The sequence below is a fragment of the Leptodactylus fuscus genome, chromosome 3, assembly GCF_031893055.1.
Source record: "Leptodactylus fuscus isolate aLepFus1 chromosome 3, aLepFus1.hap2, whole genome shotgun sequence".
In the NCBI taxonomy this organism is placed as follows: Eukaryota; Metazoa; Chordata; class Amphibia; order Anura; family Leptodactylidae; genus Leptodactylus; species Leptodactylus fuscus.
Window position 1 is genome coordinate 20,123,280 of NC_134267.1, and position 144,179 is coordinate 20,267,458.

A 144,179-nucleotide genomic window follows, 5' to 3' on the forward strand; every position below is an offset into this window, starting at 1 on the left:
GGAATGCTGATGTTGACCCTTTACTGTCCTAGACCACCAGGAATACTGATATGGACCCCTTAATGCACTAGATCACCAGAGATGCAGTCAACAACCATTTTCAACCCTAGACCACCAGAAGTGCTTTCAGCAAATGTTTCCCTGATTTAGGGCACCAGCGATAATCCATTAATCCGTATTCAGACTTAAAGCTTCAACAATATAGGCGTCCTATACCACCAAGGAAAAAAGACATTAACCCCTTAACTACCCCAGCACAATCAGAAATATTATACCTTAATGTGAAGCCCATACCTCAAAATCACACCCTTTCCCATTTTATCTAGGCCAAAACCAATTGCAATTACTCCCACTCATTGTTGTAACGAAGAGGCAGAAGTTCGCCGTTAGTGCTGTGCTCATTCAAGTTGTGAATGGTTTAGTTAAGTGTTTTCCAGGACTATGATATAAATGACATATGCCCAGGATAGGTCACTCATATAGGGCAAAAATGTTTGATTTCTGAGGATCTGACCCCTGGGGACTCCAGCGATCCCAAGCACGGGAGCCTGAAGATACCCCCTCAGTGCCCCATGTCAGAGGAGGTGGTGGACATTCATTGCTGGAGATCGCATTCACAGCAATCTCATAGAAATGACTTGCAAAGTCCTTCATTTCATTGGTGCTTCAGGGAACTTGTGTGAAAACCCATTTTAAAGAGACCCTTTCACCACCTTTACCAGCTCTCTTTGCCGTTTAATAGCCGCCCCTCCACTGATTCTGGTGCACTTACAATTTAATCTCTAGTCCCCACCGTTCCTGAACAGTCACTACAGGTAGTTTTGGTGACTCTCTAATATCAAGTAGATGGTGTTAGGTGAGTTAGGCAAGTGGGCATGACCTAGAGCTCTAAACTAAGGTGGACAGTTGTCAGAGCTGAGAATCCTGCCCTCTTGTCTACTTCTGCCTGACAACACCCACTTGTCATTAGGAAATCTAGTTACTATATCAGGCACTAAGACTAACTGCACCAATTGCTCAGGAATGGTGGGGGCTAGAGAAAAAAAATCCACCTGTGCCAGAATTGGTGGAGGGGCAGCTATTAAAGGATGAAATGAGCTAGAGTTGGTAGAGGTGAGGAGAGGTCTTCTGTAACGAAAGTTAAGGTAAGGGTGGCCCTATCTGTGTTTAGTAACAGGGTGGTGCCTTGTTTTCTCGGTACGTCAGGCCCGCCGGTTTCTGGCTGAACTTCCACCTTCTTGTAAAGAAATTATTAGATGTAAGATCCCACTTTGATAAGCACAATCAATAAAAACTCATTGAATACCACGGAGAAAGCAAATATAAAAGTCATTGTGAGGATAGAACAGCAGCGAGTGGTGTGTGAAAGCCGAGGAAGTCGGTTCATTGCAACCACTATTGGGGCTTATTCACACATCAGTGATTGTGGTCCATGTGCTGTTAGTGTTCTCCACGGATCCATTCACTTCTACAAGTCCAGGCAGACTGTTAGTTCTTTCAATGGACCTTGGTTTCATAGCAGAAAATTTCACTGTGGGCTGAGGCAAAATAGACCTTGTTATACCTCCCCCCCCCCCCCCCAAAGGAGCAGAAATGCAACTTAGTGGCCACAAAGCAATACAGAGAAAATCACCTTGCAAGTGACTCAATTTGCCCAATTTGCCTACAGACAGCCATGACGCAGGCAGAGGCGGCAAAGAGTCAGAGCTGTCTGTAGGCAAATCTGGCAAATCAGAGCCCGCCTCCAATGCACTTGCAAGTTAATTTGCATATCCATAATAATATGAATAAGTCTGCATTGCTTCCTCGTTTTTTGGCTATGAAGATTGGCTATTGTTAGTTAGGATGGTGTTTTAGACTCCCTTTAAGAGACAGGACAGGTCTTCAGATGACAACCACGTGGAGATTTAGTGGAGGCCGGAGAAGGAGTTGCGTGTCTGCTTAGTAAATGTATATGTATCAGTTGAGAGAGGGGAAGAAAAGCCTGGCAGATGGAAGAACATTCCTGACATTCCCGGGTGCAGCGTGTCTATATACCAGAACGTTTCTGCATATACTTCACGTTTTGCAAATAAGAAGCCTATGTCCTCGGCTACATTGAAGAACCGCGCAGGCGCCCGGAGCAGCAGACTCAGCGGACTCGTCTAGGTAAGTATACAGATTTGTTTACAGTAAATGTGGACACGGATGGATTTACAACAGGGCGATATAGGACACTAAAGCCCGGTCTATAAGGAGCTGCGGGTGGTTCATCTGTGTTTATCGGATCAGAATGGATCCAGAAGCCCCATAAACGTGAATCCATCATGGAATAAAATCACATTTCACTCTGAATGTCATCCAAATACATTACATGATTAGTTCGTCCCCCAACTCAAATTCACACACAGTCATGTACATGGATCTTAAGGCTACATGGACACAACTTTGTGTGTAGTCGGGTCATGATTTGAACTGAGTGGATGGCGCAAAATAGGAACTGTCCTGTATCTTACTCTGAGCTGAAAATACACTGCTGTGTGTATGGGGCCATGTTATGCTTCTGTAACACTTCTTATTTCTTCTTCTGACTACAGTAACTTCTGACTAGGATCAGGATTGCAGCCATGGCCACCATTACTGAGACGAGGGCCATCATGTAAGTATCTATAATTTTATATAATTTTAAGGCAGGAAAGTAGACTGGGATATCCCAGAAGAACAGGTGGGGAGAAGCAAAGTGCACAATAGCAGAAGGTCAAGATGAAAGTGGAAGAGTATACACTAATCCTCACGGACTGATAGAACGAACAAGTAAATCAGAAACAACCAACGTGATGGCAAGATGTAGCATGGCACTAGACACCAGCATGGAAAGGGTTAAGGGGGTGTCACCAGAACCAGCATATCACCCCAGCCCTGCAGATAGATAGGTTACTGTCACCAGAACCAGCATATCACCCCAGCCCTGCAGATAGATAGGTTACTGTCACCAGAACCAGCATACCACCCCAGCCCTGCAGATAGATAGGTTAGTGTCACCAGACCCAGCATATCACCCCAGCCCTGCAGATAGATAGGTTACTGTCACCAGAACCAGCATACCACCCCAGCCCTGCAGATAGATAGGTTAGTGTCACCAGAACCAGCATATCACCCCAGCCCTGCAGATAGATAGGTTAGTGTCATCTGAATAATACAGTGTTCTCCCCTTGTGAATCGCTGTCTCTGTTGCAGAGATATCGCTGTTTTAGCCCATATGTAACTGAACTCTTTAGAGCAATGAAGGCATTGCCATTGCTCCAAAGCTCTCATTTGCAAGAACACAGTCCTTAACACCAGACAAGCAGGGGTCAGGTAATAGAGGTAGGGTAAAAATAGAATGTGGTACAGTGGAGTAGTCAGAAGCGAAGTCAGACAAACCAGGATCAAAGCGGGTAGACCTAAAACAGAGTTGCATTACTGTAATTCTACAAATGTTGCATAAAGTTATATGAATACCGAATGCATTAAAAAGTGGTGAGCAATGAAACCACACAGACCCAATAGACTATAATGGGGTCTGTGTGTTTTCCGCACAGTGTCCACAGCTTGAAGTACTTTTCTCTCTACATGATTCGTACGGACACCGCGCGGAAAACAGACAGACCTCATTATAGTCTATGGGGTCTGTGTGGTTTCATTGCTCACCACTTTTTAATGCGTTTGGTATTTCTTTTGGGGGTCCCTAAGCGGATTCCCAAATGTAGATGTGAACCAGGACTAAGATGGTGCCATACTATCTATGCCACCACCTTACTGGCGTACGATTGCAACAATTTCTGCAAAAATGTAACATTTACTAAATGAGATGTACAACAGCTTGGCTGACTCGTCACACACGCCTCTGAGCATTACAAATTCGCAAAGTGTTTTTGCAAATAATTTCAATATTGCGTCTATTGCAATACAAACTGGAGATGTTTTCTGACTTGCAGATTTATAGGAAAACAACTGACTACTGCATAGTAAGCAGCTGGAAAGGCCGAGGAGTCCTCACCAGATGGGTTACCTGCTCGCTGCCCCACACAATGATCTGATTGTGTTTGTGCACAGGGTGTGTTACCTAAAAAGCCCGAGAGCTGCGATTGTGCAATCCAGAAATCTGCAAATATAATGTCACTTACTGTACAAGTCCTAGATGTTTATATGACAGTGACCTCGGGATCCCTGTGTACAGAGGCAGACTTGCCATTTTGGGGGACCCAAGCAAAATTATGTCTGGGAGGTGCAATAATCCAAAATTTTAGGCCATGCCCCCTCTTTACTGAACAGCCCTCTTCATATGCAGGTCAAAATATCCCCTTTACTGTCCCCCACACAGTATAACATAAGTAATGTATTTACACAGTGACTGCACCAGCAGAATAGTGAGCGCAGCTCTGGAGTATAATACAGGATATAATTCAGGATCAGTACAGGATAAGTAATGTAATGTATATACACAGTGACTGCACCAGCAGAATAGTGAGCGCAGCTCTGGAGTATAATACAGGATGTAACTCAGTATCAGTACAGGATAAGTAATGTAATGTATGTACACAGTGACTGTACCAGCAGAATAGTGAGCGCAGCTCTGGAGTATAATACAGGATAAGTAATGTAATGTATGTACACAGTGACTGTACCAGCAGAATAGTGAGTGCAGCTCTGGAGTATAATACAGGATGTAACTCAGTATCAGTACAGGATAAGTAATGTAATGTATGTACACAGTGACTGTACCAGCAGAATAGTGAGCGCAGCTCTGGAGTATAATACAGGATGTAACTCAGGATCAGTACAGGATAAGTAATGTAATTTATGTACACAGTGACTGCACCAGCAGAATAGTGAGTGCAGCTCTGGAGTATAATACAGGATGTAACTCAGGATCAGTACAGGATAAGTAATGTAATGTATGTACACAGTGACTGCACCAGCAGAATAGTGAGCGCAGCTCTGGATTATAATACAGGATAAGTAATGTAATGTATGTACACAGTGACTGCACCAGCAGAATAGTGAGTGCAGCTCTGGAGTATAATACAGGATGTAACTCAGGATCAGTACAGGATAAGTAATGTAATGTATGTACACAGTGACTGTACCAGCAGGATAGTCAGCGCAGCTCTGGAGTATAATACAGGAATAGTATTATAGATAAGTAATGTAATATATTTACAAAGTATCTAAACTTCTTCTGAAGATCATATCCATTTTTGAACTGATGGTCAGAGTTGAACATGTGCATACTTTCCATCTAAGACTATTGTAGTAAGGATATATCCTCTGGTTAGATGACTCCTTTATTGTCATACACATCCGTCACTCGCTGTAATAGACGATGGACAATGAGAACAGTGATTGTTCGCTGCTCTGGATGTTTGACAAAGTGAATTGGCAGGATTTGTAGGAAACTGGAAAGTGAGACTGAGGACCTGACACAAAGCAGGTGGTGAAATGTTACTGACTCGTGATGAAAGGCAGGACACATGTATAGCATCATGAAGAAGCCATATAACACCAGGATCTCTAGTATGCCAACGGCCTAAAGCAAAAACATTAAGGATTCCTGGCTGTATAGTCTTTTATTCTAATGTTTCCAGGATTACACTACCTGCTATACCAGCTACAAGCGAACTATCACCAGTGCACAGTTAAGGACGACCAACCAGCTTTTCAACCAGTCCATTTATGTATTGCTGTAACCATGGGAGTACACAAGGGGGCAGTCTCACGGTTAAAACAACCACCTTGTTGACCCTGGCCCAGCGCCGCTCTTGAATCATGATGATGAAAATAGCAGCTCATTGGTTACCAGATTTAGCCTGTAACCAATCGGCACATCGATCATTAATAAAGCAAGCACTCATTGGGTACCGCAGGGTCTGGGGAGTGAGCAGCGAGTATAGACCTCAATACTCACCACTCATAGGCAGAGCTGTAGATAGGCTTTCATTCACACAGGGCAAAGGCTCAGTTCACTACCCTTATTCTGTATCTATATACATAGGCCACAAACCGTGTGGGGTCTTATCTGGGACATCATACTGTATGGGGTCTGAGGTCGTTATACTATGAGTTAGCCATAAGAGGACATTATTTTGTTTGGGGGCATAAAGGGGGCATTATTCTGTGTGGGGTTATAAGGGGGCATTGTACCATGTTGGCGCATTATACCATGTGGGGGCCTACTGAAGGGAATTACAGTGTACTGTGTGGGGACACGTAGGGGACAATACACCGTGTGGGCGCACTAAGACTATTATATTGTGAGGGGGCACTAAGAGGGCCTACTGTTTCCCACATTGAACCACCACCCCCCTCCTCTCACTTTTAAAAAAATCTATATAGGTTTAGGCAGCGCCGCACCTCCCATGGGGCGACCTGAAGCGACCGCTTCAGGCGGCGCTATGCCAGGGCCCCGGGGAGGGCGGCATTTTTGCTTACCTAAGCCAGTCCAGGACAAGCTGTGGATTGGGGGGGCCGCTCGGTGACGCTCTGCTCTCTGCCTGCTAACGCCACTCGGCCACGCCCCCTTCGCTCCGCTCTCCCCTTAATAAATCAGGCGCACTTCTGCGTGCCAGAGTGTAAGGTTACCGTATATCATTTAGGCCTGACATAGATTTCCTATAAAACACACCAGTTTTCAGTCATGAGTTATAATACATTTGTCTGTCTGAAGCACCCCCACCCTGCCTTCCTCTCCAGACTGCGCACAAAAAGTGGTGAGCAGGGTGCAACAAAGGGCCACATGCTAAAAATGCACCACAATTACGCCCATCTACACAGGGGTGAACCTGCCCCTTTCGCCGCCCGAGGCGAACTACAGAAAGCCGCCGCCCCCCCCCTGGGAGGAGGGGGCGGAGTGAAGGGGGCGTGGCGAAGAGAAGGGGCGGGGCTTAGCACAATTCGCAGGCAGAGAGCAGGCACGGAGAGGACCTGCTCTCTGCCTGAGCGTGAGGGGAGGCTGCTGGAGCAGCGCTGCTCCAGTGGCCTCCCAAAACCACCGCTCGGTGCTAAGCCAGTCCAGGACAAAGATTACACTTTGGCTTTTAAAGAAGGATCTGCGGACAGAACCGCTCCTCTATAAAGTCTTTACAAACCCTTTAAGTTCTACTTAGTGAAGGTAGTCAAAGACACAAAACACCGAAACCTATTCAATGTACATAGAACATTCCATTACATACAGATCGACCAGCAATCTTCATAGAGGGTTCTTTGGAATATGTTGCCACTACATCTAAAGCCTTGTTGGCCCTACTGGGATGTTTATCCCTTGTCTTTTTGAAATTTTTTGGAATCTTGGTTGTATTATGGTTCTATGAATTAATTCTAAGGCCTAAGAACAAGTCAAGAAATCGATCATCTTAATATGTTGGTCTTCTATTTGTCTTTATGATGTATAAATGCTCATCTACAACATGATAATAGTGTTTTTTTTCTTCTATTTAGGAACACTGTCCTTTATCTCCTGGGGTTCCTTTTTGTCGGTGGCCCTTTCCTCCTGGAGAGTCATGGATTTCGCTGCAAGACTATCAGTCGTACTGCCTTGTTTGATTTTTGCAACCTAACGAAGATTCCTTGGGTACCAATGAATATTATATCTCTGATCTTAAATGAAAACGACATTGCGGAAGTGAACTCCACATCATTTCCACCATTGCTGGACTTACTATCGCTGCAGCTGAATAGTCAGAGAACAAGAAAGTTAATAGTACGTAAGGATAGTTTCAAAAATTTGCCAAACTTGAATTATCTTGATCTGTCCTACAACGTGATGCTAGTACTCGATCAAGATGCCTTCACCGGTTTATCCCGTCTCGAAGGTCTTGTGTTATACTACAACCAACTCAATGGATCCTTTTTGGAAAACAATTATTTCAAGGATTTGACCAACTTGGAATTTTTAGACCTTTCATTTAACAGTCTCACCTATATCAAACCACATCCCAGATTTTATAATTTATACAAATTTCAAATATTATCCGTGAGGGGAAATAAAATATCCAGACTTTGTGAAGGAGATTTACACAGTTTCCAACAGAAATACTTTAAACTTCTCGATATTTCCAACAATTGGCTTTACTCTCTGAATTCCACCAATTGGGAACGTTGTGGGAATCCTTTTCGAAATATTGAGTTTGAAATGCTACACTTGGGTGGAAATGGATTCAGTGAACGAACCACAAAAGCATTGTGCAATGCCTTGAACGGAACCAAAATCTCACAACTAAACTTGCGTCATCACATAACGGGACCAGGTTTTGGCCATAACAACTTTCAGGATCCAGATAATTCAACATTTGCCGGGCTCGAGAACAGTGACCTTATGTTACTTGACCTCTCACAAGGATCAATTTTTAAGTTACAGTCAAACTTATTTATAAAACTTTCCAAGCTGTTTCTACTTAGTCTTGCAGAAAACAAGATCAACCTAATTGAGAAAAATGCCTTCAATGGCCTTCAAAACCTCCAACACCTCAATTTGTCCTTCAACTTGTTGGGTGAGTTGTACAATTATGCCTTTGATGGCCTCCCCAATTTACAAAAACTTCATCTATACAACAACCATATTGGAATCATCCAACAAGATGCCTTTAAGAACCTTCCAAAATTGGAGGTTCTGGACTTATCCAACAATGCCATAGTAAGTCTTGAATTTTGTGAGCCTATACCATATGTCCAATTTATAAATTTGAAGCTCAATAAACTTAATTCAGTACGGGTTGCCAAAATTAAGGCCACAATCGTTAATTTTATCGAGAACCAACTGACGAGTCTTGCCGATCTCTTCGAGTTTCTCCAGAATCCTATGGTTCAGTATACCTCCGTTCAAAAAAATCGACTGGCCACCTGTAACTACCATGTTAGTATTCCTAAAGACAATTCACTCCTCTACTTCGATCTATCTGATAATATGATTCAGCTCGTTTGGGAAAAGAGCCAATGTTTGGACATGTTTAGGAACTTTACTTCTCTTCAACATCTTGATTTGTCGAAGAACCATCTTCGATTCTTTCCTGAAGGAATTTTTAGTGGCCTGACGTCCTTACAAATTCTAAACTTATCCTCCAACTTCATTGCAGAGATCGGTTCAGACGTTCTACCCGACAGTCTTCAAACGTTGGATGTATCTAGGAACCAACTGTTCTTACCCAACCCGGATGTGTTTCTTCATTTAGGAACCATTGACCTACGATATAATCCATTTATATGTCTTTGTGGCCTGGTGGATTTTTTGGTATGGCTAAACGAAACGAATACTACTGTCCTGGGTGACCGGGAGAACATTTCTTGTGGCTTTCCCGATTACCTAAAATCGGCCTCACTTTATACGCTTGAGTTTTCTGACTGTGATGAACTTACCGTATTAAGGCCGCTCATGTTTGCCTTATTCGTCTTTTCGGCGGTCGTCATTGTGACCTTTATGACAATAGTGATTGTATATAATCATTTCCGAGGAGTTTTCTTTGGGTTCTTTAAGAGGGTGGTACAGTCTGTACTTGAGGAGGAGTCTCGCGAAGAAGATACTTGCAAATATGACGCTTATTTGTGTTACGCCAGCAAGGACTTTGTATGGGTTGAAAATGTCTTTATCAAAAACTTAGACTTTGCCTACAGCGACCGGAACCGATTCAATCTGTGCTTTGAGGAAAGAAACTTCATTCCCGGAGAAGATCATATTGTAAATATTCGAGATGCCATTTGGAATAGTAAGAAAACCATCTGTGTGGTGACCAAGCATTTTTTGCAGGATGGATGGTGCGTGGAGGCCTTCAACCACGCCCAAAGTCGATACTTTACGGAACTCAAAAATGTCCTCATTATGGTTGTGGTGGGGTCTCTATCAGACTACCAACTGCGGAAGTACAAGCCTATCCGGGCGTATTTACAAAGGTGTACATATCTGACATGGCCTGAGGATGACCAGGATGTAGAATGGTTTCTAAGTAGGATTTCCTATAAAATACTACGCGAGGAAAAAGTTAAAAACAGGAACGTCAAAGTCGCAACAGTAAGTTCCACTTTAGAGTTACAACAAATTAACGTCTCTTGAGTGGTCGTGAAGGAATCGAGGTGCACCCAGCGTCTGACATTTCTGGACACGTTACAGCACCTTGGAACAGACATTATTGGATCATGGAGTGTCCTACTCATGATCACATCTAGATACCCACCACTCGGACCTTGCTCCCATATACGAGTTCTTCTCGCAATACGGACATAACAAATATGGGGGTATTTGACAAGGATATCATGGTTGGGTCTCTGTGAGTGAAGCACTTTTGCCAAATGTGAATTTGTATATAAAATGTTTCCCAAATACTGTGATGTGCAAAAATTTTAGGCAGGAGTGGGAAAATATACTGCAGAGTAAGAACCCTTCTATTTCTGAAAGCCTTAATAGTTTATTTTTGTGAATGAAGAAAAGAGAAATGTAAATCCCATCAATATTCGGTGTGACCTTTGCCCTTTGCCAGTTCTTCTTGGTGCTTAAGACAGTTTTTGGCAGAACTGGGCAGTGAGGTTGTTCCCGCCGCCATCTTGGAGAACTGAGCACAGCTCTTCTGTGGATGTAGGTAATATCTGTGGGGGCCATATCATCACTTCCAGGACTCCTCCTCCAAAGGGCAAAGGTCACTCTTCCTTTGGAGGAGGAGTCCTGGAAGTGATGATATGGACCCCAAAGATAGAGCCCTGATCTCAACATCATCCAGTCTGTCTGGGATGACATGAAGAGACAGACGGATTGGAGCAAGCCTACCTCTCAGCCAAGTTCTGCCAAAAACTGTCTGCAAGTACCGAGAAGAACTGATGGAAGACAAAGGGAAAAGGTCACACCAAATATTGATGGGATTTACATTTCTCTTTTCTTCATTCACAAAAATAATCAATTAACCCTTCTATTTCTTACGGCGCAGCATTTTTTTCATACCTGTCTAAAACTTTTGCACAGTATTGTAGTCTCCTCCCAGTAGAGAGATTATTGAAGTATTATATCATCTGAAATATATGAAAGATATGTCAGTTCTTAACTTTCTCCTGGCCGTTCACATACTTAGCACTGGTGAACCTGCCATTGTGGGTAATGAGGATCAGGCACACTGGAATTCGATATGTCTGATCTTTTTGATAAGCCTGGAGATAAGCCACAGCCAGAGGTAAAGGCACCAGCTTCCCCATAGAAAAAAATGTGGTGGAGGTTGGGGAATAAAACTAATGGTTGGCCAATACTTATTTTATGTGTGTGGCAGGATTCGGCATGGAGTAAATCTGACCATACATATTACATGACTGTTGGCCAAACCGTCTGATTTTGATGGACTAGCTGACCATCTCAGGTGTATGGGCTCCTCCTGCCTGACCAATCCTTATCTTACCCAACATCGTAGTTGGATTTCACTTGCCCAACCCCAGGCACCTCTGGCAGTGGCTTCCTCTCCTATTTAGTACACATGCACTACTTGGCCAAGCCGAGTTTGCATGTGGATGGGGTCATTGAGAGATTAAACAAATGTTCAGCTGACGGCATAACTATTACTTTTATTGGCAGCTAAGTCTGCAGGGGGCGACAATGAGCAATATAGAAGGCTCCTCCTAGGGTAAGAGGAATATGAAGTAAGTGCTTCATCCTGAGGCATGATGGGATCTTCAAAGGATATTAAAGGGAATTGGTCACCAGAACAGCCCTGCAGATAGATAGGTTAGTGTCACCAGACCCATCATGTCACCCCAGCCCTGCAGATAGATAGGTTAGTGTCACCAGAACCAGTATATCACCCCAGTCCTGCAGATAGATAGGTTAGTGTCACCAGAACCAGCATATCACCCCAGTCCTACAGATAGATAGGTTAGTGTCACCAGTACCAGCATATCACCCCAGCCCTGCAGATAGATAGGTTACTGTCACCAGAACCAGCATATCACCCCAGCCCTGCAGATAGATAGGTTAGTGTCACCAGTACCAGCATATCACCCCAGCCCTGCAGATAGATAGGTTACTGTCACCAGAACCAGCATATCACCCCAGCCCTGCAGATAGATAGGTTAGTGTCACCAGTACCAGCATATCACCCCAGCCCTGCAGATAGATAGGTTAGTGTCACCAGAACCAGTATATCACCCCAGCCCTGCAGATAGATAGGTTAGTGTCACCAGTACCAGCATATCACCCCAGCCCTGCAGATAGAGTTTTCAATGAAATGGAAAGACGGCGCTCTCAGGTCACAACAGGATTTTATTCAAAAAGACAATGATGCACAACGCTAAAAAATCGCCACGTTTCGGGCACACCTGCCCTTTCTCAAGTGCGTAACTAATTAGAAAATAGATAAAACAAGTATTCACTTCAACGTTTTTTTGGCCAGAGAAGCACTTAGGCCTAAGTTAAAATATACAATGAATTCAAAAAATAATAATACATGATTTATAAAATAATAGTAAAACAAATCTCATATACCAACCTTATCATTTAAAATATAAAAAAATCTATATATACATAATAACAAGTAAATGTGCCAAATCATCTCAATCTCATGATAGAAAGCCATTGCATATCAAACACTGATCGTTAGCATGCATCATTGTGTTGTTATTTATATCAATGTGGCTACCAATAATCCCTAGTTTACAACTACAGCAAAAAAAGGGGGAGCATAGAGAGTCTTACCTTCACACAAAGCTCGGTCAGTCTGGAAGATGTATACAAATTGTATGCCGTGTGCTCCTAGGTTTAAATATAGTGGAGCTCGTTTGGCTCCCTGAGAGCGCCAGAACCAGCATATCACCCCAGCTCTGCAGATAGATTAGGGTCACCTGAATCATACAATCGTATCTCCTTGTAAATCGCTGCCTCCATTGCTGTGTTACCGCCATTTTTCACAATATTCAAAAAAGTATACAGGCTATGGGCCCAGTAACCTCTTTAGAGCAGCGATGTTTCGGTAATAGAAAGACCCATTCACATGGGGAAAACGCTGTTTGAGTCAGGTGATCCTAACTTATCTATCTGCGGGCTGAGTGGATATACTGGGATCTAGTGATAGGATCCCTTTAAGAAAAACAATCATAAGTGACTGGAATGGCTCTTATAATATACCCTGTGACATGTAGCGTATACCTTGTATTAAATATATTGAATGTAGAATGATAATAAGAATCTGTCCTCGTTGATTGGGTGCCCTAATAACACTAAGATAGAGGGTGTCCATGTGACCACTGAATGACGACCACTTAACAAGGACAGATTTGTAGAGTTGATCACGTGATCACTCACAGCCAATCAGCCGAGAGGTAGATGCAATTTGCAGAGAACCTTTCACCACCTCTAACAACTCCAGTTCTGTACGGACCCATTTAGGAGTAAGGAGTCTCTTCAGTTGGTACAATACCACCCACTAGCACAGTTATTGGGGCATATAGTCTCTTAAAGGGGTGGTGACAGACTTGTATGTAGAAGCACTGAGTTTCATTTCTCAACATGGTGTAAGTAGCGATAATATGCACTGGAATTTAAAGGAATAGTTAAAATATAAGCCTAGTGCAGGTCTTGGGGGGCGGAGCATGACACAGAGGGGAGTGTTACTTATATCCTTGTGTTATGCACCGCCCCCGAAGACCCTATAGTAAACATAGCACAGTATACTGTATATTTTTCACTTTTTTTTTAGAACCTAAGGCTAGTCCTATAAGTATTGATCTTAGGTACGATTGCACTCACTAAATGTTTCCATATGTCTTAGGGTAAGTTCACACCAAAGAATTTGCCCTGAATTTTGGGGCGGATTCATTGATGGAATTTTTTCATCGTTCCTGAGCGATAGGTGTTGTTAATTTCAGAACCTAATATGCTAGTAAAGTTCTATACTATCAGGTGGGCAGTCCTGGGCCAGGGACCGCCCACCAGACAGTACAGAGCCTAATTAGTATATTGGGTGCTGAAACTAAACAAAGGGATTGCTCAGGAATGGTGGGGGCTAGAGAAAAAATTCCAACTATGCCAGAATCAGTGGAGGGGTGGCCTAAATTGGAATTGGTGGTTGTAAAAGGTCCTCTTTAGGGTAATGACACGAATATTATTAACATTCAGGAGAGACATTTCTGGGACATTCAGTGAGGACAATTGTATCTGCCGGATAAAACCTTGTAGGGAATCTAGAAGATGATGTAATCTAGTAGGACTGTTCTAGATCCCTATGACGAATCACTCCATAAGTCAATAGGAAGTTACTGTCACTTTTTTTTATTGTTTTATTGAATACCTCATTTTTATATCACTTTGAATGTATTGTACGTGTTGGTCACTATGTACCCGCCGTGTCCCACAGCCGAGGTAGCCATATCTACTGGACTAGTAGCCATCAATTAGGAAGAGACTGGTTAGTTCAAACTTAAAACCTACTTGCCAACTCTTCAAAGATGGCCTACAGGAAACTTGCCACGTCCCCTCTTGGTAAAGCCCCACCCTATTGAGGATGTCACATGACCTGTTTTTATTGCATGCCATGCCCCTTGTGATGGAAAAATGGAGGATGCCATATAGGACCCTCATCTATTAGCCAGGGCAGAGGGGGCCACAAAAAGCACCTCTCATTCTGGAGTACCCAGCAAGACCCCGCATTACATGGACAATACAATGATGTCAATAGGAAGTGTGTAATTGCCATCAATAATCAACGGTTTTTTTGGGGACTCCCTAAAAAACTGAGAGCCCTGCTAACGTTTATTTCAATTCTTAAAGTGTTGTCAACTTTGAACAATCAGCTGCAATCTGGATCGGGGAATCCTTCAAGTGTTTGATTTCCCTGCAGCATCACACCTGGCCAAATGAGGTATTACAGGGGCATATTGAAATCCTCCGGTTTTTACTGGTGTAACCATAGAGATTTAAATGGTTGCACCTGCATCTTGGTCAAAAAAACAAGGGGGCAACAGGTCACCCTCACCACAGGAGCTTGATAAACTTCTTTGATCTCCTGTAAATTTATTCCACCTGCCCACTGATACCTTGGAGTAAGAAGATTTATGATACACAGCCTTCCACATGACAGAAAGGAGAAAAATAACCCTTTCAAGGACAAACTAAGTGGGGGCAAAGGCAGGAGATGGGAAACTTCTGTGATCTGAAGTCTTTCCTGGGGGTCTGGGCCTCTAGAGAAGGAAAGGGAAATGTAAATGTTGCAAAACAGAAGGATTGGATAACTGTGAAGAAACGTTGCACGGGGGAGCCCAGAATGAGCGCCATAGACCCCAAACCTGAAAACTCCTTTAAAACATGCGTAGGCGGTAACAGGTACACAGGAACACATACTGTATACTCTACATACTGTATATATGTGTGTGTGTGGTACACGTACTCTAGATCAGTGTCTGACCCAAGTAGTGCAGGCAGTACTTGATGTTCTATTTCTAGGGTCCGATCAGTAACGTAACATACGAGTGCAGTGTGTTAGGGCCAGAACGTCACACTATTAACCACATCACTGCTGTAGACTAGATCTGGCTTAGTGAATACAATGGCTGCTTCCGCTACGTGTGGACGGTTTTGGGCAATTTCAGAATATTTAGGAACTTAAAGGTCTCTGTGAAGGTGTTATTGCGTATTTTATAGTATAGACCAAAGAAATTCAGTGTTTTATTTTTTTCAACTGCTTGATGGCAAATAAAAGCTGTTTGTAAAAAATTTCAGTGTTGACTTTCTGTTTATTTGTAGATCTAAAAATTGTCGATAGATTGTAGATCAGATATTAGTCACTAAAGTGTCCCCCTAGTGGCTAAATAATCAGGAAAAATAATAAGTTTATTGTTGTGTGATAAATTTTCTTAAAACTGACTGGATGTAGCATGAATTCCTGTTTCTCACCTCTCCTGATTCCCGTAATGTAACAGCTCTACCTCCTCCTACAGTTGTACAGTGAGTTTGCTTTATCTGGTGCTACCTCCTCCATTTAAATGAAGTGTATCACCAGACCCAGTATATCACCCTAGCCCTGCAGATAGATAGGTTAATGTCACCAAAACCAGCATATCACCCCAGCCCTGCAGATAGATAGGTTAGTGTCACCAGAACCAGCATATCACCCCAGCCCTGCAGATAGATAGGTTAGTGTCACCAGAACCAGCATATCACCCCAGCCCTGCAGATAGATAGGTTACTGTCACCAGACCCAGCATATCACCCCAGCCCTACAGATAGATAGGTTAGTGTCACCAGAACCAGCATATCACCCCAGCCCTGCAGATAGATAGGTTACTGTCACCAGACCCAGCATATCACCCCAGCCCTACAGATAGATAGGTTAGTGTCACCAGAACCAGTATATTACCCCAGCCCTGCAGATAGATAGGTTACTGTCACCAGAACCAGCATATCACCCCAGCCCTGCAGATAGATAGGTTACTGTCACCAGACCCAGCATATCACCCCAGCCCTGCAGATAGATAGGTTAGTGTCGCCAGAACCAGCATATCACCCCAGCCCTGCAGATAGATAGGTTAGTGTCGCCAGAACCAGCATATCACCCCAGCCCTGCAGATAGATAGGTTAGTGTCACCAGACCCAGCATATCACCCCAGCCCTGCAGATAGATAGGTTACTGTCACCAGACCCAGCATATCACCCCAGCCCTGCAGATAGATAGGTTAGTGTCACCAGAACCAGCATATCACTCCAGCCCTGCAGATAGATAGCTTAGTGTCACCAGAACCAGCATATCACCCCAGCCCTGCAGACAGATGTCCATCAAGTGAATAGGTACCTATGGCTATGTTTGTTTTATGTTGCTAGACCTCCTCTGACACATACACTTACATTTTCACAAAATCCGACACTTCAGTGAGATGACAGTCTGTCTTGGGAGATCAAGACAGATAAATATGCAGATTTTTTTGAGAGTGAATGTCAGTTTATAAAAGAGGAGGAAAAAGGAAAAGAGGCTGATAAGAGGTCTATAGCGTCCATGGCCTGTAACTGGTTAGACACTTAGAGGAGTTCCCTATGTCTCTACCCATTGTGACGTGAGGAGGATTTTGAGATTTGAAACAAACAATGGAGGTTCAGCCACAAAAAGATATTATGAAAGCAGCTGAAGAAGGAGAATCCACATGGATAAAAATATACATTTTACTCTCTAGCTGTTGTATGATATCTATCACATTATCTATCTATCTATCTATCTATCTATCTATCTATCTATCTATCTATCTATCTATCTATCTATCTATCCTGTGCCGCATCTCACAGCAAAGATAAGTGAAATCCACTGACAACTGTAAATACAGGAGGATTGCATTGTAAGCAGCTGGAAAGGCCGAGGAGTCCTCACCAGATGGGTTACCTGCTCGCTGCCCCACACAATGATCTGATTGTGTTTGTGCACAGGGTGTGTTACCTAAAAAGCCCCAGAGCCGCGATTGTGCAATCCAGAAATCTGCAAATATAATGTCACTTACTGTACAAGTTCTAGATGTTTATGTGACAGTGACCTCAGGATCCTGCCGCTTCCACTTCTCAGCTTCCTCTTTTAAAGGTGCCATCTGATATATAGGTAGTATGTGATAGATGTAGAGACTGCGCTGTGCACACCACTAAAGGAAGGTCAGCAGCAATCCCCTTGGTGTTCCAGAAACACATGCGATATGTCATATCTATCTATCTATCTAGCTAGCTAGCTCATGTCTGTCTATCTACAGTGGATTGCAAAAGTATTCATACCCCTTGACCTTTTTCACATTTTGTCACCACAACCACAAACTTAAATGTATTTTCTTGAGGTTTTCAGTGAAAACCAATAGAGATGAGCAAGTACTATTCCAAACGGCAGTTTCGAATAGCACGCACCCATAGGAATAAATGGCCACAGCTGGCACGCAGGGGGTTAAGCGGCAGGACGCCGGCCCTGTCTGCGTGCCGGCTGGCTCCATTCATTGCTATGGGTGCGTGCTATTCGAAACTGCCGTTTGGAATAGTACTCGCTCATCTCTAATAATCAACACAAAGTGGCAGATAATTGTGAAGTGGAAGGAGAATGATACAAGGTTTAATCCAATTAAAAATCTGAAAAGTGACGTGTAAAAGTCTTCAGTCCCCTATATCTATACTTTGTAGAACCTCCTTTTTGAGCAATTCCAGCTACAAGTCTTTTGGGCTCTGTCTCTACCACGCTTTGCACATCTAGAGATGAGATTTCTGCCCCTTCTTTATCTTTGCAGCCATATTGGATAGAATGTCTGTGAGCAGCAATTTTCTATGTCTTGTCACAGATGCTGAATGGGATATTGGTCTGGACTGTGACTGGGCCGTTCTAACACATGGATATTCTATGATCTAAAGCATTACATTGTAGCTCTGGCTGTATGTCTAGGGTAAGTTCACACCGCCTCAGGTTCCGGACCAAAATAAGGGTAGCTGCAACTGGATGCCGATGCAATGCACCAACACTCAGTCGCGCAATCTGCTCCGGATTAGACCCAAATGAATGGGCCTAGTTGGAAGGAGGGAGTGTCTTCACGCAGATGTCGCGAGGCGAATCCATCTGAAGAATGAGCATGTCACTTCTTTTTTTCGGAAGCCAGAAAAAACTCCTGAGCTGCTCCCATTGATTTCAATGGGAGCCGTCTTTTTGGTCAGGATTTTGAGGCGGATACGGCCTTAAAATCCTGACCAAAAAAACCTGTGTGAACTTACCCTTAGGGTCATTGCTGGAAAGTGAATCTCCTTCCCAGTCTCAAGTCTTTTGCAGTCTCCAACAGGTTTTCTTCCAGGATTGCCCTACATTTAGCTCAATCCATCTTCCCATCACCTCTGAGCAGCTTCCCTGTCCCTGCTGAAGAAAAGCCTCTGCCCAGCCTGATGCTGCCCCCTATGTGTCACAGTAGGGTTGGGGAGTTCAGGAGGATGAGCAGGGTTATTTTTCCTCCACACATAGCTCTTTGCATTTAGGCCATAAAGTTCCCCTTGGGTCTTCTCTGACCAGAGCACCTTCTTCCACTTCATGATATGACAAGGGGTATGGGGACAAGTAGATTTTTATTAGACTTAGCATGCAAGAAGCGGTTCTCCGCACACAGTAGAGCTATGTGATATGTGGATGATGTAGGAAGGTTATGTCAAGACACGTAACGTTTCGCTGCGGTACTAGAATAATGTCCGTAGTGTACTGTGCCATTTTTTCATTAGTCTATTGAACTTTGCGTGTAACTTTCAGGATGTGAACTCGGTGTAACAGATAGCATTACGCCTCTATTCAGCATGGTGTCCAGCATTGTTTCCAGTGATAACAAATATCTCAGTCCTATTTACCAAAATCAAGATGGTCTTTATTTGTTCGCCCCCCCAGGATTACGTCTTCACAGCCAATCATTTGTTCTCAAGAGAGAAAAGTGGCGCACACTGAGCCTCTGTGATACCAGGCCAGTCTGAATAGAGGCTTTAATCCACGTACATGGGCACACCGTGACTCACTGCTCTTCTGCTATTACAGGACAACTTGTTTTATAACGTCACCATATTGTCTGCCCAAATCCTGGGAACTTTTGTTTGGTAAAACATTTCACGATGGGATCAAAACTCCGATACTCTCCCCGCATCATGTGCATGTACAAGAGATTGCGTGGAGTTGTGTATATGGTAATGTCATGTGAACTGTAAGCGACAAAAGTAACAATAAAAAAATAAGTGTTCAACATTGCCACTTAGTGGTCATGAAAAGTAATGCAGTTTTGTGACATTAACCCTAAGACTCCTTAAAGGGAATGTGTCACCAAAAATCAAGTTTTTAAGCAAAACATATTTTTATAGAATGTAGAACCTCATAGTACACAACTCAGCTGCTGCAGAACCTCATAATACACACCTCAGCTGCTGCAGAACCTCAGAATACACACCTCGGCTGCTGCAGAACCTCATAATACATACCTCGGCTGCTGCAGAACTTCATAATACACACCTCAACTGCTGCAGAATCTCATAATACATACCTCGGCTGCTGCAGAACTTCATAATACACACCTCAACTGCTGCAGAACCTCATAATACACACCTCAGCTGCTGTAGAACCTCATAATACACAGCTCAGCTGCTGCAGAACCTCATAATACACACCTCAGCTGCTGCAGAATCTCATAATACATACCTCGGCTGCTGTAGAACCTCATAATACACACCTCAGCTGCTGCAGAACCTCATAATACACACCTCAGCTGCTGCAGAATCTCATAATACATACCTCGGCTGCTGTAGAACCTCATAATACACACCTCAGCTGCTGCAGAACCTCATAATACACACCTCAGCTGCTGTAGAACCTCATAATACACAGCTCAGCTGCTGCAGAACCTCATAATACACACCTCAGCTGCTGCAGAACCTCATAATACACACCTCATCTGCTGCAGAATCTCATAATACATACCTCGGCTGCTGCAGAACCTCATAATACACACCTCATCTGATTCACAACCTCATAATACACCACTCAGATGCTGCAGAACTTCATAATACACACCTCAGCTGCTGCAGAACCTCATAATACACACCTCAGCTGCTGTAGAACCTCATAATACACAGCTCAGCTGCTGTAGAACCTCATAATACACAGCTCAGCTGCTGCAGGACCTCATAATACACACCTCACCTGCTGTAGAACCTCATAATACACACCTTAACTGCTGCAGAACCTCATAATACACACCTCAGCTGCTGCAGAACCTCATAATACACATCTCAGCTCCTGCAGAACTTCATACTACACACCTTGGCTGCTACAGAACCTCATACTATACACCTCAGCTGCTGCAGAACCTCATCATACACACCTCAGCTGCTGCAGAACCTCATCATACACACCTCAGCTGCTGCAGAACGTCATAATGCGCACCCCATCTGCTCTTATCTCATATCTTGTCTCTACTCCCTTTACCCAGGAACCTCCAACAATTTTTATTCCAGGTCTGGTGCTGTACAATCCCAAATAGGGCATTTTTATTTCCCAAAAGAACCTGGTCAATACCATTCCCTACCACTAGATGTCACTAGAGTACAGCACTAAATCTCTTCTCACTTTCTAATTTGGGCTACATAATAAAAATATCAGATCTTTGCTGTTTATAAATCTTTGATACTTTGTCCCCAAACCTCTTTTGCACTGTGACACTATGAGACCCTGCACAACAACCCCCATCTTAATAGAAGCCTCCAGGCAGCCAGAGCTCCAGGGGTTAATGTGCATTCATCTCCTTACAGTGAGCATTGCAGGGAGTCTCAGTCCCAGTGCAGTGGGGAGGGGGTGCATGTGCAGCCTGGATGCCGTGCAGAGGAGCAGCAGGGGCTCTGTGCTTGTCCCCAGGCTGCAGGATAATCCAGGGATTAGAGCAGTGACACAGGAAGCACTCTCTCCATAGCTTCCTGTGCTGGGATCAGAGGAGGAGCTGGGCGGCTAGGAAGCTTCACATTGAGCCTGCCTGCTGCAGACACTGGTGCAATGTGCCCACACAGCTGCCTGGGAAGTGGATGTGGGGGATAAGGATGTGAGCAGCCAGCAGCATGAACATACAGGAACACACAGCAGGTATGGACCTCTGGGGGTGCCTGGAATAACCTGGGGCAGGTGCCTGGGGGACTACAAGTGCCAGCAGTGGTGGTTGTACAGCTGCACTTGTCCCTGGCACAGGCTGGAGGAAGAGGAGGCTGCAATGAGGAGTCAGGAAAACTTTTTGTCGCAGAAGGGAGGACAAGTAGGTTGGGTCTAGAGGAAGTAAAAACAGATACAATGTAGCAGCAAATCACAAATATTATGGTTATTGTATTGCAGATCAGATACAATGTAGCAGTATATCGTAAGTATTATGTATCATAAATACAATGTCACAGTATATCACAAATATGTCTTTCTATAGGAGGTCAGATACAATGTAACGATATATCATAATAGCGGTACATCACACATATAATTATTGTATGGGATGATATTAGGTTCGTCTTCTGCTACTTGCGGCTCAGTAGAACTACATCTCCCAGCATGGTTTGGCAGTGCGTAACTGGGATTTGTAGTTTCACAGTTACAGGTTTCTAGTTTGGGCAATGGAGGTGATTTAATTGAAAATCCTTTTTTGGGAAAGCTGGGTGACAAAGATGTTCCTATATTTGCTGAGTATGAGTCTTGTAAAGCTGGGTGACCGCTTTTGTGGCTGTAATTCACATTTGTGGCTGTTGAGGGGGTTGACTTGTTTGTAATTCCATAATGTCCATTAAAGAGTTTGGGAAAGCTGGGTGGCAGATGTTTTGTCACCTTATATTGCCACTTTAGGTAGCTGGATATTTCTATCTGATATCTTGGTGGGTGACTTATTTGTAATTTTATATTGTCCATTCAGGAGTCTGGGAAAGCTGGGTGGCAGGTGTTTTGTCACCCCCCAACTTGTTCATTCAGGGATCTCAGAAAGCTGGATTGTTTTGATGTGTGAATTGGTTGTAATTCCTTATTCTTCATTCAGGAAAGAGAAAGCAGAGTGTCATGTTTTAGCACCATGTATTATCCATTCAGGAGCCTGGGAAAGATGAATAGCTGCTTTTGTGGTATATGTTTTGGTGGATAAATCAGTTGTTATTCCGTGTTGGTAAATATTTTGTCGCTCCAAATTGTCCATTCAGGATTCTGGAATAGATGGTTAGCTTTATTTTGTGAGTTGGTTGTCCTTTCATATTGTCCATTCAGGAGTCTAGGAAAGCTGGGTGGCAGATACATTAGTGTTTATATCTGTTTGCCACCCATTTCCTGATTCAGTGGTGAGGGAAAGCTAGGTGGCAGCGATTTTGGCTGTTGAATAAATTATCACCCAGCTTTCTTAGGAACAGATACATCTTAATAAAGGTCCTGACTTTGAGAAGGCGAGGCTGAATTATTAAGAGACTTCGACCTCTTATAAATCAGACGTCCTCCCACGGGGTGGATCTGGTCTAGATTTCACATATAACTCTCGCCAGATCCTCCACCCGGCCCGTCTTGCCCTCCGCCCTGCTGCGTCCAATTCTACAAAAAGCGGCACGTGAGGGCGCAGAACGAACAACGTGACGCATCTTTGACACACACAAGGGCCATGTGCCAAATATACGCCATCATAGCACCCCATATATGCCAGAAAACTGCCAAAGATTGGCAAAACATTCCCTACAATGTCTCAATAGGATTGTACAAAATTGAATAACGTGTTCACAACTAGTGGTGGTGTTCTGTATGGCCAGTGACTGTGCAGCAAAGTCCCACGCAGTTTGCTTGACGTTCTGATTCGTGTATTGGCCATGGAGTTTTCATTGTTGAAATGTGAAGCGAACGGATTACACGTAGGAAAAAGCAAAAAGCAAACCCTGGCCATGTGTGTGTTTTGTCATATGGTAAATCTGCAGCCTGTATTATAGGTGACAACTGTACAGTCTATGACAATTTGACGTTGCTGCCTCCATAATATACGACAATTGTACATTGCACTGTCTGTAATCTGTGACAATTAGACGTCAGACGGAGATATGGTTGTGAACCTTATATATTAAATCTGCAGCCTATACCATCTATGACAACTCAAAGGTGTAGCCTCTATAATCTGACAACTATGCATTGCGGCGATTGTGACAATTAGACGCTACGGCCAGTATAATCTGTGACAGGTGTGTGTAGAGGCCTCATAATCTGTGACAATTAGATGCTACAGCCTGTATAATCTGTGACAGGTGTGTGTGGAGGCTTCATAATCTGTGACTATTAGCCATTATGGCCTCTATAATCTATGACAGACACTACGGCTTCTATAATCTGACAATTAGACACTACAGCCTCTATAATCTGTGATTTGTATGTTTTGCGCCCTCTATAATCTGTGACAATTAGTTATGGTTTGTATAATCTGTGACAGGTGTGTGTCAAGGCCTCTATAATCTGTGACAATTAGATGCTACGGTGTGTATAATCTGTGACAGGTGTGTGTAGAGGCCTCATAATCTGTGACAATTAGATGCTACAGCATGTATAATCTGTGACAGGTGTGTGTGGAGGCTTCATAATCTGTGACTATTAGCCATTATGGCCTCTATAATCTATGACAGACACTACGGCTTCTATAATCTGACAATTAGACACTACAGCCTCTATAATCTGTGATTTGTATGTTTTGCGCCCTCTATAATCTGTGACAATTAGTTATGGCTTGTATAATCTGTGACAGGTGTGTGTGGAGGCCTCTATAATCTGTGACAATTAAATGCTACGGCCTGTATAATCTGTGACAGGTGTGTGTGGAGGCCTCATAATCTGTGACTATTAGCCATTGTGGCCTCTATAATCTATGACAGTTAGACGTTACGGTCTGTATAATCTGTGACATGTATGTGTCGCGGCCTCTATAATCTGTGACAATTAGACCTCATGGCCTCTCTAATATATAATGATTATACGTTGCGGCCTCTATTACATAGTGCTATAGATAGTATAGTATTGAGCACAGGCCTCAGTTATCATGAACACTGGCCTAGTTTCCCATAGCAACCAATCAGAGCCCAACTTTCATTTCTATAACTGCTCTGGAAAGATGAAAGCTGTGCTGTGATTGGTTACATGTTTTAGAATTTTTTTTTTTTTTTTGAACCAACTTTAGTTAAACAGGCCTGAAAATAAATGTAAGACAATGTAGTTTTCTTGTCTTTTATGTCCAGATATTCACATTTACCTTGTGGCTTCCATTTATATCACAAACCACAATGTTGTAAGTGATATACTGGACATCAGTAGCCCCGATGGACGTCATTACTAGCCCTAAGAATGCAGACTACCATAAACAGCAACCTGTGCCCTTCTTACAGATCTGCAGGGAAACCATTTCCTTTGCCACAGCTCCTTATCTCTATTATAAGGGTCACTCCGACTCTAAAATTCAGTGATTCTGATACCAGACAATTCTTAAGGAATTGCTCTTCCTGCAAATTTGGGTTATTCCTCCGTAGCCACTGCCTAAGAAGCTTGACGTCATTGATGTTGATACTGTTGTGTTCATAGTCCGCTTCATCCTTTTGATGACATCATAGAACCGATCATGCCTTGACGTTGCAAGCAACACTAATTTCACCGCTGCCTGCGTCAGTGTCCGTTGTTCTGGACCGTCGGACGACCAGAACAATGGATCGCTAATATAGCCCATACATATGGAGCCCAAAGGACCCCACTGATTATAATGGGTGCATCCATCCCTACATATAAAGGGTGTCCATTGTTTTTAACTGAAAGCACTGGAGGATTTTTTTATCCAGCGAATTTTGACAGACCGCAATGGAGACAGGCGCAGATGTGAACATAGCCTTAATATTATTACCCCCCCCCCCCCCCCCCACGGTGTTAAATCTTTGCCCTTGTGTCTTGCAGGAGCCCTCTATACGTGCTGTTGGCTGACTGATCTGCTCTGAGCCTCTGCCTGGACTCTCACTTATCTGCGAATACGCCCCAGACATTCCTCGCAGGTATGGAATTCTTTATGTGATATGAATTACAAACACCACGTGTGTCTAATGCGGCCATTGTCTGCGGTATTTGCTGATCCCTGCTCTGCCCATGACAGGCTTTCAGGATATATCTGCCAGGTGCGTCTGCGGCGGTCGCTCCACGCCTCATTCCAGCCTTATCAGCTCCTGATCTTTGCCTGTACTGCTCATTATCGGACAGTAATAACATATTAGGATCAGATGTTACATGGGAAAGTCATGTAAAGAGCTTTTCCTGGCGAAAGGCTTCTATCCCTCGATCCCTGAAGCCTGTGTGGACTGCACAAGTAGTGCAATTTAGATAAAGGAGAGAAGCGAGAAGAAATCCAAATTAAGCTCATATTTCAGAATGCAGGGATAGAAAACCTTTAAAGGGGTTGTCCTGGAAGTTTAGATAATGTACTTGATCCGATAGACACTTTATGATGGACCCGGTGGGTTCTGACCCCGATATCCTGTGGTCAGCACCAGCATTTGCTTCCTGGTGTGCTCTTGCCCATCCCTCCTGCCTTGATCTATGCTATGGTGACTGGCATAGTAAGGCCTGGTTCACATCTGCGTTCGGTATTCCATTAGGGGAGTCCACCTGGGGACCCCCCGAATGGAAACTGTCAGGGTTTGGGGTTGCTAGGTGGGGGGGCATAGACACACAAGTCCAGTTTCTTTAGTCCAAACAAAGGTAGAGTTTATTTTCACTCAAAACAAAACGGTGCAGCAACAAAAGGAAACCATACAAAAATAAATCCCTGCCCGGCTAGGCACTAACTAAACATAGAATAGGTTACCTCACCTAGAATAACAGAAATCAAAAAGCCAGTAGAATCATTCAGGACATGGCTCCAAAAAAATGACCTCTCTGTTTGACACTCCAGCCTAGCTCTGCCAAAGTGTTGCTGCTGGAGCTGACTTCTTAAACCTCCTTGAGGAGGAGACTCTCTGCAGTTGAGTCACTGCCGGAACATCCCCAAAGTATGGACTGGAGGGGGTGGAATGACAGGTCCCACTACCAACCTACCTGTCATTCCTAAAAATCCAGCCCAATACTGAGCATTTACCAAAATGCTCAGCAGACGAAGTTGTCTGCTGAGAACAAACATTCCTGTAGTTTTCTCAGCTCACCCACCTGAGTAGTCTGGGTGAGATGTACACCCCCTCCATTACCTGACCAGCCAACGGCGTACAAAACCTATACGCATTAAAAAATGGTTAACTAAGAAACCACATCGAGCCCATAGACTATAATGGAGATATAATTTCCGCACAAATCATGGGGAGAGAAAGTGCTGCAAGTGGATTACCGAACGCAGATTTGAAACGGGCCTAAAAGGGAGAAAACGGTGTGACCTCCAGGTTGGAACCAGTGTCCCTGATCACATGACCTGGGGTTAGGAAACCTTCATCATCAAGAGTACGCTGGATCAGGTAACTTGGGGGGCGGTTCACACTTGCACCTGGTGTCCTGTTTGTGCATTTTGTCGGGTTTCCGTCTTCAGCCCTGGTGAAATTGGACGGGACGAAAACCTGGCATCATTTTTAAAACCCAATTACTTGAATGGGTTTGTAAAGGTGACCACCCGTGTCCATCTGCGGACTGTCTGTGGGGAAACCGTTTTTTTCAGCCGGACACAAAGTCGGACATGCAAGTGTGAACCGCCCTTTAATCTAGAGGATGTAACAGCTTATCTCCTCCCCCTGCATGTCTAGAAAACTCTTCCATAGACCTCGATGAGTCGGCTCCAGACTATTGCTGCCTATGGCCATGACTGTGCTGTAAAGCAGATCACTAAATGCTGTCAACAGAACAGAAGCTCAGGCAAGATGGCCGCCCCATAATCATGTACAGAAAATAGAATAAAAAATCTACAGTCAGTGATGGGTTTCACAATGGTGATAATGGTGGACATGATTGGTTTGGTGAGACACTTGTCCTTGTACTTGCACCCATGCTATGCCAGCCCCACACCGGGGTGCCAGAACATCACCGGGACGTGTATACCTCCACTGTTCTGTGTCCGCTCCCTTCTTGTGTCTCAGTCAGTGACCCCGCATAGAACGTGGGATCATCTGGTTTCTGTCTTTCCTGCGCTTGCACAGGATGGGATGTGTTTTCCTGATCTCATGGGAAGTATCTATAAGTCTGGGATAAGGGGAAGCGAGAGTCCTGTGTAATGGATGGGAAGATAACGGGGCCGTCTGTCTATTTGTGGCTGCCTGTAAGTGAAGGAATGTGGAGGATTTGTCTGTTATGGAGAGAATTACATCGTTACTACTTCTGCCAGTGGTCACTAATGATATATTTCTGCAGATATATTACTGTAGCATGCCAGCTACTGCAAAACTAAAAAGTCCCAGCAGGCCTGACAGTCTGTGGAGTATGACTACGCCGTATAAATCTGTGTAGTCGTACAAGCTTCTTCACCTCTGCCACATTAAAGTGTATAAAACTGAGCTGCAGTACCACTCACAGCCACATGAACAAGAGTGGCACTGTGTCGGGTACTAATGTTGCTGATCCGTGTACCAGGAGTAAGGTTACATGCACATGACATGTGCTTGTAGCTGTTCAGTGATTGAATAGCACAAAAGGCACATGGATGACCCACATGTCGCCCATGGCCCCATTCACATGCCCATAATAATACGTGCTCGTATGGGACCGTAAGAACAAATGTGTCAATGCGCTAGTATTGAAAAACACGACTATTGCACTGACAAAGCACACGGTCATGTGCATGAAGCCTCTGACTACCACAAATGGGGACCTGTGCTTTAAAAATGACACCCGGGAACACCTTAAAGTGATAATTTATGAGATCCCAATTCCCAAGTATCATTTCTGATTAACAAAATAAATAACAACTAACACAGCACCTCATGTGGCTCTGTCTGGTACTGCAGCTCGGTTATGTTCAAGTGAATGGGCTAAGCTGCAGTACCAGATGTTGCCACATGGACAAGAGTGGCACTATGTACTGCATTAATATATTCTTGGCCCATTAGGTGGGCTGACTGGTGACACTCCTTCCATGCAGTAATAGAAACAGTTCTGCCCATATTTAGACGGCAGCATCTTCTGTTGCAAATTCCAGTGAGTCTGAGCTGCAATACCAGATTCGGCCACATGGACAAGAGTGGCACTGTGCCAGTTAATGCAGGATAAAGGGCATATAGAATACATAGAATCCACTTCAGCTCCTACACAAGTGACTTTGTCTTTTTATCAAGCACCAGCAGACCTTTTCCATCCCCCCCACTTCCCGCACCGTGAATAGATGCTTTGACATGGAGTGTTTAGTGAGCGTTCAAATTTTTTATTTTTTATTTTTTTTGTTCCCCCAGTTTGCTGTAAGGCAAAAGGATTAAGTTACAAAAATGAGAACTTTTTTTTTTTTTTCCTGCCTCCTTTTGTTATGAATTCCTTGTCCTGAATGGTTGTCATAATAAAAATGAAAAAAGGAAAAAGTCGCTTTGATTAGATACGGCAGAATGTGCGAAGCTGGAACATGTTACCATTGTGCCGGGCGCTGCAACGCGTTTCACGTCTGCGTCTGTCGAGGCATTGTTCTTTTGTGTCTCTGATAAATCGCATACATAAGACCACGTTGGTTTTCCAGGGTAGGGATGTGCTGGATAGAATGGCTCTGAGGATTTGGCAGGCTCTCGGCATTACCCAGCTAACACCACTTAAATCTTTCTCCAGCGGAGCCGCACATTAGTGAGAAAATACTCTTGGATCCGTTACAAATTTCTGTTTGTCTAGCGCTAATGGTCTGCAAATGTTACAATTTGTGCCGGCAAAATAATAATCTTAACTAATTTAAGAATTGTCTCAGAGTGTTGGAAAAAAGCCTGAATTCCCCCCCCCCCCCTCAAAAAAAATATGGCTGACACTTTTTGTTATAATATCTAACTACTCCTGCTGAATAGAACTGAGTGTATACCTTTTTTCTTCAGTTGCAGTCCCTGAAATAGAAGAAATCTCATTGGCTCACTTGACTGGGTTCCTCAGGGGCGTGAACATCTGCACCAAGTGGTCACATGATACAACTCTGTGTATAGAAATGTTTCCCTTGCATGATGCCAATGATGATCTCTTAGTTCAGGGCTGTGGAGTCAGTAGTTCAAGCCACCAACTCTGACCCCACAGTTTTACCACAGCTCAACTCCTGCTTCATGCCTCGACTGCATGCCCTGCCATATAGTTCAGAATCTATTCTACATAGTAAAACTGTTGAATAGGCCCGAAAATATGTTTACTTGAGTTAGGCCTGATGTTGCAGTCCCTAAACGAGAAGAGATCTCATTGGTTCACTTGACTGGGTTCCTCAGGGGCGTAAACATCTGCACCAAGTGGTCACATGATACAACTTTGTGTGTATATGTGTTAGCCCTGCTCGACACCAATGAATAGATCATTGTCAGGGCTATGGAGTTGGTAGACAAAACCCAACAAAAGCTTATATCTTACCTCCATCCAACTCCTTCATAAATGGCTGATGGTCATGGTCAGGTACAAGCTCCTCTAATTCCCCCCCAAAAAATAAATAAATAAATAAATAAAAAAAATAGTGACTGAAACCCTATGAAAGTATCCAAATATCATTAGGGCTGATATCGCAGTTCCTAAAATAGAAGAAATCTCATTGGCTCAATTGACTGGGTTCCTCAGGGGCGTGAACATCTTCACCAAGTGGTCACATGATACAACTCTGTGTATATAAGTGTTAGCTCTGCTTGACACCAATGATTATATCATGGACAGGGCTATTTAGTTGGTAGACCAAACCGCCAATACCTCTATTTTTCCTCCATCCGACTCCTTCATAAATGGCTGACGGTCATGGGCAGATATAGGCTCCTCTAATCCCCCCCCCCCAAAAAAAAAAAAAAAATGGTGACTGAAATCCTATGAAAATAAATATGTAACAATCCTTACGTCCTATAAATATACAATACTAGCTGGTACCCGCGACTTCGTCTGCGGTGATTGTAGAAGTGGGTATATACAGGTGTGGGTAAGGTTTTCGTACTGTGTATAAGGGATGGGATATGAAATGTAAGTTTGTATCTTGTTTTTTCTGTAATTCAGAGAATACGTGAGACTTTTGTGTTGCAGTTACTTTGTATTAGAGCTGCTATATATACGGTGTTGTGAGAAACTTTACATAGTGACTTTGGGACAGAAGTATTTGAAGTTAACCCTTTCCCGCCGATGGCATTTTTTGATTTTGGTTTTTGACTCCCCTCCTTCTAAACCTCATAACTTTTTTATTTCTCCGTTCCCAGAGCCATATGAGGTCTTAATTTTTGCGGGACAAATTTTTCTTCATGATGCCGCCATTAATTATTCTATATAATGTACTGGGAAGCAGGGAAAAAATTCAAAATGGGGTGGATTTCAAGAAAAAATGCATTTCTGCGACTTTCTTACGGGCTTTGGTTGTACGGCATTCACTGTGCAACCAAAATGACATGTCCCCTGTATTCTGTGTTTCGTTATGATTCCGGGGATACCAAATTTATATGGTTTTAGTTACATTTTGACCCCTTAAAAACAAATCCAAAACTGTTTAGAAATTTTTTTTTGAAAAGTCGCCATATTCCGACAGCCGTCTTTTTTTGCGGGACTGGGTGTACTTTGTAGTTCTACCATTTTCGGGAAATGTTATTGCTTTGATCACTTTTTATTCAATTTTTTATCAGAATCAAAACAGTGAAAAAACGGCGGTTTGGCACTTTTGGCCATTTTTCCCACTACAGCGTTTACCGAACAGGAAAAATATTTCTATAGCTTTGTAGAGCGGGCGATTTCGGACGCAGGGATACCTAACATGTATGTGTTTCACAGTTTTTAACTATTTTTATATGTGTTCTAGGGAAAGGGGGGTGATTTGAATTTTTAATCCTTTTTTTTTTTTTTTTGTTATTTTTTTTACTTTTTTTAAACTTTTTTTTTTGCATTTATTAGACCGCCTAGGGGTATTGACATGGGTGGGCGGTGTCGCGGATTGTCAGAGTGGTGGGGGCAAACATGGCTGCTCCGGAGCGTTAAAGAGCGCCTCCTGGAGTATCGTTAAGGTGAGGGGCAAAGTGGTAAAGTATCTGTATATGAGATTGTGTGGGGTTAGGGGCGAGGCTGTAGAGGGCAATATGAATTTTGTGGCTTGCTATGGTCCAAAGTGTGTGAGATTGCAGAGATGGTGATGTGAGTTTGGGGTTTGTGGGGGTCCTGGGAAAAACATATGTGTGCTATTGTGACGAAAAGTAGCCTATTGCGCAATGGGGTGTATTAACTATGTTTGTGGAAAATTTCAGCCAAATCGGTCGAGCGGGTTTTGCGTGATTGACTAACAAACATCCGAACACACAAACCCACAAACATCCAAACTCACAAACTTTCACATTTATAATATTAATAGGATTGATAATTGTAAAATATATTAAAAAGTTAATCATTTCTCTTTGAGTCCAGAGCTGTTAACTTTTTTTTTTTTTACTGTTTTGAACTCTACCCAAAATTGTTCGCAACTCTGACTCCTCCACAGCCCGCCTAAATACTCCTTCACCTACTTTACATAGTAAAGCTGTTGAATTAACTGAAAGTGTGTATTTTACATGCTTGAGTTAGGTCTGATGTTGCAGTCCCTAAACTTCATTTGGTTCCTCAGGGGCGTGAACATCTGTTTAAAAAATGGTCACATGATACAACTCTGTGTATATGTATTATATAACTGTTTTCTCTTTTTGACTCCATTGATAAGGTGATGGTCAGGCCTGTGGAGTGGGTAGGTCAACCCACCAACTCTGACTCTACTTTTCCACAGCCCAACTCTGACTCAAATGGCAGCCATGGTCAGACAGAAGCTGTGAACATCTACTAATTCAAGAAAAAAGAAATTTGTGATTGATTCCTATGAAAGTAAATATGTAACAAACTACATCTAATTAATCATAATTGTAAAATAGAATGAATTAATAATAAATAATTAGATTTTGAAGTTAGAGTTGGATTCAGTAACATTTTTTTCCCGACTGCACCCAAAATTTTTCCCGGCTCTAGATTAGGACTGAGTTTGTCTTCTACATGAGCTAGGACCAATGTTACAGTCCTTAAACATCAAGGGATCTCATTGGTCGATTAAGTTGGTTCCTCAAGGGCGTGAACATCTATCACTACACGCCCAGAGTGAGATTGTGTTGAGCCCACTGTATTAAAGAGGGCCTATCAATTTAAACCAAAAAAAACAAAAAAAATTCCTCTTGTCCATGGCCTGTTCATGGTGTTTAGATGAAAGAAGCCGAGTTTCTACTCCAAACAAAGCAGCCATGTTGTTCTGTTTTTTAAAAAAATCTCAAGCAACCCGTTTTAATAAATTGAGCAAATGGCTTTCTTTTACAAATGTCTCCACATCTGTCTTTGGGTTGTCTCTGGTATTGCAGCTCGGCTCACTTGAAATTAGGGAAGAGAGGATGTAATACCACACACAAGCAGTGGACATGGTGTGGCACTGTGCAACCTTTAACTTTTCCACTAATAGGATACAATCTTCATTTATTTTGCCCCATTTTATACTTCTAATATGTTAATGTGAATGTGTAGGCTAAGATTGTAACTATTCCCTTATTCCATATGTTTGCTGAAGGCCAGTGGCGTAACTAGGAATGGCGGGGCCCCGTGGCGAACTTTTGACATGGGCCCCCCCCCCCATCCCAACTGACGCCGAAGACCTCGACTGACCCCCTCCTCCGCACTCTATTATGTCCCTTACTTACTTGCCCCTGCACACAGTATTAACCCCAATAATGTCCCCTGCACACACAGTATTAACCCCAATAGTGTCCCCTGCACACACAGTATTAACCCCAATAGTGTCCCCTGCACACACAGTATTAACCCCAATAGTGTCCCCTGCACACACAGTATTAACCCCAATAGTGTCCCCTGCACACACAGTATTAACCCCAATAGTGTCCCCTGCACACACAGTATTAACCCCAATAGTGTCCCCTGCACACACAGTGTTAACCCCAATAGTGTCCCCTGCACACACAGTGTTAACCCCAATAGTGTCCCCTGCACACACAGTGTTAACCCCTATAGTGTCCCCTGCACACACAGTGTTAACCCCTATAGTGTCCCCTGCACACACAGTGTTAACCCCTATAGTGTCCCCTGCACACACAGTGTTAACCCCTATAGTGTCCCCTGCACACACAGTGTTAACCCCTATAGTGTCCCCTGCACACACAGTGTTAACCCCTATAGTGTCCCCTGCACACACAGTGTTAACCCCTATAGTGTCCCCTGCACACACAGTGTTAACCCCTATAGTGTCCCCTGCACACACAGTGTTAACCCCTATAGTGTCCCCTGCACACACAGTGTTAACCCCTATAGTGTCCCCTGCACACACAGTGTTAACCCCTATAGTGTCCCCTGCACACACAGTGTTAACCCCTATAGTGTCCCCTGCACACACAGTGTTAACCCCTATAGTGTCCCCTGCACACACAGTGTTAACCCCTATAGTGTCCCCTGCACACACAGTGTTAACCCCTATAGTGTCCCCTGCACACACAGTGTTAACCCCTATAGTGTCCCCTGCACACACAGTGTTAACCCCTATAGTGTCCCCTGCACACACAGTGTTAACCCCTATAGTGTCCCCTGCACACACAGTGTTAACCCCTATAGTGTCCCCTGCACACACAGTGTTAACCCCTATAGTGTCCCCTGCACACACAGTGTTAACCCCTATAGTGTCCCCTGCACACACAGTGTTAACCCCTATAGTGTCCCCTGCACACACAGTGTTAACCCCTATAGTGTCCCCTGCACACACAGTGTTAACCCCTATAGTGTCCCCTGCACACACAGTGTTAACCCCTATAGTGTCCCCTGCACACACAGTGTTAACCCCAATAGTGTCCCTCTGTGGACACCCATAAACAATTATTATACTCTGGGGTCTTTTCAGACCCCAGAGTATAATAATCGGAGACTAAATCGGGAATAAAAACATTAAAAAAAAACCCACTGTTGCTTCTTACCTGTTCCCCGGCTCCTGTGCAGTCCTCCTCTCGCTTCCTTCGTTAATGACGTCTGACGTCACATGACCCGGGAAGCATGCCGGGTTCATGTGACGTCAGACAACAGTAGGACGGAGGCCTGGCAGGATCGCGGAGAGGTAAGTAACAGTTTTTTATGTTTATTACCTCTCCCGATCCGCCGGTCATTATACTCGGGGGTCTACAAAGACCCCCGAGTATAATGATAGCCCCTGTGGGGCCCGCGGTGTCACTTGCCGATCCCGGCCCAGCCAGGATCGGCAAGTGAATAGGGCCCGTAACTGCCTATTGAAAAAAAAACCGCAGCGGTAGCGGCTGTCACCGGGCCCCCTAATGGCCCGGGCCCTGTGGCAGCTGCTACTGCTGCTACCACGGTAGTTACGCCCCTGCTGAAGGCCATCAATTATATCTCACCCCCCCATTTCCCCTCTTCCATTTCTAAAGCAGTCTCTAAAATTGGGCCTGCCTTAGTCATTTTTGTTTCAGGGACAGAGGAAACGGCAGGGGAAGTCATTCTTCACAACAGTCTCTAGTACAGACCAAGCAAGCTAGCACATATCCCTATAAAGGAAGTGTCACCAGACCCAGCATATCACCCCAGCCTGCAGATAGATAGGTTAGTGTCACCAGACCCAGCATATCACTCCAGCCCTGCAGATAGATAGGTTAGTGTCACCAGACCCAGCATATCACCCAGCCCTGCAGATACATAGGTTAGTGTCACCAGACCCAGCATATCACCCCAGCCCTGCAGATAGATAGGTTAGTGTCACCAGAGCCAGCATATCACCCCAGTCTGCAGATAGATAGGTTAGTGTCACCAGACCCAGCATATCACCCCAGCCCTGCAGATAGGTTACTGTCACCAAAACCAGCATATCAGCCCAGCCCTGCAGATAGATAGGTTAGTGTCACCACACCCAGCATATCACCCCAGTCCTGCAGATAGATAGGTTAGTGTCACCTGAATCAAGTGGTGTTTTCCTCTTTTGATTCGCTGCTGCTATTGCAGAGTTATCACAATTTTTGTCAATATGCAAATTAGCTCTTTGGACGGCAGTACCGCTTCCCTCTTTGGAACTAAAGGGGCACTGCTATTGCTCCAAAGAGCTCATTTGCCTACTGACAAAAACAGGGATACCTCTGTAACGTAGGCAGTGATTCACAAGGGATAACACTGATTCAGGTGACCCTAACCTATCTATCTGCAGGGCTGGGATGATATGCTGGGTACGGGATCTTTCAAAACCACCTGCAACTTTTTGTATCCTTCAATAGGTGGCACTTCATCATTCCTGAGCAATCCTTACTATTAGTTTCAATATGTGTATGAGGCTCTTTACTGTCAGGTGGGCAGTCCTGGGCTGGAGGACTTACCTTAGGACCACCTACCTGATAGTGGACAGCCTAATTAGCATATTGGGCGCTAAAACCACCTTCACTCCGGAATAGTAGTAAATTTCCAACAGACTCAGAATCAGCGGAGTGCCACCTATTGACATAGTCAAAAATTTGGAGTTATAGAAGTCACACCCAAACAAACACCCTTTAAGCCACGCCCACACAAAGATGGCGTCGATCAGGATAAGGACATTTTTTTTATTTATTTTTACCTATTTAATTTTAGAAGTTTACAAAGTTTTACAGGTTGACAAATAGGCATTTTTTAAAAAATTTTTGCGTCTTTTAATTTTTAGGTTTAGCTTTTCTTTGAAGGGGCAAAGCGCATTGTTGAGTTGGAGACAGCTAGCAGATGGATTGTGTCTTGGGTTTGTTCTTCCTCCGGCAGCGGGTGAACATACTTAACCCATTATGTATGGCTTATACGTCTTGTGCGGAAGGTCAATGTGGCATTGAAGTCAATGCTAATGAAATACATTGGACGGAATGTTGCAAAGCATTTCACAAACCCCCCCGAACCCCCCCCCTCCTCCGCTCCGCTCGCCCATTGGGATGTTTTTGGAAAAGTTGCAAGCTGTAAATAATTGAGAATAAAGTAAAAATTCACAATAAGAGATTTCTTGGCTCACAGCTGTGTATAATTTCATGGTATTCGCTTTATGCATATGGTTTACCAGCAATTGAAGACAGGTTTTGGCTGGAGGAAATGGGGGGCAAAGTAGCTGCCCTCGCAATCCTACTAAATAAATATGTGGTTCATTATGTCCGTCCAAAAAGAATTAACGTCATGTCACCAAACACATTTTGTCGTTTCTGTGTATATATTGCACGTACACTATGTGTGTGTGTGTATATATATATATATATCTCCTTCAGACCTGTATCTTGTAATAGTAGTAGATAAAATACACATAAAAACATCATAGGAGACACAAATCTACTATGAATCCGTTTTAAGGCAGACTATAGACGGGGGCGCTGTTCGATAGAAGTCTATAGAAGGTTTTTGAATCTGGCCGTGGAGACAAGTGGTATTACAAATTGCAGTGATATTTGATATAAACCATGCACTATCACAGAATAGCCGGGTATGTGCCCCCAAGAGGCTGGCTAACTGCCCTTTAAAAAGGGGACCTTCCACCAACTCCAAGTCAGTAGGAGGGACTCCGCTGATTCTGGCGTAGTTCCAACTGAGAAGGAACTGGTGCCCCACCACCTATTGAAGGATACTAAGAGTTGGGATTGGTGGCGAAACGTCCTTTTTAAAGGGAGTCTATCACCAGAGCCCAGCAAATCAACCCAGATAGGTTACCTTACTCAAAAAGTGTTTTACTCTTGTGAATCACTGGCTCTTTTGCTGATATATTGCTGTTTTTGGAGCAATGGGGATACCTCTAAAGCTGTATAGAACTCATTTGCATATTGACAAAGAGCGATGTATCAGCAACGAGCAGAGTACAATGTTTGGTTCAGGTGACCCTCACCTATCTATCTGCAGGGCTGGGGTGATATGCTGGTTCTGGTGACAGTAACCTATCTATCTGCAGGGCTGGGTGATATGCTGGTTCTGGTGACACTAACCTATCTATCTGCAGGGCTGGGTGATATGCTGGTTCTGGTGACACTAACCTATCTATCTGCAGGGCTGGGGTGATATGCTGGTTCTGGTGACAGTAACCTATCTATCTGCAGGGCTAGGGTGATATGCTGGTTCTGGTGACACTAACCTATCTATCTGCAGGGCTGGGGTGATATACTGGTTCTGGTGACAGTAACCTATCTATCTGCAGGGCTAGGGTGATATGCTGGCTCTGGTGACAGTAACCTATCTATCTGCTGGGCTGGGGTGATATGCTGGGTCTGGTGACAGTAACCTATCTATCTGCAGGGCTGGGGTGATATGCTGGTTCTGGTGACAGTAACCTATCTATCTGCAGGGCTAGGGTGATATGCTGGCTCTGGTGACAGTAACCTATCTATCTGCTGGGCTGGGGTGATATGCTGGTTCTGGTGACAGTAACCTATCTATCTGCAGGGCTGGGGTGATATGCTGGTTCTGGTGACAGTAACCTATCTATCTGCAGGGCTGGGGTGATATGCTGGCTCTGGTGACAGTAACCTATCTATCTGCAGGGCTGGGGTGATATGCTGGTTCTGGTGACAGTAACCTATCTATCTGCAGGGCTAGGGTGATATGCTGGCTCTGGTGACAGTAACCTATCTATCTGCTGGGCTGGGGTGATATGCTGGTTCTGGTGACAGTAACCTATCTATCTGCAGGGCTGGGGTGATATGCTGGTTATGGGGACACTAACCTATCTATCTGCAGGGCTGGGGTGATATGCTGGGTCTGGTGACACTAACCTATCTATCTGCAGGGCTGGGGTGATATGCTGGTTCTGGGGACACTGGGGATTCTTTACAGTTCACCAGACCTGGTGCTGCCATATTTTGGTGTGTGTACGTCTGTCCCACCTCTTGCTTACACAGTAGTGCCGCCTATAGATAAGTGTTCATCATTGCAGTTTCCATACAATAATACAGAAAGAATGTAAAGATTTGGTACTTTTTTTTATTTTCTGCGTGCGCACCCGGAATGTTTCTTAGTCTCCCATTCACCTGCTGAACACTAACTGGCCACCATTAGGCTGGTATATATCACCTGTATAGAAAAACATGCCACAAAAATTGTGCCCATAAATGGGGTGAAAGGATGATTTGCGTGTTATGAGGTCACAGCCGGGAATCCTGGAACGTTTCCCTAAATTCCCTGGTCTGGTGATAATTAACTAATTAAGTAAGTAACTAATAAAAGTTGTCAGGGGCCCCTTCCAGCCTTGTTGTCATAGTCCCGTCATCCTAGTACGTTTAGTCTAATCCTATAATGGGTCTTATCACCGATTCCTCCTCTTTGGCTTATTTTACAAAAAAAAAAAAAAAAAAATCTCCCCCTTCCCTAACCCTCATAATAATTTTAGGGGCCATTATATATTGCTGTTTAGATGATATTCAGCTTGACAGGGCTGTTACGTATTGACTTGGTGTGTTATCTTTTGCTCTGTCTCTCATCTTCTACCCCTGGGCTATGTTATATCTTCTGCTCTATACACATCCAGAGCTGCTCTCGAAAATTTAGCCGGATTCCTATGACATACACCCAATTGTAGAACTTTCTAAGGTGTGCTCAGATGGCTTTCAATACTTGGGGCACTTCAGGATAAAAAAAAAATTACTCAGGGCACCCTTACCAAAAAAATGTTACCAAAAGACAAAAAAAACACAATTTCCCTTTTTTTTTTTTTTTTTCTTCCCTCCAACCTCATAGACTTGAACCTGGTTCCACCAAACCAAAAACTTAAAAAAAAAAAAAAAAAAAAAAGTCTCAAATTTTTCTAAGGTCGTTATTCATGATTACTTAAAAAACGGACATGTGTATGTAGCCATTGACTTCCATTGTTCTAAAAACGGATGCGTGGCGGACGTTGAAAAATTTTGTTCACTCTTTTGTTACGCACATGAGGCCTTCATTTTTGGCTGACATCACAGGGTTAATAAGACCTTAGCCCTGCCGTCTCGGGGGTGTATGGAGACTGCTCAGTAGTCACAAGGCCTCACAACATCTGGTATCAGTTTGGGTAAAGGGGGAAAAAAAACTGAAAAGATTTGACACCAAAATCAATTTCCCCAATATCCAACTAAGAAATAAGAAAAAAATAAAAATAAAAAAAAAATTCCAGATCCGTTATGGTTTAGTGGAGAGAAGCGGCGCCTCCTGATGAGCAGCTAGGGTATAGGTGCTAAGTATCATAGAGCAATATCTGATCTCCAGGGTCACAGGTCAATGTTTGATCTTCGGCCCTAAGGATTTATGTCTGGCAGCACCTCATTATATCCGGAGCGGTCTCCTCCACGTTACATACACAAATACCGAAATTTAATTGACTTCAAATTCATTTTAGCCCCCCAAAGAAATGAATTGAAATAGACCATCTACTCCACCGACCTCCGTATTACAGTATATACTTGCATTCCCTTTAAACTGTCTACTCGTAAACTCTGTGGTGCAATCCTCTGTTACTCCTCTTGGAAATGTACAAATGAACTGGGCGTTACCATTCTACTTGTCAATGGGCTATATTTGCGGATGAATACGTCTGACGGAACGGGGCAGGCTATATTAAATGCTAACATTCAGTGGTAAATTTTGATTCAGGTGACACTAACCTATCTATCTGCAGGAGTGGGGTGATATGCTGGTTCGGGTGACAGTAACCTATCTATCTGCAGGACTGGGGTGATAGGTTAGTGTCACCAGACCCAGCCTATCTATCTGCAGGGCTGGGGTGATAAGCTGGGTCTGGTGACAGTAACCTATCTATCTGCAGGGCTGGGGTGATATGCTGGGTCTGGTGACACTAACCTATCTATCTGCAGGGCTGGGGTGATATGCTGGTTCTGGTGAAAGTAACCTATCTATCTTCAGGGCTGGGGTGATATGCTGGGTTCTGGTGACAATAACCTATCTATCTGCAGGGCTGGGGTGATATGCTGGTCCTGGTGACACTAACCTATCTATCTGCAGGGCTGGGGTGATATGCTGGTCCTGGTGACACTAACCTATCTATCTGCAGGACTGGAGTGATATGCTGGTCCTGGTGATGTAACCTATCTATCTGCAGAGCTGTGGTGATATGCTGACACTCCCTTTAAGTCCTGTTTTGCTATCTGTGCCTATGTTATTGTGTCTTGTTATTTTTAGTTAACCATTTGTTTCCTGGAGTTCTAGGTGACTACAAATATGGCTGCATTCCACGTCAGGGTTGTCGCTCAGCTACCTAGTGCCGACATGTTTGTTATTTGGGCTTTGTCTGTTTCTGTTATAGCTTTTGGTTAGTTCCTCTTCTTTTTGGGTGGGGGATCGGAGGAATGTCATGTGAATCCTGCATACCCTGAAGCCATGTGACTACATGTCAACTAACAAATATCTTCTGAGGTCTCCACTACAAAGGGCCGGTCCTGTCAGGAGCTGATCTGGGGGGGGGATAAATATTTACCAGGGACATGACAATGGCGGAACAGTCAGGAATGGAACGTGTAGCTAGATGTCCATGTCAGCCGCCATGCCCCCTGTTGTGTTTTATGTCTCTTTGGATGTGTTTGGAGTAGACAGTGATCGATGGGGCTTGTAGTGTAAACTACTGTGTACATGAGAAACAGATGAAAAAGGGAAAAAATGTCAGACGCTTCCGCTCAACGAGACAAAAACCACGTAGAGGGACGACAGATCAAGTGTACAGGGAACGATGGGCCTGCAACGATTTGCTCATCGCTGTTGTCTCTGCTTGCTGTCAGTGAATGGAGGTTTGAGGCTAACTAGAGATGAGCGAACACTGTTCGGATCAGCCGTTCCGAACAGCACGCTCCCATAGAAATGAATGGAAGCACCTGGCACGGCGAACGGCCGCCGGCAAAGTGTACGTGCCAGGTGCTTCCATTCATTTCTATGGGAGCGTGCTGTTCGGAACGGCTGATCCGAACAGTGTTCGCTCATCTCTAGCTAGGACGAAGCATCGCCGTCACCTTGCACCCAAATGTGCTGCGAAAAAGTCAAGCAATGTTCCTCCATTGTTCCTCCTGGAAAGCTATACGTTAACGTTATTTGGCTTTGGCATGTTACCATTCCCCTTGTCATAGTCTGAAATTATTCCCTATTAACAATTTCTGGCTGCCAATTCATGCAAGTTCCCAGGAGGAATAACAGAGGAACTGCACAATGTAGTTGTAGGGAAAGAAGTTCCTGCGTTGTCATTTTGGGCAGAATAGAAGGATTTCACCACTATTTTCACCAGCTCTTTTCAGCCATTAATAGCCGCCCCTCCACTGATTCTGGGACATTTTTTTTCTCTAGTCCCCACCATTCCTGAGCAATCAGTGTTGTTAGGTTCAGCACCCAATATGCTCATTAGGCTTTCTAGTGTCAGATGGGTGGGTCCCAGGCTACCAGCTGCACCCAGGACTATCCACCTGACAGCAGAGAGCCAATTTACCATATTGGGTGCTGAAACTAATAGCACCGATTACTCAGGAATGGTGGGGGTTACAGAAAAGGAGAGAGATTTTTATTTGGCTCACATTGTCTACACAGACTGCAATTGAAACAAACCCTCAGCTTTTGGTTGTAATCGCCTTTCCTGTTAGAATGGCACTCTCTGCTCCTAAAAATACTCTGTGCTGCTGGATTATCCTGCTTCTGTCTCATGGACATTATAACATTACGAGTCTGGATCTATAATGCAGTGTCAATAGACTGGTGCTGATTGGTGAGAGCCCCAGGAGCTTGGTTGCCCCTTTTATAGCCAAACCCAACACAATGCCAGGTCCTTGTGACGCTGAGCTGCACTACCAGGTATAGCCATATGGTTAAAGGTGGCGCTGTGCCTGCTTCTGTAGTCATTGAACCTTTTCATTCTGCTGATTGGCGGGATTACTGGGGTCTAATAGACCTTCAGTCTCTCATCATGTGCCAGGGCAAGATTACTTTCTTCCTCTGTGCTGCTGTTAGGGGGCAGATGTCTTGTTCATGACTGTAATGAGAAGCTGGGGAGAGCTCCGGTGGTCTCATGTTTTCATGTTGCTGGTTTCCCTGTGGATATAACTTCACCTCCCAAGTCGAGCTCTGAGTAAAGGAACATCCTGAGCCCCTTAATTGTCCTAATTGGAAACTGACACTCCCTGCCAGGTGGCGGGCGTCACTGCGGAGGCCGGCGTCAGTCAGTGCCCTGCCAGCAGCGCCACATGGGAGGAACACCTGCAAGCGGCAGAAATCAGAAAGTGACTGTGTCCTATGGCAGGGGGTGGCATCAATGTATATGTGACTGTACTGGGGAGCAGGAGGTACAGTGCCTGGGAGATGATACACCTCTGTATGCACAGTGCCCAGGAGATGATACACCTCTGTATGCGCAACTCTCGCCTGCAGATGAGATGCACCTCTGTATCCCCAGTACCTGCCGGCAGATGAGATACACCTCTTTGTGCCACTTCCTATGGTCTGAATGCTGGATGTCATTCACTCAGTCCCACTTGTTAATGTCACATAATCCATCTTGCCCTGACCACACATTTCCAAACTTCTTCAGAACATTCCAGCTATGCTAGAAGTGGTGGGGGGATGTAGGAGTTGGTTTGTTATACTGGTCAAGGACTGTCTAGGGCAAGGAGTTTGCTGCTCCTGTTCACACAGGCCTGTATTTCTTGCACTCTCCTAGTATGAGGCTATTGTGCTTTGTATCTTTTACTCTAAATTGAAGCCTTCTGTCTGAGAGCTGTCCTTACATGGGACTGCACAATACTGTACTGTTATATACTGCTTCCTAGGCCATGTGAAGATCGTAGAGGGGAATTCCCTGCTTTGGCACCACCCCAATGAGCTAAAACTGATTTTCCGCTGTAGCTCTCTGGCTCCTCTCTGGCTTTCCTCCTCTAGCTCTCCGTCTTCCTCCTCTAGCTTTCTGGCTACGCCTCCTCTCTCTGCTCTCCTCCCTCTAGCTTTCTCTCTCTCTCTAGCACTCTGATTTTCTCTCTACCTCTGGCTCTCTGGCTCCTTCTTTAGCTCACTGGTTCTCTCTCTAGCTCTCAGACTCTACTCTAGTTCTCTGTCTCCCTCTTCTAGTTCATAGCTCTTTGTCTCTCTCCCTCTCTCTCTCTTCCTTTCTCTTCCTCCCCTTCTGTCTCTCTAGCTCCCCTCCTTCTGACTCTCTAGCTCCCCTCCTTCTGTCTCTCTAGCTCCCCTCCTTCTGTCTCTCTAGCTCCCCTCCTTCTGTCTCTCTAGCGCCCCGGCTCCTTCTGTCTCTCTAGCTCCCCGGCTCCTTCTGTCTCTCTAGCTTCCCTCCTTCTGTCTCTCTAGCTTCCCTCCTTCTGTCTCTCTAGCTCCCTGGCTCCTGCTCTGTCAGACTTGTATTATATAGAGTCTATATCTGCGCGGCCTCCATATAATATTACATTTCCCTGTAGTGGCCACTTACAGATCCGGAGGACCCCACTGACTTTCCTTCGGGTCCATTTAGGTTCCAATATTTTTGTTGACAAGAATATTGGGGGGAATTTATTAGGACTACCATTTTCCCCCCCAATTTTAATAAAGTCCCCAACTGCTGCGAGATGTCCCTGTATTATCAGCGTGCCCAGAATGGAAAGCTGTGTCAGTCTGGCCCAGATTTTCAATGTAACTTTTGCCAATTTTTTGGCGTAAGTTGTAATAATTTTGCCGTGCCCCGGCCCCCCTACCTTCCCTCTCTGTGCCCCAAGTGGTGAGTGAGGTGCAGAATGAGGGACGTGGCGCATCTTTAGCCATGTTAGCGCCCAAACTAGCATTAATGGGTTAATAAATCCCCGCCATTGTTCCAGACTGCGACGTTCTTTTAGTCAAAAATACCATAAAACCTTGGCGGGGATTTATCGTTTCATGTCCAGGTAGATTCGCCATTCTGAGCTCCTGAATTCTGCCTGTGGCCGCCACATTGAATGTCACCCAGCTTTCCCAGAAGCAGATATTACTAAGTCGGAGAAGGGAAGAGAGCTAGTTATTCTTTACCGCTCTAGATCAAAGGCGGAAAGTAACACAAACCAGCTCTCTGGATCCCCCCCCTCTGGAAGCAGGAAGAGACTAGAAATTACATGTCACCTTCATATCCTGACTCGGTGACCCTGTGTTCTCAGGAGGCTCTTCCCATCCCAGCTGTTACCACTAAACACATAGCCCCTGGGGTTACACCAGAGAGGAGGCCTGGCCCTGCCTCCCCATTGGTCGCCTCCGCTCGGAATTCTCCATCCCTTCATGACCAGCCTGTGGATTCAACATGTGCTTGTCAGTCAGGCTGCAGGCGGCGGCGGTGGTGGAAGGACTTCTCCTGGCCATAGACACAATAGACAAACTATGGGACATCTCTGGAGGACAGGCCTGTGACTGCCTGCGGCTGGGGCACTGGAAGGTACGGCCTTGCTTGTATCCCTGGATTAGTCGTGACCAGATCTCAGATCCTTCTAGCCAGAGGGGAAGATTTCAGGAATGCCCTTGCTGCACAATGCTGGGCGGCTGCACTTCTCCTTACACTACATGGCAGGGGGAGACGGGAGGAGAATAAGACGGAGAGTTCTTCTTATCTTTTCCTTTTCTGTTTTTTTGTGATCTTACACATTAAGTATATTGATATGTTATATCTGTTTATTTGTTGTTCTGTATTATCTATCTATCTATCTATCTATCTATCTATCTATCTATCTATCCTTTTCTTTTTTGTAATATTTTTTCTTTTCCTAATTGGATTTTCAGTGATTTTAGTATTCAGTATACTGTGTAATTTGTGAAATTACACAGTACACTGGAAGTCAGTGATGTCCCACATTACCAAATTTGCAGAATTTTTGGATTGAAGGGATCTATCTATCTATCCATATCTATCTATCTATCTATCTATCTATCTATCTATCTCCTATCTATCTATCTATCTCCTATCTATCTATCTATCTATCTATCTATCTATCTCCTATCTCCTATCCATCTATCTCCTATCTATCTATCTCCTATCTATCTATCTCCTATCTATCTATCTCCTATCTATCTATCTCCTATCTATCTATCTATCTATCTATCTCCTATCTATCTATCTCCTATCTATCTATCTCCTATCTATCTATCTCCTATCTATCTATCTATCTATCTATCTCCTATCTATCTATCTCCTATCTATCTATCTCCTATCTATCTATCTCCTATCTATCTATCTCCTATCTATCTATCTATCTATCTATCTCCTATCTATCTATCTATCTATCTCCTATCTATCTATCTCCTATCTATCTATCTCCTATCTATCTATCTCCTATCTATCTATCTCCTATCTATCTATCTCCTATCTATCTATCTCCTATCTATCTATCTATCTATCTCCTATCTATCTATCTATCTATCTCCTATCTATCTATCTCCTATCTATCTATCTCCTATCTATCTATCTCCTATCTATCTATCTCCTATCTATCTATCTCCTATCTATCTCCTATCTATCTATCTCCTATCTATCTATCTCCTATCTATCTATCTCCTATCTATCTCCTATCTATCTATCTCCTATCTATCTATCTATCTATCTATCTATCTATCTATCTCCTATCTATCTATCTATCTATCTATCTATCTATCTATCTCCTATCTATCTATCTCCTATCTATCTATCTCCTATCTATCTATCTCCTATCTATCTATCTCCTATCTATCTATCTCCTATCTATCTATCTATCTATCTCCTATCTATCTATCTATCTATCTATCTCCTATCTATCTATCTCCTATCTATCTATCTATCTATCTATCTCCTATCTATCTATCTCCTATCTATCTATCTCCTATCTATCCATCTATCTATCCATCTCCATCCATCCTTCTATCCTTTAAACTCTTAAAATAAATATCTATAATAATAATGTATTCTCCTATCTATTTATCTTTCTAAATCATTTTATAAATTATTGACCACTTGATCAGAATTTTCTGTGTTTTTGCTTGTTAACATTGGCTACAGTATATAAGGTGTGTGTAACCTCTTGTAAAAACTTACCCCTTCCTTCACTCATGTTAACACCATAATGCAAAATACAGATTGACACTTACTGGTATGATGGGGACAGTTTTCAGAAATTATTATTTTTGCTTAACTTTTTGACTTTGAATCAGAAAAGTTTACATATTCTTTGAAATTCGAAAATGGTTTCTTTTTAACGGTTGAATAATAATTTAGGTATACGAGATATGTTAATAGGTTGATATGTAGATATGACATGGATGGATGGATATGAGATAGATAGATAGATAGATAGATAGATAGATAGGAGATAGATAGATAGGAGATAGATATATAGATAGGAGATAGATATTGAGATGGATGGATATGAGATAGATAGATATGAGTTATATGAATAGGGTGATATGTAAATATAAGATAGAGGGATAGATATGACATAGAGATAGATATGAGATAGATTAATAGGTTGATTAGATAGATAGATAGATAGATAGATAGATGTAGATCCATAGATACACTAAGTGATCTTCTAGTTGTACATTTCTGTCTATTGCAGGATATTAATACTTAATAATTCATTAATAATTGATCTACTTGTTATTGTTTCTATATTAATACACACTGAGCCCAGATGAAGAACAACTTCTGTGTGTGAATAGATGTTACTGGTATACTCTGTGGTTTTGCCTGGGATATATCTTCAGATTTCTCTCTCATGCTGAGTCACTTGAGCTTTTGCTGGCAGTAAATGATCCGTTTCATTTGTTTTTCTAGCATGTCATAGACTCTTCTCTCTTTCCGTTTCACTGCTCATTACCTTCATGGTTTCCCACCTAATGGGAGATAGGATGGTAGTTTAGATACAGATTTCTATATCCAGTAAAATTACGGTCATCCAGCCTCAGTAGATGTCAGATTGTCCATTATTGTGGATTATCTGAAGAATTCTATAAATCTTCTATGGAGAACGTAGAAAACCTGCAAAAACATGAGCCAAAATAAAGTGGTAAAGGGGTTGCACAGTTTAGAACACAGTAGAGTACACCCTGTTAGTAAGTTATTTGTTGGTAAAAGGGAGTCCTCTATTATCTATTCTTTCTATCTATCTATCTATCTATCTATCTATCTATCTATCATAGAGTTAGATAGATATGAGAGAGATATCTATTTCCTATCCTATCTATCTCGTATCCTAATTATCTATCTATCTATCTATCTATCTATCTCCTATCTATCCTATCTATCTATCTATCTATCTATCTATCTATCTATCTATCTATCTGTCTATCTCGTATCTATCTCATATCTATCTTTCTATCTATCTCCTACCTACCTCTCTCACATCTGTCTATTATAGATATCTATCCATCTCATATCTATCTATCTATCTATCTATCTGTCTCATATATATATATCTTTATATCTATCCATCTAGGCATCTAGCCACTCTTTATGGGTTAATGTACTGGTTTTATATAGTGGACATGCTCTAAATCACTGGCCTGACCTGTTGCCAGATTTGTCTTATCCCTGCCATATACATAGTGGAAATAATTTATTCAGACTGGTGTTCTGTACACCGGTCTTGTTGAAGTTCCCCACTGACACTAAGTGTGCTGAATTAAGACTCAGTGGCCATACAGAGGAAAGTGGCGCATCTTAGGTGCAAAAGAAAGGCCTGTATACCAAAGATGCACCACAACTATTCCCATCTACGCCAGCCGAAGTACACCCCCCCCCCCCAATATTTCTTGACACACACACATGTCCCTCCGTTCTGTGGCCATTATAGGATGGCCTCTATCTCCTTCCGTACTGATTCTCCTTCAGGTTACCCCCGCGCACACCTTGTAGGTGCGTTGTCGGACGTGCTCCAAGCTGAATATGAAACGGTTAACGTTTTTGTCCTTACGTGATATATTTCAGGTGGTTTACTCCTGTGAGCCGGGGACTCGCTGCCAAATCCTTCGTTTTCTGCGGAAAACTCCCCGTCATAGGTTTTGGCTTTTTCTTCTGGCTGCCAGTGAAGGAAATTAAATCATTTTCTAGCACTAGACGCGCTGGCGCGGTGCCAGGCCGAGATGTAAGGTTTAAGGTAACTTTTATATACGTCTGCTCCGGCCTATGGCTGCGCGGAGATTTGAGAGAGGCCAGACGTGTACCCAGAGATCACTCGTACATTTCCTTACAGAAACCCCATTCATTTCTGAGACAGGAATGTCTTCAAGTCTTGTGCGCAGAACAAACACGCCGTCCCCCGACAAACACCTCGCGTCCAGAAGAACAACTTAACACTTCCCCGCATTCATTATCACCATGTTACATTCATGAGCTATCAGGAGCAAAAACATCAGCCCCCTGTGTTACAATCTGCAGCTTTTTGGGGTGTTCTTTCATCGCCGGTTTACCAAATGCAGATTAGAATGATCCTCTATAAATATTCCTGGCACGGTTATTACCCTAGTATATACCCAGCCCCACAGGTAGATAGGTTAGGGTCACATGAATCAAACAGTGTTTTCCCCTTGTGAATGGCTGCCTCCATTGCCGAGACATCGCTGTTTTTGTCAATATGGAATTGAGCTATTTGGAGCAACGAGGGCGTGGCTACTGCTCTCACGCTCATATACATATTGTCGAAAAAGGAGCAACATCTCAGCCACAGAGGAGCAACTCACAAGTGGAAAACGTGGTTTGAGACAATTGACCTAAACTATTTACCCTCAGGGCTGGAATGATATATTGGATTCTGGTGACATTCCCGTTTAAAGGGAACCTGCCATATGTTACATCTGTAAGCAGCATGTTATAGAGCTGGAAGAGCTGAGCAGATTGATATATAGGTTTGTAGGAAAATATTCAGTATAACTTGTGTTTTATTCATTTTATTCCCTATTCTGTCTGAAGAGTCCAGTGGGTGTACAGAGATAGTTGTAGGACCGCCTACTGGACTCCTAATTCTTTAAATGTTTAAAGCATGAGTTCTGCTGAATTTTTTCCCATAATGCTATATATCAATCTGTTCAGCTCCTCCTGCTCTATAACATGCTGCCTGTATATAGGACATTATATACAATGTGACAGGTTCCTTTTACTTTTAGCGAGTACTACTCCAGTTAGGGGTGTGTGTCCCGTGGATTAAGGTAACTTTAAGATTTTCCATCTTCTCAAGGGCTAACAGTTGAATATACATTGTACTGTGTATAATCCTAACCAGGAATCCTACAGAAGTGCAGCTCTTGTCTGATTTAAGATTTCCCACTGGCTTCTAGATTTGTCCGCCTGGCTTGTGAATTATTACAGATTATCCAGCTTTGAAGGAAACCCAGTCGCCCACACACGTCTGGAAGACTTGTCATGTCTGAATCTTAACGCCTACAGGGACTTCATTAACCCGGGGAGGTGTCCACTTAGAGCTTCTCCTCCTGTAATGACTGGAAAAAATAATGTCCAAATGACTGTTCAATATGTTCAAGCTGGACATACATATTACATAGTTGTCAGCCGTACGTGGCTGGCAGCTATCTCTGCTGACTCCTCCATAAACATTGGATTGGCTGAGCACGTCTGTTTATATAATTGAGAGAGGAAGATAAGCAGCTGCCAGTAACTTGTGTTGCCGCTTATCTCTCACATCCAACATGGCTGGTTCTTCTGTATGGTGGTCTTCATATACATAAATACAGCAGTGTTTTTCCCCTTGGGAATCGCTGCCTCCATTGCCAAGATATCACCATTTTTGTCAATATGCAGTTGAGTTGAATCTCTTTGGAGCACTGGCCACGCCCTTGTTGCTCCAAAGAGCTCATTTGCATAATCACAAAAACAGTAACCCTCTGCAACAGAGAGAGCAATTTACAAGGGGAAAACATAGGTTAGGGTCACCTGGACCAAACCTTCTGCCTGGAGGACTCGATTATGGTGACACACAACTTTTAATGTGTTAGGGCCGACTTTAGTGCCCAAGGACAAACTTTTTTTTTAATTTTTTTTTTTTTTAATTTTAGCAGAATCTATGAATTGGATATCCTGTCTTTGTTTGTGATCAGTTTTTTTCACCTTCGAATGATGGGAAAGTAGTTTTCCTTGTAGTCTCTTTGTGTCTTGTGAAAGTTTGCAGGATAACAGGTGGTGCCAGGTGTTTGGTGCGGGCTTAGTGGGAGACAGTCTTGCATCCATCAAGCTGGCATTTTTTGGAATGTGGGATATGTTCTATGTTTTTCCATTTGCCCTTAACATCAAAATACTTGGCATTCCCCAGAAACCCACACTGTGTATTACATTGCATCGGGGTCATGTCTTGTCTGCGCTTACATACAAAATTTGGCAGAATAAAGTTATTGTTTATGATTTTTATGCTTTGAGTTTGTTTCAGTGTTTTGCATTTTGTGACTGCCCTATATAGTCGAGGAGGTGTTTTAAGGGATTGTCCTAGAATATTCATATGGATGGGGTGTTCAGTCCTTGAAATCCTGCACCCCATAGTTAGCAGAACGAAGGGATTGTTGCCTCTATAATGTTTAGGCTCAATGGCGGCTCAGTCAATATTGCTGGGGGGTGGTACATTCAGAAAACCGATGGGTGGCCAATAGTGTGTAATCCCTGTAGTGAGCTGTATCAGATCTTAGGCTCCAGTCATTGCCAAAGCAGTATTCAAAATGCATTGAGGGTAGCAGAGTATATAGACATTCTGAGGGGCTCTGATAGATTAAACTTCAGCTCTCTTCATTCTCAAATAGCCCCCTCCACTGACTCCTCCACATTTGGAGTCTTTTTTTCTCTAGCCCCCACCGTTCCTGAGTAATCAGTATACTGTAGTTAGTTTTGGTGGCTGATATGCTAACTAGACTCCCTAGTGTCAAGTAGGTGGTGAAAGGCCTGACTTCACCCTTCACCATCTCCAGCTCTTTTATGTCATTTAATGGCTACCCCTGCATTGATCCTTGCGCAGTTGGATTTTTCTCTAGTCCCCATCGTTCCTGAGCAATCAGTGCTGTTAGTTTTGGTGCCTGACATACTAACTAGACTCCCTAATGTCAAGAGGGTGGTGTCAGGCAGGAGTAGGCAAAACTGACATTGTCTGCCTCTTCTTGATAATATGGATTAGTCATCTTGTCTATTCCTGTCTGATTTCACCCGCTTGACATTAGGGAGTCTACTAACAGCACTGATTGCTCAGGAACGGCGGGGGCTGGCGGAAAAATTACAATTGCATCGGAATCAGCGGAGAGGTGACTATTGAGCTTGAGTTGGTGAAAGATCCTTTTTAAAGCTACAATTTCTAGACTCCAATACACCCCAGCCCATATTATGCTAAATTGCTTGGTATTTTTTTGTAATTTTTTTTTTTGTGACTTGTGCATATTGAAAGTAACTTTAATGCTCACCTGTACTTATGGCTTATGTTGTCTTTCTCTCCTTAGACTTTTCCATGATTGTAAGGCATTGACGTGATGGCGGTGAACAGCAGGAACAGCGATTGTGCGACACTCAGCAATGGTAGCCTCCCATCCAAAACGTATTGTACAGGACAAACCACATCCAGCGACGGAGACCAAACCCCTCCGACCACAGAGGAACCGAGACTTAAAGTGAGCCCTAATGGATGCATTTCCCACAATGGTGCAGCCAAGCCCTGCCCTATGTTTCTAGAACACCAGAGACCAACAATTGTCCCCCAGTGCTGCCACCACTGCTCCTATCATCCTCCACTGACCAGCCGGCAAGACTGTGCTCCCCACAATGGAGGGACCTCGCCTTGTGCACTGAATTCTGGGTGTTCGCCGCCGCACTCGGAATTCTCTCCAAACTCTGTCTGTCCGAACCATCCACCCGTCTACCATCCCGTCTGCTGCGTGCAGCCACCCACGTCCTTCTGCCTCCACCAATGGCGCGACCATTTTCAGCACCAACAAGTGCCACCTCACTTAGTCAATATCAGGTCAGTGGATTGTTCCATCTTCTATTCTTTATGATCAGTCATCCAATGCTGGATGTTTGTCTATGGCGGGTCACGTTATTTAAAGGGCATTTCCATTTATGGGTGATATTCACATCAACTGCACAGTTATCATTTCCAGGTTAGATAGTGATAAAATTGTAAGATATTGATGTTCCTAAACAATTGTATAGGGTAAAATAGTGTTTTAGCATGGCGCATGGATGGGAGGAGCTTTTCACTGTGCTCATTGTCGCCCCCTCTTGTAGAGAGTAGGAGAGGGAAAACTATAGAGTTATGTATCTGAGTAAGTAGGAGATTCGTGTTACCTTTCACGTGGGCCAACAAGTGTCGCTTGGCACCGTCACACTGACCAGTGATCGGGGCGATTGTATGAATGATCGCCACCTGTTATACTGGACCCTTGCCAACTCTCCCAGCGCTCTGGATGGCTCCTGAAAATAAGGGTGACTTTTGAGACTCCCAGAGAAGCAGGCAAAACTCATGCCCTGCCGGGGCAGCAGTCACTTTTGTAGGTGATATGGGCACTTCTTTATCATGTCCTAAAAGAGGGCATTTATGGCCCGTGTAACAAGGAAGGAGACGTGGCCACCCCCATAAGAGGCGTGACTTTACTCCAAAATTTTCATGATGCTGTTCTCTTGGAGATTGCGAACAAACTATTGGCCAGTATTTCTTAAAGGGACTTTCCTTCTAAGTACTTAAAAGATGAGTATTTGGCTACTGAGACACCCCAACGATCATGGGAATGAGAGTCCCGACTTCCCTGTGTGAGTAGGACGATAGTGTGGCCATCGTTATATCCACTTTTATGTACCAATAGAGATCTGTACTCGGCAATGGTTCTTGATCCTATGGACTGGTGGTCACACGTGCTCAGCACCTCTCCTATCCCACGGGGGTCGTGGCTATCCCCATTCTTGGATTGGCTGTTATGAGCAACAGATACAGTCTTACAGACACTGTTGATAAGTGAGGCCCACAATGTCTCCTTGTTAATAAGCCAAATACCCCCTACTAGTCTTGGGAGATATGTAAACATAATAAACGGTCATACTCACCTCTCCTGGGCTCTGTTGCGACATGTCTTGTGGGTCCCCATTTTCTTCGAGCCTCCGATGGCCTCTTGATTGACATTGACTCAGCCTACGTGACCACTGAGGTCCAGTCACAGTCCTCAGCTGTTGAGGATGAGGACTTACACCAGACACCATTTTTGGAAAATTCCTAATGAACACTGCTCGTTACAAAACAATTAACTCATCCCTAGGCCCGAAACCAGAGCCACTCTACCCCGTATAAAAGATGGACATGTACAGAGGATATCGAGACTGATCACAGTCTGGACCTATCCTAACAAAATGTCTGAACATAAGAGAGTTCTTCAATGCAAACGCAGATTGATGATCAGGTGATCAATCTGCTTCCTGCTCTGTCCACTGTGTAGCTCCAGAGCTGATCGGTGGAGGTGCCAGTAGTCAGATCCCCATTGATCTAATATTGATCATCTCCTACGGCTAAGATCATCAACTTCTGAAGCTCAGGAACATCTCTGCTAGAGTAGAAGATCTCCCCGGCCCCTCGGTCTCCTCCTCCCACCTTGGCAGACGCTCGGCCCAGACTTTTTGTAGGATAATTACATGTTAAAATCAGATTTCACTCCATTCTCGCTGAACAAAACCTAAGATAATCTGATCCTGCTCGGCTCGTCCCGGGTCTTTGAGGAGACTTTCATTCCACCCTGTTTGGGCGAGGCCTAGCTTGACTTTTGTGGGGTTTATGTTTTCCTTCTGCTATGGGAATTCCCATGGTGACTTGTAATGGGGTTTTGTGTAAATTAGAAAGGTTCAGTCCCACTTGTCTCCAGTTACAATACACAAAATATGTTGACAGATTCTTTGTGTGGTAAATATCTCCTGGCCTGGGCGAGACGTCTGCTGAGTCGTCTTCCCAAGAGATCGCCATCAATTTGTCTATTCTTGAGCTTCCATATAGAAGAGAAGGAAACCTGGATTTTAGGATCTAAAATCGACAGTATTTACCCCCCTAAAGTGTCGCCCTCTTCTGGCAGGTTCACCTATTTCTCAGTTAGCTGCCTCTGTGTGAATACTAAGTGACAACCAACATGGCTGCCGTAACGTTTCTATCCATCTTCTCCATACATAATCTGCTTCCTGCTGCCAGGAGTCTCATTCTCTTAAAGGAATGGTCCACAAAAAGGGTGTGGCTTATAGATATTTGCATAAAAAGAGGCATTCCCAGACCGTCAATTTAGTTATCACCCAGCTTTCCAAAAAACAGATAGAAGATTAAATGGTCGGACAGGACTTTAAATATCTGAAGACACCCCGTAGTCAATAATTGGATTCCCAGTAAAATAACTCCCAATTCTACATTGTCGTTCCTCTGTTATTCCTACTGGGAATGTATGAATAATTTGGCCGTAATGTCACCATTCCCCGCGTCTAAGGGTGTGTGGCTACACCGTCTTACCCTGCCCAATCTCAGCTGATGGCATCAGAATGAGTAGACACGCCCAATTGACAACTGGAATGGTAACATCCAGTTGACTATTTATAAATTTCCAGGAGGAACAACAGAGGAAAAGCAGTTTTAGGGTGCATTCACACTGAGTAAACGCTAGCTTATTTTGTAGAGTAAAATTACACTTGTAAATTTTGCTATCCCATTGACTTCAATGACATTTTACAGGCGTATTTTTTACAGGCGTATTTTTTACAGGCGTATTTTTACACTTGTAAAAAAATATCATTGAAGTCAATGGGATAGCAAAATTTACAAGTGTAATTTTACTCTACAAAATAAGCTAGCGTTTACTCAGTGTGAATGCACCCTTATAGGGATTATCTCTTTCTTGATGGCAGATCCATAGGACAGGTCATCAATATGAGATCTGTGGGGGTCTGACACCCAAGCCCCCATAGCTCCCAGTAATGTTCACGTGCCAGGAGCCTTGCCGCTCAATTGCCATACGTTGTGCAGTGGCGATTTTAGGTACTGCAGAGCTATCACATTAAAGTCTATGATATTGGGCCGGCCATCTTGTCTGAGCTTCTCCTCTGCCGGAATGATGGTGATCTCCTGGGAAGACGACTCGGCAGAGGTCTTCAAGCAGTCATGGCAGCAATAATTTGTAGCCGAAATATTGAGGTCAATGGGAGGGTTTCCTAGTCATGCTCTGTGCAGGGAGGGGAAGGAGATAAGCTGTAACATCATTTATTTTCAGTAGTGGTGTTATCTATAGAGGTGTTCTCTTGTATTGTAACCCTATCTGTAATGTAAATGAGGTAACTGCTGCAACGAAATCTACAGAATTGGCAAATGCCAGTCTATTCATAGGCTTAGTGGTAAGCATTAAAATTTCAGGACTTAGTACTTTTTAAACTATAGTGACATTGAAGATGAAAAATAAAAAATTTTTAAACTTGGTTTAAAAAAAAAATAGGCTTTCTTAGTGACCCGTTCCTTTAAAGCTTAGTAAGCGGAGAACCCCTTTAAGACAAGATGTTCCAGAATTGTCATTTCGCTCGAAATACGAGAAAACAGACGCGATACTTATCCCCTCGGAGCCTGTAGCGAATGACCTGACTCCCGGGATAATGGCCCTCCGACATTACCAGGCACCTAATATGGTAGAAGATCTCTGTTTCTCCATCTGCTGCAGCAGATTCACGTTGTTGGTCGTCGTCCAGACCTTGTACTGCAATTATATTGGCAGAGGAATAACAGACGGTATGGCGGTAATTAGGAGGAATCGGCTACAACGTCAAGTAGTTTATCCTCGCAGAGATTAGATACCATTGACTGCGCTCATGTAGCGTTACAGTAATTGTCGGCTCATTACATTGAAATCATTCCTGTAAAGGCCTTCACGTAACGCTATGGAACAAACAAAGTCTGCACAAGGCTCAGAAAACGGATAATCCAGAACCCAGCACGGGTTAGCAGGTTTACAATATGCAACTGCCTATAAGGAATGTATCAGCGAAAATTACATGTTTTTTAAACCGTGTTTTTATGTAAAATATATATTTTTAAAATTTTTTATTTTTGTAACATTTCCACATCACTATATTTTACCAAAAAAGTACTATTTTCACTTTGACCCTTCAGGCTATTTTTTTTAATATTTTTTTTAATTATTATTTTGTATTTTATTTTTATTTATTTAAAAAGTCCTATTTCCTGCAATTTTACCTCTGACCTCTAAACCTAATTATAACCAGGTCCTTGCAAATTCTGCAGGGGTTTCTTTGCAGTAGTTAACTCATTTACATCACAGACAGGATTACAATAGAAGGTAACACCTCTATAGATGACGCCACTAAGCCATTATTACATCACTACTGACAATAGATGACGTCATGGCTTATGTCCTCCATCTCCCTGCACAGAGCATGTCTAGAAAACTCTCCCATAGACCTCAGTGAGTCTACTCCAGACTATTCCAAAGAGCTTATTTGCATGTTGACAAAAATGGCAATGGAGGCAACAATTCAGAGAGAAAATATTGTATGATTCTGGTGACACTAACCTACCTATCTGCAGGGCTGGGGTGATATGCTGGGTCTGGAGACAGTAACCTATCTATCTGCAGGGCTGGGGTGATATACTGGTTCTGGAGACACTAACCTATCTATCTGCAGGGCTGGGGTGATATGCTGGGTCTGGAGACAGTAACCTATCTATCTGCAGGGCTGGGGTGATATGCTGGTTCTGGAGACACTAACCTATCTATCTGCAGGGCTGGGGTGATATGCTGGGTCTGGAGACAGTAACCTATCTATCTGCAGGGCTGGGGTGATATGCTGGTTCTGGAGACACTAACCTATCTATCTGCAGGGCTGGGGTGATATGCTGGTTCTGGTGACACTAACCTATCTATCTGCAGGACTGGGGTGATATACTGGTTCTGGGGACACTAACCTATCTATCTGCAGGGCTGGGGTGATATGCTGGGTATGGAGACACTAACCTATCTATCTGCAGGACTGGGGTGATATACTGGTTCTGGTGACACTAACCTATCTATCTGCAGGGCTGGGGTGATATGCTGGGTATGGAGACACTAACCTATCTATCTGCAGGACTGGGGTGATATACTGGTTCTGGTGACACTAACCTATCTATCTGCAGGGCTGGGGTGATATGCTGGGTATGGAGACACTAACCTATCTATCTGCAGGGCCTTCAAGATGACCAGTTGGCAGATATTGGTCTGTACGGAGTGACTTACCTCTGCAGCTCTTTGTATCTGACCCTATAGGTCTTATTTTTGGTATTTTTGTTCTGTGTAGAGTCTTTGCACATCTTGGCCCCCTCTCTGGTATTCCTCAGTAAGACGTGTGCCAGACTTTCTCTTGAGAATATCTACTTGAAATTTGCAGCTGTTTGTAACCAAATGTGCGGAGCGGCGAGCACCTTGTAATGTAGGATTTCATTACGGGGGGATAAGTCTGATAAAGAGGAGAGGTTTTTTATGGTAAATTATGTGTGATTCCTCCGTTGCGGCGCTGCCCTCTGTTCTGATTTTTGGCGTCTTTTCAAAAAGTGACTCACGGAGGCATGTTAAAAAGCTTTTTTATTGTTCCTTCAAAAGCTTTTATTTGACTCGCAGAGCAGTCGGCAGCTCTCCCGACAAAATCAAAGTGTTCTAGAAGAGGAACATTCCTGTGCGGACTTACAGCCGATGACGTCTGGGTCTGAAAAGTGACAAGACGCAAATGTCAGCTTCCGTAATCTCCTGCACTTTAGCAGTTTCCTCAGAGGCTACTTGTCATTTATTATTGTGGAAATACAAGAAACAATGAGCGAATTTTAGTATAATATTATTATGTATAGTCAGACTCCTCATATATTCTCATAGGAGTAGTATTATAGTAGTTATATATAGGAGCAGTATTATAGTAGTTATAGTCTTGTACATAGGAGCAGTATTATAGTAGTTATATTCTTGTACATAGGAGCAGTATTATAGTAGTTATATTCTTGTACATAGGAGTAGTATTATAGTAGTTATATTCTTGTACATAGGAGTAGTATTATAGTAGTTATATTCTTGTACATAGGAGTAGTATTATAGTAGTTATAGTCTTGTACATAGGAGCAGTATTATAGTAGTTATATTCTTGTACATAGGAACAATATTATAGTAGTTATATTCTTGTACATAGGAGCAGTATTATAGTAGTTATATTCTTGTACATAGGAGCAGTATTATAGTAGTTATATTCTTGTACATAGGAGTAGTATTATAGTAGTTATATTCTTGTACATAGGAGTAGTATTATAGTAGTTATATTCTTGTACATAGGAGTAGTATTATAGTAGTTATATTCTTGTACATAGGAGTAGTATTATAGTAGTTATATTCTTGTACATATGAGCAGTATTATAGTAGTTATATTCTTGTACATAGGAGCAGTATTATAGTAGTTATATTCTTGTACATAGGAGCAGTATTATAGTAGTTATATTCTTGTACATAGGAGAAGTAATATAGTAGTTATATTCTTGTACATAGGGGCAGTATTATAGTAGTTATATTCTTGTACATAGGAGGCAGTATTATAGTAGTTATATTCTTGTACATAGGAGGTAGTATTATAGTAGTTATATTCTTGTACATAGGAGCAGTATTATAGTAGTTATATTCTTGTACATAGGGGGCAGTATTATAGTAGTTATATTCTTGTACATAGGAGCAGTATTATAGTAGTTATATTCATGTACATAGGAGCAGTATTATAGTAGTTATATTCTTGTACATAGGAGCAGTATTATAGTAGTTATATTCTTGTACATAGGAGGTAGTATTATAGTAGTTATATTCTTGTACATAGGAGGCAGTATTATAGTAGTTATATTCTTGTACATAGGAGCAGTATTATAGTAGTTATATTCTTGTACATAGGAGCAATATTATAGTAGTTATATTCATGTATATAGAGACAGTAGTATATTGATATTCTCCTCATCCTTTCATATCCTTAATGTCCAGATTATACAAGAAGACAAGTTGGTATTACATTAAAATTCCATATCCGGCATAGATTGTTTAAATATATATTTCATGTAAAACATCAGTACGTGTCGGGCGCCTGTAGAATGTTCTATATTAATCTGGCGTCTCGTCCGGTTTAGTCATTCCTGATGTGTTGTCATTCTGTCCTTGTCTGAACACTCGCTTGCTGCATTGCAGGGGATTTTGGCACAGAACACTCTCTTATTGTGCACTCTCTTAAATTGGACAATTTTAGACAAAGCCAAAAAGTTGCCTCCTGTGTAGCTTGTCAGTTCTGCTCGCCGTAACATTTCCATAATGCGCCGTATCAGCTTTCAGCAGTTTTAGAGACATTAAGGATTTATAGAAATAAGAGACTTTCTCTCTGCAGAAAAATGGAACGATTAGAAATAATTTCAATATTGGCGAGGACAGTCGGGAAGGTGAGACCGGGCGCAGGCTGAAATAACGTGCCCTGTTATACATTACAATCATTACATTGCCATATATTAATAGAATGGTGTGGAGACTTTTGTGTATACAGCTCCAATGCAGATCTATGTCTCTGATCTGCTGCAGTTACTTGTGTTGTAATGCTAGTGAATGGAATCGCATTGTGGCCCCTAGTATGCCGCAACCATGACTTCTAATTGCAACATATCGGGCATACTATATATACTGTATATCCATATAAGCAAGTGCCCCCTCGAAGCAACACAGTGTCTCAGATCAGCACTCTGGATCCAGTTCATGACAAATATCAGGATATTTTGGCTCCAGAAGCTTCACGACCCACCCACTTCTTGGCCCATTGTTTTTGCATTTCACGGGCTCTAAAACAACCCAGATGATGAGATGAGACGATCCCGTCCCACATGGACTGATATTTCTAATACTGTGGGTAAAAACCAAAATCCAACCAAATTGAAAACCATGTGACGATCCAAGGAGAGGCGCGTAATCCTCGGAATGATCCCGCATTGTGTAATCTCATCCCTTCTGCTGTTCTTGCTGTGACCATTCAACCTGTAAACAAAAGTTTACGGTGGCCTCAGGCCCGCTGGCCCGCTGCTCGCAAGGAATTTAATTTAGAAAGTCAAATATCTCTTTTTCTAATTTAGTTTCAGCTCTTTGATGCCAAAGGGAAGAAGAAGAAGAAGAGAGTTTTGGGACAAGGCGAGGAATGTGTGATGGCTGCCTGTCCATAATAGAGAAATCTACACACACAAACTGCTTAGAAACTGAGGTTTTTTTGGGACCTTGTTGACTAACTTATAAGAGAAGGCCTTGGAGAAGGGTTTTCAGGGTGTATTAGATGTTCTAACCTACCCCGGATAGTTCACGAGAACCCTGTCCTGTGCTGATGAGACCCAAAAGGCCGTAACAGACCTCAACATAAATTGGTTAACCTGGTACCAGAATCATGGACCTCATGGTCATTGTAAAGGTAGCTTTATGGTCTATGTATGGAAGACATATGTCTACATGTATGGAACTGTAATGTGTGCGTTGGGTCAGGAATTTACTACTCTGTGAGGCCAATGGATTTCCCACCACTTTACGGGGTTGTCTCACAACAATGCCTTTTCCCTAAGCCATTGATTCAAAATAGGGGAGTCGCTGGGCTCTGGTTGGGAAGATTACCACATGCCTTTAGGCAACATTATCTGTGTCCCCTCGTTTTTTTGTAAAAATTTATTTGGAAGGGGTGCTCCGAAGAAACGTTGGCCTAAGCCCTTTTGTATCATGGACGTATCATTCCCTTTGATCCCGTCCCTACTCCAAGTAGCGCTCTGATTGACCTGACCCATCTACGTAATGCATGGTCAGTCAAACATCTGACTTCTGGGTTGACACTTAAAGGGGTGGTTGATCTCAACACCAAGAATCCCCTTATCATTGTCAAGGGCTACGTTGGAGAGATCTTGTGCAAATTGACCATTTCCTTCAAAAATTTTCTGTCCATGACATTGGGCGCTTGACCAGTTGGATGTGACACAATGTGCCATGTAACCCGGGTTGTAGAAGACTTCTTAAGATTCCAGAATCACAGATGGGGGAGCGACTTTCCCACCCCATGTAATGAGGGTCCTGACAGGTGGAGATTTTGAGAAGCCTCCAGTTTCTGGGACAATGTCATGTTACACGAGAGGCTAAAACCTGCTTTATGTGGCCTGTTCACAGCTCATAAAAATGTGTGAGATGTCGCAATGCAATCTTTTCACATGAGGCAGCGGAGACTTGGCATTGGCGCGGCGGATGATGTAATCCTCGCTTCGCAGCTATACATTAAGCCGTATTCAATCATTCCATTATTTTTCCCCACATTTTGGCTTTTAGGACAAATTAATCCCAAATCTTAATGTTTTTATGGAGGTGAAGTAGACTTTTCATGGGTAACCTGACTGCAGTAAATGTAGAGTAAAAAAATGAAATGTTTTTGGAATTTTTTTTATTGTCACTCAGTATGGAGCAGAGATTATTTTATTCCCTTTGCTGAGTATTGCACATTGTGTCACCTATTAATGGGAGTGACAACTGTCCTGTGCAGATGTAACGGTGGTTGTCCATTTCTAAACCTTCGTAATGAGGCGCTGGCGGCTACTTTGGTTTCGTCAAAAAACAGCACACAATGTGGTCTTAGTTTAGGAGCTATAGCTCGCGTATGATGTCTGTCGAATGCTTGTTAGGCCAATGGCTGTTCCTCTTGTCATCCCATACACATGCATGCTCAGCTTTACAGAGAACTCCATTTTCACTCCATCACCCTCCAACTCATTCACTCCACTTGACTCCCCTCCATATCGATTGGTCCATAGCCTGACCCGAAATGATGCCATTATCAATCTGAGAGCCCATGTACTTCTCTATTGGTGGATGGGTTGAAATGTGATTCACGTTGCTCAATGTCATTATCAAAAATCTCCCTCCGACTGCAAAGCATTGGAAGTGTTCGCCATAATTTCTACTTCTTTGAGACCAAATGATTGGGCATGTTGAAATTCAACATGCCCGATCTTTCCATCTCATGATATCCTCTGCCAGAAGAGAGTCGGCGTACATAGGACCTAGTTGGGTGGCATCATCGACGTCAACGAGTACGGCCAATTTATCTTGTGTATTGACTCCTATAATGTCCCCCATCTCTAGAGGTCCATCGGTTTACCTGGAATCCCCACCGAGTTGGTTCCTGGTCCAGGACATCGTACATAAAACCTTCTGGCAGTGGTAAATGCATTGACGTAGCGTATTGGTTTCTACATGAAATACGGTGGTGTCCTGTCCTATAACCTAGTCATTAGGGAGCGCCCTCCATAGCATTTATCCGCTGCCCCTCCTTTCTATTCCCAGCCTCTGTGATGTCTGAAATAGATCTGTAATGAGCGGGGACTCGCAAATGCGCTAATTCCAAAATTACAGATGTGAAGTCAAATTGCCGGGTGCCCGGCTTTCTCCTTAAGATGGAAATTCCTCCATTGTGCGGGAGGAGGAGACGGACATCGCTCTGCATTTCTCAAGCATAGCAAAATAATTTCTAGAGATGGTTTCCGGGGATAATATTCCTTATTGAGCGGCATCATACAGGCCCCATGATAACAGCTGCAGGGGATTGGTTTCTTGGCTGGAATGCCTTTGGTGCGCACATATTGTTATGCGTCCTCTTAGAAGCGAAAATATTGAATGATAGCAGGTGTGACCTCCGACCCCGCGTCTAGTGTCAGGGCTTGTTCTACTCAATAACATGTACAGGTTACAGTGGTGGAGACCCTGCGCTCCCCATAACATGACCGAACGTCCACCATATAGTCATTGTCTATATGGCCTACAGGGTATAAATATAGTTTTTGTGGTTGGCATAGAATTTTCTGATATTTAGAATCAACACAACGTGTTTTACAAACTACTGACTTTACATGGGTGGCAAAGTCTCTAGGATGAAGATGCCCTAATTTTAGAAGGCTTGTGCACCTTTAACCATAGACTTCTTGGAATCTCGCAGTTGATGTTGTTGGACTTGAAGACTGAAATGAATGTTGAAATTGGCATCCAGCAGAATTATGAATGCAGCTCTGGATGCTCAATTTCAATATCTAGCACACTGTCAGTTCACAGACTCCAATTATATTGTTATCTTGCAGAATTATGAATGCAGCTCTGGATGTTGGAGTCTTCTGCTGAAAGTTGAAATTGAACATCCAGAGCTGCATTCATAACTCTGCAAGATAACAATATAATTGGAGTCTGTGAACTGACAGTGTGCTAGATATTGAAATTGAACATCCAGAGCTGCATTCATAATTCTGCTGGATGCCAATTTCAACATTCATTTCAGGCTTCTTCAAGTCCAACAACATCAACTGCGAGACTCCAAGAAATACTAGATTTCCAAAAATATGAGAGACAGAAATGTCAGATGTAAGATATCCATAGAATTCTGAAGATTATAAAAAAGAGAGGTTTGATTCATCCCCCCCAATTCTACTTTAAAGAACCAGACAGACTTTTATTGAAACTTGTCGTTGGTCATCGTGACCGATGAGTAGGTTTAGGTCACCACTGGTGGTGTCTGGACAGTTGTGAGCCTGCTCAGTGTGGTTGGCCATAAGACATGGCGGTTCTAAATGGGTTTTTGTCACACTGGAGGCCATGGTTGATCTCTCAAGACCTTCTAATTCAATGCGTCAGATTTTTTTTTCTTTTTGAGTGTAGTTGTTGGTGTGGTTAAAAAGTTGTTTGTGCCAGACAGACGTGTACCATGGTCCATACCCGAATATGAGGTAGGACGGGTCTACTAACAGTGTCTGACCCCAGCGGCGGTCACATACAGTGGAAGAGATTGACCTGCTACACATTGCCAGGATACATTTTTGACATGTACTGTTGTCGTCTGGATAACCTTAATCGAAAAGCTGTTTAATGTTAACAAACATCCCGCTTAAAGGTTATAGAACCCTACAGTCCAGTGCAAAACTTTTAGGCAGGTGTGGAAAAAAAAGAATGCTTTAAGAAATGGAAGGGTGAATAGTTTAGTTTATTTTTTAAGTGAAAAATGTAAATTCCATCAATATTTGGTGTGACCTTTGCCCTTCGGAGGAGGAGTCCTGGAAGTGATGATATGGCCCCCACAGATATAACCCTGATCTCAACATCATCAATCTGTCTAGGAATACATGAGCAGACAGACGGATTGGAGCAAGCCTACATCCACAGAAGATCTGTGCTTAGTTCTCCAAGATGGCGGCGGGAACAACCTCCCTGCCCAGTTCTGCCAAAAACTTTTTGCAAGAACTGAGGGAAGGCAAAGGGCAACTATCGATATAAACCCCTGTCATATTATAATGATAGTACAGAAACTAAACGACCTCTAAGCACATTCTGTCCACGGTGTGACCCCTCCGGTCCATCATTTGGCCATTGGTTGCTCTCTCTGCGGGAATCAGTGGGAATATCTGTAAGAATTCCAGCCGCTCCGGCACTTGGATCCCGTCCAGCGCTCGGATATTGATGTTCTGCGCTCTCGTTCTTACAGTGCAGGGATTGTGTTCTGGAAATTGTAGATGTCGACAGTCACTTTTCTTCTTTCTCCCGCTTCTGTGATTCTCCCAGAAATAAACTGCAGCGAAAAAGAAAAAAAAATCCCATAAAGCGAAAGCTCTGATTAACTGGAAAGCAAAACAGTATTTATCTCTCGGAGGGTTTTCTTGCCATTTCACGGGCGGTCTCATAGATCCGTATCTCAGTGACACACCGCTCTATAATTTTCTTTGACGTCTGTATAATCTGGTTTTATTCAATGTTATACGATGTTAAATGTAGAAACGACTGATTTACCGTCCCATTTGCTTAAGTGTTGGGGCACTACAACTCCCAGCAAATCCACTCTAAATACCCAAAGTGGTTACAAGGAGATGAAGATTATAATGCTAATGGGCTGATAATGGATAGACCATGATATGACAGGTTTATGGACCTTTTCGAAGAGGCGAATATTAACCCTAGTTACACACTTAAAGGGATCCTATCATTGGATACCCCTTTTTTCCCTCCCTAACACGTAAGAATCGCCTTAAGAAAGGCTATTCTTCTCCTACCTTTAGATGTCTTCTCCGCGCCGCCGTTCGGTAGAAATCCCAGTTTTATTCCATATGCAAATGAGTTATCTCGCAGCAATGGGGGCAGGCCCCAGCACTCAAACAGCACTGTGGGCGTCCCCAATGCTGTGAGAGAACTCTCCAGCGCCGCCTCCATCTTCTTCTGGAACGCCCTCTCCCTGTGTCGTCTTCTGTCCTGGGTTTCAATCTTCTAGGCCTCGGGCAGAGCTGACTGCACATGCCCGGGCCACAAGAAAATGGCCACTTACTCCAGCTTACTGCGTAAGCAGCCATTTTCTTGTGGCCCGAGCATGCGCAGTCGGCTCTACCGGAGGCCTAGAAGATTGAAACCCAGGATGGAATAAGACATAGGGAGAGGGCATTCCAGAAGAAAATGGAGGCTTCACTGGAGATTTCTCACAGCCTTGGGGACGCCCACAGTGCTGTTTGAGTGCTGGGGCCCGCCCCCAGTGCTGCAAGAGAACTCATTTGCATACTGAAGAAAACCCAGATTTCTACCGAACGGCGGCGCGGAGAAGACTTCTAAAGGTAGGAGAAGAATAGCCTTTCTTAAAGCTATTCCTACATGTTAGTCAGAAAAAAAAGGGTATCCAGTGATGGGATCCCTTTAAAAGAGTTTTCTGTCCCCAGTACACAGGACAGGTCATCAGTATGTTTTGGTGTCTGACACCTAAAACCCCCAAAGATCAGCTGTTGAGCAGCTTAGCAGTGCTAGAAACTACTAGTGCACAGGCGGTGCGGGCAGCACTGTTTTTATTCAGCAGCCCCATCCACTATATAGCGGTGGTGGTTCCGGTGAACTGCAGCGCCTCGCCTATTAGTTGTATAGGAGTGATGCTTCATGCACTGCCTGTCCACTAGTAGTAGATTTGGGCAGTGACCTGAGCGGGTTCTGTGCATGTTACGGACACTTATTCCCTTTTCATAGGATAGGGGATGCGTATCTGATTGCTGGGGCCAACTGCTATGGGGCTGATAGGGCCCACAGTCCCATAGAAGTGAATGGAGCGCCGCTTACAAAAGCACACCGGTGCTCCATTGACAAAGAGGCTTTAAGGAGACTTTAAGTCCCCATCTTCCTGATCTCCAGCCAGTAGTCTTGGTCTCCTGTAGAAAATTGATGGCAATCTGACCGCTCGGTGCCGTCGGAGGTGCAGAACTAATGGCATAAGCTGCAGACATGTAGCCATTTGGATCTTCAACAAAGTGTTTAGGTTTGGAAACTAAAATGATTAGGAGAAACGAGATCCTCCAGTTCCACCTAAAGCTGTTTAACATCTGTTGGCGAATTCCCTGAAATCTTCAAAGGGATTTTTGGTCTCGCAGGGTTATTCTGTAGGGTTATGATTCTCATATGTGCTGTCTGTTTTATTACCTGCGTAATGAGTGGCCGCCATTGATCCGGTGCCCGTGTAGATTATAACCTGGCACGTGAGGGCACATTTCCAGGGTCTCCCTTGATTTAGTAGCGTCTTATTTTGTTTGTGTTGGTTCCGGAGAAGGAAGGATTGAGGGGGGAGGGGGGCAAATAATTATACAATGTCATTCCCAGGCTGTGACCTTCCATTTGTTCCTGGGAACACAACAGGTTTGTGACATTGAAGGCAGCTGGGATTTATTGGTGGCTGGTGCCATGAAGTACAAATGGCAGAGACATTTGCAAAAATTTCCACGGTATTGGATGACTTTAACAAACTGTGTAATATCTAGTGGTGCAAAGTCAAAGGCGGATACTCCATATTTAACCATTCGTGTTACTAAGAATATTATATTGACCATTGAAGGTTGGGGGTTGTAGTCACAGCATGCTGATGTCAAGAACCATATAGGGTCATCATGGATAAGATAGGAGTTATACATATATAGAATAAATATAGTAACGGATGTTTTTGCTGGTGTGTTATAGACTTTTGTAACGGTCTTTATGTAGTTGACATTAACCTATCTATCTTCAGGGCTGGGGTGATATGCTGGGTCTGGTGACACTAACCTATCTATCTGCAGGGCTGGGGTGATATGCTGGGTCTGGTGACAGTAACCTATCTATCTGCAGGGCTGGGGTGATATGCTGGGTCTGGTGACACTAACCTATCTATCTGCAGGGCTGGGGTGATATGCTGGGTCTGGTGACAGTAACCTATCTATCTGCAGGGCTGGGGTGATATGCTGGGTCTGGTGACACTAACCTATCTATCTACAGGACTGGGGTGATATGCTGGGTCTGGTGACAGTAACCTATCTATCTGCAGGGCTGGGGTGATATGTTGGGTCTGGTGACAGTAACCTATCTATCTGCAGGGCTGGGGTGATATGCTGGTTCTGGTGACACTAACCTATCTATCTGCAGGGCTGGGGTGATATGCTGGTTCTGGTGACCCTAACCTATCTATCTGCAGGGCTGGGGTGATATGCTGGGTCTGGTGACACTAACCTATCTATCTGCAGGGCTGGGGTGATATGCTGGGTCTGGTGACAGTAACCTATCTATCTGCAGGGCTGGGGTGATATGCTGGTTCTGGTGACACTAACCTATCTATCTGCAGGGCTGGGGTGATATGCTGGTTCTGGTTACAGTAACCTATCTATCTGCAGGGCTGGGGTGATATACTGGGTCTGGTGACACTAACCTATCTATCTGCAGGGCTGCTGTGATACATTGGGTTCTGGTTACACTCCCTGTAATCCCGCCTTGGTATCTGTGATTATGAATAGAAGGTTCAACTTTATCCTTTGTAATTATTTTTTGTACGTTTTCAGTATTTTTATATTTTATTTACCTTTTTTTGTATTTTCTTCACAGAACCACAAAACCATTCCAGCTCCCCAAAAGGTAAATGAAGTTTCACATTTATCGTGTGTTATAGCACAATCCTCCATTTCCCAGCATGTCTAACACTTTACCTTCCACTTTTTTTAACCTAGTTTTTCCTATATTGCAGTTAAACCTGATAAATCTGTAAGGAAATCGTCTCTGTCTCTCAGATCAGTCTTGTCCTCCTCACTAACTCTTTTCTGTCTGTAAGACAACTGGCTGCAGCAGGAGCCTCTCCTCCCCTGACCGGTTTACAGCAGAGCAAAAGTTGAAGCCTACTTAACCAATAACGTTGAACCTAGTAAATAGTACAGTGTGTGTATATGGGGAGTAACACTATTTTTGGCCATTATATCATTTAGATGCACAAGAACATCTGTATTGTCAGCGTGCTAGCGGTGCTTCTACACGTAACACACTGGCCCATTATTTTCACAGTCTATCGCTGTGAGCTTAGGGGCAAAAATCGAGCCCAAGTTCACTACATGAAATATAAGAGCCATGCATGGACCCTGACTATAGTGTGCCGTCCTCTCTGAGCGGGTGAGTGGAGTCTAGCTGTCATACACTGCACTCAGTAAGAAAAGAAGAATCTGCTCAGAAACTGTCCATTTCACTAGAGATATTAAGTGCTTTGGTTGCGATAAAAAGCCCTTATTTGGCTCCAGCATCAGACTAATCCTCTGTTTCTCCGATTATCTCTCTCTTCCCCTGCTTCCTCCTCCTCTCCCCTCTCTATAGACATGTTTTATTTGACTCGTGTTTGGTAGGTTGGTAGTGGACATTTCACCAACTCTCACTGTTTTCATCCTTCAATAGCCGCCCCTCCACTGTTTCTTGTGCAGTTGGAATTATTTCTCTAGCCCCCACCGTTCCCAAGCAATCATTGCTGTTAGTTTCATTACAATTATGCTACTTCCAGGTGGGCGGGGCCTGTCTTTTTATTCGAGCCCAGGACCTGCCCACCTGACAGCAAAGAGCATAATTGTCATGAAACTAACAGCAATGATTGCTCAGGAACGGTAGGGGCTAGAGAAAAAATTCCAACTGTGCCGGAATCAGTAGAGGGACAGCTATTGAAAGATGCAAATGGTTGGAGTAGGCAGAGGTGGTGAGAGGTCCCCTTTAAGCATTGTATATCAGTACCAAGAGACATTCCATCTATACTAAACTACAAACCACAGCATATCCTGACATCTTGTGACTTTTGGGCCTCTGTAGCACAGATGCTGCAGCACCTCTTGTAGTGATGCCTGTCTTTTTCACTGCTTGGGTTTTTGTATAGTACACGTTGCTGGGTCTATGGGTCTCCAGATGGCGGGTGAGCCGTCAGTTGGAGACCACTGATCTATAGCATTTGCACTGATACTTCCCACCCCATGATATTTTCTTATGCGCGTCTCGAGCTAATATTTACTTAAAGTTATTCGGGGCTATGTTTTTCCTGTCACTGATCTGTGACTAACATAACGTGACCAGCGTAGCCTGTAAATGTCAGCTGAGAGTATCCCACATGAGTGGGCGTCACAGCTGAGCGTTTTATGTGGGAACTAGTAATGTCCCGCCGGAATTCACACTTGGCCGTGTCATTACACCACCGATTTGTAATGTTATTTCAGCATTTGTCATACTTTTCCAGGATGGATCTGACTTACCGTGTCAAGTTGTCACTTGAGGTGCAATTTTTTTTTTGCATTAAAAAAAACCCACTCCGGCCCTGTCCTTTAATAATCGTGAAATTTTTTGGCGTCTGCAATTGTGGTTTCTGGTTATAGATCATGAAAGTGTGAGAAAAGTTTTGCAGATTTTTATTCGATTTTGTTTTTCCTTTCTTAATTTTCAAAATCTCTGCTTGGGGTAGTAAGGTGACATGCACATGAAAAAAAAATGGACAGGGGCGCTCCTGTCGTTTCGGGGGCACCAAGCAAATCTATATCTGGGGGCCATCTTTTTCCAAATTTGAGGCCATGTCCACTCTTTACCAGAATTGACCACCCATTTCCAGATCAGAAAATCCTTAATTGGGCCCACACACCTTCCCCACAGTATATTACCCCCTTTACTAGTTCCCATACAGTAAATTGCCCCCTTTACTGGCCCCCACAATATATTACCCCCTTTATTGTCCTCCACAGTGTATTTCCTCCTGACTCTGTACATAGCTAGTCCCGCTGTCAGTTTAGGGTTTGCGTCTAGACCCATGATGGCGAACCTATGGCATGTGTGCCAGAGGTGGCACTCGGAGCACTCTCTGTGGTCACCCATCTGTGGAACAGGTTATACTGGGTGAGGGCCGCTTTGCAGCAGATTGTACTATGTGGAGCCCACTGTGGAGCAAATTGTACTGTGTATGGGCCACTGTGGAGCAGATTGTACTGTGTATGGGCCACTGTGGAGCATATTGTACTGTGTGCGGGGGCCACTGTGGAGCATATTGTACTGTGTGGGGGGCCACTGTGGAGCAGATTGTACTGTGTGTGGGCCACTGTGGAGCAGATTGTACTGTGTGGGGGGCCACTGTGGAGCAGATTGTACTGTGTGCGGGGGCCACTGTGGAGCATATTGTACTGTGTGGGGGGCCACTGTGGAGCAGATTGTACTGTGTATTGGCCGCTGTGGAGCAGATTGTACTGTGTATTGGCTGCTGTGGAGCAGATTGTACTGTGTGGGGGGCCACTGTGGAGCATATTGTACTGTGTGGGGAGCCACTGTGGAGCAGATTGTACTGTGTGTGGGCCACTGTGGAGCAGATTGTACTGTGTGGGGGCCACTGTGGAGCAGATTGTACTGTGTGGGGGGCTACTGTGGAGCAGATTGTACTGTGTGTGGGCCACTGTGGAGCAGATTGTACTGTGTGGGGGCCACTGTGGAGCAGATTGTACTGTGTGGGGGGCTACTGTTGGGAAGATTGTGCTGTGTGGGGGCCCTTCACTATTTTTATCACGCAGTATCTGTTTTATAGCAGACACTTGATATTATCACAGACCATCCACACAACATTAAGGCTAAATTGCCGTGTTGGCTTTTTGTGATAAATTAGTGGGTTTTGGGTTGCAATTTGGGCACTCGGTCTCTAAAAGGTTCTCCATCACTGGTCTAGGCAATGCTCTGTGAGCTAAACGCAGCAGCAGCTGCACAAGTCTCTGGTCGTTTGCTCCAATGTATCAGTCATTTTATTTAGTTATTGCCCCCTCCCCTCTGTGTTTGCCTGTTTTTCTCTTTTTTCCCTCCAGGGACTATTGGTTCTCCCTGCCGTCACTTCTTGCAGATTTTAGCGGTTTTGGGTCATGTTTGCCGATGTTTTTAGCTGCGTTTTATTTATAGAGCTGAATTAATGTAACATCCTGATGGAAATTGTTCTATTTGAAGAGAAGAAAGAACTTACAAGCCGTGACTGCCGGGTCTGTTCTCGGAGCTCTGTGTGCGGGATCCGATCGGGAAACTGTGGCCTTTGTAAAACAAAGGGCCCTATGTAGGGTAGACTGAAATCGAGTGAGCGAAGGCGCTATGGAAGGTTGGAGGACTAAACAAGTTTCTCAAACTTTAATGCCCAGGCTGTGCCTCAAACTAGAAAAATCAATTATCTGTCCTTTCATCAGTGTCGGAGAAGATGAATACAGCAGATTAAGATGGGTCCAGGCTGGGTGCAGATTATTTGGGTATCAGATTTGTCTATATTTGGGTCTTCTACCGTGAGCAGTTTCGCCTGTACTTTGGCTGCCCCATCCCCACATTTCTATCATCTGGCATTCGTAGCTCTCACCTCTTTCTACTTAATAAATGTGTGTATTAGAGGAGAGCGCTGCACTGACAATCCCTTGGATGAGATCACCGGTGACAACCTAAAGCCAAGTTATTGCACAGCCTTGAGCTTGTGCTGCGTTTTCCAGAACTGGACCGACTTAAGACAAACTCGGCACCTGCCTGAAGGTCATTTCAGCATTTGGAAAACCCATCACGTGTATCTCAGGCCTCACTGATTTTCTTCTACTTTTCCGACATTCGCCAAGCTCCGTTTGCCAGAAACCCATTTCTATATGCACTCTGTAGCTGCTCTTATTGCACTAATGGAGTGTTTCTCATTCTGGAGGACCTGTCCTGTCCAGGCAAAGCATTAATTTAAAGAGGACCTTTCACCACTTTTGGGCACATGCAGTGTTATATACTGCTGGAAAGCTGACAGTGCGCTGAGTTCAGCGCACTGTCGGCTTTCCCGATCTGTGCCCGCTGTAAAGAGCTTACGGTGCCGGTACCGTAGTGCTCTATGGTCAGAAGGGCGTTTCTGACCATTAGCCAGAGACGTCCTTCTGCCTCGCGGCGCCTATCGCGCTGTACTGTGGAGCCGGGAGGAACGCCCCCTCCCTCTGCTCACACAGCTCGTCCATAGACGAGAATTATCAGGAGAGGGAGGGGGGAGTTCCTCCCCGCTCCACAGCACAGCGCGATTGGCGCCGCGAGGCAGAAGGACGTCTCTGGCTAATGGTCAGAAACGCCCTTCTGACCATAGAGCACTACGGTACCGGCACCGTAAGCTCTTTACAGCGGGCACAGATCGGGAAAGCCGACAGTGCGCTGAATTCAGCGCACTGTCAGCTTTCCAGCAGTATATAACACTGCATGTGCCCAAAAGTGGTGAAAGGTCCTCTTTAATTGGAAATGGTGTAATACTTTATTTCTCCTGTGGAGGTGCTGCAGGGAAATTGAACACTTCCTGCCACTTCTTCACAGACTACAGCTGAGTGCTTGAAGCCCCTCACTCTTAGTTTATGGTCAAAGAATCCTTTTAGAAAATGGGATTGTACATGAGGCTGTAGTGACGAAGTCAGGACCAGTTTGGGGTAGAGTTGGGAAAACAGTTACCGATAATGACTTCAAAATAAAATGATTCATTATTTTTAATTATAATATATTATCAACTTTGTACTATTAATTCATTGTATAGTTTGTTACATATTTACTGTCATCAGAATCAATCTCTGGCTTTTTAATGACTTTGACTGTCGCCATTTGTGAAGGAGTCGGAGTCGGGCTGTGGATAAAATAGAGGAGTTTGAGTCGGTGGTTTGGTCTCCTGACTCCACAGTCCTGATTATACAAGACCAAGGTCTTATTTTACAGAAAGTCACAGTAAAGAGACAAGGACTGAGGTTTCCTTCTCTTGCCCTTGGGTCAAATCCTGATTTACCACACGGAAGAAACCTCTTTAAGATCTGGTATCTGAAGTCATAGAAGAAGTTCTACGACTCGATCATTCGGGGCTTATGTGTGTCATGATTGCGTAAAATTTGTGAAAATGTTGGAGAATTTTTGAGGCCGGTTCTCTGCCTGAACTTCACTAATTTCCATAAACTCAAGCCCACCAAGTATTCGGACCTACTTGGACCCATAGCCTACCATATGTCCAGCCATTGGAAATTGGGACAGTCCTTTCTAGGATTGACACCACCCTAGTGATCATCTTGAATTTTCTGTTACCCATCAGTCAGTTGATGATATCAGGGAAGCTCCATATGGCCATTCTTACATGGCGGCCACCGGCATAAATGGACTACCACATAATATATGGTCATACTGCGTCCACCAGTGTAGGAGCTGTGCTCCCTATTGGCTCTACAGTGGAGTCATAATTTGGAAGCCCCCTTTTTGATGTCCATATATCCTATCAGGGTTCATTCAGATTGGACCACTGCTGTAAATGTAAAAGTTTTTGATTGGCCAAGTAGATGACACTTTGACGACATCATCTTTTCTCTTCTAGTTATGCAGCTTTAATAGCAGATTGGCCGGTGGTTGTCCTCGGAATGTGTACCGTGCTGATCGTCGTCTGTGCCCTGATTGGCATCCTAGTGCCTGATCTCCCTGACTTTTCGGATCCTCTCCTGGTACGTATGGTTGTGTACATTTGTATATGTCGCATTTTACGTTCTATCCTTTGTTTGTGATTTTAAAAAATGACTGGCTCGTCCTAATTTTTGGAAAATGAAGTCCAAACCTAATTTAACTTATTATAACCCGAAGCTCCTGGACCCCGATACTCAATGGGAAAAAAATCAAAGGAAGGAGAAATTTAAAATTTAAAAAAGAATGAAAAACAAGAAAATTTAGCACTTGGCCAAATTCTGGATTTGATACATCTGTGTTTTTGCTGTCGTAGATCTGAAACATGTGATCACTCTTTGAAAAATATTTTGAGCATAAAATTTATTTTTGGAATCTAATTTTTTTTTTCCAGTATTTCGTAAGAGGCGATGTTTTATATCAGATGTCTAAACCTCATTTATTAGAATATAATTTGTAAAGTTGTATGCTCCAATTTTTTTTTTTTTTTTTTTTTTAGAAGAGTCTAATGATCGTTTTCCCTATTTTGTGGCCGCTCGAACTGTATTGTTTGGCCAAGAGATAGGTAGATACGTTAGGCTAAAGTTACTCTACGTGCAGGACTTGGCTAAAGGTTGTCCCTTCCACATCAACTGCCCAACCTGCCCAATGTGTTGGGTTGACCAAGATGTGATTGGTCTTTTCACATTGTAGAGAAGTTTGCAAGTTATCTAAGGTGTATGGCCACCTATAAATTGACCATAAGCATCTGAAAAAAAGTGGCCAAATGTCTGAAAATTTTTGGACGTGAAACCATTTCGAGGCCAACGTCCAACCAGTATCAGATTTTTGGGCAGACCTTCAGTGATGAACAGATCTTCTTGAGGTTGTAATGAATGATCCTAAGCCTTCATGTAGGACTTGATAGGTTGACTTAAGATGATGGAGAAGTCTTGTATGTCCTTGAAGGGGAGGTAATGACTGAATGAATAGACATCTGTCTGTCATGTCAGAGGAGCAGTAGTTGTAGCTCCAGGCGTTCATGGCTAATACACTGAGAACTTCTTTTCCAGCCTGGAGACATCAGTTGTCACCCACCTGTTAGGCGGCGGTAACCTCTGACCTGTCTGCTATGACCTCTTTCTCCACATTAGCTTGTTTATGGTTCTTCTGTTGGCAGCAGCGACATTCCTTTTATCTTATCTTGCAGGGGTTTGAGCCCAGGGGGACTGCCATTGGCCAAAGACTAGTGACCTGGAACAACATGGTGGAGAACACCGGATACAAGGCAACGCTGGCCAACTATCCATTCAAATATGCAGATGAGCAAGCAAAGAAGTAGTTAAGTCGTTTTTATTTATCTTTAGGTCACCGCTTATTCCCTTTGTCACATTTTTACAAAAATTCTTATTTGGTATGGGATGGTTTCAATATACTGAAGCAGATGTATGACGTCAAAGCCTCGCCTTGTAGGATCCTTACAGTAGAGGCTTCAGGCGTCCGACAATATAATGCCCCATCTACTGAGGCTTTCACTGACCTTGGAAAGATTATGATTATTTTTTTTTTTTACTTTTTGCAAATATCAGTCCGCACAGAGAAATGTTACAGATTATGTTACGATGGCTAGGTTGACACTAGCGCTTGGCTCTCTGTCGTTTGGGCCTACCAGGGGAACCCAGCGACGGAGAACCTGTTTGCTAAAAGAGCAGTTACCCACGGACCCCAGGACTTTTCTCTCCACCATTTATTGGTAGAGTCTCCTACAGATGTGAACCTAGCCTGATAGGACTGACAGCGAGTGGTCAAAGTTGAGTAGAAAAAAATTAACCACTCAACACTGGTCAAGATAATGCTCAACCTATGTTGGTGTGTGGCTATAATCCAAATTTTATTTAACGCCTCCCACCTACTATGTGCCTTGTTATGTTGCTAAGGGGCCTTTGGGCTCACTCGGGTGTCCACTACCCCCTTATCTTCCATATCTACTCTCCAGGTTATACCTTTACTGTTTTTGGGCAGCTATGGCCTCACTTTTGATGCATTGGCTACTCAACATCATTTGGGTTTACTCACGTGCCTGGTCCTGGGTAATGCCCCTACCCCCTTACCTTCTCTACCGGCATTTCTAAATATACTTCTGCTACAATTTTTGGGCACTATGGCCTGACTTTTGATTCATTGGCTACTTGACTCCTGGGATTTCTCTGGCGTGAGATACAAAGCAAATTCATAATGATAATTTCCCCTTTTGTAGTCCATGCTCGGCCATGTCTAGTGCCTTTAGCTTCATGCTGAGTCTTGCAATAAGAGACATTTGTACGGCTCAGCGAGGGAGCAGCTTGTCAAAATAAGAAGGGCCGCTGCCTCCGAACAAACAAAAGCCTCTGCCCAAAACAAAGAACAAAGACGTAAACTGCTCCCATCTCCAGAGTATACAAGAGCTTACAAATGCAAGAACATTTCCAAAAAGTCTCCTGCCAGCCCTCACATCTGGTGGATTATTGGAAACTTTCCATATTCGGAACTTTTCTTTGTCATTCGATATTTTGATCCCAGTGGGAAATTTTTACCTGGAGGTAGAAAGGCTGGCAAGTCTTTATCTTAGAAAACATCCTATATCGTATATCCAAAAAGTTTGGGTGACATGAAGGGCATCTCTTTAGGCTCCTGTTTTTGTGATCTAAAGGTATTTATCATATTGTCTTCTGTTCTAGTCATCAGCCTGAACGATGGTCAGAAGATCACTATGAGAGGGAAAAAAGACAGGTAGACTGGGACTTCCATAAGGACAGCTTTTTCTGTGCGGTGCCAAGTAAGTCTACCTTCCATGGTTGGAAGAATTTTTTTTTTTTTCTTTGGTAAATGAAATGTGTGTGTCCCAAAAATTTTGTTAACCCGCTCACAACTGTTCACCTATAGCTCAGCTTAACTCTGTGCTAGGCCATGGCCTCCAAGGGCGTTGTCCCAATAATGTACGTTACCCAGCTATGATTCTGTGAGATCCAGCCAGTGGTTCCCTATGAAAACGCTTAACTTTCAATATGGGAATGTTGGGTTGAGCTTCAGGCCTTTGAAAGATTGTCATGGGATGCCCATTTTGACGGACTGGACCAATCGGCCCAATATTGTAAATTTGGCACAAGGGACTATAAAAAGGTCTTACCAGTTGAGGTTCCTCAAAGGAAAGAAAGTTTTCAAGGGGTTCCGATATGGTGTGAAGGCTATAAACAGAGGTCTAAGACTAGTTATGGAATGATGGCCAAGTATCGGTGTAGAGAAGTTCTAGAAAAGGCCATCAGGTGATCTGTGGAACAGTGCCAAAATGTTAGAGACTTTCCGGGACTATGATGTGGAGCTCCACTTTCTCTTCTCCGTCCAGTGATATTACGTCCATTGGTCACATAGCCATATTGCAGCTTAGTCCTACTCAAATGAGGGGGCCTGATATTCGATAGCAGGTGCAGCCACTATACAATGTACAGTGAAGAGGACACGGCAATGAATATTATTGTCTTGTAATACAATACCCCTTTAAAAGGGGTTTCCAACCACACCTTGTTACCCCCCCCTACCTTTTTGTGCAACACAAATTGCAGTAACACATGTAATAAATTGTTACTAGGTGGCGCTGTGTTGTATTTAGCACCACCATCTCTTGAGAGAAAGCTGGTAAAGGAACTGTTGGGAAACTCATTGGCCGGGCAATCCCTTTAAGGTTCTATTACAATGTTAAATTCCATGAATAATATGAAATTTGCTTTTTTTTTTTTTTTTTTTTTTTTTTGTATTGATTACTTAATTTATCATCATACAGATCTGAAATTTTTCAAATTTTTCTTCCCCCTATCTCCAGATGACCACTATTCTCGAATTGTATTTACCTCAGTCAATGGACAGAGTCTGTGGAATTTGCAAGCCATCAAGTCCATGTGCAATATAGACAATACAAGGGTAAGTACAAAAAAAGTTAAATATTTTGCACATTCCTGAAATTCCCTAAATAAGGTTTTGAGATTCTGAAACAAATACCCAGGTGCCACCGTCCTAGTACAATATCCTTTCATTGTGTCCAGGGGTTGGGATATTTGGATAGTCTCTACTATTTGTATGGCTTACATGGATAACATTGAGAGTAAATAGGGAGGGGGGGGTCAGTTTCCTTTACAAATCTTCCTATATGTCTCCAGGGAAGGAACTGAGCTGAGTGACAAAAGTGTTGTCCCCACTGGGATTTGGGAATCCCATTAAATTGCTAAAATCCTGGACATTCACACTAGGACGTGGCATTCCTCAGTGATTCCCTAGGGCTAAGCTGGGGGGGCTGGAGAAGAATCTCCATCCTATAGGCCAAGGTTTGCTAAAACTTTTACAAAAAGAAAAAAGGTTCTTACCCATAAGGATCAATAAGATGGCAGATAACCCACTGGGAAAGACTCCAACACTTACTCCTACATTACAAGTTACGAGATTTATGGAGAACATGGAGAGCTCCAAATTTCCGCTAAAACAAAATGCATACAAAATACAAACATTTCCAAACAAACATAGGGTCACCTGAATCCTACATTGTTCTCCCGTCGTGGATCACTGCCTCCATTGCTGAGAGATCGTTTTTTTTGTCCATATGATTGGAGCTATAACACTGTTACCATTGCTCAAAAGAGGCAAGAGGCAGCGTTCTCATTGCTCCAAAAAGATCATCTGTCTATTGACAAAAATGGTGATATCTCAGCAACAAAAGCAGCAACTCACAAGGGGAAAACACTGTATAATTCAGGTGACACTAACCTATCTATCTGCAGGGCTGGGGTGATATGCTGGTTCTGGTGACACTAACCTATCTATCTACAGGGCTGGGGTGATATACTGGGTCTGGTGACACTAACCTATCTATCTGCAGGGCTGGGGTGATATACTGGTTCTGGTGACACTAACCTATCTATCTGCAGGGCTGGGGTGATATACTGGGTCTGGTGACACTAACCTATCTATCTGCAGGGCTGGGGTGATATGCTGGTTCTGGTGACAGTAACCTATCTATCTGCAGGGCTGGGGTGATATGCTGGTTCTGGTGACACTAACCTATCTATCTGCAGGGCTGGGGTGATATACTGGGTCTGGTGACACTAACCTATCTATCTGCAGGGCTGGGGTGATATGCTGGTCTGGTGACACTAACCTATCTATCTGCAGGGCTGGTGTGATATGCTGGTTCTGGTGACACTAACCTATCTATCTGCAGGGCTGGGGTGATATGCTGGTTCTGGTGACAGTAACCTATCTATCTGCAGGGCTGGGGTGATATACTGGTTCTGGGGACACTAACCTATCTATCTGCAGGGCTGGGGTGATATGCTGGGTCTGGTGATACTAACCTATCTATCTGCAGGGCTGGGGTGATATACTGGTTCTGGGGACACTAACCTATCTATCTGCAGGGCTGGGGTGATATGCTGGGTCTGGTGACACTAACCTATCTATCTGCAGGACTGGGGTGATATGCTGGGTCTGGTGACACTAACCTATCTATCTGCAGGGCTGGGTTCTTTTGACACACTCCCTTTAAAGTGGCAGGGATTCATTTCAGTATGAAGAAGCCGCTCAGTCCTTAGGCCTCTGTTCTAGGTAATTACGGGGAAGTCTCTAATAGAAATCAGATGCCGAACATTCCTAATTGAACTTTCCTTAATCACCGCAGGACACACAGGCAATAAAAGATGAAATACAAACTGCTCAGGTCCCTTAGTTATGGTTCACACCAAGCCGTAAAAACAGCCTCATTACGAGGGCGCTGGAGCTGTAATGTAATTATGGGAGACATAGCATTTAACCCCCGGTGTGTACAGTTACTCTACATGCTGAGTACCGGCCTTGTATATGATGTTTGCTGGTAATGAGGTTTTTATGGCTGATCAATTAAGATTTGTTAATGGAAATTAAAGAACGACATCAAGGGCCAGTGTCCATGGCTGTATTCACACTGTTGCCGTCATATTGTGTTTATCTTCGCTGTTTGCAAAGTAATTGGGATTTTATCAGAAATTTAGTGAAAATAAAATGCATTGACACCCATGGTGTAGACCCTTACATATCGTGATTTTTTACTTAGTTACTTGGGTTGTGCTGAGTGGGAACTTGGGTCCCGATTCAAATGGTTGGCTTGGCCAAACTCAACATCCCCATTTACCAGGAGATCGATGGAGATTAGAGATGAGCGAACACTGTTCGGATCAGCCGATCCGAACAGCACGCTCCCATAGAAATGAATGGAAGAACCTGGCACGCAGACTTTGCCGGCGGCCGGCCGTTTAACCCCCCCGCGTGCCGGCCGCTTTCATTCATTTGTATGGGAGCGTGCTGTTCGGAACGGCTGTTCCGAACAGTGTTCGCTCATCTCTAATGGAGATGACTTGATCTAAGGCCAGTGGCTAGTTTTAGTCTGCTGTAGGCTCAGTGATGCCAAAATAAGAGCAAACCTATAAGTCTCGAGTGTTCGAAACGTGTTCTCATTCTTCTTTTTCTCGCACCCTACAGATCAGATCCCACCTGCAGTTTTCAGACCTGTGCCAGAGGACCACCGCAGATTCATGTTGCCCCAGCTGGACTTTGGGAAACTACATTGCCATTCTTAACAACAGATCATCATGCCATAAGATTGTAGATCGGGACGTGTCTCACACGCTAAAGCTAATTCGTACCTGTGCCAAATATTATCACAACGGGACTTTGGGATCAGACTGCTGGGACATGGCGGCCAAGAGGAAGGACCAACTGAAGTGCACGAATGTGCCTCGAAAATGTACCAAGTATAATGCCGTCTACCAGATCCTCCATTACCTGGTAGATAAAGACTTCTTCAATCCAAAGAATGTGGATGTGTCCAATCCAGTTTTAAGGCACAGCATGCTCTTCTCCCCCACCGAGAAAGGGGAGTCGATGATGAACATCTACCTTGACAATTTTGAGAACTGGAATTGTTCCGATGGTGTAACCACCGTTACGGGAATTGAGTTTGGAATCAAACATAGCTTATTTCAAGACTATCTCTTAATGGATACCGTGTATCCGGCAATCGCCATTTTAATTGTCCTCTTGGTCATGTGTATATACACAAGATCAATGTTTATCACACTGATGACCATGTTCGCCATTATTAGTTCATTGATTGTATCTTATTTCCTCTATCGTGTTGTATTTAACTTTGAGTTTTTCCCCTTCATGAACCTCACTGCACTGATCATTCTCGTCGGAATCGGGGCGGACGATGCTTTTGTCTTGTGCGACGTCTGGAATTACACAAAATTTGACAAACCTCACGCGGAGACCTCGGAGACGGTTAGCATCACCCTGCAACATGCTGCTCTTTCTATGTTCGTCACCAGCTTTACCACCGCAGCGGCCTTCTACGCCAACTACGTCAGCAATATAACCGCCATCAGGTGTTTCGGAGTCTATGCTGGCACCGCCATATTGGTTAATTATCTTCTCATGGTCACGTGGCTTCCTGCCGTAGTCGTCCTACACGAACGTTACCTCCTGAACATTTTTACCTGTTTTAAAGGTCCTCAACAACGACCTTATAATAAGAAAAGCTGCTGGAATGTAATGTGGCAGAAGGTACAGGAGTTTCTCTTCGCGGTTTCGGAAGCATCAAGGATTTTCTTTGAGAAGGTATTGCCGTGCATTGTCATTAAATTCAGATACGTTTGGGTCTTTGGCTTCCTGGCCATAACTATTGGCGGAGCTTATATCGTATGTGTCAATCCAAAGATGAAACTCCCATCGTTAGAACTTTCGGAATTCCAAGTGTTCAGGTCTTCCCATCCATTCGAGCGATACGATGCAGAGTACAAAAAGTTGTTTATTTTCGAGAGGGTCCATCATGGGGAGGAACTTCATATGCCCATTACTATCGTCTGGGGAATCTCTCCAGAAGATAACGGAGATCCCTTGAATCCAAAAAGTAAGGGCAAGCTCAAATTGGACAGTAGCTTTAATATTGCCAGTCCTGCCTCGCAGCAATGGATTCTGAATTTTTGCCAAAAGTTGAAAAACCAAACTTTCTATTATCAAACCGATGAACAGGACTTCACCAGTTGTTTCATCGAGACCTTTAAGCAGTGGATGGAAAACCAGGACTGTGATGAACCTTCACTTTACCCGTGTTGCAGCCAGTCGGGATTTCCGTATAAGCAGGAGGTGTTTGAGCTCTGTATCAAAAGGGCTATCATGGAACTGGAAAGGAGCACCGGTTACCATTTAGACAGCAAGACTCCTGGCCCCAGGTTTGACATCAATGACACCATCAGAGCGGTAGTGTTGGAGTTTAAAAGTGCGTACCTTTTCACCTTTGCTTACGAAAAAATGCACCACTTCTACAAAGAGGTTGATGCTTGGATTTCGAAGGAACTCCAGTCGGCTCCCGTTGGCCTTCGAAATGGATGGTTTGTCAGCAACCTTGAATTTTACGATCTCCAAGACAGCCTTTCGGATGGAACCTTGATTGCCATGGGATTATCTGTTGCCGTAGCTTTTAGCGTCATGCTTCTTACCACGTGGAACATCATTATAAGCTTGTACGCCATAGTTTCCATAGCAGGCACTATATTTGTTACTGTTGGCTCCTTGGTTCTTCTTGGATGGGAACTCAATGTTCTAGAATCTGTCACTATATCCGTTGCTGTGGGCCTATCTGTGGATTTTGCCGTACATTATGGCGTCGCTTACCGTCTTGCTCCAGATCCAGATCGAGAAGGGAAAGTGGTCTTCTCTCTAAGTCGCATGGGTTCTGCCATAGCCATGGCTGCGCTGACGACCTTCGTGGCTGGAGCAATGATGATGCCTTCAACTGTTCTGGCCTACACCCAGTTGGGGACTTTCATGATGTTGATCATGTGCATTAGCTGGGCGTTCGCTACATTCTTTTTCCAATGTATGTGCCGTTGTCTTGGGCCACAGGGAAGTTGTGGCCAGATCCCGTTGCCAAAAAAGTTGCAGTTCAAAGCCTTTTCACAAGCATTGTCATCGAGCACGACCGAAAGAGGACAGAACAAGGCCAATCACACGAATAAGTATCAGTTAGACACACGAGGTACAAAGGCAGAAGTGGAACATGAACATTATGAACTGGAACCTCTAGCGTCACAGAACAGTAGCACGTCTTGAGGGACAATTTGCAGCAAGAGACTTGTTGAGATATTGTTTGCACACACAATCTTGCGTCTTCACCACCCGTCGCCGTTTTAACACTCTTGGCAGACTGTATGCTCCAGGAGCGGTCTAGTCTTGCTTATGCCTTTCATGGTCCATTGCTTATCACAACCACATCCATGCCTCAAGAGAAAAGTCTTGTTCTGTAACCATAAGTTGGCTCACGCTATGGAATTGTCTGGTCAAACCTAATCGCCATTTTTATCATGCCCTTCATCCTTCATGTGATGAGCTCATAGAAGAACAGAACATATCATGGCTGCTTTTTTTTTGTATACGGTATCTCATCTGTCTACAGCTCCTCTCTATTCACTATAGTGGAACTGAGCTGGAATACCACTGGGATGGGTATTACCTTGGCAGCCAAGTCTTTTCTAAACCTGAGCAACCACTTTTTAGAGTCTTAAGCTTGGAAATACCCCAACAATTCTGCAACGTCCCTATGGACCAGTTTGAGGTATAGCATAGTACATATTTGTAGACCAACATAAAGAAGCATTGCTCCTCAAATTCAAGTGCAATGGTATTCATTCACCCATGATTGACATGAATATACACCACTGAACTTAAGTTTGAGACCTGCTCCTTCTTTCTTGGATTAGCTGGTGAGGTGAGGATGGACCTCCAGAAGCTTAGCACCTACCTACACTCAGATTAGTGTGCTGCTTCATTTTGTTATATTGGACCTTTTCATAGAATATCCTTTAAATACCCCTCTGATCAGTTGGTCTATTACTAAATTCTTAAAGGAACACTTGGGAAAACAACTGTGCCATGTCTAGTGCAGGGTCTAAGAGGGTGGTTTATTATCAATACTCTCTGCCCCCTGAACCCTACATTTGCATAAAATAGTACATCTATTCTTCCCAAAGTGCTATTGGCATATAAATTTACCTTGTTTAAAGGGACTTTTCACCACCTCCAGCTCTTTACATCCTATAATAGTCTCCCGTTCACTGATTCCAGCACATTTGGAACTTTTTCTTCAGCCCACACCATTCCTGAGCCGCCAGTGCTGCTAGTTCCATTGTCTGACACTAATTGGACTCGCAGGGAGGAGCATGCAAAGGGGCGTGTTTCAGAACTTTGAGGCTGTGGGCCTCTGATTGGACAGTGTCAGCTCCGAGCCACGCCCCTTTCCTTCTCCTGCCTGATATCACCCGCTTGACAGTAGAAAACCAAAACTAACAGCACTGAATGCTCTGGAATGGTGGGGCTAGAGAAAAAATTCCAACTGTGCCAGAATCAATGGAGCGCCCCTAGTGAAGGTTGTTAAAGAGTTAGACTTCATGGAAAGGTCCTCTTTAAGGCTCCAGCAAAAAGTGACATTAGGTGACTTTATCTTTCCAGAATTCTAATTTTTTTTATTTTACCAGTTGAGCCCATAAAAGCAATGGCCCAAATGTAGACGGATCAAGTAAAAGGAGAGATGTACGTGTGTGGAAATCTGAGCAATAGTAATGTACATTGTCAAACGCATTTCAATTCTGAATGTCAGTTTTAGACCAAAATGTCAGGAACCTGACACTAAATCTGTGCGACCCACAAAGTGATGGAACGGTCATGGTCAAGTGCAATTCTTTTGATTGTCTTATGCCAAACATTGATGCCAACGTGCCTGCTGTACTAAGAGAGATATCAAAGTTTATGTCAATAAATCCATATAGAGTATTGTGTGCGGCTTCTAAGGTTTTTTTTACATTTTTTTTTACTTGTAAATATGAACCAAAAATCTTTCTCTTGTTCCAGAACATCCGAAAAGTTGTACAATAAGCAACGGCTATGGGAGGGTTTCCTAGACAGGGAGGGGGAGGGGATAAGCTGTGACATCATCTATTGTCAGTAGTAGATGTAATGATGGCTCAGAGGTGTTATCTACAGAGGTGTTATCTTCCATTGTAATCCGGTCTAAAATAGAAATGAGGTCACCGCTGCAAAGAAAAACACCCTACAGTATAGGCAAAGTGGTCAAAGTGAAAATTGCAGGATATAGTAAGTCTTATGATCTAGATAGTGGCATGGAAAGTTAAAAGAATTGAATCAAAAATTCTTAAAATATTTAACATAAAAACATCTTTTTTGGTGACACATTGCCTTTACCCCTTGTTTTTGTGAATATAAAATTGATTTAGCAACAAAGTGAACGGAAGGCGTCCGCATGTAGTAAAAGGCGTGACAGAGAATTTCGTGCTATAGGATATGTTGGTATATTGCTGGGATGTGTTATCACTTACTAATCTGGTGTAATGAGGGTCTGTCTGCTGGGACCCCATAAACTTCGCAATGAAGAGGTTATGACTCTGGTTAAGCTCTGCCATTCCAACTTGGGTACCCGTCATGGAGGTCATTTCACCACAACCCATTTACTTGAATTGACAGTGTGAAGCCAGGAGCTCCGATGTCTACCACATCTTTTCCTTTTGATTCAAGACCAGTGAGATTACAGAGGACGAGCCCCACTATCACAAATCCTAGTAATATAGTAATCCCATAGATTTATCCCTTTATGGTACTTGCACAGCAAAGCGGCCATAATGCACCAGAAAACCACCCAGTTACTTGAATGTAGAAGTGTTCTACATCCTATCATAGTGCGAAGCCAGGATCTCCGATGTCTACTACAATTGTAGAAGTGACATCTTTTCCTTTTGATTCAAGACCAGCGAGATATCAGAGGTCGGGCCCCACTATCCCAAATCCTAGTAATATAGTAATCCCATAGCTTTATCCCTTTATGGTACTTGCACAGCAAAGTGGCCGTAATGCACCAAAAAAACAAAGAACAGGGTGCCAGCATAAATAAGTGACCAATAGAGTAGGGGTAACTTCGCACAACTGAATTTGCGCCACATTCTGCCAAAAAAAATCAACTGCAAATTCTAGCCAAATCTACCGACAACAGACATGACTTTTTTCAGGATGCTGCTAAATCTTGCTACGGATTGGGTGGCCGATTCAGCCGCAGAAATCGCGGTACGAAACTCAGTCTGAATAGTCGCATTGGGGACATATTTATTAAGACTGGTGTATCATAAGGCAGTCTTAATAAAGGGCATTTAGACCCATTTTTTGATGATACAGAAGGGAGGAAGTTCCTGCATCGGTTTCCAGGATTGGACCAGCACACTGTAATGAGTCTTCTCTTACACGCAGGGACTGATACATTATTGGGGACAGAAGGTCCAGCGGAGGATAGCTCCATTGGAGGTGATATTGGAGCCAATAATTTATTATTAGGGTCCATTACTTATAGAGCAAGTCACAAACAACCTATTAGATCTCATAGATTATATAACATGTGTATACGATAGTTACAACGTAAGGGGAATTAAAGGGAATCACCGGACCCAGCGTATCAACCAAGCCCAGAGAGATTGGTTACCGTCACCGGAATGAAATATTGTCCCTTGTGAATCCCTGCCTCTGGTGAGATACAGCTTTACTTTGGCCACGCCCTTATTGCTCCAAAGACCTCATTTGAATATTGACAAAAACCGCAATATCATGTCAATGGAGGCAGCGATTCACCGAACTAACACCCTCAACTGGTGACTGCCAGAACCTAGGAATAAGAAGCATACTCGTGTGGAAACGCCCCTCACGTAAGACTTGCCCTCGGCCCATAGACTGTACACCATTATTTACAAACCTCATTCTTGTGACTCTGGGAGGAAACTTCCTTATCACATGCTTGGATTCTATTTATGCCAAACATCTCTTCCTGTCCAATGCAAATATTCCAGCTATTATCTAGATCCTGCATCAGTGTCCATGCCACAACGCTTTTCCTTGCAGACTCATTTACCTTCATGCTGGACCCTTCCTTCCGATGCCATTGTCTGATGACCGGCTCTAGAAGACAAGATAAGTCCAAACAACAGGAAATAATATTTCTTTATGACATTACTTTGTCAGCGCACTTCCATTGTCACTACAATACGAGGACATACCACTAATGTCATATAGGCGGTGACTGGGTAACAGTGATGTGGTTAGGATTATACAAGATCTCATTATAAGAGGCACAATAATATACCTACTATAATACTGCACCTTATGTACAAGAATATAACTACTATAATACTGCTCCTATGTACAAGAATATAACTACTATAATACTGCTCCTATGTACAAGAATATAACTACTATAATACTACTCCTATGTACAAGAATATAACTACTATAATACTACCTCCTATGTACAAGAATATAACTACTATAATACTGCCCCTATGTACAAGAATATAACTACTATAATACTGCTCCTATGTACAAGAATATAACTACTATAATACTACTCCTATGTACAAGAATATAACTACTATAATACTACCTCCTATGTACAAGAATATAACTACTATAATACTACCTCCTATGTACAAGAATATAACTACTATAATACTACCTCCTATGTACAAGAATATAACTACTATAATACTGCCCCTATGTACAAGAATATAACTACTATAATACTGCTCCTATGTACAAGAATATAACTACTATAATACTACTCCTATGTACAAGAATATAACTACTATAATACTACCTCCTATGTACAAGAATATAACTACTATAATACTGCCCCTATGTACAAGAATATAACTACTATAATACTGCTCCTATGTACAAGAATATAACTACTATAATACTACTCCTATGTACAAGAATATAACTACTATAATACTGCTCCTATGTACAAGAATATAACTACTATAATACTGCTCCTATGTACAAGAATATAACTACTATAATACTACCTCCTATGTACAAGAATATAACTACTATAATACTGCCCCCTATGTACAAGAATATAACTACTATAATACTGCTCCTATGTACAAGAATATAACTACTATAATACTACTCCTATGTACAAGAATATAACTACTATAATACTGCTCCTATGTACAAGAATATAACTACTATAATACTGCTCCTATGTACAAGAATATAACTACTATAATACTGTTCCTATGTACAAGAATATAACTACTATAATACTACTCCTATGTACAAGAATATAACTACTATAATACTGTTCCTATGTACAAGAATATAACTACTATAATACTACTCCTATGTACAAGAATATAAATACTATAATACAGCTCTTATGTACAAGAATATAACTACTATAATACAGCTCTTATGTACAAGAATATAACTACTATAATACTGCTCCTATGTACAAGAATATAACTACTATAATACTACTCCTATGTACAAGAATATAACTACTATAATACTACTCCTATGTACAAGAATATGGGGCGGAGTCTGACCACGCTTGGTGATGGCTGCTTAGCTGTAGAGCTCCGTCACGCTAGACCCCGAACCAGCTCTCACAGCACTTTCCCGGCTTCAAAAATGGGCAAATTTAACAAAGAGAGGGGCACTGACCCTCCGGGTACCCCGCGAACAAGCAAACAACAAGGAGACATACAGAGATTTATCAAAAAGAAAACAGCCTACTCCCCAGCAGGTCCTTCTAAAATGGCGCCGGCCGTGAGGCAGGAAGACGAACATGACGACGATTCTGACATGGAAGAGATCGCGCCGCCTGATATCACTACACAAGCAGCTGAGGGACAAACGGTAGTCACGCTGTCCGTGTTACAGAAAGCTCTTGCTAGAGCCCTGACTCCGGTGATGGAAGAACTAGCAGCGATCAGGTCAGATATAAACAGCATAGGCCAACGCGTCTCTTCCTTAGAACATAGTACAGCCGCCATTACAAACCATTCTACAACTATGGCTGCCAGAATGCACGTATATAAAGAATATATTGATAGATCACTAATACTGATAGAAGATCAAGAAAACAGGGGGAGGAGGAAGAATATTAGGCTTAAGGGTGTCCCTGAACAAAATACTGCAGAGGACTTGAATGAACTTGCATTGCAAATTTTCACTGACTTGCTAGGCCCTGACAGAGCCAACAAGATCCAAATCGAGAGGATCCACCGCGCTCTCAAACCTAAACTGCAGCAGGGCGCTCCACCGAGAGACATTATCTGTGGCCTCCTCACGTTTCCAGATGTTGCAGAGATTCTGGCAGCCGTCAGAAATAAACCAACAATCTCCTTTGGAGACACTGAAATTGCTATATACCAGGACGTTGCACCCTCCATACTAGCAAAACGCAGAATCCTGAAACCCTTATTGGATGCCTTAAGAGCTAAAGAGATTAAGTACGCCTGGCTATATCCATTCGGCTTAGCAGTGATGCACAAGGGTAAAAGGCTTACAGTTCATACCCCCTCAGACTTACCAGCGCTCTGGGCTCACCTACGGATGGAACCACTCGATATCCCGCCTTGGCTGCCCACGCCACCTCTCCCGGACTTCCCAGACTTACCGGACATTACCGACGAAAGACCCTGGCTTCTGGGAGAAAGGAGCAAATCCCACAGGGGAAGAAAGCCCATACCTCGCTCTTGTTCTGTTGTTTCCTGAAAGAACAGTTCCTGGGTTCGGTGCCCTTTTCTATCTTCCTCAAGATATTGTGTTAGAGCAACACCTTGGTTCATAATATTGCAACTATGTGTTGCTTCTCTAGAGCCTTCTCAGTTTTCCTTATACGTTAGTAATTAGTTTTTGACGCATTTACAGTTTATATTATCTCGTATTTTAAGCTATTGTTCTGCTTAGCTCACATGATAATAACATTTCGCCCATGCGATGCCGTGATTTGTTTATACTTTTTCTATATTTACAAGAGAGCTGGATGGGGCTCTGTCATCCGATCAGACCTCTCAATACTCGCTTCCTATCTGTCCCTTGCTTCCACTAACTAGCTTTTATAACATCCTTCCTAATATTGTATATTTTACTTGATAACACCCGGGCTCAGGGGGGGTACACCTGAAAGGGGTTCATACCTCTGCGCCCTTGGTGTTTTCTAATATATCCTGCTCCCTGTGCCTTTCCCCCCCTCCCCACCCTTTCCCTACCCTACATCCCCAATATATAGTTTAACTCTTTATTTTGAAATTGGTGGATATATATTGTACTAACGAATATCTTATCTCTCTTAACCATTCTATAAACTCTAAATTTCTCCTGCTTTTCATCCACTCTCCCTTCTCCCCTCCCACCCCCCTCTCGCCTTACTGCTCACTCTTTACCTCTCTCCCCACTCATCCACTTACCTCCAGGACGGGAGGATACCAGATCCTGCATTCCTCCACTACTCCAATCCGGAACCACAAAACCTGACATGACGACGGTTACAGTGACCTCCTTGAACGCTAATGGTTTACAAACACCCCAGAAAAGACATGGGATACTGAGGTTAGTCACCAAATTGAAGACTGATATTCTTATGTTACAAGAAACGCACTTCAAAATGTCTAGGGTACCAAGCTTTTCTAAGAAACGATTTGACCAATGGTACTTTAACTCCCACCCAACTTCAGCACCTAAAGGGAGTCGCTATTGCAATAGGTCGAGACATCCCCTTCCAATACAATCAGATGCTAACAGATGCAGAGGGTAGATTTCTCTTTCTGAAGGGATCCATCGCATCCAGAAAGATTACGCTGGCCTGTATTTATGCCCCCAATCATGACCAAGTTCACTGGATTAGGCAAACATTATCAACGCTTAGACAATTTGCTGTTGGCGAGTTAATTATCGGTGGCGACTTTAATGTGACAGTCAACCCCCTCCTAGACTCATCGACAGGGAAATCGGCCATCTCACAGATAGCCTTACGCTCCCTTCACAACTCATTTCATGAATATCATCTACTAGACTCTTGGCGCTCCCTTAACCCAAATACGAAAGATTATACACACTACTCTCCCAAATATAGATCCCACCAGAGACTTGACTATATACTGTGCTCAAGTTCTTTACTCTGCTCACTGGTGACATCTAGGATAGACTGTGCTACACTATCTGATCATTCGCCAGTCTCCACAACCTTTGTTATATCGGAGCTGACACTTAAAGAGTGGAACTGGAAACTCAATGACACAATCCTGGGGGATACTGTATTTATTGATGATCTGAAACTTAAATTAGCGGAATTTTTCCGTATAAATCAGACCCCTGACGTCTCCATGGGCTCTGTTTGGGAAGCCCACAAAGCCTTTACACGCGGTTTATTAATTGCTAAAGGATCACAACTGAAAAAGAAGAAGCAGGAGGAGATTGACTCTCTTCTCACACGCATTTCCTCTATTGAAAAGTCACATAAGCGCACACAACTTATGTCCCTACTAGAGGAACTGACCTCTTTAAGAGAAAAACTGAAACGTATTTTAGATAGACAATCGGCTAAGTTTCAACTTTACTATAAATTGAAACTTTACTCCCATGGAGACAAAGGGGGCAAATTAATGACAGCACTAGTTAGAAGGGCCAGAGCAAAATCCTATATAAATGCAATAAAGGATGATTCAGGGAAAGTTCACCAAAAAACAAAAGATATAGCTGAAACCTTTAGGAACTTCTATGAGCGATTATACAATCTACCTACTCATGCCGAGACTTCTGACCACGATCAGGCTACATCTGAGTTTCTTCAATCCCTTCATCTCCCTCAAGTATCTCAGGCAGACTCAGAGATGTTACTTGCTCCAATCTCTCTCTTGGAAATGAAAGAGGTCTTAGCATCCTTCCCACTAGGGAAAAGTCCTGGCCCTGATGGGTTTACTATGCTCTATTACAGGAAACTCCAGGATGTCTTGCTTCCGCACCTGACCACACTGTGTAACGCCTTATTAGCTGGTGAATCCCTTCCTAAACAATCACAGGAAGCTTTTATTACCTTGATAGCCAAAGAGGGAAAAGACACACTTCAATGCGGCAGCTATCGCCCAATATCCTTACTTAATTTAGACGTTAAATTTTGGGCAAAATTGCTGGCACTACGCCTTCGCTCTATCATACCCAAAATTGTTCATGAAGAACAGACTGGATTTGTAAAAGGGAGAGAGGGGAAAGATAATGCCCACAAATTGTTACACTCCATAGCCCTTTCCCACTCCTCCAAAAAGTCATTGGTCCTTCTCGGTGTAGACGCCGAGAAGGCCTTTGACAGAGTCAATTGGCAATTTATGTCGGATACCCTCCGCGCTTTTGGCTTCCCCCCGATTTTCATAAATGTGGTTTTCTCCCTTTACAAAGAACCCCATGCCCGTCTGCGTGTTAATGGCACTCTTTCGGCACCGTTCAATATAAAAAACGGTACAAGACAGGGCTGTCCTTTGTCCCCTTCATTGTTCGTTCTTACACTTGAAACACTGTTACAAGCTGTTTATGCTGTTACAGCAGGGGTATTGCTGAAGTAATGATTCTTGTTCATATTGTATTCATTCATGCTTGATTGTTTGACTTTCATACAGTGTGTTTCATATCTTGTGCAATGCTGGTGCATAGACATTGATAACGTGTGAAGGGCTCTTTAAGTAGTTTTCTCCCATAATTCTCTGTTTCTGTTACTCCTCCCTTCTTGTTGCATCTTCTTCCTGGATATGTGTTATTCAGTCTGTAACCACTGAGCAACCATCTTGTAGAACTGAGAAAGGAATTGTGTTTTGACCGTATGGCATATCATCTCTCAAGGTAAAGACAAATAAACTACCTGAAGCAACTCCATTGCATCTCTCCACATGCAACCTGGGAACGCAGGGAATGAAATGTCAGCGCGTTCTGCTATCTGCCATTAGCTTACATACGGGAATTACAATCTCACATCTTCAGAGATTTCTCTAACATGCATCTGTGGCAGAATAGTCAAAACACAACTTTCTAGTTAAAACAAGCTATATCTGCAGCTCCTGCAGGATCTACAGACAGCCTGCAAGCAAGCACAGTGAGAATACAGCTTAATCTGCAGCACGCCTCACAGCCTGCAGGTGAGCTCAAAGCTGTCCTCCATCTTGAGCACATGTTCTCCTCACCACAGTGAAATAAGGGGCAGCGCCATCTTTATTGACATTTTCCACACAAAGGCACCATGTCCACAAGGAGCTATGTGGATTCCCCTGTCACTGCATCTGGGACAGTGCATCCTGCTATCAGGGACTCAGATGTGCAGGAAACAGACTCCATGTTTCAGGATGTACAAATTGAGCGATTAAAACGTGTCAGTAAACCCACGCAAAAGATTAGAGAGAACTTTGAAATAACTAAAGAAGAGTTCTGTGATAATCTTGATGAATTATGGCGAAGAACTGAACACTATATAGCAGCGCTCTCACGCCATGACAGTGACGCAGCAAAATTGGTCACCACACTAAACCGCTTATCTGCCGCCTATGAACGCCATCAGCGACTGTCTGCAAAATACGTCACATTCCTGAGTAACGCTGATTTTGATGATGCTATAGCAGAGCTAACTGAGAGGGAGAACCTATTCCAAACGAAAGATGCCGCAGTGAAAAACGCCAGAGATAAGGCAGAACTCCGCATCGCACACCTACAAGAAGTAAGGTCCCATCGGTCTACTTCATCCAAACATACGCTGTCATCCTCCAGATCCTCTCGTTCCAGAAGGTCAGCATTACACGATAAGCTTATTGAGATCCGTGCTGACGCAGAGGAGGCCAGTGTCAGACGGTCCTTTGCTGAGAAGGAAGCAGAAATGGCGCAAAGGCAAGCAGAGGCAAAAGCTGAAATGGCGAAGAAGGAAGCAGAAATGGCGCAAAGGCAAGCAGAGACAGAAGCTCAACTAAAAATTCTCCAAATGGAAAGGGAGGAAGCAGCTGCCTTAGCCAAGCTAAAGGTTCTTGAACAAGCATTAGATCAAGACGCCGACCTAGACTGCTCCATCCCTGCAGAAGTGGAAGACCCAGCTGACCGCACTGCCAATTATGTGCTGAAGCAATCATCTCCTGCACCGCCTGCTAAGTTACATGCACCAGCACCACTCCAAACCGACTACATGGCTGTACCTGTGAAGCATCAGATGATGCCACCTATCCAGAGCAAGGTAATTTCCAGCATCACACATGCAGATCCTCCAGAAACTAAACCACAGCTCAACCCTTATGCTACATCATTTCACCCCGATTCATCTCGGCCCCATATGCCAGAGAATTTATACGTCCCAGGGATATCACAAGTTAATCTGGTGACACAAGGTGGGAGATCAGACATGTCGGACTTTGCCAGATATATGATACGCAGGGAGCTGATAAACAATAGTCTCTCAAAGTTCGATGACCATGCTGAGAATTATAGAGCCTGGAAATCCACCTTTGAAGCAGTGATCAGTGATCTTAACCTCACTGCCAAAGAAAAACTTGACTTGCTTGTTAACTGGTTAGGCCCAGATTCTGCAGAACGTATAAAGACATTGAGAGCAGTTCATGCGGGCCACTCAGAGGAAGGTCTTGCTGCGGCATGGGAGAGACTTGAACAGACTTATGGCAGTTCTGAAGCTATAGAAAGTGCCTTATTTAAGAGACTTCGTATGTTCCCAAAAATCACCAACAAGGACAGCCGCAAGCTTCAAGATCTGAGCGACCTACTAAAGGAATTAGAGTTAGCCAAAATGGACCCACGTCTGTCAGGTCTGAGTTACCTTGACACATCTCATGGTGTTAATCCAGTGGTATCCAAACTACCATATGGCATGCAAGAAAAATGGGCCGACCTAGGTTCCAGATACAAAAGAGACCACAATGTGTCCTTCCCTCCTTTCTCTTATTTTTCCAGATTTATCAGTGACCAAGCTCGGAAAAAGAATGATCCCAGCTTTGACTTCACAGAATCCTCTCTACCAGCTTCATCATCATGTTCAAGGTATGAAACAAGCAAACGTAGAGACTTAAGGGGAACAGTATCTGTTAGGAAGACAGACGTCCCAATCGCTGCACCCTGCACCACCAAACAGGACACTCCTGTCCTTAAAGATAAAGACCCTAATAGTACGTGCCCTATCCACAAAAGGCCTCATCCCCTGAAAGAGTGTAGAGGACTTAGGGCAAAGACTTTGCAAGAACGCAGAGACATGCTCAAGGAGCTAGGAGTGTGTTACAAGTGTTGTGCTTCTTCAAAACATTTTGCTAAGGACTGTAAGGCTGTCATCAAGTGTACTGAATGCAGTAGCGACAAACATGTTGCAGCCATGCATCCTACTTCTTCATCTGACAACTCACAACCTCAAGCAGCATCTAAAGCCGTCACTGCGCATGGCGGGGAGCCATCGGCTCAAGTTTCAGCTACTACCACTGTCTCCTCCTCCTGCATGGAAGTATGTGGCAAGGATAATGGTCCCAAGTGCTGTGCCAAGGTGTGCTTGGTGAATGTCTACCCAGAAGGGCAATCTGAAAAGGCCATCAGGATGTATGCCATAATAGACGAACAAAGCAACAGGTCTCTAGCAAAGCCTAAGTTCTTCGAGATCTTCGGTATAGAAGGAGAAGCAATACCATACACTCTTAACACTTGTTCTGGTCGCATAGAGACTTCTGGCAGGAGAGCCATTGGATACGTTATCTCTCCAATTAACAGGAATATTCACATATCCCTACCAACGTTAATTGAATGTGACCAGATGCCTGATGATAGGGAAGAAATTCCTACGCCGGAAGCTGCATATCATCATTCCCACTTGAGACACCTGGCTAAGGAGATTCCTCCTATGGATGTGAATGCTGACATCCTGCTCTTGCTCGGAAGAGACATTCTCAGAGTACATAAGGTACGTCAACAATGCAATGGTCCACATGATGCCCCATATGCACAAAGACTTGACTTAGGTTGGGTAATCATTGGCAATGTATGTCAGGATAAGAGTCTCATGTCATCTCAAGTGAACTCCTTTAAAACCTTTGTGCTCAACAATGGACGCACAACCTACTTTAAGCCATGCCTTCATCACTATGAGGCAAAGGAACATCTTCCTAACTTAAAAAGGGCACCAGACATCGTCCCTACACCTTATGACGACTTAGGAGCCACAGTGTTTCACATAACACAAGACGACAACAGAGTAGCTTTATCCATGGAAGATAAAGACTTTATCAAAATAATGGACAGTGAATGCTTCAAGGATCAATCTAACCATTGGGTTGCACCCTTACCCTTTCGGACTGGGAGGGCCAGACTTCCTGACAACCGGGAACAAGCATTATCGAGATTCATCTCCTTGCAACGTACGCTGAGAAACAAGCCTGAGATGAAAGATCACTTTGTGGCATTCATGGAAAGGATATTCCGTAACAATCACGCAGAGCCAGCTCCACCTCTGCAAGAGCATGAAGAATGCTGGTATCTTCCTTCTTTTGGAGTATATCACCCACGAAAACCCAAGCAGATCAGGGTGGTATTCGACTCAAGTGCCAAACATCATGGCGTATCTCTGAATGACGTTCTCCTCACGGGTCCAAACCTGACCAACAACCTGGTAGGGGTGCTAATGAGATTCAGAAAGGAGCCAGTTGCCATTACAGCTGACATTGAGCAAATGTTCCATTGTTTTATTGTACGAGAAGACCACCGGAATTACCTGAGGTTTCTGTGGCACAGAGACAGTGATACCAACAAGGAAATGATTGAATACCGCATGAGAGTGCACGTGTTCGGCAACAGTCCTTCACCTGCGGTTGCAACATATGGCCTACGAAGGACTGCTTCTGATGGTGAATCAGAATTTGGAAAGGATGCTCGTCACTTTGTTGAAAAAGACTTCTACGTGGACGACGCACTCAAGTCCTTGCCCACTGCTGAGGAAGCCATAGACTTGCTGAGAAGGACTCAAGGTATGCTGTCCAGAGCCTGTCTGAGGTTGCATAAAATAGCCTCCAACAGTATTGCTGTCATGAAAGCTTTCCAGCCCAGCGATCATGCCACAGAATTCAGAGACTTAAACCTAGGCATAGACGATCCTCCGGTGCAGAGAAGTCTGGGTTTGAGATGGGACTTGTTAAACGATTCTCTTGGCTTCCAGGTTAATTGTGCAGACAAGCCGTTCACTAAGCGTGGAGTTCTCTCAGTGGTGAATAGCCTGTATGATCCACTGGGATTTGTAGCACCATTGACTGTACAGGGCAAATTCCTACTTAGGCAGCTCTCAGAGACGATTGAGGACTGGGATGCTCCACTGCCACATGACAAGCAGCCAAAGTGGGAGTCCTGGAAAGAATCCCTACATGCCTTGGACAGAACTCACATACCACGTTGCTACACTCCAGCATCTCTCACCACAAGCCAGAGAAGGGAAGTCCACATATTCTCGGATGCATCGACTGAGGCTATCGCAGCTGTTGCCTACTTGAAGGTAATCGACAACCGCACTAAAGCTCATGTTGGATTTCTGTTTGGGAAAGCTAAACTAGCCCCTAAACCTGAACATACGATCCCGAGGCTTGAACTTTGTGGCGCTGTACTGGCTGTAGAGATCGCAGATTTTATACAGTATGAGCTGGACATTCATGTGGACGATGTTCAATTCTATACAGACAGCAAGGTTGTCCTGGGTTACATAAACAACCAGACAAAACGCTTCTACGTCTATGTTAGTAACCGCGTTGAAAGGATTAGGAAATCCTCTAAACCTGAGCAGTGGCACTATGTTCCATCTCATCTCAACCCTGCAGATTGTGCCACCAGACCATCATCGGTCAGTGCCTTTGCTAAATCCTCTTGGTTAACAGGTCCAGAATTCTTGCTGAACGAAGGAAAAGAAACATCTGGTCAAGACGTCTTCAATCTTCAAGATCCTGACAATGATCCTGAGATTCGTCCTGAAGTGAGTACCCTCATCACCAGGTCTGTAAGGAGGTCCGGCCTGGACTGTCACCGCTTTGAACGCTTTTCTAGATGGCTGAAGCTTGTACGCACCATCGCAAGGTTAGTTCACATTGCACAGTGTTTTCACACCAAGAACGATAACTCTGAATGTCATGGTTGGCACATCTGTCACAAGCCCCTCTCTGCAGAAGATATTACACTAAGTGAGATGTTAGTGATACGTAATGTACAGCAGAGGGCCTTTCACATGGAACTGAAATGTCTCCGTGACAAACTGGACATTCCTAAAAGCAGCCCTATTGTCAACTTGAAGCCAGTAATTGACAAACATGGTATGCTAAGGGTAGGTGGTCGCCTGAACAAGGCCGAGTTAGAGACATTTGAAAAGAATCCTCTCATTATTCCTGCCCACCACCATGTTACTACATTGCTCATACGGCATTATCATGAGAAAGTCAAGCAAAGAACATTTCAAGTGCATTGACTCAGTTGACTCGTCACTGGACTATCCCAGGAACAGATATACCGTGCATTTGACGCATTCAATATTTTCAACTGTTCCTGAATACATGTTCACAGTTATTGTTATTTTTCCTTGTTTTTGCATTTTGTCTTTCAGGGTTCCAGAATATACCAGATGGACATTTATGTTAAGTAGTGAAATCCAAGGATTTCAGACGGGGAGTATGCTGTTACAGCAGGGGTATTGCTGAAGTAATGATTCTTGTTCATATTGTATTCATTCATGCTTGATTGTTTGACTTTCATACAGTGTGTTTCATATCTTGTGCAATGCTGGTGCATAGACATTGATATTGTGTGCAGGGCTCTTTAAGTAGTTTTCTCCCATAATTCTCTGTTTCTGTTACTCCTCCCTTCTTGTTGCATCTTCTTCCTGGATATGTGTTATTCAGTCTGTAACCACTGAGCAACCATCTTGTAGAACTGAGAAAGGAATTGTGTTTTGACCGTATGGCATATCATCTCTCAAGGTAAAGACAAATAAACTACCTGAAGCAACTCCATTGCATCTCTCCACATGCAACCTGGGAACGCAGGGAATGAAATGTCAGCGCGTTCTGCTATCTGCCATTAGCTTACATACGGGAATTACAATCTCACATCTTCAGAGATTTCTCTAACATGCATCTGTGGCAGAATACTGTTCGTCTCCACCCAAAGCTCCTTGGTTTTCAACTGAGGACTAGGACGTTGCATAGTGTGGCTTTTGCGGACGACGTCTTGTTCCTGTCCTCTGACCCTCTTACCGAACTGCCGATACTGACGTCTCTGATGGAAAAATATGGACAGATATCGAACTATAAGCCTAATATCTCAAAATCCGAAATTCTTGTTATAACTCTTCCGACGGCTGTGAGGAAACTTGCCCAAAGTTCCTCTCCCTTTGTTTGGAAACGAGACTACCTCACCTATCTTGGAATTAAACTCACCAGCAACCTAAAGAATCTATTTGATGAAAACTTTGCTCCTCTTCTACACACTCTCAAGACCGAGCTCCACAGACTCGACATACCATTCCTCTCCTGGTTTGGAAGGCGTAATTTGCTTCAGACATACATTCTGCCCAAACTGTTATACAAGATTCAGATGCTCCCCATTGCCCTTCCGCCTAAGTTCCTAAGTAATGTTAAGTCTCTCTTCTTGCGTTATCTTTGGAGACACAAACCGGCAAGAATCTCACACAGTCAGCTTATTAAAAAGAAGTCCCAAGGCGGTATTCAATTACTGGACTTTAGACTATATTATGAAGCAAATTTACTTTCTAGATGGCTTTCACTGGCAGCTCCAGCTCGCGATTCTGTGACTCGAGAGATCGCTGAATTACAACACGGCCATAACCTCCTCGCTCACCTATGGACTCCAAATCCAAATTATCTTAGGAAACCTACATGTGATGTTCTCCTGAAAGGGCTAGGGGAGATGTGGCTAAAATGGAACAAAAAGCTTGCACCACCCCCCTCTCGTTTGTGTCCGGCTCATCTGACTCCTAGACTACTTTCACCTCCAATAACGGGCTATGAGGATTTTTGGGCCAAACTTAACCATCTTTCATTCTCAGAACTCTACGACTTCAACTTCTCACCATTGTCTATCTCCCAACTCAGAAGTTACTTACCTGACACGCCTATAACCTCCCTCCATTATGACCATTTTAGATGGTGTACGGAATCGGTTCCCCAGCGGAAAACCATTTTTCGGCCCTTAACTAAATTCGAGCAGAAAGTGATGACCCCCACCAGAACTGGTAGGAAACTAGCTGAGTGCAAATCAATTCTGAATGAGAATTCCTCTTCGGAGAAACCTTCTTTTCTTGTTGAGTGGGAAAGGGAACTCGACCTCAAATTTACTGATGAAGAGGCATTTTCCATTCTAAAAAATTCACATGGTTTTTCTCAATGTGTAAAGCTCCAGGAATCGCATTTCAAAGTCCTTTTCCGCTGGTACAGATCCCCATCGTGGCTATTTTCTCACAATCTTGCAGATACTGACCAATGCTGGCGCTGTAAAGCTGAGACTGAAACCCTTCTCCATGTCTGGTGGTCTTGTCCCCTTATCCGTGATTTCTGGGACCAAATACAAACTCAAATTCACAATATCACGAACTCTTCTGTTGTTTTGACGCCTTCTATGGTTCTCCTGTCCTTACCCTCTCCTGAATACTCTCCGAGTAGGAAGAACCTAACTACACATCTACTTGAAATTGCTAAATCTTTGATTCCCCAATTTTGGCAACAGCCCGATCTCCCTTCTATCCCACAATGGTCTGCAAAAGTATCACAAGTAGCTAGATTTGAGGAAATGTTGAGCTGGCCCAATGGAACGCACGATAGATTCCTTCGTACCTGGAAACCCTGGTTGGAGCACACCAACACAAACCTATCCTCGGACTGATTGTCGGATTCGAAGGTCTGTGTGACCCAACTCCCGTCCTGGAACGTACTCTCCTATTACCCTTACTTTTCCTTCCCTTCACATGTATATCCTACATTTCTCTCATTACTTTTTCTTTTACCCCTCCCTAATCTTTCTTACTGTTTTTCTTTTTATTATTTTTGTTATTTTGATATGTTGAACCTAACCTTGCTATATGAACATATCCTTTTATTGAAGACTGTCTAGGACCTTGTTAAGACAGTGGTTACGCAGTTCACTACTTGTTACGATATGTTGTTTGAATGCTATGATGTTATATCCTTATTTCTGATTACTTATTGATGAACATGTCTCTGCTTTTTTTCACTTCTAACTATGGCGATTGTATACTTGTAAAATTCTGAAAATCCTAATAAACTAAGAATTTAAAACAAACAAACAAACAAGAATATAACTACTATAATACTGCTGCTATGTACAAGAATATAACTACTATAATACTACTCATATGTACAAGAATATAACTACTATAATACTGCTGCTATGTACAAGAATATAACTACTATAATACTGCTCCTATATACAATAATATAACTACTATAATACTGCTCCTATGTACAAGAATATAACTACTATAATACTGCTGCTATGTACAAGAATATATCTACTATAATACTGCTCCTATGTACAAGAATATAACTACAATAATACTGCTGCTATGTACAAGAATATAACTACTATAATACTGCTCCTATGTACAAGAATATAACTACTATAATACTGCTCCTATGTACAAGAATATAACTACTATAATACTACTCCTATGTACAAGAATATAACTACTATAATACTACTGCTATGTACAAGAATATAACTACTATAATACTGCCCCTATGTACAAGAATATAACTACTATAATACTGCTCCTATATACAATAATATAACTACTATAATACTGCTCCTATGTACAAGAATATAACTACTATAATACTGCTGCTATGTACAAGAATATAACTACTATAATACTGCTCCTATGTACAAGAATTCTACTACTAGATTAGTATCTCAGGCATTGATCTGATAAGTTGATAACATTGTATCTCACTCCAGTAATTAGAATAATCTACTCCAAAACCTAGGAGTAAGTGTATAATTTCCCTATAGCGCCACCACAGGAGAGATGAAGCTTTACATGATCCCCTATGAAGTAAATAGATAGTTTGTGTTACATGCAGATGTGCTGGATCCTGCAGGGTGAGAGCTGTTCTTTCTCACAATATAATGTAATATATATATTTGGAATTATTTGCACAGGACAACCTTCCGATTCCCCGGAGACTCTGTGGATATTTCTATGTGTAACTCAGAGCTCTGCGGCCAGGAGAGAGGTCAGAGAGGGAAGATGGTCTCCGGGATCTATTTATTTCACAGCCTATGATCTGCACATTCAATCACATCGAGGGCGGGGGATACTTTAGATGATACAAGACCATTCCATTCTTGTTGTGGGGCTTTATGTCATTGAGTGTATTATGTGGATGCTATATGATACTATAGGTAGGCACTTTGTGGTGCCATCCTTTGGACACTGTATGGCAGTATTATTTGGGAATTGAGTATCAGGATTTTGTGAAATCCATATGTTAATATTGTATTAAAGGGGTTGGACAGGAATAGAAAACGTGACTTTTTTTTTTCAGGAAGTGACATCACATCCATTGTTCATTTGGTTGGGGATGAGCTCTAGCAAAGCCATGTTTTCTAATCATGCACATCCCTTTTTAAGGATGTGCATTATGTGGGCACTGAATCCGACCGCTTCAGGCGGCACTATGCCAGGGCCCCAGGGAGAGCGGCATTATTGCTTACCTAAGCCAGTCCAGGACAAGCTGTCCTGGATTGGCTTAGCGTCACCGAGCGGTGGATTGGGGAGGCTGCTGGAGCAGTGCTGCTCCAGCGGCCTCCCCTCACGCTCAGGCAGAGAGCAGGTCCTCTCCGTGCCTGCTCTCTGCCTGCTAACGCCGCTCGACCACGCCCCCTTCGCTCGGCTCCACCCCCTTTGCTCGGCTCCGTCCCCTCCGCTCCGCCCCCTCCTACGGGGGGGGGGGGCGGCTTTCTGTCGTCGCCTCGGGCGGCGAAACAGGCAGGTTCACCCCTGACTGAATGGGTGTACTATATGGGAACTGTATGGCAGTAATTGTGGATAGGTCATTGGTCTTTGACTGAGGCTTTGTTCACATCTGGATCGGAGTCTCCGTAAGGTTCCACCGTCGCAGATTCCACCGAAAATCGTCAGAGGGAAAAGTCCAGCACGTAGGAACTTTCTCTTCGCTGGTTTCGGTACAAAGCCAACGGAAACCCAATGGACACCATTATAGTCTATGTGGTCAGCGGGTAACCACTGTCCGTCGTTTGGGTCTCACGGAGCGAGTCTGATCCTAGCCCGACCTGTGTACTTGACATATCCGAGGATGGATTGGAGTGGAGTTCCCCTTTAAATCACAGATCAGATTGGTGCCGTGGTTTGTATAAAAGCAGATGTGGTCGCCTCGCTGTTTTCCTGCAGCCTAGAATATGTTGCCCTTTCCCGATGTTTCCCGCACGTCCTGTTTACAGCCTCTTCTAGCCGTGGCCGGTGTGAGGACGTGTTGTGCGCTGACCTTTGTGTGTGACAATGAGGGCTTTTGTGCTGTAACATTTGGCTCTTCTCTTCTGGGCTAACACAAGAGATTACAGTCTGTACGTGGTGGCCGTTGCGATCCGCTGCCGCCAACTAATAGTCCTTTGTGGTTACTGGCCATGTTCAAAGGCAGAAATCAGTGACAGGACGCTTTTATGGCGAGTGTAAGTAGGACTTGTGCTGTGCGGAAATATTACAGCGATATCTCCAAAATCAATGAAACCAGCCTTGTCCTCTGCGCCCTGACCTGGTAGTTGTGCCCGGTTGTGAGCGTCACGCTGATACGTCAAATTCAGTGCTCAAAATAAACTTATGGGGTCAGGAAATCATGGCCTAGGTAAAAGCTGGGTGACAACCCCTGTCGTGTGACCAAAATGGTTATCCCCTGGTATTCCCAGGACTTGGTGTAAGGGAGGAATAGATCATTTGCAGTGACAGTTGTACAATGTAACCTAGGATGATGCCGGGTGCTCAGATGTGTTTTCCATATGAGCACTTCTACAAAATATTCCTAAAATGGCCTCGTAAACAGAACCTTCCATCTCCTTCCTCTAACTCCAGCTCTTTTCATCATTCTGACACAGTTGGAATTTTTTCTCTAGCCCACACCACTCCCGAGCAATCAATGGTGCCAGATATTCGAACTAGACTCCCTAATGTCAAGTGGGTGGTGTCAGGGAGGAGCAAGCAAGAGGGTACGACATTGACCACCTCTGATTGGTGCTCTGTCACGCCCTGCTCCTGTCTGATTCCACCAATGAATGTCCAGCTTTGGTCCCATAACATTGAGTATAACCACTACTGCATTCTAATGGGGGACATGGGATGCCCATTCTTTTGACTGGTGGTTGACTCAACATTTGGGTCCTCCCTCTGAACAGACACTGATCACCTATGACGTGGATAGGAGATGTGTCATTTGTGGCAAACCTCTGTAAAGAGTCCTTTGACAAAAAGACCATGGGACCCAGCTGGCTCTTCATCCACAGGTACTACCCTAAAGCCCTAAATCTCATCAATATTTGAAGTGAACTTTGCCTTCCATCAGTTCTTCTCGGTACTTGTAGACAGTTTTTTGCCCGAACTTGGCAGGAAGGCTGTTCCCACCACCATCTTGGAGAATTATTCACTTTTATATATGTTCCTAGGGGGAGCAACTAGGTCTGGGGTCTCAGGATAAGGAGATGTTGGTATGGACCATGATGATATGACTCCCCTTTCCTCCTGTTTTGTGAAGTAGACATATTATCCATGTCCAGTCCATTAGTCAGGTGAGTAAAGGGGGTGTCGGACCCTTTCAGGAGGCCATGCTGGGGTCTGCACCGGCGGCTGCACCTCCATTAGTAGTTTCTGGGAGTGAAGACGTCTCGTCCCTGCTTACTCTCCTTACATTCCTTCCAGACTGATGTTCCCCAGCATGAGATGATAAATTCCTCCCAGAAGCCCCGCACGTGGGGCCGCTCCATTCCCCCACTGAACTGAATGTGACCTAAATCCCTGCGGTGTGATGAAAACATACACTATATATACAGTATATATCGCCGATGATTTACAAGCGTAGATGAAAGACAACCGTGCCACAAAGACGATGGAACTCTGCAGGAAGTAAGAAGTTAAACAAAGGGGCAGTCTATCCAGGGCTCCTCTGTATAGACCAAGTGCGGATGATTTACAAACTATTACAATTCACATTTTTTGCGGCCCATGTACAGCAAAATGTCTGTTCCTGAGGCTACTGCTCATCCTGAGCTTTCTTGTTCTGAACTGGAATTCCAAAACAGCAGTGGAGACTGACACAAAGGCTGAATAGGCAGAAAAGGAAGAAAAGTGTGCCATAAATAAAAATGTATTTAAGGTGAATCTCCATCTTTTACCATTATGTTATTTTTTGGTTTACCCTTCTGGAACCTTTGACCATCTCCACTTACTCCAGTTCTTTGCATCTATTTATAGCCGCCCCTTCACTTATTTCAGCACAGTTGGAATTGTTTCTCTAGCCCCCACCATTCCGGAGCAATCAGTGCTGTTAGGTGTCTGATATAGTAACTAGACTCCCTAATTTCAAGTGGGTGGTATCAGGCAAGGGGTGTGACTCAGAGCTCCAATCACAGGTAGACAGTGCGGAGCTCTGAGTTACGCCCCCGTGCTTACTCCTGCCTGACTCCACCCACTGGATATTAGGGAGTTTAGTTAACATATCAAACACCAAAACTAACAGCACTGATTGTTCAGGAATGGTGGGGGCTAGAGGAAAAATTCCAAGAGCACCAGAGTCAGTGGAGGGAGGGGCCAATAAAATGTGAAACGAGGTGGTGAAAGGTCCTTTAAGTCAATGACTAAGTAGGCAATAATACAAGGCAACTTCTAGACCTATCAAATTAGTCTTCAAGGGTGGACGTTCAATTTAAGGTCTATGGAAAGCTGGGTGACTACCTCTATGCCCAGTGGCAGCCTAGAAGATAACTGGTTCAGTAGAAGAGTTTGATGGTCTTAGATGTTGGGCTCCCTGATTAAAACTGGTTGAACAGATATTGGGTGTAGTTGTATTCATGAACCAGGGGGATCAGGATGAACATATCTACAGATGCAGCCGCTTTCATGTTCACAGGAATGTTGTGTGTCTGTCCAGGATCTGCTCTCGCTATTTGCAGTTTTCACCCCATTAAAGATGGATTTTTGGTAGTTTTCAGCTGCAGGAACCACCAGACAAATCCTCTGCCATTCCTGGTATTACTGATAAGAGGGGTCGGGATGACATAAACCAGTCCTCAGCCAGCAGGCCCTGTCCGAAATACAGTACTGTTAACCCCTTCCTGACATCTGTGCGGAAGTAAGTGGATAAAGCAGAGCCATGACAGGGGGCTAATCCTGACTGATTAACTCTTTCAAGTCAGGGCGGATAGAAAAAATAGTTTATTGAATATGGTAAAAACAAATACAAATGAGTTAGAATATAATTCAGAATATATTCTGTCATCATTATGAGTTCGCCATTAAAAAAGGTATCATCTACTGAAGACTCTCAAGTTTTTTGATTTTTTATATTTCATACCCACTGGCTAACATGGTACAAAAACAAACATTTTCTTCTTTATATATAATACTTTACACAGCTGAGAGTTTGTTACATTTGTATCCAGTGTATACAATCTTCAGTGAGCTAAATACATCTGATATACAGAGCTGTCTCTAGTACTGAGAGTTTGGTGCAATGTGTTGGTGCAGTTACAGTTTTGAGTCCAGGCTGTTTGGCTCACAGAGGATTGTCTGGACAAGATACAATAGTGATGGGTCTATAGAAGTTTGAAGGTGTAGAACTTTTAACCTATCTATCTGCAGGGCTGGGGTGATATGCTGGTTCTGGTGACACTAACCTATCTATCTGCAGGGCTGGGGTGATATGCTGGGTCTGGTGACACTAACCTATCTATCTGCAGGGCTGGGGTGATATGCTGGGTCTGGTGACAGTAACCTATCTATCTGCAGGGCTGGGGTGATATGCTGGGTCTGGTGACAGTAACCTATCTATCTGCAGGGCTGGGGTGATATGCTGGGTCTGGTGACAGTAACCTATCTATCTGCAGGACTGGGGTGATATGCTGGTTCTAGTGACACTAACCTATCTATCTGCAGAGCCTGGGTGATATGCTGGTTCTGGTGACAGTAACCTATCTATCTGCAGAACTGGGGTGATATGCTGGATCTGGTGACATTAACCTATCTATCTGCAGAACTGGGGTGATATGCTGGATCTGGTGACATTAACCTATCTATCTGCAGGGCTGGGGTGATATGCTGGTTCTGGTGTCAGTAACCTATCTATCTGCAGGGCTGGGGTCATATGCTGGTTCTGGTGACACTAACCTATCTATCTGCAGGGCTGGGGTGATATGCTGGTTCTGGTGTCAGTAACCTATCTATCTGCAGGGCTGGGGTGATATACTGGTTCTGGTGACACTAACCTACAGTTAGGGCCAGAAATATTTGGACAGTGACACAAGTTTTGTTATTTTAGCTGTTTACTAAAACATGTTCAGAAATACAATTATATATATATATATATAATATGGGCTGAAAGTGCACACTCCCAGCTGCAATATGAGAGTTTCCACATCCAAATCGGAGAAAGGGTTTAGGAATCATAGCTCTGTAATGCATAGCCTCCTCTTTTTCAAGGGACCAAAAGTAATTGGACAATGGACTCTAAGGGCTGCAATTAACTCTGAAGGCGTCTCCCTCGTAAACCTGTAATCAATGAAGTAGTTAAAAGGTCTGGGGTTGATTCCAGGTGTGTGGTTTTGCATTTGGAAGCTGTTGCAGTGACCAGACAACATGCGGTCAAAGGAACTCTCAATTGAGGTGAAGCAGAACATCCTGAGGCTGAAAAAAAATAAAAAATCCATCAGAGAGATAGCAGACATGCTTGGAGTAGCAAAATCAACAGTCGGCTACATTCTAAGAAAAAAGGAATTGACTGGTGAGCTTGGGAACTCAAAAAGGCCTGGGCGTCCACGGATGACAACAGTGGTGGATGATCGCCGCATACTTTCTTTGGTCAAGAAGAACCCGTTCACAACATCAACTGAAGTCCAGAACACTCTAAGTGAAGTAGGTGTATCTGTCTCTAAGTCAACAGTAAAGAGAAGACTCCATGAAAGTAAATACAAAGGGTTCACATCTAGATGCAAACCATTCATCAATTCCAAAAATAGACAGGCCAGAGTTACATTTGCTGAAAAACACCTCAAGAAGCCAGCTCAGTTCTGGAAAAGTATTCTATGGACAGATGAGACAAAGATCAACCTGTACCAGAATGATGGGAAGAAAAAAGTTTGGAGAAGAAAGGGAACGGCACATGATCCAAGGCACACCACATCCTCTGTAAAACATGGTGGAGGCAACGTGATGGCATGGGCATGCATGGCTTTCAATGGCACTGGGTCACTTGTGTTTATTGATGACATAACAGCAGACAAGAGTAGCCGGATGAATTCTGAAGTGTACCGGGATATACTTTCAGCCCAGATTCAGCCAAATGCTGCCAAGTTGATCGGACGGCGCTTCATAGTACAGATGGACAATGACCCCAAGCATACAGCCAAAGCTACCCAGGAGTTCATGAGTGCAAAAAAGTGTAACATTCTGCAATGGCCAAGTCAATCACCAGATCTTAACCCAATTGAGCATGCATTTCACTTGCTCAAATCCAGACTTAAGGCGGAAAGACCCACAAACAAGCAAGACCTGAAGGCTGCGGCTGTAAAGGCCTGGCAAAGCATTAAGAAGGAGGAAACCCAGCGTTTGGTGATGTCCATGGGTTCCAGACTTAAGGCAGTGATTGCCTCCAAAGGATTCGCAACAAAATATTGAAAATAAAAATATTTTGTTTGGGTTATGTTTATTTGTCCAATTACTTTTGAGCTCCTAAAATGTGGAGTGTTTGTAAAGAAATGTGTACAATTCCTACATTTTCTATCAGATATTTTTGTTCAACCCTTCAAATTAAACGTTACAATCTGCACTTGAATTCTGTTGTAGAGGTTTCATTTCAAAACCAATGTGGTGGCATGCAGAGGCCAACTCGCGAAAATTGTGTCACTGTCCAAATATTTCTGGCCCTAACTGTATCTATTTGCAGGGCTGGGGTGATATGCTGGTTTTGGTGACACTAACCTATCTATCTGCAGGACTGGGGTGATATACTGGTTCTGGTGACACTAACCTATCTATCTGCAGGACTGGGGTGATATGCTGGGTCTGGTGACACTAACCTATCTATCTGCAGGGCTGGAGTGATATGCTGGGTCTGGTGACACTAACCTATCTATCTGCAGGGCTGAGGTGATATGCTGGTTCTGGTGACACTAACCTATCTATCTGCAGGGCTGAGGTGATATGCTGGGTCTGGTGACAGTAACCTATCTATCTGCAGGGCTGGAGTGATATGCTGGTTCTGGTGACAGTAACCTATCTATCTGCAGGGCTGGGGTGATATACTGGTTCTGGTGACACTAACCTATCTATCTGCAGGACTGGGGTGATGTGCTGGTTCTGGTGACACTAACCTATCTATCTACAGGGCTGGGGTGATATGCTGGGTCTGGTGACAGTAACCTATCTATCTGCAGGGCTGAGGTGATATGCTGGTTCTGGTGACAGTAAACTATCTATCTGCAATATGCTAGGTCCAGGAGATCCGTTCACTCTCATAAATGCCACAAGGTCACCCCTTCTTGCAGGAACCCTCCAGACATTCCTGTTGAGTGTCAAGTATACATTTTTAAACCCCGCCTCCATGACTAAACCAGATCAGACTTCCTTTTGACCCTTTTCAGACCTCGATATGCCAAAATTTGCCAGAACTGCAATTGAAAATTGGGACAATCCCAGCAAATTTAGGCCAGTTGACCAGTTCCAGACTGGACAGTATGAGTACCAGGATCCATAATATGGCTGCATCCATTTACCCCAAAATTGCATTTTTGGACCATTGGACCAGTGACACTTTTCGCCGCTGACCAGGTTTTTCTACATCCGAAAAAAAAAAACCCCATCTGGAAAAAAAAGTATAAACTTTTCTAAGATCCTTTAGTAACTATTTTAGGAGTTGAAGGAAATCTGCTTTACTGATGGTAGGTAAGAAGCAGCAAATCTTTTCCACATGTGTGAGATTCGCGGCCGCTCCGGACACAGATGGTGCGTAAGAGGTTTCAATTAAGCGTTATCCTTAAACACACACATCAGACTTGTTAAAATATCCAGAAGGACTTAGAATAAATCACGACAGCAAAATTATTATGATATCTAATTACTGGAGTTGATGCTGGAGCCCGGCCAGGGGTGGTCACGTGTCGGCTACTACAAGGAGTCCAGGAGGGAAGTTTCCATCATCTTGTTGTATGGGGCCTACAAGACGTGGATCGCTGTAGAAGGATTCGTGGCAAGGGCTGTAAATAATGGCAACAAACTGTGACTATTCTGAGGACATGAATGGAGCATCTACTCAGATGGGCACCATGGGGGTGGAAAATAATAGGAAATACTCATGGCATCGACCCATGAAAGAGACAGTCATATCGGGCTCCATGTACACTTGCAGTTTTGTTTCCCTATGAATGTCCACACCTGAACATGAGTCGTTATTTAGATATGAGATACATATGATATGGGATGGATGAATAGATAGATAGATAGATAGATAGATAGATAGATAGATAGATAGGAGATAGATAGATAGGAGATAGATGATAGATAGATAGATAGATAGATAGATAGATAGATAGATAGATAGATAGATAGATAGATAGGAGATAGATAGATAGGAGATAGATAGATGATAGATAGATGATAGATAGATAGATAGATAGGAGATAGATAGATGATAGATAGATAGATAGATGATAGATGATAGATAGATAGATAGATAGATAGATAGATAGATAGATAGATAGATAGATATTAGATAGATAGGAGATAGATAGAATAGATAGATAGATAGATAGATAGATAGGAGATAGATAGATAGATAGATATTAGATAGATAGGAGATAGATAGAATAGATAGATAGATAGATAGATAGATAGATGATAGATAGATAGATAGATAGATAGATAGGAGATAGATAGATAGATAGATAGGAGATAGATAGATAGATAGATAGATAGATAGATAGATATTAGATAGATAGGAGATAGATAGAATAGATAGATAGATAGATAGATAGATAGATAGATAGATAGGAGATAGATAGATAGATAGATAGATAGATAGATGATAGATAGATAGATAGATATTAGATAGATAGGAGATAGATAGAATAGATAGATAGATAGATAGATAGATAGATAGATAGATAGGAGATAGATAGATAGATAGATATTAGATAGATAGGAGATAGATAGAATAGATAGATAGATAGATAGATAGATGATAGATAGATAGATAGATAGATAGATAGGAGATAGATAGATAGATAGATAGATAGGAGATAGATAGATAGATAGATAGATAGATATTAGATAGATAGGAGATAGATAGAATAGATAGATAGATAGATAGATAGATAGATAGATAGATAGGAGATAGATAGATAGATAGATAGATAGGAGATAGATAGATAGATAGATAGATAGATAGATAGATAGATAGATAGATAGATATTAGATAGATAGGAGATAGATAGAATAGATAGATAGATAGATAGATAGATAGATGATAGATAGATAGATAGATAGATAGATAGATAGGAGATAGATAGATAGATAGATAGATAGATAGATAGATAGATAGATAGGAGATAGATAGGAAATAGATAGATAGATGATAGATAGATAGGAGATAGATAGATAGATAGATAGATAGATAGAATAGATAGATAGATAGATAGATAGGAGATAGATAGATAGATAGATAGATAGATAGATAGATAGATAGATAGGAGATAGATAGATAGATAGATAGATAGATAGAATGAATAGATAGATAGATAATAGATAGAATTTTCCCCTCGCCATATAATATTACACACTTGTGGCCTCGCTGCTTCATAGACTTACCTTCAGTCCCCGTGACCTTCCTATAACATTCCTCTCTGTGATATCTATAGGCCCGGAGTCATCTGGCTTTAATAACTATAAGGAATAACTGATGTTGGGGGGGGGGGGGGGGTTGTTATTTCCCCCTCCAGACTCCAGGGTACAGCCGTGTTAGGAACTGGTATTCGGCCGCTCTCTTACTCCATAATATTATCATCAGAGACTTCCACTTACCTTTGGATAAACATCTTAACCCTTTCATGATGCCGTTGCCGCCTACTTCTAAGATTCCAGTTGTTTTTTTTCATTAACCATAACCTTCTTTATTTGTCTACTGACACCCATGGGGGCGGTGGGACTTATTTTTTGTATGTTGTGTTGTATTTTGGAGCACGTGTAATGTTTGGTTTTTGTTTTTTTTTCAACTGAGGGCTCTTTATTTGTGGGATGACCTGTTGTTTGTACCATTTTGTGGCACATACAACTTTTTGATCACCTTGGGGTTTTTTTTGAGAGTTGGAGGCAAAAGGCCAAAAAAAACCAAAAATTCTCCCATTGTGTATTTTTTCTTTTTAAAGGCATCCACCATGCGTAGTAAATAGAGATGAGCGAACACTGTTCGGATCAGCTGATCTGAACAGCACGCACTCATAGAAATGAATGGAAGCACCTGTGACGCCGGACGCCGGCAAAGTCAGCGTCACAGGTGCTTCTATTCATTTCTATGGGTGCGTGCTGTTCAGATCGGCTGATCCGAACAGTGTTCGCTCATCTCTATTAGTAAACAATGCGATATTTTTCCTAGTTAAAGGGATTAATCAGATGGGCCAGGATCCCTGGTGATCAGCTGATCAACAGCCTCTATTGTATTTATTTTTAATTATATTTGTACTAAGGGGTTAAACCTCTGGAAACAGAGTTATCTCTGACCCTGCAGCAGTACGCCAGGTCTGGACTGTATTCTACAGACACAAGCCATCAGTAATGTACCAGGCACAGCTTCAATGCCAGGCTGTAAACAAAGATAGGCCGAGACCTCGGCAGCATCTGCATCGGATTAGCCAAGGAATGGAGAGGTGAGCGGTTTTGGGCTATTTTATTTTTTTTTCATCTCTTCATTTTTTTAATTTTTTTTTTTTTTTAAATGGACAACCCCTTTAAATCCAAGGCAAGTAGGAAAGCAAAAAAATATAATAATTGGACTTTCCAAGGAACCAAATAAATGTTATGATGCATTTTAGTGAAATTTTATAAAATTTTTTGAAACTGTCCAAAAAAAAAATAAAAATTATACATGTAACTACAGAAGGAACAAACAAGACTTGTAGACCACTAGAAACTCTCGTTATGGTTTGCTGTTTGTCTCTTAAAGGGATTTTCTAGTCAATAATTAAAAATGTTCTGTATGGTATATAGCAGTATATTTACCTCAGATGTTATAGCCGGGCCTGTAGTCTGGATACAAGATGAGATACGGCAGGACATGGAGGTATATACAGGCTCTGCATGGTATATAGCAGTACATTTACCACAGATGTTACACCTGTAGTCTGGATACAAGATGAGATACGGCAGGACATGGAGGTATATACAGGTTCTGTATGGTATATAGCAGTACATTTACCACAGATGTTACACCTGTAGTCTGGATACAAGATGAGATACGGCAGGACATGGAGGTATATACAGGCTCTGTATGGTATATAGCAGTACATTTACCACAGATGTTACACCTGTAGTCTGGATACAAGATGAGATACGGCAGGACATGGAGGTATATACAGGCTGTGTATGGTATATAGCAGTACATTTACCACAGATGTTACACCTGTAGTCTGGATACAAGATGAGATACGGCAGGACATGGAGGTATATACAGCCTCCGTATGGTATATAGCAGTACATTTACCACAGAGGTTATACCTGTAGTCTGGATACAAGATGAGATATGGCAGGACATGGAGGTATATACAGATTCTGTATGGTATATAGCAGTACATTTACCACAGATGTTACACCTGTAGTCTGGATACAAGATGGGATACGGCAGGACATGGAGGTATATACAGGCTCTGTATGGTATATAGCAGTACATTTACCACAGATGTTACACCTGTAGTCTGGATACAAGATGAGATACAGCAGGACATGGAGGTATATACAGGCTCTGTATGGTATATAGCAGTACATTTACCACAGATGTTACACCTGTAGTCTGGATACAAGATGAGATACGGCAGGACATGGAGGTATATACAGGCTCTGTATGGTATATAGCAGTACATTTACCACAGATATTACACCTGTAGTCAGGATACAAGATGAGATACGGCAGGACATGGAGGTATATACAGGATCTGTATGGTATATAGCAGTACATTTACCACAGATGTTACACCTGTAGCCTGGATACAAGATGAGATACGGCAGGACATGGAGGTATATACAGGCTCTGTATGGTATATAGCAGTACATTTACCACAGATGTTACACCTGTAGACTGGATACAAGATGAGATACAGCAGGACATGGAGGTATATACAGGATCTATATGGTATCCTGCAGTACATTTACCACAGATATTACACCTATAGTCTGGATACAAGATGAGATACAGCAGGACATGGAGGTATATACAGGTTCTGTATGGTATATAGCAGTGAATTTACCACAGATGTTACACCTGTAGTCTGGATACAAGATGAGATATGGCAGGACATGGAGGTATACAGGTTCGGTATGGTATATAGCAGTACATTTACCATTGTAGAGACATGTTTAGCAGTCACTGATCTTTCTCCAAGAGGTACACTACCCAAAAGTAGCCACTGAGAGCCTTTCTATAGGGCAGCACTTTTACTCCCTCTTGTGGTAGGACCCAGTATCTAATCAGACCACGCCTATAATCACTCCCAGAACTGCAGGATGAGTTTTGCAGCAATCAGACATCTCTATCTGGGTGCAGTATGTTTTCTGCCAGTGAGTGTATTACTAAATAATATTCTGCAGCACTTCCTACTTTCTATCACATAATTGTATTCTGTCTTGGAATTCCTTGGTGTGTTTTGTGCTGTAGCTTTTTCAGCAGCAATTATTCTCATATACTCTGAGGCTGATGAGCCTTAGGATGCAAATGTGTAAGACGTAGTGAAGTATCTGGTAGGACGGTCATATTAATACACTACAGCTGAGCCTTTTTCTTGGCCGCCATTTTGGAAGAATCTGAACCCGATGTTCACTTGTAATATCTGCTACATATGTGAATAAGCTGCACAGCGCGGAAAACATTTTGTATAATCAGCCATGTAGGTCCTTTGGGTCCAGCAATTTGAGACTCCCGTGGTCCGCTGGCACACGTCTGCAATATTTGGGTGGGATCTAAACTGCAAGAAGAAAATAATAAGAAAACTTGGAAGGAGTCTTGTCTTTGTTCTATCTCCCATCTACAAATAAATTAAAACCAGTTCAGGAAAACATGGCAATGGAAGAACTAATAACCGTACTAGAGCAGATCTGGAGATAGAATGTAGTCAGTGATGTCATCAACGGGGCGCACAGTCACCAGGGCCAATGTCACAGGAAGCCGATGGACATTGGTGTCTTGTGGAATGGTGGGATTGGATCCATGTACACGTGTGGAGAACATACTAAGCCCGTGTAGATTCTGAGGCCATGATCCAATAGTGCTGTGAATTTTTTCAAACCGTTTCAATGTTTTACAGAATTTTTGTGCAATTTTATTTTAAATTTTCCTTGTCAATATATATACACAGTACAGACCAAAAGTTTGGACACACCTTCTCATTCAAAGAGTTTTCTGTATTTTCATGACTATATAATTGTAGATTCACACTGAAGGCATAAAAACTATGAAGTAACACATGTGGAATTATAGACTTAACAAAAAAGTGTGAAACAACTGAAAATCTCTCATATTCTCGGTTCCTTTTGCTTTGATTACTGCTTTGCACACTCTTGGCATTCTCTTGATGAGCTTCAAGAGGTAGTCACCTGAAATGGTCTTCCAACAGTCTTGAAGGAGTTCCCAGAGATGCTTAGCACTTGTTGGCCCTTTTGCCTTCGCTCTGCGGTCCAGCTCACCCCAAACCATCTAAATTGGGTTCAGGTCTGGTGACTGTGGAGGCCAGGTCATCTGGTGTAGCCCCCCCATCACTCTCCTTCTTGGTCAGATAGCCCTTACACAGCCTGGAGGTGTTTGGGGTCATTGTCCTGTTGAAAAATAAATGATGGTCCAACTAAACGCAAACCGGATGGAATAGCATGCCGCTGCAAGATGCTGTGGTACCAATGCTGGTTCAGTATAAATCCCCAACAGTGTCACCAGCAAAGCCCCCCCACACCATCACACCTCCTCCTCCATGCTTCACGGTGGGAACCAGGCATGTAGAGTCCATCTGTTCACCTTTTCTGCGTCGCACAAAGACACAGTGGTTGGAACCAAAGATCTCAAATTTGGACTAATCAGACCCAAGCACAGATTTCCACTGGTCTAATGTCCATTCCTTGTGTTCTTTAGCCCAAACAAGTCTCTTCTGCTTGCTGCCTGTCCTTAGCAGTGGTTTTCTAGCAGCTATTTTACCATGAAGGCCGGCGGCTGCACAAAGTCTCCTCATAGCAGTTGTTGTAGAGATGTGTCTGCTGCTAGAACTCTGTGTGACATTGACCTGGTCTCTAATCTGAGCTGCTGTTAAGCTGCGATTTCTGAGGCTGGTGACTCGGATGAACTTATCCTTCGCAGCAGAGGTGACTCTTGGTCTTCCTTTCCTCATGTCAGCCAGTTTCTTTGTATCGCTTGATGGTTTTTGCAACTGCACTTGGGGACACTTTCAAAGTTTCCCCAATTTTTTGGACTGACTGACCTTCATTTCTTAAAGTAACAATGGCCACTCGATTTTCTTTACTTAGCTGCTTTTTCCTTGCCATAATACAAATTCTATCAGTCTAATCAGTAGGACTAAGCTGTGTATTCACCTGACTTCTGCACAACACAACTCATGGTCCCAACCCCATTTATATGGCAAGACATCCCACTTATTAAACCTGACAGGGCACACTTGTGAAGTGAAAACCATTTCAGGTGACTACCTCATGAAGCTCATCAATAGAATGCCAAGAGTGTGCAAAGCAGGAATCAAAGCAAAAGGAACCGAGAATATAAGACAGATTTTCAGTTGTCTCACACTTTTTCGTTAAGTATATAATTCCACATGTGTTACTTCATAGTTTTGATGCCTTCAGTGTGAATCTACAATTGTCATAGTCATGAAAATACAGAAAACTCTTTGAATGAGAAGGTGTGTCCAAACTTTTGGTCTATACTGTGTGTGTGTGTACATATATATATATATATATATATATATATATATATATATATATATGGTTTTATTTTTTTTTTTAAAAAAAAGTTGTATATCCTCCAATTTTCACTTATTTTTTTGGCTACCAGGATCACCAGCGATCAGCTGTAACCTGTTGCAGAATCCAGTAACAAATGTTCAATTCCCCTACAGCGCCACCACAGGCAGAATGGAGTATTGCCATGCTGGGTCCTCCAGAGAGATACAAAGTTTTTGTACCTGTTGTCTTCTTTAGCTAGAAGATAATTATGGCGTGCGGGTCCTCCAGTATTAACACAGCATACGCTGTACCTAAAAATGGGTCTTCCTTACTAAGGCAACACTTTAATCCTCACTGAAGGTTTCACCTTTTATATAGAAGGTTCAAGCACAAGGTAATGACATTGTCCTTATTGGGCCAGGAGGTAAAAATAGTTGTGATGAATTGCTGTAATCGTCTTACAATACATGATCAATAAGTTCTGAACATCAAACAAGGTGCATCGAATCTGTCCAAACATCCGCACCTCCGGTGCCCTATATCCATTAGAAATGGCAGCGCGTGCCAAGGTGACATTCTGTGAGTCTGGATGAATCTTACATTCATTACGTTCTTATACTCTAGTTGCATTCAAAACTGCATTTAGCATTTTGCTGGTACGTCTTGGAACAGATAGGAATCAATTTATGCTCTGCAGTCGTGAATGCGACCTTATACCCATCTAAAGGGAACTGGTCTGGCTGTTTGAGACCACTAAACTATCAGCATACCTTTAAGCAATGGTATTTAGGGTCCCAGGAACAGGATCAGTACAGGATAAGTAATGTAATGTATGTACACAGTGACTGTACCAGCAGAATAGTGAGCGCAGCTCTGGAGTATAATACAGGATAAGTAATGTAATGTATGTACACAGTGACTGCACCAGCAGAATAGTGAGCGCAGCTCTGGAGTATAATACAGGATAAGTAATGTAATGTATGTACACAGTGACTGCACCAGCAGAATAGTGAGCGCAGCTCTGGAGTATAATACAGGATGTAACTCAGGATCAGTACAGGATAAGTAATGTAATGTATGTACACAGTGACTGTACCAGCAGAATAGTGAGCGCAGCTCTGGAGTATAATACAGGATGTAACTCAGGATCAGTACAGGATAAGTAATGTAATGCATGTACACAGTGACTGCACCAGCAGAATAGTGAGCGCAGCTCTGGGGTATAATACAGGATAAGTAATGTAATGTATGTACACAGTGACTGTACCAGCAGAATAGTGAGCGCAGCTCTGGAGTATAATACAGGATGTAACTCAGGATCAGTACAGGATAAGTAATGTAATGTATGTACACAGTGACTGCACCAGCAGAATAGTGAGCGCAGCTCTGGAGTATAATACAGGATGTAACTCAGGATCAGTACAGGATAAGTAATGTAATGTACGTACACAGTGACTGTACCAGCAGAATAGTGAGCGCAGCTCTGGAGTATAATACAGGATGTAACTCAGGATCAGTACAGGATAAGTAATGTAATGTATGTACACAGTGACTGTACCAGCAGAATAGTGAGCGCAGCTCTGGAGTATAATACAGGATGTAACTCAGGATCAGTACAGGATAAGTAATGTAATGTATGTACACAGTGACTGTACCAGCAGAATAGTGAATGCAGCTCTGGAGTATAATACAGGATGTAACTCAGGATCAGTACAGGATAAGTAATGTAATGCATGTACACAGTGACTGCACCAGCAGAATAGTGAGTGCAGCTCTGGGGTATAATACAGGATAAGTAATGTAATGTATGTACACAGTGACTGCACCAGCAGAATAGTGAGTACAGCTCTGGGGTATAATACAGGATGTAACTCAGGATCAGTACAGGATAAGTAATGTAATGCATGTACACAGTGACTGCACCAGCAGAATAGTGAGCACAGCTCTGGAGTATAATACAGGATGTAACTCAGGATCAGTACAGGATAAGTAATGTAATGTATGTACACAGTGACTGCACCAGCAGAATAGTGAGCGCAGCTCTGGAGTATAATACAGGATGTAACTCAGGATCAGTACAGGATAAGTAATGTAATGTATGTACACAATGACTGTACCAGCAGAATAGTGAGCGCAGCTCTGGAGTATAATACAGGATGTGATGATTGGTATACAACAAATAATTTTATCTTTATTTCTCAACTTTTTTATGTAGATTATTTCTATGTATCAACCTCAATGCTTGGAGGTGTAGATAACCACCAGCTAAATTCCCACATTACAAGGATTAAACCACTTTTAGATAAGGTTAGAGCGTTGGTTATATAAACCATTATTTTTTTCTATAAACACATTACAGCTCCAGCGCCCTCCGTAATGAGGCTGTTTTTACTGCTGGATGTGAACCATAACTAAAGGGTCTGAACAGTTTGTATTTCACGTTTAATTGCTTGTGTGTCCTACAGTGATTAAAAAGTAAACCTCAGAATACGGAGCATCTGTATCCCATTAGGGATTGGTCCACAATTATCCTGAGTATTACACTAATAAAGAGATATTTTCTCAACCTTCAGCAGAACTGAGGAGGAATCATCATATGTTGTTGTTTTCTGAAAGGCAAACAGGGCATGGATCATTAAGATAAAAGTCCAGCCACACCATGTACCACAACCACAATCTATCTGCAACAAAATACTAAGTGATTAGAATGTCAATGTCATAAATATTATAACTAGTATAATACTGCCCCCTATGTACAAGTATATAACTACTATAATACTGCCCCTATGTGCAAGAATATAACTACTATAATACTACTCCTATGTACAAGAATATAACTACTATAATACAGCCACCTATGTACAAGAATATAACTACTATAATACTGCTCCCGATGTACAAGAATATAACTACTATAATACTGCTCCTATGTACAAGTATATAACTACTATAATACTGCCCCTATGTGCAAGAATATAACTACTATAATACTACTCCTATGTACAAGAATATAACTACTATAATACTGCTCCCGATGTACAAGAATATAACTACTATAATACTACCTCCTATATACAAGAATATAACTACTATAATACTGCTCCTATATACAAGAATATAACTACTATAATACTGCCTCTATGTACAAGAATATAACTACTATAATACTACTCCTATGTACAAGAATATAACTACTATAATACTGCTCCTATGTACAAGAATATAACTACTATAATACTGCCCCTATGTACAAGAATATAACTACTATAATACTACTCCTTTCTATACTTTCTTACCTTTCCTGTTATCGGTGCTGTTAGATGAGCGGTATGATAACACTCTTATTTCAGTATTACAGTATTATACATCAGGTGACCTCTTCTGACTTAATAATCAGCTTTGCCCTGGGTAATCATTCTGGAATTTCGCATCCTACTGTGAATGTGTTGGATTTTAGAAACTTAATGGGATTCCCAAAACCTCAGTGGGAATGGCACTTTTGTCTTTCAGCTCAGTTTCTGCCCTGGAGATATATAGAACGATCTGACCCTCCCCCATTTTTACTCTTTTTAAGGACACAAACATTCAGGAATCGGCGTAATCTGTAATATCTTCCTCTTTTAACCCTTTTTGTACGGCCAGTTCTGTTACGGGGCACTTCGGGACCTCATAATTTGCTGTATCGCGGTATCTAAACCACAACCACAACTACATGAACCTATTCGTTCTGAAATTCAAGAGCTGGCCCAAACTTCAACATACCCCCAGAAGAAAAATCTTGACAATCACCGCCCTCTCCCCACACTATAGATGAGTTTTCGGACTGCACAGAGTAAAACTGAGACCTATAAAGAGATTGGGTTCATAGTTTTACAACATTGCGGTAAAGCACAACAGTCTATCACGGCAGCTCTTCTTCAGGTTGTTGCGCAATCACAGGACAGATAAAAACTTTGTTTAGTTTTTCTAGGTTTGCCATATAGGAATATAGCATTTTTTTACATAGTTTACAGCCCAGACCAGAAAGTGAGGACAGTATATGGGCACAGGCCTAAAACCTGTGGGGGGGGGGGCAACAAAGATATTGAAGGATCTCTATGTCGTTTCTTCTCTTTGTCGATTGGGCTCCGGCCAGGGCTGTCCCTCCAGGCTCAGACCCCTGCAATGAAGATGCAGGAATGTCATTGATCCCTATTCCCCGGCATGAACTACAAAAAGACTGCAAACAAGCTAATGTGCAGAAAGAGGTCGGAGCAGAGGGGTCAGAGGTTACCGCCTCTAACAGGTGGATGACAACTGATGACTCCAGGCTGGAGATGAAGCCCCGTAAATGTCTGGATCACCTGACATGCTTATTAAAGGAAACATGTGGCAAGAAATAATGGCCTTTGTGGAGGTCCCTCACATGGTTACAGTTGTGACTACCTCTGATGCCAGTGGGGCCAGCTACCCTAGAACGACTATAGTAACGCCAACTCACCTTCTCTTCAGACCTGGGAACCATCAGACTGGATTCTACTGCTGGCAGGAAGCTGCGTGAACTTCCATTTTGACTTCCCGCTTACCCAATCTCTTTAAATTGGCCTCCAGAGTCCTGACGTAGACATGTGGCCGCTACATCCCATCACTGGCCGTATCAATGACTTTAAGGGGATTTTGCCATGAATAAACTATATCTTCATCTGTAGATAATTAAAATTTTTGCAAATTCAAATAATTAAAATTTTTTAAAGATTTTCTCTAACCATCTTAATGGTGACAACTTAATCAGTTGCCACTGGATACGACCATGAATGCTAGAACCTTCTATGGTCTGAGAATCTCTATAGTGAGAAACCCTGCCATGATGTCTTTATTGTGAACAGGTCATCAGGTACGGTCACGACATGTAGGAGAAGATAACCTGACCACAATAAGCACATCATGGCTGGTTATCAGGAGGAAACTACACGTATGAGAAGATAACCTGACCACAATAAGCACATCATGGCTGGTTATCAGGAGGACACTACACGTATGAGAAGATAACCTGACCACAATAAGGACATCATGGCTGGTTATCAGGAGGACACTACATGTATGAGAAGATAACCTGACCACAATAAGGACATCATGGCTGGTTATCAGGAGGACACTACATGTATGAGAAGATAACCTGACCACAATAAGGACATCATGGTTGGTTATCAGGAGGACACTACATGTATGAGAAGATAACCTGACCACAATAAGGACATCATGGCTGGTTATCAGGAGGACACTACATGTATGAGAAGATAACCTGACCACAATAAGGACATCATGGCTGGTTATCAGGAGGACACTACACGTATGAGAAGATAACCCAACCACAATAAGGACATCATGGTTGGTTATCAGGAGGACACTACATGTATGAGAAGATAACCTGACCACAATAAGGACATCCTGGCTGGTTATCAGGAGGACACTAAATGTATGTGAAGACCTCAGTGTGCCGACTATGGAAGTGTTTTATAGACTTGCCCTGTGCAGGGTGGGGAAGGAGATAAGCTGTGACATCATCTATTGTCAGTAGTGATGTAATGATGACTTAGTGGTGTCATCTATAGAGGTGTTATCTTCTATTGCAATACTGTCTTCATGATTGATCAGTAACAGTCTATTATTAGTCTTAGTGGCCAGAGTGAAACTTTTAGGATATAGGAATTTATAGTAACATAGAAAATGTAAAAAATAAAAAATGATCAAAAATTATCAAAAATATCTTTAAAATTAAAACTTGGATTATAAAGTAGGTCATTTTTTGGTGACACATTCCCTTTATGATGTTTTTCATTGGCTGGGCCTCTTCTAATGTGACAATTATCATCCCGATTTCCAGGACACGCTTTTGGCCGTGTTGCTCGAGGTCTCGTCACATTTTTGATACCGTTCTATATCCGGCCTGTCATGGAGAATATTTGATAATCCGGCGTTGTCTGATCTGGCTGACTCTGGATTATTGGGATTTTACTGTACGATGTCGGATTTCCTTCACATATCACACAGTGGGGGACGTTTCTTCAGGGCAGATATCAGGCAGTATTTTTTGGGAATGCTTGTGAGGAGATTACTGGGGCGGACACGCCGCTGTGAGACGAATCGCTGGTTATGAATGGGGATGGCCAGTCCTTCAGTGACTTCTTTCCCAGGGTAGGTGATCTATACGGGGGAGAGTCGCAGCCTCGGGGGCTCTCTATAATCCACTCAGAAGGAATGAACGAGCTGACAAAATTACCTGAGAGTGACGGAAGGAGCCTGCGGCGAGATCAATACACGGTCACGTGATCAGACCGACCTACGCCCCTAACACCCTATTAATGAGAAATTATACATTATTATATTACAACAATCCATCTATTATTATGTCTATTCATTATAGAATAAAATATAAAGTTATCACCCTCATCCACAAGGCTCTCCATAATGCCGCACCTCCATACATCTCCTCCCTCATCTCTGTCTACCGCCCAACCCGTACTCTCCGTTCACTCAATGACCTAACACTTACATCCTCTATTATCAGAACCTCCCACGCTCGTATACAAGACTTCTCCCGAGCTGCACCACTTCTCTGGAATGCTCTACCCCGGACAATCAGATTAACTCCCAATTTCTACAGTTTCAAGCACAAACTAAGGACGCATCTTTTCAGACAGGCCTATCACAATTTCTAGCGTAAACCCTTCCATGTGGACCCAAAAGAAAGAAACCCGAATGATAGTGTGAGCCTAGCCTTATGAAAGGGGTTGTCCAGCCAGAAACCCATCCACTTTGCAGGTACGGCATTTTCACAACGAAGGGCTTCAGCCTTAAAGGGGTTGTCAGAGAGTATTTATTCACTTACCTGGTCTGGCAGAATGCTTTTAATAGCCCCAGGGGTGTAACCGGGGTAGTAGGGGTAGCGGCTGCCACAGGGCCCGGGACATTTTTTCTTAATAGGCCGTTACCGGATGGAGTTACTCCAGCCAGTAACGGGCCCTATTTACTTACCGCTCCTGGCAGGGGCCCGGATCGGTAAGTGACGCCGCGGGCCCGACAAGAACTATTGTACTGCCGAGTATAATGATCGGAGGCCCGGGAGAGGTAAGAGAACAAAATAAACACTGTTACTTACCTTTCCGTGCTCCGTACAGGCATCGGGCCTAGTTGTCTGACGTCACATGACCGGGACCTGCGTCCCGGGTCATGTGATGTCCGTACGTCATTAAAGAAGGCCGACTTCTGAGGAGTGCAGGGAAGCCAGAGATAGGTAAGTAACAGTGTTTTTTTATGTTTGTATCCTCCCTTGGGTGTCCAATTATTATACTCTGGGGTCTGAAAAGACCCCAGAGTATAATAATTGTTCATTATGGGGCATAATACCGTGTGCAGGGGCCACTATGGGGCATAATATAGCATGCAGGAATGCGGCGGGGGGGGTCGGTCAAGGTCATCGGAGTAGGTCAGGAAGTGGGGGGTCCCCATGTCAAAAGTTCGCCACGGGCCCCCGCCTAGTTACGCCACTGAATAGCCCCAGGGGTTTCGGCGAAGTCACAATCCTGGGTCATGGGTTAGGACAGGGGCGGATCCAGGGCCGGGCGAGCCGGGCAACCGTACCTAACCGTACCTAACCGGGCCCATACCTAACAAAACTCGGGTCGGTCGGCAGGGCAATTGCCGAGGGCCCCAGCACTTGCAGGGGCCCCCTGTCGGTCCTCTATCAGTAGCTGCAGCTCCCTGCACACAGTGTGCTTCACACATATACCGTATTTTTCGGACTATAAGACGCACTTTTTTTCCCCCAAATTTCGGAGGAAAATGAGGGTGCGTCTTATAGTCCGAATGTGGGGGGGAGGAGCGGATTTGCAGCATGGCCGCGCTACTGCCACCGCTGGTTTTCTTCAGCGGCAGGAGCGTGACAATCTGCAGGCCCCGGCAGCTAAGACACTCCCCGGCATCCACCGGTCTATTACAGCAGATGCCGGGGACTGTCTTAGCTGCCGGGGCCTGCAGTATTGTCACGCTCCTGCCGCTGAAGAAAACCAGCGGTGGCAGTAGCGCGGCCATGCTGCAAATCCGCTCCTCCTCCACAGGTCCCAGCAGTCAGTTAGCCCCGGGGCCGGTCCCCACCGGCCCCATACCTTTAGTGATGCAGGCCGGCTCCTGCACGGCGAGGCCGCAGGAGCCGACCTGTTCCAATGACAGCCGGGAGCCTAATGAAGGCTCCCAGGCCTGTCATAGATATATATTACTATCGCGGTTGGTCTATGACCCTCCGCGATAGTAATGTATAGAATCTCCCATAGACGGCAATACACTTGTATTGCCGTCTATGGGACTTGCAATCAAATGATTGCAGGTTCAAGCCCCCTAGGCGGGGAATAATAAAATAGTAAAAAAAAATAAAAACACTTAAAAAAAATATAATAAAAAATAAAATAAATAAAAGTTCACCTCCTTTCCCTAGAATACATATAAAAGTATAACATTACTGTGAAACATACACATTAGGTATCCCTGTGTCTGAAAATGCCCGGTCTACTAATATTTTTATGTACAGTGAACGTCAAAATCAAAAGTGCTAAACCGCCGGGTTTTTCTCTCTGTTTTGCCTCTGAATTAAATAAAAGGTGATCTAAGCAATAAACATTTCCCAAAATGGTATATCTAAAAAGTACACCTGGCCCCACAAAAAAAACGCCCTATACATCCCCATACAGCTGCAGGGTCACCTGTCAATGTAGTCTTGCAGCTGTTCCAAAACTACAACTCCCATATATTAAATATTTTACCATTTTTTGCCTGAAAATTTTTTTCCCTATTTTTCTCCTCTAAAACGTGCGTCTTATAGTCCGAAAAATACGGTACTTTCCCTATTAGGAAGTATATGCTGGACGCACACTGTGTAGCTATGGATAGAGGACGCTCCCTCCTCACCCCCCTTCTCTGGCTGCCCTCTGTCAACCAATGAGAGGGTGAGGAGGCGGAGTTTATCGCTCTACAGAAGATCCCTGCCGTCCTGCATATGAGAGGGAGAAGTTCAGCAAAGTGAACGTAAAGAAAGAACACCCAGGTACAGGGGGGAGGGGGGTTACTGTACCTATTAATGTCATGCATTTGGGGTTATTCATTTAGTTTTGGTAACTCCATGTGCCTCATATTAATAGCAGTTAACCCCATCATGTCCCTCACATTAACCCCCTGTGTACTTCACCATAAGGGTTACTGATGTGTGAGATATATGGGGTACTAATCATGAAGATACTTCATTATTACCTCCATGTCTCTCACATATCAGTAACTCTTATATGAGGCACACAGGGGGTTAATGTGAGGGACATGATGGGGTTAATTGCTATTAATATGAGGCACATGGAGTATCTTAGGGGGCGTTCACACTACCATCAGTGTCCGCCGCTAATGTCGTTCAAAATCTTGCACGGAGATTAGCAGCGGACACTAGCTGTGTCCGTGACATTCTGCATTCATTTAAAGGGGCTCTATCAGCAAAATCATTCTAATAGAGCCCCACATATGCGTGAATAGCCTTTAAAAAGGCCCCATAAATGTTATATTAACCCCCAGTTCCATTTTTAAATAAAAGCATTAAAACATATATGCTAATCGTACCTGAACGTGCACCATGGGCCGGGATGCACGGTGTGACGTCATCTTCGGGCACGCCTGCCTCTTCTGTCTTCTTGTAGTTACGCCCTCTGGTTCCGTGTCTTCTTCCGTCTTCTTGTCTTCAAATCCCGTGCCTGCCTAATAGCGCTTCCCTCCGGAGCATTACTGCGCAGGCTCACTTGCCAGTCCCCGTAGAACTACACGAGCGTACTGCACGCTTGCGAACTGCCATTAAGTAAAATGGCGAGTGAGTCTGCGCAGTACCGATCCGGAGGGAAGCGCTACTACGCAGGCGCGAGATTTGAAGACCTCAAGCCGGAAAAGGACCAATAGAAAGCCGGCAGAAGAGACGGGACCAGACGACGTCGCTCCAAGAAGACAGAATAGGCAGGCGTGCCCGAAGATGACGTGTCATCGTGCGTCACCGCCCCTGGTGCATGTTCAGTAAGATTTGTATATATGTTTTTATGCTTTTATTTAAAAACGGGACTGGGGGTTAATATAACATTTACGGTGCCTGAATAGCCTTTTTAAAGGCTATTCATAAGAGTTGTTGCGGGAAGGTGTGTGGGGGGGGGGGCAAAATTATTGTATCTGGTGTGCTGGATGCGACACTGTGAGGAGTCATCTTCAAGAAGTAGTATGGCGCAACGTTTATAAAAATAGTAAAGATGTTTATTAAACTATAGACGAGGAATATCAGACGACAAGGCCCTCAAGTCTATTAAATATAATTAAGAAGTTTTCTATTTGTACTTTACATTTTACTTACTTTGCGCCCTCCGACGACTTGTACAAAAAAAAAAATGAAATATTAATTTTGCATGGAAAGAATTTATTGGGAATTAGAGTAAGTTTTAAAAAAGAAGATGTTCTGGAAGTAAGACTAGCACTATCTTGAGTATCCGAGGGCTGGCCAAACCCCAGACATTTGGTTTTACATTATTAGGAAATTATTATTGTCTGCCAGAAAAGTCTTTGATGAAGGAAGTGGTAAAATTTACTAGCTGTCAATTCTTCTCATTGTGAATTAATTCAAACCAATGCCCTTAAGATGGTTGTCTGAAATTTTCAAAAACAGCGCCACCCTTATCTATAGGTTGTGTCTGGTACTGCAACTTATGCTTATTCAGGTTAAGGGAGCTGCAATACTAGACACAGCTCCTGCTCAAGAGTGGCACCATAACTGGAATAAACAGATCCTTCAATGAACTATATGGCTTAGCGTACAAAATTGACTTGGCTGGTTCCCTTTAAAATCTTAAAGGGAATGTCATAAAAAATGACCTGCTTTTTAAGATTTTTTTTTGATCATTTATTTTACATATTACATGTCATTATCAGCATTTTAAAGGGATCCTATCACTCAGACATGATTTTTTTCTAAGTACCACGTCGGAATAGCCTTAAGAAAGGCTATTCGTCTCCTACATTTCGTCATCTTCTCCGCGCCGCCATTCATCTACAATCCCGGTTTTTCTCGGTATGCAAATTAACTCTATCGCAGCACTGGGGGCGAGCCCCAGCACTCAGACAGCACTGGGGGCATCCCCAGTGCTGCGAGAGAACTCTCTCCATCGCCACCTCCATCTTCGTCAGCAGCGTCTTCTTCTGGTGGTGGCTTGTAACTTCTAGGCCTCGGGCCTTGGGCAGAGCAGACTGTGCATGCCCACAGGCCAAGGCAAAATGGCTTACAATACTGTGCAAGTGGCCATTTTCCCGTGGCCTGTGGAGAAGAAGATGCTGAAGAGGACTCTGCTGATGAAGATGGAGGCGGCGCTGGAGAGAGTTCTCTAGCAGCATTGGGGAGTGCTGCGAGAGAGCAAATTTGCATACTGCGAAAAAACGGGATTGTAGGCGAACGGCGGTGCGGAGAAGACAACGAAAGGTAGGAGATGAATAGCCTTTAAGGCTATTCCGACGTGGTACTTAGAAAAAATCATGTCTGAGTGATAGGATCCTTCCCTTTAAAGTTCTCTGCCTTGAAATATTCACTCTGGCCACTAAGCCTAGTAATAGAATGACAGAATGATAGAATTTTCTTTACAACAGTGACCTAATTTACATCACAGACAGGATTACAATAGGAGGCAACACCTCTATAGATAACACTAGTGACTCACCTTATGCATCCCTCAACTCAGAAAAATAAAAAAAAATTTGGTTTTCGCAACATTTTAGATTTTTTTAAAGGGTTAAAACGTACAAAAAAGTCATACAAGTTTGGTATTGCCGTAATCGTACAGACCCATAGAATACAGCTGATGTGGCAATTTGGCTGCAGAGAGAACAGCGCAAAAACAAAAGTCACACAAATGCAGTTTTTCTCCAGTTCCGACCTATTCTGATATTTTTCCAGCTTCCCTGTACCTTGTACAGAATAATAAATGGTGCCATTATGAAGAACAATTTGTCCTGCAAACATTAAGCCCTCGTATGGCTCTGGGAATGGAAAAATAAAAAGTTTTGGGGTTTGGAAAGTGGGAAGTAAAAATCAAAAATTGAAAAATGAATTTGGTTTGAATAGCTACTGTGTTGTGTTCCAATGCAGACCTATGTGTCTGAATGGCAGCACATTGTGGTCCTGCAGTTCTGTGTTACTTCCCTCCATCCAGATGGTTTATAAGTGGGAAGATGGAAACATAATACATACAGTAGTAGCCAAAAACTTTTTGTTTTTGTGTTAGTTTATTTTTTTTGACCATGAACGCTGGTGTTTGATACTACAAGTCTATAGAAACATAAAAGAGACAAGATGCAACATGTTATGGGTATGGAGTTGTTCCGCCATTTTTCCCATGGGCGTCTCTATGGGGCATAAAACCAAAAAAGTTCCTGAAAAAATAAAAATTCTTGCAAAAAAAATTTTTAAAAAAATTTACGTGTGAAGGAACCCAGTGCCAAATGACTGGTCAAAACTCTATGATTTATCCCACGTAATTTTCTGACCCCAGGGATCGCTCTTCACACAGTCAATGGCTTCTACAGGAGACCCTGGACATGTGCCCTCACGTACCAGGTTACTAATCTACACGGGCACCGGATCAATGGCGGCCACTCGTTACGCAGGTAATAAAACAGACAGCACATATGAGAATCATAACCCTACAGAAGAACCCTGCGAGACCAAAAATCCCTTTGAAGATTTCAGGGAATTCGCCAACAGATGTTAAACAGCTTTAGGTGGAACTGGAGGATCTCGTTTCTCCTAATCATTTTAGTTTCTCATAGACGGCTCTTAGTGGAAATAATGGGAAAGTAGTCATGACAGATTTGCTTAGTTATGTTGTCATTCGGACAGCGGGCATTAAAGAGAGTAAAAAAACAACTGCATGAATGGATTCATGGAGAATGAGCTGTCGATGAGACGCTGGCGTCAATGGGAAGGGGCTATGGGTAAAGGGAGGGGGGACCTTGATTTGGAACCTTCAGCAGTATGAAGCTCAGTCTGGAGGACTTGGCATGCCATGGACTACCAATTGATTTAATTGGGAATTGTGTAATTCCTTCTTTTTCCAGGGGTGGCGCTAGATGGAGCACTTCCTGATAAGTCAAGAGATTACAGTTGATTGGGATTTCTGTAGGAGGATGTTTATCGTAGGGCAGCCATCTAACAAATAGGGATTGGTCAAAGTTTTGTGATGGGCAAGCAAATGTACATATAAACTGGCCATGTCCCATCTTAGGCTACAGTCATATGAACATGGAATAAAGTGAAAGGAACAGAGGTCTCTTGGGCCCACTAGATAAAATCATTCTGGGGGCCCGCCTTTCACCAACACCTAGGAAATGGAACCTACCTCCGATCTCGGTTGTCTTCTGTTAAGCCTGTTGGACCCATTACTGTGATAGAGCTTGGGCCCACTGGAGGATCCTCTAGTAACCCATTGGGCCAGTCCATTCCTGGTCCCCTTTGCAACCCATTGGGCCAGTCCAACCCTGGTCCCCTATGCAATGTTGAGCTAACCCATCAGAGCATCAGAGGATCCTCCGGTGGGCCCAGGCTCTAACAGAGTAATGGTCCAGCAGATGACACCTAAATTGGAAGGATACCATGGTCTACTCCCTAGAAGTTGTTGGAGTCATTTTATCTGGTTAGCTCAGTCCAATACTGCTTTTATGACATTCATATGATCTAGGTATATAGATATGGCTTGTCAAGATAAGAATATTTACAGTTCTAGAAGACCGGGAGGTGAAATCCCCCAAATAATACTTTATATAATCAAAGTGTAAGAGATCAGAGTCAAGAATAACCGAGATAGGAATCTATGAAACCACCCATGAAATGGCAAGAAAAACCCTCAGAAAGATAAATAATGTTTTGCTTTGCATTTAACCAAAGATTTAGAGTTATGGAAATTTTTTTCTTTGCAGTTTTTTTCAGGGGAAAAGAAGAAAAGTGAATGTCGACATCTACAATTTCCAGAACACAATCCCCGCAGTGTAAGAACGAGAGCTCAGAACATCAATATCCGAGCGTTGGACGGGATCCAAGTGCCGGAGCGGCTGGAATTCTTACACTGATATTCCCACTGATTCCTGCAGAGAGTAATGGCCAAATGATGGACCAGAGGGGTCACGCCATGGAGATAATTATAATAACCTGGCCCGACACGGAGAACGTTATCGGAGAGACACCACATAAATCCTCTCGTATAATGCTTCTTGTTTGGCTTTGTTCCAACCATGATATCTACTAAATAACATGGATGGAGAAGGGGCTCCAGCTCTGATGGCTCTTACCCCTGTTCCCAACGTCAAACTAGTGAGCCAGGTTGAGGGGCACTGGCCCAAGTGGAATCGAACCCATGGGAAGGGGATTCCACCCATTTTGAATTTTGCTTTCTTATTTGTTTGACTGATGTTTTTGGAACTTTACTGAAACCCTAGCCATAAAATTGAATATCCAAGATAGGCAGAATTTTTAGATTGGTGGTGGACGGACTCTCAGCACCTTTACTGATCAGCATCCCCATTACAATGAATGGAAAGGGAGCAACATCTATGTCCACCACTGCATTCCCAATGGGAATAAAACAGCCCCTGTTCTCGTGAAGATAGCCCCATCCATATCCTCCACTAGGACATGTGGACATCCTAGACCCAGCTCCTCCACTCGGGACCCCTCCATAATCCAGACTATAGAGATATCCTACACAAGCCGCCACCATTTCCTTTGGTTTGCCTTGGTAACTGACAATCTTCCACCCTGTTCTAGAACAATAAGCTCTAGAATATACTTGGTCCGTTGTATCGTAACTGTAGAACTGAATTATTTGACCTTAATGCCGAGACTCTCTCCATGATTCCTGTCAATATTTTATTTTAATTGGGGGTTTGAAAAAGTTTTGTAATTTTTTGGATTCCAATTTAATCCTCATTGACATGTTATGGGGAGCGCAGGGTCTCCACCACTGTAACCTGTACATGTTATTGAGTAGAACAAGCCCTGACACTAGACGCGGGGTCGGAGGTCACACCTGCTATCATTCAATATTTTCGCTTCTAAGAGGACGCATAACAATATGTGCGCACCAAAGGCATTCCAGCCAAGAAACCAATCCCCTGCAGCTGTTATCATGAGGCCTGTATGATGCCGCTCAATAAGGAATATTATCCCCGGAAACCATCTCTAGAAATTATTTTGCTATGCTTGAGAAATGCAGAGCGATGTCCGTCTCCTCCTCCCGCACAATGGAGGAATTTTTTGAGTAAAGAGGAAATCCGGGCACCCGGCAATTTGACTTCAGATCTGTAATTTTGGAATTAGCGCTTCTGTGAGTCCCCGCTCATTACAGATCTATTTCAGACATAACAGAGGCTGGGAATAGAAGGGAGGAATTTTAAAGGAATCAGTAATATGGTAGCAGAGTAGTAAGTGGTATGCTATTATATTGGGAGTGTGTCACCGGACCCAGCAAACTAACCCAGCCATGCAGATAGATAGGTTAGGGGCACCTGAATCAGATGGGGTTTTACCCTTGTGAATTGGTTGCTGAGATAGTGCTGATTTTGTCAGTATGTCAATGAGCTCTTTGGAGCAACAACGGGTCTGCTATTGCTCATATCTATATTGATAAAAAGTTGATATCACAAAGGTAAAGCACCTTCTGATTCGGGAGATACTAACCTATCTGCAGGGCTGGGGTGATATGCTGGTTCTGGTGACACTAACCTATCTATCTGCAGGGCTGGGGTGACATGCTGGTTCTGGTGACACTAACCTATCTATCTGCAGGGCTGGGGTGATATGCTGGTTCTGGTGATACTAACCTATGTATCTGCAGGGCTGGGGTGATATGCTGGTTCTGGTGACACTAACCTATGTATCTGCAGGGCTGGGGTGATATGCTGGTTCTGGTGACACTAACCTATCTATCTGTAGGGCTGGGGTGATATGCTGGTTCTGGTGACACTAACCTATCTATCTGCAGGACTGGGGTGACATGCTGGTTCTGGTGACACTAACCTATCTATCTGCAGGGCTGGGGTGATATGCTGGTTCTGGTGACAGTAACCTATCTATCTGCAGGGCTGGGGTGATATGCTGGTTCTGGTGACAGTAACCTATCTATCTGCAGGGCTGGGGTGAAATGCTGGTTCTGGTGACACTAACCTATCTATCTGCAGGGCTGGGGTGATATGCTGGTTCTGGTGATACTAACCTATCTATCTGCAGGGCTGGGGTGATATGCTGGTTCTGGTGACACTAACCTATCTATCTGCAGGGCTGGGGTGATATGCTGGTTCTGGTGACAGTAACCTATCTATCTGCAGGGCTGGGGTGATATGCTGGTTCTGGTGACACTAACCTATGTATCTGCAGGACTGGGGTGATATGCTGGTTCTGGTGACACTAACCTATCTATCTGCAGGGCTGGGGTGATACGATGAACCATATTTTTTTTCTACTTATTTTACTATACTTTTTTAGTTAACTTTTAATGAAAATGAACTAAAGACACAAAAACTACCACGAAACAACCAAGACCACGATGTTTGGGGCCAGATCATTAAATAATATATTACATATGTGCCTAATAGCGAGGGCTAAGTACAGACCTTGAAGCGCTTGGGACAACATTTTCACCGTCTCCAGCAAATTACAGTCGACAAGTAGGCGTGAGCGAGAAAGGATTTAATGGATTGATTTAATTCAAGATAAGGGGACGTATAACTGCATTACATCATCCGCCGCGCCAATGCCAAGTCTCCGCTGCCTCATGTGAAAAGATTGCATTGCGACATCTCACACATTTTTATGAGCTGTGAACAGGCCACATGAAGCAGGTTTTAGCCTCTCGTGTAACATGACATTGTCCCAGAAACTGGAGGCTTCTCAAAATCTCCACCTGTCAGGACCCTCATTAAACCAAAGGGACTGTCTGAGCTCCTTAACACTGACCTTGTCTCCAATGATCGAAGGTGATTTTGGAACTTAAGGAAATTAAAGAATACTTAAGGGAGTGTCACCAAAACCAGCATATCACCCCAGCCCTGCAGATAGATAGGTTAGTGTCACCAGACCCAGCATATCACCCCAGCCCTGCAGATAGATAGGTTAGTGTCACCAGACCCAGCATATCACCCCAGCCCTGCAGATAGATAGGTTAGTGTCACCAGAACCAGCATATCACCCCAGCCCTGCAGATAGATAGGTTACTGTCACCAGAACCAGCATATCACCCCAGCCCTGCAGATAGATAGGTTACTGTCACCAGAACCAGCATATCACCCCAGCCCTGCAGATAGATAGGTTACTGTCACCAGAACCAGCATATCACCCCATCCCTGCAGATAGATAGGTTAGTGTCACCAGAACCAGCATATCACCCCAGCCCTGCAGATAGATAGGTTAGTGTTACCAGAACCAGCATATCACCCCAGTCCTGCAGATAGATAGGTTACTGTCACCAGACCCAGCATATCACCCCAGCCCTGCAGATAGATAGGTTACTGTCACCAGACCCAGCATATCACCCCAGCCCTGCAGATAGATAGGTTACTGTCACCAGAACCAGCATATCACCCCAGTCCTGCAGATAGATAGGTTACTGTCACCAGACCCAGCATATCACCCCAGCCCTGCAGATAGATAGGTTAGTATCACCAGACCCCAGTATATCACCCCAGCCCCGCAGATAGATAGGTTAGTATCACCAGACCCCAGTATATCACCCCAGCCCCGCAGATAGATAGGTTAGTGTCACCAGACCCAGCATATCACCCCAGCCCTGCAGATAGATAGGTTAGTATCACCAGACCCCAGCATATCACCCCAGCCCTGCAGATAGATAGGTTACTGTCACCAGAACCAGCATATCACCCCAGCCCTGCAGATAGATAGGTTAGTATCACCAGACCCCAGTATATCATCCCACAGTTCCCTCAGCACCTCTGCATTTTTGGTTTGTGGCTTTCAGGGTACAAATGGTAACTATTTTCCTATACGGTCAGGTTTTGAAACACTGAAGGATAGACTTCAGGAATGCTTCTATAATCTTGACTTCTTAACACTTACCTTCGTTTATACCATTGAACTTCTGGTTTTATACTTTTTTTCCAAAAGTTTTTACATTGTTTTTTCTAGGTGTTTCTTTTTAGTTTTTTTTCCAAGCTTACCACGCTGCATTTGAAGTTTTCCAGTCCTCTCCCCCCAGTTCCATCCATCTTACAATGAATCCCGTCTGATGTCATCTGCAATATTATACTCCCATTTCCAAATTCATTATGTTCCAGAACAATAGGTCTTTAGCCTGGATTTCTAAATTACAGATATGGTGAAACATGTCTCCCTGGGACCGAGGCTGTGCAGACGGAAACAGATACTCTGATATAGGAACTGAGACGTGGTGGTGAGAAAATACATTTTGGCTCAATGTAAAATTGTCCAATTTAAGTGAGTGCATAATAAGAGAGAGCTCGGAGCCAAAATCCCCTGCAATGCAGTAAGAGAGTGTTCAGACAAGGACAGAATGACAATACATGGGGAATGACGAAACCCGATGAGATGGCGGATTAATATAGAACACTCTACAGAGACATACACATAGAACACTATTCTGTACTGAAGGATAAAAGGAAACCTAACCCTAAATGGGCCTTTACACTGTCATCACCTTTAAGACTGCGTTAATACATTGCAGATACAATATGAAGATTTCCTTACAAAAACTTCTGTAAATTCCTTCCTTCGTCTTCTTTAAACCTACCTAATGCCAAAACCTTAATCAACTTAAAAAATATATCCTATGGGTGTCTTAGACAGGGCCAGGCTATCGCCTTACTTACCCAGGAGCCTCCGCCACCCACTGTATCTACGTATCAATCTAGTATGTCTAATTACCCTTTAAAAAAGACCTCTCACCACCTCCAGCTCTTATCATCCCTTAATAGCTGCCCCTCCACTGATTCCAGTACAGTTGGAATTTTTTCTCTAGCCCTCACCATTCCTGAGTAATCAGTGCAGTCAGTTTTGGTGCCAAATATGTTAATGAGCCTATTTATTGTCAAGTGGTTAGTGTGATGTAAGGGGGATTCAGAAGCTCTGGTTTCTTTCTCAAAAGCAGTCTTTATTGCAGCAGACAAGCTTAAAGGTGCAGGTAGTGCTGTTCAGCAAAGAAATGAAAATAAAGACCTTCGCCTCTCCGGCGACTTACTAAACAAGTTATTCCCTCACTATCCAGGGGGTCATCCTACTGCTGACCTCCTAACAAACAAGGTTCGCAAGCAAACAAGGGGTACACATACCCAGCCTTTTAACAGCGTCCTTCTTGGCAGAGCTTTCCCAGACTGGTTGAGTGTGTGTTTCAGTCTCTCTCCTCTCTCTCTCACTAACCAGCACACCTGTGCTACTTACAAAGCCCTGCTGGTCGGTTCCCAAGACTGGAATGGATTGCCCTGTAGGACTGGCCCTAACTTTTACTCCAGTCCGGGACCTACAAGCTAAATGCCTGTGCATACTGCAACAGTCTTGGAGAAAAATAGCGGTTCTCCCACACTATACCTCTCTCCACTTCACAGTGGTCACAGACAGAAGAAAGCAAGGGGATGTGACACTGCCTGCCTCTGATTGGATAGGGTCAGAGGTCTTAATCACGCCCCTTGCCTGGTCCAGTTTGAAACCGCCTACTTGACAGAAGAAACCTACATATTGGGCACCAAAACTAATAACACTGATTGCTCAGGAATGGTTGGGGCTAGAGAGAAAATTTCAACTGTGCCAAAATCAGTGGAGCGATGCCTAATAAAAGAAGGGGAAAAAATGGAGTTTGTGGAGATTCGAATGCACAGTAAATTTTTGACACAATTGTGACTGTGGATAGAATGTACTCACCAATGAGGTGCTGTTCTTAATTATCCTGATGTTCCCGTTTTCGAATATAGTATATTATGATCATCATATGACTCTCCTGTATACCCCTCATAACCTCTGTACCGGATGACGTCTCATGTATATGATACATATCACTGATTATAACTAGGCGTCTTTCTGTTTGACTTTTCTAAAAAAAATAATAAAAAATATAAATTTATGACAACCCCCCTCCAAAAAAAAACAAACTGGAGTTGGTGGAGAAGGTGAAAGAAGCCCTTTAAGTAGACATCAATCTCGTTCTTACTGTAAGGCAACTGGCTGCAGCAGGAGCCTCCCCCATTGTGTTTTTTTATCGATGACATATAACTCATAAGGAATACAAAATATAGAAAATACAAAAGAATTAAACCAAATCCACAAATTCCTCTCTCAATCTTCAACTATGCCGATACATGAAGAATTCTTCAATAGGCACCTGAACAGACCAGCCCGAAGTTGAACGATCATGTCCTCCTTGTAAGCCCCAGTTGCCCCTGGTTGTAAGGTAACTAGCTGCAGCAGGAGCCTCCCCCCTTTCTACCTGTCCATATTGCATTGACTGTAATAAAAGCTGTGCGTTATACAAGAGAAGACAACAGCTATAATGAAAAACACGGGAAGGTCTATTGTGAGCGCATCAGATAGAATTTTCCTCAACACATGGAAGACATTTGTGGATATTTCTCCCCTTGTGACTAAACAGGACCAGTTACTATAAATGACCCAATATATTGTAATGTGAATTATAGGGAAAGAATAATCACTTCTAAGAAGATTCTCTGTAGTATAAGGAAAGATTAATAGGCTCATAGATCACCAAACACAGCGAAATATCTATACCTGCAGCAACATGATATGTATAGATAGATTAGTGTCAGCAGACCCCAGCATATCACCCCAGCCCTGCAGATAGATAGGTTAGTGTCACCAGACCCAGCATATCACCCCAGCCCTGCAGATAGATAGGTTAGTGTCACCAGAACCAGTATATCACCCCAGCCCTGCAGATAGATAGGTTAGTGTCACCAGAACCAGTATATCACCCCAGCCCTGCAGATAGATAGGTTAGTGTCACCAGACCCAGTATATCACCCCAGTCCTGCAGATAGATAGGTTAGTGTCACCAGAACCAGCATATCACCCCAGTCCTGCAGATAGATAGGTTACTGTCACCAGACCCAGCATATCACCCCAGCCCTGCAGATAGATAGGTTAGAGTCACCAGACCCAGCATATCACCCCAGTCCTGCAGATAGGTTAGTATCACCAGAACCCAGTATATCACCCCAGCCCTGCAGATAGATAGGTTAATGTCACCAGAACCAGCATATCACCCCAGTCCTGCAGATAGATAGGTTAGTGTCACCAGTACCAGCATATCACCCCAGTCCTGCAGATAGATAGGTTACTGTCACCAGACCCAGCATATCACCCCAGTCCTGCAGATAGATAGGTTACTGTCACCAGAGCCAGCATATCACCCCAGCCCTGCAGATAGATAGGTTAGCGTCACCAGAACCAGCATATCACCCTAGCCCTGCAGATAGATAGGTTACTGTCACCAGAACCAGTATATCACCACAGTCCTGCAGATAGATAGGTTACTGTCACCAGAACCAGTATATCACCCGGCCCTGCAGATAGGTTAGTGTCACCAGTACCAGCATATCACCCCAGTCCTGCAGATAGATAGGTTACTGTCACCAGGACCAGCATATCACCCCAGCCCTGCAGATAGATAGGTTACTGTCACCAGAACCAGTATATCACCCGGCCCTGCAGATAGATAGGTTAGTGTCACCAGACCCAGCATATCACCCCAGCCCTGCAGATAGATAGATAGGAGATAGATAGATAGATAGATAGATAGATAGATAGATAATCCAGTTCATTTTTGCTCTGTACCACCAAGTCACACACAGAATGTAAATTCAGAGTGACAGACGCCCTTGAAAGAAATAATTCTCTATCACAAACTAAACATGGTGATAATGAATGCGGGGAAGTGTTAAGTTGTTCTTCTGGAAGTGAGGTGTTTGTCGGGGGACGGCGTGTTTGTTCTGCGCACAAGACTTGAAGACATTCCTGTCTCAGAAATGAATGGAGTTTCTGTAAGGAAATGTACGAGTGATCTCTGGGTACACGTCTGGCCTCTCTCAAATCTCCGCGCAGCCATAGGCCGGAGCAGACGTATATAAAAGTTACCTTAAACCTTACATCTCGGCCTGGCACCGCGCCAGCGCGTCTAGCACTAGAAAATGATTTAATTTCCTTCACTGGCAGCCAGAAGAAAAAGCCAAAACCTATGACGGGGAGTTTTCCGCAGAAAACGAAGGATTTGGCAGCGAGTCCCCGGCTCACAGGAGTAAACCACCTGAAATATATCACGAAAAAACTCTTAACCATTTAATTCATTACATAGATTACGCAGCTTTATATGTTTTATATATTTTATATAAGGATTATTCATTTTATATACTTTATAAATTACTCTATGACACCATGCCAGGAACACGGCCAGAGAAACCACATTTTTTATTACATGGCCACAGGACCGAAAACAAACTCAAAGAACAAGTCCATTCAAATACCAACCATATTCCCATCTATAGTCATCTCCATAAAGGGCAAGTCATATTCTTGTACATAGGGGGCAGTATTATAGTAGTTATATTCTTGTACATAGGAATAGTATTATAGTAGTTATATTCTTGTACATAGGAGCAGTATTATAGTAGTTATATTCTTGTGCATAGGAGGTAGTATTATAGTAGTTATATTCTTGTACATAGGAGCAGTATTATAGTAGTTATATTCTTGTACATAGGAGTAGTATTATAGTAGTCATATTCTTGTACATAGGAGGTAGTATTATAGTAGTTATATTCTTGTACATAGGAGTAGTATTATAGTAGTTATATTCTTGTACATAGGAGTAGTATTATAGTAGTTATATTCTTGTACATAGGAACAATATTATAGTAGTTATATTCTTGTACATAGGAGTAGTATTATAGTAGTTATATTCTTGTACATAGGAGCAGTATTATAGTAGTCATATTCTTGTACATAGGAGGTAGTATTATAGTAGTTATATTCTTGTACATAGGAGTAGTATTATAGTAGTCATATTCTTGTACATAGGAGGTAGTATTATAGTAGTTATATTCTTGTACATAGGAATAGTATTATAGTAGTTATATTCTTGTACATAGGAGCAGTATTATAGTAGTTATATTCTTGTGCATAGGAGGTAGTATTATAGTAGTTATATTCTTGTACATAGGAGCAGTATTATAGTAGTTATATTCTTGTACATAGGAGCAGTATTATAGTATCTATATTCTTGTACATAGGAGCAGTATTATAGTAGTTATATTCTTGTACATAGGAGTAGTATTATAGTAGTCATATTCTTGTACATAGGAGGTAGTATTATAGTAGTTATATTCTTGTACATAGGAGTATTATTATAGTAGTTATATTCTTGTACATAGGAGTAGTATTATAGTAGTTATATTCTTGTACATAGGAACAATATTATAGTAGTTATATTCTTGTACATAGGAGTAGTATTATAGTAGTCATATTCTTGTACATAGGAGGTAGTATTATAGTAGTTATATTCTTGTACATAGGAGCAGTATTATAGTAGTTATATTCTTGTACATAGGAGTAGTATTATAGTAGTTATATTCTTGTACATAGGAGCAGTATTATAGTAGTTATATTCTAGTACATAGGAGTAGTATTATAGTAGTTATATTCTTGTACATGGGAGTAGCATTATAGTAGTCATATTCTTGTACATAGGAGTAGTATTATAGTAGTTATATTCTTGTACATAGGGGCAGTATTATAGTAGTTATATTCTTGTACATAGGGGGCAGTATTATAGTAGTTATATTCTTGTACATAGGGGCAGTATTATAGTAGTTATATTCTTGTACATAGGGGCAGTATTATAATAGTTATATTCTTGTACATAGGGGGCAGTATTATAGTAGTTATATTCTTGTACATAGGGGGCAGTATTATAGTAGTTATATTCTTGTACATAGGAGTAGTATTATAGTCGTTATATCCTTGTACATTGGAGTAGCATTATAGTAGTCATATTCTTGTACATAGGAGTAGTATTATAGTAGTTATATTCTTGTACATAGGAGCAGTATTATAGTAGTTATATTCTTGTACATAGGAGCAGTATTATAGTAGTTATATTCTTGTACATATGAGTAGTATTATAGTAGTCATATTCTTGTACATAGGAACAATATTATAGTAGTTATATTCTTGTACATAGGAGTAGTATTATAGTAGTCATATTACTGTACATAGGAGTAGTATTATAGTAGTCATATTCTTGTACATAGGAGCAGTATTATAGTAGTTATATTCTTGCACATAGGGGCAGTATTATAGTAGTTATATTCTTGTACATAGGGGCAGTATTATAGTAGTCATATTCTTGTACATAGGAGTAGTATTATAGTAGTTATATTCTTGTACATAGGAGCAGTATTATAGTAGTTATATTCTTGTACATATGGGTAGTATTATAGTAGTTATATTCTTGTACATAGGAGTAGTATTATAGTAGTTATGTTCTTTTACATAGGAGTAGTATTATAGTAGTTATATTCTTGTACATAGGAGTAGTATTATAGTAGTTATATTCTTGTACATAGGGGCAGTATTATAATAGTTATATTCATGTACATAGGAGCAGTATTATAGTAGTTATATTCTTGTACATAGGAGCAGTATTATAGTAGTTATATTCTTGTACATAGGAGGTAGTATAATAGTAGTTATATTCTTGTACATAGGGGCAGTATTATGGTAGTTATATTCTTGTACATAGGTATAGTATTATAGTAGTTATATTCTTGTACATAGGAGTAGTATTATAGTAGTTATATTCTTGTACATAGGAGTAGTATTATAGTAGTTATATTCTTGTACATAGGGGCAGTATTATGGTAGTTGTATTCTTGTACATAGGAGCTGTATTATAGCTGTTATTTTATTATAGATGGGGGTCAGTTTATAATAATTTTTGTACATTCTGAAGTGTAACCCTATAAGGAGTTATTTAATACGTTTTGCCATTAGGTAATTAAACATTTGCTGACATGGATCCTGTCTGTATATAGGAATGGAGACATTTGGCTTTGAAGATTTTAATAAAGTATATATACATACAATAATATATAGTTATAATGCAGTTGCCATTTTTCAGAGTTTCCATAATGTGAGTAGTGAATATACATTCTGCAGTGAGCTCTTCCACCTGGCAGGGAGTGTCAGTTTCCAATTAGCGACAATTAAGCTGGAAAGAGCTCAGGACGTTTCTTTATTCAGAGCTCGACTTGGGAGGTGAAGTTATATCCATAGGGAAACAGTAACATGCAAACATGAGACCACTAGATATCTCCCTGGGATTCTTAGAGAGGTGCCCAAACATTTTGTTAGGCAAAATAAGATGTTTTCTTAATACTCATCCTTACTTTTCCAGGCCAGGAAACCGCCTGAAGCAATTTACACTTTATATATTACTAAATTAAATAAGTGAATGCAAAAGTAACAATTTATTCAATCCTAACATTGCAAAAAGACACCTTGGAAACTGAAGACGACAGCGATGTTATTAGTACATGTAGAACTCTGACTCTGATTCCAATTGATTCTTTAAATAATAATAATAATGTTCTGATTGCAGTGACTGAAGTCACCACTAGGGGGAGCTGAATGAGGATATTGATCAAAAGGAGGTGTAAAAGAAACTTCTTTATATTTCACTAGCAGGAGGATCCGGCTTCGCACGGGTATAATTCATTTTTTGTTTGTGTACTGGCCCTATAAGAAGTGTCCAGTTTCGCACTTGTGTAATGTTTTGTATTGTTTTGTATGTGGTTTGTGTGTGTACCTCTGCCCGCGACTTCGTCTGCGTGTTCTTGGCGTCGATGATCCTCCTATGGGTCGTCGATCCATCAATGGTTTGCTTGCTCCAGCGTTTCAGCAGCTCTTAAGCTGTCCTGCTGCTGAACTTGCTCCTCATGCCGTGCCTGTGATTGTTCTGGCATCTCAGAGCTCGCTAGGACGCCATATAATAAGTGTGTTGTTGGCCCCGATGACCCCCGTCAGCTCCGCTTGAGGAGAACTCTGTGACTTCTGGCTTCCTTCATAGCTGTCATTTTAGATTTTTGCAACAAATTAGATTTTCTCTTTCCCCGACATGTTTAAAAGTAGCAAACTGCCAATTTGGATTAAAGGTGTTTGCCCTAGTCAGTGTGTCAGCATGTGGCCTAGTGCTGATCAGATAATATGCAAATGCATGTACAAATGGACTGAAGGTTAGCTGAGTGTTTACACAGAGAGATAACAGACCTGGGACCTGAGATAAGCTTCTGCAAGAGCTGTGTAATATAGCATGTGAATATAAATTCATAACAGTCGCAAAGCCATGTAATTTACCAGGATAAAAAGTAGCCTATGT

General features: G+C 43.0%; 2 protein-coding genes across 4 annotated transcripts in view; both read left to right on the forward strand.

Annotated features, from left to right (window-relative positions):
* The window catches only part of TLR5 (toll like receptor 5), an 18,046-nt gene extending 7,629 nt beyond the window's left edge, over positions 1-10,417 (forward strand). The window contains exons 2-3 of the mRNA XM_075267109.1: positions 2,577-2,638; positions 7,456-10,417. Coding sequence (XP_075123210.1) covers positions 2,607-2,638; positions 7,456-10,060 — 2,637 coding nt within the window. The 5' untranslated portion in view covers positions 2,577-2,606 and the 3' untranslated portion in view covers positions 10,061-10,417. The remainder of the gene's footprint in view (positions 1-2,576; positions 2,639-7,455) is intronic.
* An 11,010-nt stretch (positions 10,418-21,427) lies between these two features.
* Positions 21,428-84,989, forward strand: DISP1 (dispatched RND transporter family member 1). Of its 3 annotated transcripts, none has more exons than XM_075267097.1 (9): positions 21,428-21,569; positions 25,407-25,501; positions 51,996-52,513; positions 68,469-68,498; positions 74,239-74,362; positions 75,508-75,638; positions 77,015-77,112; positions 78,154-78,251; positions 80,835-84,989. In XM_075267097.1, exons 3-9 carry the CDS (start codon positions 52,026-52,028, stop codon positions 83,463-83,465), a joined length of 3,600 nt encoding a protein of 1,199 aa, XP_075123198.1. In that variant the 5' UTR covers positions 21,428-21,569; positions 25,407-25,501; positions 51,996-52,025; the 3' UTR covers positions 83,466-84,989. The 3 variants fall into 3 exon arrangements, with proteins under 3 accessions (XP_075123198.1, XP_075123197.1, XP_075123199.1); XM_075267096.1 differs by having other exon boundaries at positions 25,410-25,501; XM_075267098.1 differs by lacking the exons at positions 21,428-21,569; positions 25,407-25,501 and adding an exon at positions 44,759-44,982.
* Positions 84,990-144,179: the final 59,190 nt, after the last annotated feature.

Coding starts and splice junctions, on each gene's coding strand:
- DISP1 (XM_075267097.1), top strand. CDS start 52,026: ATGGCGGTGAACAGCAGGAACAGCGATTGTGCGACACTCAGCAATGGT. Junction 52,514..68,468: donor CCTCACTTAGTCAATATCAG/GTCAGTGGATTG, acceptor TTTTCTTCACAG/AACCACAAAACCATTCCAGC. Junction 78,252..80,834: donor GCAATATAGACAATACAAGG/GTAAGTACAAAA, acceptor CGCACCCTACAG/ATCAGATCCCACCTGCAGTT.